Source organism: Capra hircus, chromosome 3 (assembly GCF_001704415.2).
Source record: "Capra hircus breed San Clemente chromosome 3, ASM170441v1, whole genome shotgun sequence".
Classification (NCBI taxonomy): Eukaryota; Metazoa; Chordata; class Mammalia; order Artiodactyla; family Bovidae; genus Capra; species Capra hircus.
Window position 1 is genome coordinate 109975574 of NC_030810.1, and position 134914 is coordinate 110110487.

General features: G+C 48.2%; 4 protein-coding genes across 5 annotated transcripts; 3 read left to right on the plus strand and 1 right to left on the minus strand.

Moving 5' to 3' along the window:
* On the plus strand, positions 36054-38039 carry DUSP23 (dual specificity phosphatase 23). 2 transcript variants are annotated; one of them, XM_018046355.1, is made up of 3 exons: positions 36056-36652; positions 36747-37015; positions 37623-38036. In XM_018046355.1, exons 2-3 carry the CDS (start codon positions 36749-36751, stop codon positions 37806-37808), a joined length of 453 nt encoding a protein of 150 aa, XP_017901844.1. In that variant the 5' UTR covers positions 36056-36652; positions 36747-36748; the 3' UTR covers positions 37809-38036. The 2 variants fall into 2 exon arrangements, with proteins under 2 accessions (XP_017901843.1, XP_017901844.1); XM_018046354.1 differs by having other exon boundaries at positions 36054-37015; positions 37623-38039.
* FCRL6 (Fc receptor like 6) lies at positions 57110-77275 on the plus strand. The gene is made up of 10 exons (XM_005677243.3): positions 57110-57227; positions 63564-63584; positions 65711-65977; positions 66490-66774; positions 66905-67180; positions 67567-67692; positions 72032-72097; positions 72724-72795; positions 77078-77109; positions 77186-77275. Exons 1-10 carry the CDS (start codon positions 57197-57199, stop codon positions 77273-77275), a joined length of 1266 nt encoding a protein of 421 aa, XP_005677300.2. The 5' UTR covers positions 57110-57196.
* On the plus strand, positions 87254-97125 carry SLAMF8 (SLAM family member 8). Its single transcript, XM_005677242.3, has 5 exons — positions 87254-87508; positions 90004-90330; positions 94150-94455; positions 94537-94641; positions 96398-97125. Exons 1-5 carry the CDS (start codon positions 87469-87471, stop codon positions 96460-96462), a joined length of 843 nt encoding a protein of 280 aa, XP_005677299.1. The 5' UTR covers positions 87254-87468; the 3' UTR covers positions 96463-97125.
* Positions 113502-121530, minus strand: LOC102171473 (V-set and immunoglobulin domain-containing protein 8). The gene is made up of 7 exons (XM_013976013.2): positions 121343-121530; positions 117617-117792; positions 116888-117089; positions 116543-116764; positions 115690-115815; positions 115165-115363; positions 113502-114252 (listed from the first exon to the last, which is right to left on the minus strand). Exons 1-7 carry the CDS (start codon positions 121389-121391, stop codon positions 113970-113972), a joined length of 1257 nt encoding a protein of 418 aa, XP_013831467.2. The 5' UTR covers positions 121392-121530; the 3' UTR covers positions 113502-113969.

Below are 134914 nucleotides of genomic sequence, written 5' to 3' on the forward strand. Positions count from 1 at the left end.
GCAAAAGAAAAAGTGGCAAATGAGGACCCTAAAGATGCAGAGATTTAGGAGACATGTAAACCAATCAAATGTGAGGACCTTATTTGGGTCTGATTTAAACAAGCAAACTTCCTTGTTCTATTTTTCCATTGTATCATTTGTGTTTCCTCAGTCACCTCTGCCAAATGAACCATCTGCACCCAACCCCACATCTCAGGGTCTACTTTGGGGAAATCCAAACAAGGACACCCATAATTAAGAGACTGGTTAAAGAATATAAAAAAGTGTATCGAGATATATATGTATAGCTGAATCACTTTGCAGTATAGCAGAAATTAACACAACATTGGAAATCAACTATCCTTCAATAATTCATTTCCTTCCCTTCTCTGGATCAGGAAGATCCCCTGGAGGAGGGCATGGCAATCCACTCCAGTATTCTTGCCTGTAGAATCCCATGGACAGAGGAGCCTGGTGGGCTACAGTCCATAGGGCTGCAAAGAGTCAGATGCATCTGAAGCAACTCAGCACAAGCATACATGCTTTAATATGAAAAAGAAAAGAGGTTGGCTAAGTAAACTATGGTACAGCCATGTAAGAGCTTATTATAATTTAAGATAGTGAGCTGTTAGATCTATATGTGTTGATATGAAAAATCTCAAGAAAATTTCATAAAATATTATTCTTTTTAAAATTTATTTTAGTATTCTTACTTTATTTCTTAGTCATGCCTCGTGGCACATGGGATCTTAGTTCCCATGCCCCCTTAATTTGAAGTGCAGAGTCTTCATGGACCACTAGGGAAGTCCCTTATTCTCTTTCTATAAATGAATTAAAATAATAACAGGCATATGTATCAGAGTACAAATAATCTTTTTTTTTTTGATGTTTTACATAAGAAAATTAACAATGATTATTTCTGGATAGTGGAACTTCTCATGTGGCAAAGATATTGTTGTGCCAGCAAAAAAGCTCTCTGATTTAAAAAAAAAAAAATACTTCCTAATTTATAGTATTTGCTCATCTCCGTGGTATAAGTATTCCCATCATGACTGATTTCAAGCTGCCAGTGACTTCACAACAGGCTCACAATAATTTCTGAATAACAATCCATTCTCATGAGCTAGCAGAATCAGCTCTAACACATCAGTGGGTGGGAACATGCATTCTTTATAACTTACAAGATAGGTGAACTCACTCTATGGACTGAATCCCATGGACAAAGGAGCCTGGCATGCCACTGTCCTAGGTTCCCAAAGAATTGGACATGACTGAAGTGGCTTAGCATGCACGTGGCTATAAAGAGATAACACTAACTGTGTCTTGTGATGATAGCGCAACTGAGCATTTCAGGCTTCCTAGGTGGGTCAGTGGGTAAAGAATCCACCTGCAGTGCAGGAGACACAGGAGACCTGGGTTCAGTCCCTGGGTTGGGAAGATCCCCTGGAGGAGGGCATGACAACCCACTCCAGTATTCTTGCCTGGAGAATTCCTTGGTCAGAGGAGACCAGTGGGCTATAGCGCATAGGGTTGCAAAGAGTCACATAAGATTGAAGCAACTCAGTACATGAGCACGACAGTTTCTTAAAACTAACTGAGCTATTTTCTCTCAGAGTGGCTACTACAGCCAGATAACAGATAATTCTTGAATCTGCCCTAACTCTCCCATTGTCATTTATCAAAAGAATGTCTCCTTCCTGAATACAAAAGATTCAGTAGAAAACAGCATTTATTTAGAAATCAAGAAACCTGCATTATCATCCTAACACAGATACTATTGTGCGATAAAGGCTTGAACAAACCATCTAATCTCTCTGGGCCTCCATGTCCTCATGGGTTTCTGAGGCCCTCTTTGGTTTTAAAAATCCTACAATTCTATTTTTTCTAGTAACCAAACCCTCTTAAAGAAGCTCATTGCTCTTGAGAATTTCTAAGACTCTCTATATTCCTGGGTCAGACAGAGAGAGGGAAGAGCTAGTCCTTCAGTGTAGACACCAGTAGGATAGCCCTAGACCCTGAGGCAGAAGTGGGAGGAGCTGTCTCCAGCAGATATAGGAAGGACCAGGCCCTCTGAGAGGTCCAGGGCTCAGAACCACAGCTGGGAACATCATCACTTGTATTTGTATCCTACATCCACAATGGCCAGTCCAGGATGTTAGGGCTAAAGTCCCCACCACTGTGGACACCGTTAATCCTTCCAGGGATAAGAATGATTCCATCTTTGTATCTTCTTTGCTGTTGTTGTTTAGTCACTAAGTTGTGTCCAACTATTTGTAACCCTATGGACTACTGCACACCAGGCCTCCCTGTCCCCCACCATCTCCCAGAATTTGCCCAAGTGCGTGTCCATTGAATTGGTGATGTGATCCAACCTTTATCTTCCTCCAAAGACTGTTCTTTTGAATCTTTTAAAATATATTTTTATTCGGCTATACCAGGTCTTAGTTGCAGCATGCAGGACCCAGTTCCCTGACCAGAGAGCTAACCTTGACCCCCTGCACTGGGAATGCAGAGTCTTAGCCACTAGACCACCAGGGAAGTCCCCAAAGACTGGTTCTTAAGAAAGTTCCACCAAAGAACCCTCCTACTCTAAGATCACAAACGCACACACACACAAACGCACACACACCACACACACACACACACACAGATAGTATACCTAAAAGGGATGATATTATTACCATGGTCTCTAGAGGCAGAGCAGAGAGCTAACTCTAGCTTACTGTAAGATCAGAGAAGATTCAGACACTGGGGAAAGCCAACAGAAGCTTCATCAGCTGTAGTTTAAAATCTCGTATTAGTTGACTCTTTCAAAAGCTTAAAAGCCATTCCCCTGAGGTTTGTGGGAGACGCAAAACAGTGAAGGAAAGTAATTTTCTCTAAGAGCAAAGGCCTCACTCTGTCACTAGGATTGTTAGGGAGCATAAATCCCTAGCAATAATCACAAAACTCTTCATGTCACTTCTCAGAGCATAAAAGGCCTTTCAGCACATCATCTAATCTGATTTCCACAACAAGCTGGGAGTTATTGTTGTCATGGGAAAAGATGTGAGGAGGGGGCTCAGGAGGCCTGAGTGCAGGCCTAAAACTCTGCCTCTGGTTCCCTGCCATGTGCTTCCCTAGTGGCTCAGCTGGTGAACAATCTGCCTGCAATGTGGGAGACCTGGGTTTGATCCCTGGGTTGGGAAGATCCCGTGGAGAAGTGAAAGGCTACCCACTCCAGTATTCTGGCCTGGAGAACTCCATAGACGGTATAGCCCATGGGATCACAAAGGGTTGGACACAGACTGAGTGGCTTTCACTGGTTACCTTGTGTCTTTTTTTTATTTTTATTGGAATAGAGTTGATGAACAATGTTGTGTTGATTTCAGTTTGTACACCAAACTGATACAGTTATACATATATTATACATATATATGTATCTATTCTTTTTCAAGTTCTTTTCCCATTTAGATTATTAGAGAATATTGAGTAGCGTTCCCTGTGCTATACAGTAGGTCCTTATTGTTTCTATTTTAAATACGAGTGAGTGAGTGAGTGAGTGAGTGAAGTCGCTCAGTTGTGTCCCACTCTTTGCGACCCCGGGGACTGTAGCCCACCAGGTTCCTCCGTCCATGGGATTCTCCAGGCAAGAGTACTGGAGTGGGTTGCCATTTCCTTCTCCAGGGGATCTTCCCAACCGAGGGATCGAACCCAAGTCTCCTGCATTGCAGGCAGAGGCTTTAACCTCTGAGCCACCAGGGAAGCCCATTCGTGTGTATATGTCAATCCCAAGTAATCCCAGGTAAGTTAGTTATCCTCAGGGCATGTTTTGGCCTTCATTTTACAAATGATGAAACAGAAACTCACATGAGATAAGTGACCTGTCCCAACCAATGGGTAGCAACAGGGACAGATTGGAAAGGATGAAGCTCTGAAGCAACACCTTCTTTGTTATGTGTGATTAACATGAAAATAATATCCAGAGGCTAAGATGGGCAGGGTGGGAAGAAAGGACCCCTGAGGCTAAGAAGATAGGAAACCCATTATCAAATAATTAACACGGGTTATTTTTCTAAGAAATGACTGTGTAAATGCTAGTCCCAATGGAATCTATAAAGAGCAAAATGAGCAGATGACCCTGACTCAGACATGTGACTACCCTTGAACCCCAAATGTGGGAGACAACTTTGAAGTTTCCAAAGAGTCATAGACCCTCCCCACCTGCCAGTCACAGCCACTCATCAAGAGTCTCATGAAAGGGCTCACGTAGGTGCATCCTCCAGTCTTTCTGGGCGCTCGACTAGTTGAGAACAAAGACCTAGAGGTGTAGAGACCAGACAATAACTCCTTGTTCAGAGCAATCTCTTTTCACTTTTATTCTAAATATACTGCTTGTAAAGTTTCTAGCCATGCTTTCTAGTCCTGATGGAACAAGAAAAGGTGATTTTTATGCCAAGGTAACCACTTCCAGTAGTCATGTATGGATGTGAGAGTTGGACCATAAACAAGGCTGAACACCAAAGAATTAATGCTTTTGAACTGTGGTGCTGGAGAAGACTCTTGAGAATCCCTTGGATGGCAAGGAGATCAAAGCAGTCAATCCTAAAGGAATCAACCCTGAATGTTCATTGGAAGGACTGTTGCTGAAGCTGAAGCTCCTATACTTTGGCCACCTGATGTAAAAAGCCGACTCATTAGAAAAGATCCTAATGCTGGGAAAGATGGAGGGCAGGAGGAGAAGGGGGTTACAGAGGATGAGATGATTGTATGACGTCACTGACTCAATAGACACGTGTTTGAGCAAACTCTGGGCAATAGTGAAAGTCAGGAAAGCCTGGCAAGCTGCAGTCCATGGGACTGCAAAGTCAGACACTACTTGGCAACTGAACAACAACAACCACTCTTCCTATCCAGAGATTTCAGTCACACCCTCCTCAGTCTTACTCTTTGTAGCCTGAAGAGTCCTTAGCAGAAATGTCATTCATCTGAACACTTGTCCTCTCAGGGGACCCCCTTCCCCCTGCTCCAACGTGCTGAAGCCTGGGGACAGGGCATTTGCCAAAAGCACAAGGAGGAAGGGGACCAGAGCAGGAGATTCACCCAGCCAGTCCCCAAGGACTCTGATAGCAGCTGAGATGGTAGAGGTGGGAATGAGCCGGGGCCGCTGATGCACCACTCCAGGGGGGCACCATTCACATGATACCCCTTTATGGGCTGGGTGGTGCTGGTAAGCCTGTCTTTTTCCTTCCTGCTTTCCAGCTGCCATCTCCCTACCTTTGTTTTGTTTTTAATATCTATTTCTTTATTTATCTGGCTGTGTCAGGTCTTGGTTGCAGCATGCAGCATCCTCCATTGTGGGGCACAGACTCTCCAGTGGTGGCCCTCAGGGGCGCCATCCTACCCTCTGTGACAGCAGACGCAGCACTAAGATATGATCTGGTGCTGGCTCAGGGGAGGACAAGCTGTTGATCTCAAGTCTCTCTGCACTACCTACCTATTGGTTTCTGTGTACAACGGTGTTGTATTGGTTTAGCCTGTCTCCATTAACATGTATAGAATGGTTCTTATGTACCTCAGAGATTCTGGTCCGTCCTGGTTTATGCACTGGGATAAGTCAAAAGGAAAATGCAGAGACTCATCTAGGCATTAAAAGAAAAGATGATCGTTTCACTTATGCAACATCATGGTCAAGTGATAATATGAGGAGTACCCATTGGCAAAGGGGGATGGTAAGTACATGTATAGTCAGTGTGAGCCCGAAAGAATGGGAAGGGGTTGTATCAGTAAGAACTGCCTTCAGTCATAGTAACAGAGATCCAAATACAGTGACTTATGCATTTTCTCACATAAAGAAATTAAAAGACAGAAGGCCCAGAAGTAATATTGTAGTTTCACAAAGTCATCAAGGACCAAGTTCTCCTCTAACTTATGAACCAACCATTTTTATTAGGTGACTTCTATTCTCAATGTCACAAGACCACAGATGAGATCTGACCATCATAGTATGTTTTCAAAACTGATGGGGGGTGGGGGGTGGATGGAATACAAAAACTAAGAGCAAAAGAGCCCAGCATTCCATCTCATTTCAAGAAACCTTCTCAGGAGTCCCACCCAACAAGTTTTGTTTAGGTCTCACTGGCCAGACTTAGTCACATGACCAAATGTAACTGCAAGGGAGGCTGAGAAACGTGGTCACTTAGCAGCATATACAGCACAACCTGGAATACATGGGAAAATAGGTATTGCAGAAAGCAAGAGCTTTCCCATCAGTGGATAATCCATGTGAAGTCAGTAAGATGGTTTGGGTGATCTCATCAGACTGCAGAGCATCAGTTCAGTTCAGTTCAGTTGCTCAGTCGTGTCTGACTCTTTGTGACCCCATGAATCGCAGCACGCCAGGCCTCCCTGTCCGTCACCAACTCCTGGAGTTCACTCAAACTCATGTCCATCAAGTCGGTGATGCCATCCAGCCATCTCGTCCTCTGTCATCCACTTCTCCTCCTGCCCCCAATCCCTCCCAGCCTCAGGGTCTTTTCCAATGAGTCAACTCTTCACATGAGGTGGCCAAAGTACTGGAGTTTCAGCTGTAGCATCATTCCTTCCAAAGAACACCCAGGACTGATCTCTTTTAGGATGGACTGGTTGGATCTCCTTGCAGTCCAAGGGACTCTGAAGTCTTCTCCAGCTCCACAGTTCAAAAGCATCAATTCTTCAGCGCTCAGCTTTCTTCACAGTCCAACTCTCACATCCATACATGACTACTGGAAAAACCATAGCCTTGACTAGACGGACCTTTGTTAGCAAAGTAATGTCTCTGCTTTTGAATATGCTATCTAGGTTAGTCTGGCAGATGTCAAATCTCTGAAATGGCGAAGAGAGAGTTATAGTTGGTGTGAGCTTGGCAAGTCAGTGAGAAATGCACAGAGGTGTGAGATTAACAATGGGGTGGGTGTTATACAGTCTGTGTGGGCTCAGTGAGAGGGTGAGGGCCGTGCTCAGCTGGTGTGAGTTCAGATAGTTATAGTTAATGTCTGTTTGGCCTACAGTGAGGAACCTTCACTAGGCCTTCATTCCCATTTTGCAGCTGTTTGAGAGCATCAGTCCATAACAATTCCTCAGCAAGATCAGGGAAAGGCGGGAAACACCCCGCGGTCCTATTGGACACCACGCCTCCCCTTCGTCTGTGTCATGTTTTATAATCAAGGTCTGCCTTCCCTGGAACAGATGGTACATTGCCAGGTACAGGTGGCCCTCTTGTCAGTTCCAAGCAGGCTCCCCTTTGCTATTGTCCTTCTACAGCCAAGTCTCCTCAGGTTAGCAGGCTTCATACATCATAGCGGGCAGGTTTACACACCTCGACCCAGAGCCAGGACTGCTAACAAATTACCTTGACATGTTGATTGCTTGCCTTATCTCACCCCGAAGGCCTCCAGAGCCCTGCTTCACATCGTCAGAAACACTTCCAATTACTGCACTGGTTTATCAGGGACTGTTTCTTGGTGTTCCTATTCCGCTCCCTATGACCTTGGTTGTCTGAGTGATGGGTCCTTTGAGTTGTGGCTTCATCCCTCTTAGAAGGGCCTCTGCTTATCTCTGCCTCTGTTCCTTTAGGATGTGTTTTATTGCCGCACAGACTTGGCTTGTGGCCTCTGTTGCATCATCCAGCACTAACTGTCATTCAAGCAACTCTAGAACGCCCATAGGTGGCCTCTGTACAGAGTTCCAGAAACAGAATGCCAAACACAATACTTTATCAAACTTCTCAAGTTACACAATAGGAGGAAATCTCTACTTGGAATTTCAAAGGACACCAGAGAATTTCAACATAAACCGGGAATAGTGCTCTGTTTTTGATCCAGCCAATGCCAGGGAGATGACGGGAAAGGACAATTCCATGTGTCATGGAATTGCCAAGCACTGTCTCAAATCCTTCCTGAGCTCAGAATTCCTGGCCTCACCAAACCCTACGGCTCAGAAAGCACCTACAAGTACAGGGTAAAGTGTGACACTGTGGAAAACTAAGAGCCACACCTAAGATTGCCTGATTTTGGCTAGAAATGTGGTTGCTAACATGCCCTTAAAACTATAATGAACTTTAAGAGATGATGTTGACTCATCAACTTATCTGTCATGGTCAGTTATAATTTCAGAAATAAGCTTACTGTGAGTTCTTAAGAACAATGGTCTAAAAGAATTGATATTGGCGAGCCCATCCTACCCTTCACTTGCAAAAGCTTCTATATATTTCCAGAAAATTGTGAGAAATTAATCTTGGGTTTGTTTGCCCAAAAAATTACCCAAGGTTATGTATACTTTCAACAAACCTGCAAGACAAAATACCAGAGCTTTGTGGGGATCAGATAGTAAGTTTTGTTTCCCAACCAAGGACCTTGACTTGGGTTAGTTATTTTGGATGGTAAATTGTCCTTCCTTTAATAGTAGCCTATTGAGGTAAATTGGGATTTTACACAGTAGAATTATTTAAAAAATCTAGGCTCTGTGGGGAAACTGAATTTTGTTCACTTTTAGAATGAGGAAGGAGCAGTAGAAATTATCACCCATGAACTCCATCAAATATTGTGCAACACAGGAACATGTCTGGTCTTTGGAGAGGTGGTCTGACCCCAATTTCAGGACACTGCAGGAATGTAATAAAACTTGAAACACTATGTTACAATTTATAGAGGCATAGCTAACTCAACAACTGGAAAGAAGAACAACTATTGCCCCCTTGATTATAAAAGATTTCTTTGGTTTAAGCATCCTTTGAACCCTTATAACATGTAAAAGCAACTCCATGATCAAAAAGACCTTGAAATCTATGCCAGGTGCTAAATGATGACGTAAGGCTGTCAACTCCTTCCACAGTCCTTGGGTTTACCTGGCTGCTCAATGGGACTGAATCTCCCTATTGAGTCAGGACTGATGCTGATGAGAATCGTCGGATCCCAGATCCAGGGTGGGAAGCCAGGGAGAAAACCAATCTAAGAATCACAGGTAGGGGCTGGGGACAGGACAAGTCAAAAGGGCTCAAGCCAAATGAACAGTCAGCAAGCAGATACATATCCGGAGTCAAGATTAAGTATGAAGGCTAAAAACCAAGCCAGCAGTTAGGAATCAGGAAACCCCCCAGGCAATGGGGTCAGGCAATACAAGTCAAAGGACCAGAAACCAAGTTAAATTTGTGACATTGGACTAAAAAGCATCAGCACAATGACCTTGAAGCTGCAGTCCTGGCTGTTCTGGGGAAGACTCTTCCAGTTTTGTGAGAGCAATCTAAGATGTGACCATTCTCAGTTGTAGAGATGGAAGCAGACAGTCCATGTGAAAAGGAATGGAGTCAAATGACAGGAGTATAGTGTTTGGAGTCAGACTTAAAGACACTTCGTGACACCTCTGTGCACTGCCTGATGAAGGTCAGAACTTGAAGCCAGTAATTAGCCACCTACGTTGTATCAGGATTTGGCAGCGTACTGGACAGCAATAGCCATTAGGGGTCGGGGGGGGGCGGGGGGATGGAAATTAAGGAATTTCACATTGACACTTTCCCAGCTCCCTGTCAGTTCTATTTTCCCATTTTCTGGCAACCTTCCCTGCTGGTTTTAAGTAACAAGCAATTCCAATCTCCCCATCTGTGTTCCAAACCCTTCCTTGGATGGATGATACTTAAATTTCTCCATTTCCTCAAAGCTTTCCAAGTTTAAAAAAAATGCTCTTTTAAGGTATAGATGATCTTATTTGCAAAACAGAAATAGAGACACAGACATAGAGAATAAATGTAAAGACACCAAAGGGGGAAGGGGAGATGGGATGAATTAGGAGATTGTGATTGGCATATACACACTATTGAAAATATGCATAAAATTGATAACTGCTGTGTAGCTCAGGAAACCCTACTCAGTATTCCGTGATGACCTAAATGGGAAGGAAATCCAAAAAGGAGGGGAGATATATATATATATATATATATATATGGCTGATTCATTTGCTGTATAGTAGAAACTAACACAACATTGTAAAGCAACTACACTCCAACAAAAATTTATTAAAAAAAAAAAACCATGGTGAGATTTCACCTCACATTTGTCAGGATGGCTACCATAAAAACAAAAAAGAAGACAGGGGCTGGGATGGGCAAGGAGAAACTGGAATCCTTATACACTTCTGGTAGTAATAAAAGACTGCCTGCCTGCTATGGAAAACAGCATGGTGATTTCTCAGAAAATTAATAAATTTCATTAAAAATGCTCTTTTAAAGCAAAATTTGGAAGGCATATCACAGATGCTAAGAGGAAAGCAGGTGTGTCAAAGTACTCCAACTGAAATATAAATGATGAATTTGCTCAGTGCTCCTAAAGGCACGATAATTTGAGAGAAGAATAATTAATACAAAAGAACCTCTAGAGCTCTGTCCCTAGCACTCTAGATGGATAGGGGTTTTAAAAAAAATCCTGTCTCTCTTCTAAAGAAATTACTTAAGCATATGACTTGAATTACAGTCTTTTTTAAATGTTGGATTTGCTTCACTATTTTTAAAAAATCCTTATTAATCAAGACTTCTAAGAACTGTTTAAAAGCGATAACTAATTCATCTCCCTTATCTCACTTTTTCATCAGATACATCCTAGGAATAAACACAGATAATTTTAATTTTAATGATTTTCCAAAAACGATACTTGACCATATAAAAAAAATTCAGATATTTCTGTTTTCCAGGACAAGACAGAAATTCTTATAGAGGCTGCACTGCACAGTGTAAAGAGTATAAACTCAGTATTGCCTCAGCAAATCCCTCCTGAACCCTGGTCTCCATCTCCTCACAGAGATAATAATACATACTTTGCAGAATTGTTGTGAAGATTCAAAATAATGTATGTGAAGGATCTAGCAGAGTACCTGGGATATCACAGGTGTTGCAGAAATAGTAGTGATTGGTAATATTAGCTCACTTATCTAAGAGTGCCCAATTATCTTTCATTGTAAACACATTTCTACCTGGTGAAAAGGAGAGAGCATGTAGCAGGAAGTGCATTTGGGTGTAGTAGCAGAAATTCCAGTAAAATACAGAAAACTAGATAACAATCCCAGCTTTGTCATCAGTTACCCGTGTAAATCTTTGCAAGACACTGAACTTATCTGGGCCTCAGATTCCACATCTGAAAAATGAAGGATTTGAACTCCATCATAGCTGTAGTCACTTCCAGATCTGAGGGGCCTCTGTCTGTAACTGATTACCTTCCCAGGCAGAGTGAAGGCTGGCAAAAACATATCCCTAGATGATCAAATGTTGGCCCAAGGGACCTCTGCATCCACTCTTCCACCTACAGTTCCCAACCTTGCCTCTCATCCTCAGACCTTGCTCAAACACACAAATGGACTTAGATTCCAAAGACCAGATATAAACCTTTTCCACTGATACATGTTCACCCCAAGATTTAGGATAATTTGCTTAAATTCTCTGGGCCTCCATTTTCTCTTCTGCAAAAGTAAAAGAGTGATATAAACCTCATTGAGTTTGGGGGAGGATTACATGAGATACTATATATGAAAATGATTTATAGGCTGTATGTGCATGCTAAGTCACTTCAGTTGTGTCCGACTCTTTGCGACCCTATGGACTGTAGCCTGCCAGGCTCCGCTGTCTATGGGATTCTCCAGGCAAGAAGAACTGGAGTGGGTTGGTATGCCCTCCTCCAGGGGATCTTCCCAACTCAGGAAGATCTCTTACGTCTCTACATTAGCAGATGGGTTCTTTACCACTAGCGCCACCTGGGAAGTCCTATAGGCTGTACAGTTTCACGCAAAGTTAATACAGCAGCTGTGATTGTTGGTGGTTTAGCGCCTTTGGGGAAGCATCTCAAGAAGTTGGATTCTAAGTTAGAACTCTTATGAGTCATCCACCTATTCTGGTATCCTGTTGGGGTTTTACAGACCCAGAAGAATGTAACAGAATGGCCTTAAATTTTGCTGTAATCTGATATTGACTTTGGTTTTCCCAATCAACAAAGGAGGTTTGTTTAGACTTTCACTTACAGGCAAGTGGCAGGATCTTGTTTTAACTGTCTGAAAAGTTTTCAACCTATTAGCAATTTCCTACCCATGTGACCTGGGATTTCCCTATTTGCAGGGGCAATTGTGGAATTTCAGGAGAGCCACCTATTACCGATTGTAACAAATGGAAGTCTAGAAATAAGAAGCTCTGTCCCTACAGAGTTGCACTCTCTAGCTTTGCTGGGCTTATTTCCATGGAATAACAGGCTTCTATGATCACAGGAGGCTGCAAGAAATACAAGGCAGTCTAAGAAGAAGGCTGACCACGTTTTGGGGTTCCTCACAAGTGTCCTGAAATGTCCCTGCTTTCAGGGCTGAGCGGTACTGTAGAATCTCTTCCAGTCTTTTCTCTGTGATACCGAAGTCTAAAAGCAATTTGTTGCTAAAAGGTTTTAAGGAGTTTGCCTCAGAACATAGTCCCAAGTGTTGAACTTTCTAAGCAATCAGCTACGTGGAAACTTTAATCGGCATTTGTCTCTCTCCCTAGGTCAATCCGACCCACATGTGCAGGTCACACACCCCTGGACAAGGCTGGTCCCCTAAACAGAAGAGTAAGCAAGTACTCACACAGCATAATTTGAGACGTGTCACAGCCCCCTTCCAAAAATATCTTCCCCACCAAATGCCACAGAGCCTAGAATTCCCAGCATTGAACTTACTGCTGCTCGTCTGCTCCATCATCCGCCCCATCCTCGCTCCAGTGTCTGCACATGTGAATCCCATCTGTCCTTCGAGGACTAGCTCAGAATCACTCTTTCATGAAAACTTCCATGACCCTCCACTTGGAAGCAATCTCTCATTCCTCTGAAAGTTTAATTCTACTTTATTTATGATGTACAGTGGACCCTTGAACAACATGAGTTTGAACTGCACGTCCACTTGGACATGAATTTTTTTCAGTAGGAAATACTATAGTACTACATGATTCACGGTTGGTGAAATCCGTGAAGGCAGAACCACAGATAGAAAGAATGATATACGTGGAGCACCGTGTATAAGGAGCCACATGTATAAATTGCAAGTGGATTTTTTGACTGTGCAGAATCAGCAACCCCCATCCCCTGTTGTTCAAGGGTCAACTATATATGGCTTTATATTTTTGGGGGGGTTGTACTGTATGACTTGAGGGATCTTAGCTCCCCAGTCAGGGGTCAAACCTGTGCCCCCTGCAGTGAAAGTGTGCAGTCCTAACCACTGGACCACCAGGGAAATCTCCAACTGTATACTCCTTTATGTTTAAAGACATGCATCAGCCCCACTAGGCATAATCTTGAGAGTCACTCCCTCGGCAAGGTCTTATCTTTTACCACCATCCCACCCCCAGTGTAAAGAACAAACCTCTGACCAATGCGTGCCATGTGGATGAATAGATGGTATGACACAGCTTCAACTGGGCTAAGATTTTGCTGCTCACTAGCTCTGTATCTCTCAGCAGTTACTTTACTTCTCAGAGCCTATTTCCTTCCTGTAAGATAAGGCCATTTGAGAGTCACAAAATTCCAGCATTCTACCAGCCATCATTATCAATCTACTGGATGACCTGTAGCTCTCACATTGATTCAGCAATGACCCAACATTGCTTTCACTCAGTTTTTGAAGCGGTTGGATAATGTATATACTGCTTTGGGGGTTTTAAAAAGAAAAATTGGTACAGGGTATAATAAGGTAAGGCTAAAGGAAAAATACAATCCATTTTTGTTACAAAAAGTGGGGCATGAATTCAACTTTGAGCTTCCTAGCAACCAAAGCAAAAAGTAAGAGATTGTAGTTGTTCAGGAAAGCGCAGCTCTCCCTGATACTAAGATCTATGAGAAACTGATGTCATAGACTTTGTCCTCAAAACAGCCCAACAGTGAATACACAAGGGAGTTTAATAGAACTGCTTTCCGCTGCATCATTGCCTATGAGACTGTTCCCGTTATCTCACTGAGCAACAACCTTAAAACGATAGTGATCATTTATTACAGTCTCACTGGGGACTGACGAGTCAGCTAAGCAGTTGTCTAAGCTGGGGCTGGAACAGCTGGTCCTCTTCAGATATCTGTAGGTGGTCTCTCCACGTGACTTCAGGATGGCAGTGTGAGAGCAGCCGGAGTCCTTCTGTGGGAGCTCAGGCTGAGACGCAGAGAGCCAGGCAGGCTGTCTTTCATAAACTAGCCTCAGAAGTCACGCAGCATCACTTCCTCCACATTCTATTTGCCAGAAGCAAGTCACTAAAGCGGGCCCACATTCAAAGGAAGGGTAATTTGTCTCCATACTTTGATGGACAAGTGTCCAAGAATATGAAAACATGTTTGAAAGCCACCTATGTAAATGATAAAATAGAAATTTGCAATGCAACAAATGCTATTCTATTGAAAGCAAAAGGACAGTCAGATTTGATCCAGGGATAAAATCTAAGATATCTAGGATATCTGCCCAAGATGTTAGTCTCTAGCCTACAAGGCTATTTAAATTTATTTGCTTATTTTAGTAGGTCACTAAGTTTACTTTGAATTTTTTATTTTTCTCAAAAAAAATATATATGAAAGTTGAAATAGAAAGCAAAAGCTGAGGAACAATGCATCGAAGAAGTGCTAAATCATTTCTGAAATCAGTTACCCAAGACATTTGGTGTAATTTTACTCTTGTCAATTTCAGCTGTGATTAGTGAGAAACAAATTATTTGTAAATGCTGATTGTAGTACTTCCTTCAGAGGATTATTATGAGGATTAGTTGAGATAGAGCAGAGCCTGGCACATAATAAATTATTTTGTTTCCCTCAGTTTTAAATTTGTGTTGTTCCTCTTAGGGTATTGTTTTAAATTGAAAGTGAAAGTGAAGTCGCTCAGTCATGTCCAACTGTTTGGGACCCCACGAACCGTAGCCTACCAGGCTCCTCCGTCCATGGGATTTTCCAGGCAAGAGTGCTGGAATGGATTGCTATTTCCTTCTCCAGGGGATCTTCCCGACCCAGGAATCGAACCTGGGTCTCCCGCATTGCAGGCAGATGCTTTACCGTCTGAGCCACCAGGGAAGCTTGGAAGTATGGTTGATTTTAACTTTTATTTGGCTGTGCCACATGGCTTGTAGGATCTTAGTTCCCCAACAAGAGATTGAACCTGCACCCTCAGTGGCAGTAATCCAACCACTGGATCACCAGAGAATTCCTGAAGTATAGCTGATTTTAAATTTAAATTAATTGAAATTAAACTTAAAATTGTGAATGCCTTTCTTCAGTCTCGACAATCATATTTTAAATGTTTAATAGCCACACAAGCCTCGTGACTATTATATTGTACAACACAATTATAGAGCTTTTCCATAATTGCAGAAAGTTCTATTGGACAGTATCGATTTAGAATAATGAAAGAAATGTGCATTCATTAGGTGTCAATCAGAATTGCTCACCCATCTTATTAAGCTCTTGGTAGGCTCTAGGCAGCAGAAATGTCCAAATTTTAACATTTGACAAGAGTATGTGCTGCATGAAATCTGTAATGGTAATAAAGGAGAGTCCCATACACCTTAACAATACACAGGGCAGGAGACTGGCTCAAGGAAGTCTCTCTTCCTTTACAGTAAATGAAGCCTCCTAACCAAGACTCAAGGGCTTGCCAAGTGACTCAGTGGTACAGAATCTGCCTGCCAATGCATGAGCCACAGGAACTCGGGTTCGATCCCTGGGTCAGGAAGATCCCACGGAGGAGAAAATGGCAACCCACTGCAGTATTCTTGCCAGGATAATCCCATGGACAGGGGAGCCTGACTGATTACAGTCGTGGGGTATCAAAGAGTTGGACGTGACAGAGTGACTGAACATACATGCGCGCAATCAAGACCCAAATAGCCAGCCACCCTAACCTCCGTATGGGGATTTTCAGTGGAGGATCTACCACTGAATTTTAGCAAGACTAAAATTTCCTTCAAGATGGTTTGCAAAAACTGTTTTCTAAAAACAGCTGAAAGAAAGATAAAAATCAAAGTTACAAAGTAAATCCCTTCACTCTTTCATTCAACCAAAATATATTGAACAGGCATGCATGTTACACTTTGTACCTGAAAACATTTTCAAAATAGACTTCACCAATCTCCTGGGCCTCAGAAACAAATATCAATAATGCACCCAAAAAATATCTGCTTTTAAGTAGCATAATTTTCTAGTGAAACCACCAGAGGAAAATGGTTGCGAGATGTCCCCTAAGTAGCTGAAAAAGTTGGCTGGCTATATATAAGCATTAGATATAAGGCAATTAGATTGAACATACTACCTGCCAAAAACGATGATTTGGGATTTAGAGAAGTTGAAATCAAGCCACTCTGTTTTCCAGTAAGACAGAGAGGCCATTTCTGGTTAGCAACAATAAAATTATATCACCAGCATAGAGAATAGTTATTTTTATACTTTTCATAACAGGGGTATATGCAGTTAGATCATGCACAAATTGTTTCAAATCGTTAAGAAACAAATTAGAAAGAAGAACTGGAGGAAGCAGAGGCAGAACACATTCCCATTTTTTGAAGACTGAAATTATTATCTGATCTATTAGACTGTTCTCATCAATGTTTGCTGTGGTCAAAAGCTCAGGTTGAACATAAACATTAGTTATCAGATCTTGCATCCCAGCTGTGTTGAATGTCTTCCATTTGGCCTTCTTCATCTCCCCTCCACACTTCTCCCCCACTGCTTTGTGCCCCCAGAAGGCTGAACTGTCTGAGCGGCATCAATAAGCTCCCTTTCCCTCTGACTTCTGGAGGAGTTCAGCCAATGGGAGGCACTAGCAGGAAATGAGAGGATGAGAAGATAGAAAGGTTAGACTATCTGTCCCCCATTCCCTCCCTGCCTGGCCACTGGGGGTTGATTCCATTCCTTAAACAAAGGCTTTCTATGTCAGGCAGCCTTCTCTATATAGCTGTACTCTTCGAATTTCAGTAAACCCTCACTTTCTTTGATCATTCAGGCTTGTGAGTTGCAATGTACCCAAGGTACTACAACAACCCTTGTAGATTTTCATTAAACCTTGCCCATACCTTTGTATATAGTTGCTTTCTTAACTTCCCTTCTGTTATTCAGTTTGTATGGACTATCTCTTTGCAAGCACTGACTGATATACTAGTCCATTACTAGCTTTTATGCACAAACACCAAATCAAGGTCAGTTATATCTATAAGCAATGTTAAAGCTATTCTTGACAGATTTTTCCAACACATAATAGCAAGGTTAGTGATGGAACATTTTACCTAAGCCCAACCTTGTTCCTCATAGAAAATATTAGTCAGGGGAAAAAAAAAAAGAACTATAATTTATGAAAGACAAAACCATCACAACATTTATATGCAAAGTCTACCAAAATAATGTCTTTATGACTTGATAGAGCAATATTGTCCTTTTCTAAAAAGCAGGGGAAGGAAGGCTTCAACCGGGTAAAATTAATGAGAGTAAACCAATTAGCTCCCAATCAGGGCAGAATTTGAGCAGTTCTGATAGTGGTAAGTCTTCAGAAAGCACTTTGTAATCAAAGTACTACATGAGGAAGTAAAACCAGACTCTAATAACTGAAGATGAGACTCGTTCTCCCAAAGATTCGTGTAATTGTTCTTGACTTGAAGGCCTTGCAGCTGCCCTACCTACCACCATGCTGCAGGGAACGAACAAAATCCTCACAGCCAGGCAAACTTGCTTTCAAACCTTTCCAAGTCAAATCGTTTATAAAGTGGAAAACAATATCCCCAGTGTAGAGCAGTTGTGAGGGTCAATCATGTTGATGTATGGCAAAACCAATACTATATTGTAAAGTAATGAACCTCAAATTAAAATAAGTAAATTTATATTTAAAAAATAAAAAATAAATAAAATAAAATACCTAGGACAGGGATGTCCCTTGTGGACCAGTGGTTAAGAATCCACCTTCCAATGCAGGGAACACAAGTTTGATCCCTGGTGGGGGAACTAGGATCCCACATGCTGTGGGGCAACTAAGCCCACACACCCCAACTAGAGACGCCAGTGCACCACAAGGAAAGATCCTGCATGCCACAGTGAAGATCCTGAGTGCCACAACTAAGACCCAGTGCAGCCAGATAAATAAATGCATACTTTAATTAATAAAATACCTAGCACAGCCTCTGATGCATTAAAAGTTGCTTAACAAATGGAAATTCGAAAACAAAATCAACAAAAGGAAACCAAAGACTTATAACTCAAGACCAGCCTGAAAATCAGCAAGTGGGTCAGGGGAAAAATAAAAGGTTGTTGACAAAGTATCCACTCTCCCCCTCCCAAGTCTCCCATGTGTTGTGAACATTATTTTGAGGAACTTTGTAATGGATGAATTTCCTTCACCAGGGGACTTAAGAATTACTCTAATTCCCTGCCCTGGAAGAGCTTCTACTTTTCTTCCACCATTTTATGTTTTGACAGTAATTAACTTTTTTTTCCCCAGTGCACCATAGTGATCATTTCTTGCTATCACAAACTACCCCAAAGGCCAACAGAGTTCAAGTAGGTACTAGACTGAAGTAGGCAACTCATTGGTAGCCTTGGTGCCCTCCCAACTGGCCCAGAATTCCCCTGGTACCTTGTTTTAAAGTTGTCCTAAATGGGGGACTTCCCTAGCAGTCCAGTGGTTAAGACTCTGCATTTCCAATGCAGGGGACATAGGTTTGATCCCTGGTCAGGGAACTAAGATCCTACATGTGGTATGACCAAAAATGATAGGTAGATAGATAGATAGATAGAAACGTCCTAAATGCAGTGCCCAGCTGGGTCCTCTTCTACATTTTTTGAGACCATACCATCGAGTAATTAAACATTGCCTTTGCCTGGGTTGATAACACTGACAGTCCAGAAGTAAGATCATCATTTTCTCACAAAAGAGGTATCTTCTTTTGTGTGTCCTGGGTTGTGTCAGAGACAGCTTACTGACTCTACTTCTGAGTGGAATTCATATTTCAAGAACAATGGTAAGACAAAGAGGTACTTCACCAGAACCTTAAGGAAATGGGACTAAGAACAGGTTATTTTGACAAGTGAGAGAGGAAGAGTGTTCCAAAGACTCAGCTGGTACACAATGTGCTGCTAAAAAAAAAAAAAAAAAAATCAATGAAAGCATATATAAAAGAACCCTGAGGACAAATCAGCTCAGAAATTCTGCCCTATCCCTGGAATTGGTTTATAGATCCCTAACCCTGCTATCATGGACCCAGTGTCCCCAGTTTTCCCAATCCTGAAATTGCTGTTCCACTATCCCATGGCCAAGGTCTCAACTATTTATTATATCTCATGACTCTGTGAATGTTAGGGCCATTCTTTATTGGCCTGGGCTCACTCATGAAGCCACATTTAGCTGATGGGTTGGTTGGGTTCAGGGTTAAACTGGGACAGTTTCAGGTGACTGGGCTGATCTCTCCACATGGTCCTTCATTAGATTTCTTCACAGCATGGTGATCTCAAGGCAGCTTCCAAGAAGACAAAGACCAGTGTAAAAGCACTTTCAAGCCTCTATTTGCATCACATGTGAAGATGTTCCACTGACCAAAGTAAGTCTTACGGCTGAGTATAAAGTCATTGTGTACACAGGGGCATGGATACCATAGGGCACAATTTATTGAGGCCTATTACTATAATGAGGAACCACAGTCTTCCCCTCGGCCCTACTGATTCACATCTCTCTTATTTGAAAAATTGACTATTCCTCCCAAAACTATCAAGATCTCCTCCAATCATGTCATCAAACTATAGGTCCCGGATCTCCTGATCTGGTTCAGGTCTCGATGTGGTTAAGGCTTCCCAGGTACAGTCCCTCATGAAGCTTCTCAGGTGTGGCTCCATATCATTCAGAGACCCATGGACTGAAAAAATAACTTATCTTCTCCACACATACTCAGCGTGCAGTTGTGACAATGGAACACCCAATAGACACTTCCATTCACAAGGGGGAGGACCAGGGAGCCACATAGCAGTCACTGGTCCATTCAGTTCAGTTCAGTCGCTCAGTCACATCTGACTCTTTGTGACCCCATGGACCGCAGCACACCAGGCCTCCCTGTCCATCACCAACTCCCGGAGTCCACCCAAAACCATGTCCATTGTGTCGGTGATGCCATCCAACCATCTCGTCCTCTGTTGTCCCCTTCTCCTCCTGCCCTCAATCTTTCCCAGCACCAGGGTCTTTTCAAATGAGTCAGCTCTTTGCATCAGGTGGCCAAAGTATTGGAGTTTCAGCTTTAACATCAGTCCCTCAAATGAACACCCAGGACTAATCTCCTTTAGTATGCACTGGTTGGATGTCCTTGCAGTCCAAAAACAGTCTTCTCCAACATCACAATTCAAAAGCATCAATTTTTCAGCACTCAGCTTTCTTCACAGTCCAACTCTCACATCCATACGTGACCACAGGAAAAATCATAGCCTTGACAAGATGGACCTTTGTTGGCAAAGTAATGTCTCTGCTTTTTAATATGTTGTCTAGGTTGGTCATAACTTTCCTTTCAAGGAGCAAGCATCCTTAATTTCATGGCTGCAATCACCATCCGCAGTGATTTTGGAACCTGGAAAAATAAAGTCTGACACTGTTTCCACTGTTTCCCCATCTATTGCCCATGAAGTGATGGGACCAGATGCCATGAGCTTCGTTTTCTGAATGTTGAGCTGTAAGCCAACTTTTTCACTCTCCTCTTTCACTTTCATCAAAAGGCTCTTTACTTCTTCACTTTCTGCCATAAGGGTGGTGTCATCTGCATATCTGAGGTTGTTGATATTTCTCCTGGCAATCTTGATTCCAGCTTATGCTTCCTCCAGCCCAGCATTTCTCATGATGTACTCTGCATATAAATTCAATAAGCAGGGTGACAATATGCAGCATTGATGTACTCTTTTTCATATTGGAACTAGTCTGTTGTTCCATGTTCAATTCTAACTGTTGCTTCCTGACCTGCATACAGGTTTCTCAAGAGGCAGGTCAAGTGGTCTGGTATGCCCATCTCTTTCAGAATTTTCCACAGTTGATTGTGATCCACACAGTCAAAGGCTTTGGCATAGTCAATAAGGCAGAAATAGACGTTTTTCTGGAACTCTCTTGCTTTTTGATGATCCAGCAGATGTTGGCAATTTGATCTCTGGTTCCTCTGCCTTTTCTAAAACCAGCTTGAACATCTGGTTCATGGTTCATGTATTGCTGAAGCCTGGCTTGGAGAATTTTGAGCATTCCTTTACTAGCGTGTGAGATGAGTGCAATTGTGCGGTAGTTTGAGCATTCTTTGGCATTGCCTTTCTTTGGGATTGGAATGAAAACTGACCTTTTCCAGTCCTGTGGCCACTGCTGAGTTTTCCAAATTTGCTGACATATTGAGTGCAACACTTTCACAGCATCATCTTTTAGAATTTGTAATAGCTCAACTGGAATTCCATCATCTCCATTAGCTTTGTTCGTAGTGATGCTTCCTAAGGCCCACCTGACTTCACATTCCAGGATGTCCAGCTCTAGGTGAGTGTGAGTGATCACACCTTTGTGATTATCTTGGTTGTGAAGATCTTTTTTGTTCAGTTCTTCTGTATATTCTTGCCACCTCTTCTTAATATCTTCTGCTTCTGTTAGGTCCAGACCATTTCTGTCCTTTATCGAGCCCATCTTTGCATGAAATGTTCCCTTGGTATCTCTAATTTTCTTGAAGAGATCTCTAGTCTTTCCCATTCTGTTGTTTTCCTCTATTTCTTTGCATTGATCACTGAGGAAGGCTTTCTTATCTCGCCTTGCTATTCTTTGGAACTCTGCATTCAAATGGGTATATCTTCCCTTTTCTCCTTTGCTTTTGGCTTCTCTTCTTCTCTCAGCTATTTGTAAGGCCTGCTCAGACAGCCATTTTGCTCTTTTGCATTTCTTTTTCTTGGGGATGGTCTTGCTCCCTGTCTCCTGTACAATGTCATGAACCTCCATCCATGCTTCATCAGGTACTCTATCTATCAGATCTAGTCCCTTAAATCTATTTCTCACTTCCACTGTATAGTCATAAGGGATTTGATTTAGGTCATACCTGAATGGTCTAGTGGTTTTCCCCACTTTCTTCAACTTAAGCCTGAATTTGGCAATAAGGAGTTCATGATCTGAGCCACAGTCCACTCCCGGTCTTGTTTTTGCTGACTATATAGAGCTTCTCCATCTTTGGCTGCAAAGGATATAATCAATACTGATTTCGGTGTTGACCATCTGGTGATGTCCATGTGTAGAGTTTCTCCTGTGTTGCTGGAAGAGGGTGTTTGCTATGACCTGGTCCACAGCAATTCTGAAATCTAGGCAGGCAAATGTTATAGAGCCTCCTACTCTGATCATGGGAAATAGTTTTTTGCTAGAGCCTAGCTCTATTCCCTGAAAGTAGTTAGCTCTGCCCTCTGAAATGGTGTTCCTTTTCGATAAGAAATAGCATTGTTTGCAGCTGAGTAATTTTCTCAGCTTCCTTCCTGCACCAATCTAAACTGGTTCAATTCCTTGAAAAACTTCATGGGCTTACCATGTACAAGGTTACAGTCCATTTCATTACAGAAAATCCATACTACCAATTATTTTTAAGACTTGCCTCTACTTTGGCCAGCATGTCAAGGTCCTATGGGGAAAATGCTCTTAAGATTCTTAGAAGTCCTTTTATCTGTCTAAGAGAGTATGAAAGTGAAATTGCTCCGTCGTGTCCGACTCTTTGCGACACCATGGGGTGTAGCTTACCAGGCTCCCCCGTCCATGGGATTCTCCAGGCAAGAGTACTGGAGTGGGTTGCCATTTCCTTCTCCAGGATATCTTCCCAACCCAGAGATCGAACCCGGGTCTCCTGCGTTGCGGGCAGACGCTTTACCATCTGCAACATTTAAAGTCTTACTGTGGTCTTCACAAAGTTTTACAGCCACATTCTTGATTGGATCTATATCCTCTGGTCATTTCTTACTTTGAGAATTTTTGGCCAGTTGAAAACACTGGACATGTGAAATTTTGAAACTTTATTTCCCAGCTCAGTGTATCCTGGTGCCCTCTATATGTGCTGTAAATTTGCTTACAATTATAGCAGTTCTTTCTTTAGTTCATCCCTCTCTTCTCATATCCCATTATATATAACATTTTAAAATTTTAATTGACCCCCCCCCAACATTATAAATGGAAATCTTAAGCCAAATCCACAACCTCATGAAGCACATTTTCTATCCTCCAAATTATCAGTGGTGACAGTATTATCAGTTGGGTCACTACTGTGTACTATGGGTGTCCTTTATCAGCTGCCAGCAGCAGCTTCTTCTCAGGTCTTCCAGACTCCACCAGCATTCTGCTTGCTGTCACCATAACCTCCCACCAGACACTCAGTCCCAAAGCCAATGCTACATAATTTAGGATTTTATTAGAGTAATGTGCAAATTCTGGATATCAATTTTTATATCAGCTTTCCATCTCTGTAACAAATGTATCCAAAAGGTAGTAACCTCATGATTATTATTATTCCATCAGTTAACTGGATTATTCTTCTGCAGGTCATGTCTTTGCTCACTGATGCAACTGAATTCAGCTAACGGGGGTTGCCCATGGGGACTAGAATCAAGCAGCCTCTCCTATCATATAGTATTTAATTCCAGGCTTCTTCACTGCATGGTGATCTCAGGGTTCCAGGAGGACAAGTCTCAATGTGCAAGTACTTAATCAAATCTCTGCTTCCATCACAGTTGTTTATATTCATCTGCCAAAGTAAGTCACGTGGATGAGGCCAATGTCAATGTAACAGAAGAATATATAAGGGTGTGGGTGCTGGTAGGTATAAATCACTGGGGTCATGGCTATGATAATTGTCTATAGCAGTAAAATGTAAGTTTTGTGGGGTTTTTTTTCTGTATCTTTATTCAAGTGTATAGCCCAATATATTTCATTTACCTAGGCATATCTAGTATATAATTGCTTAATTGAATTGAAGAAGCACAGAGTTCTGGAAACAAAAGGATCAAAAAGGATAAGACTACTATATCCTTGAAGATCCAAAATACTATAAAACAAAGCCAACCAGTAAAAAACATTTCTTCCCACCATCTTTCCACATTCTTACGAATCAACTATATTTCTGGCCAAACATGGTCTTTAGAGTATCATGAATTTCATATGAATAATTCATTAATCCTATTTCTGTTATGGCTATAATCAATCTTAGAAATAAATTCCATATGTATATGAAATTTTTTCTGATCCTAAATAACTGTTTGAACATCAGAATAATCATATAATGTATATCATATTTGTATAAGAGGAAGAGAATTGAACAGAATTATTGGTATTTCAAACCCAGTATTTGAATTTTTGCTAAGATCAGACATGAAGCTTGATCTGTCTCTCTCATCTGGCGATATAGGTATATTTAGTTTTTCACTAAAATAAAGAGAATTAGGAATGTGTTTTAACGGCCTCTAAGGTCTTTCCATCAATCATTTTCTCCAGAAGAGGTTGGGATTTTTCATCAACAGTAGCGGGTAATGACGAACACATTTTGAGACTGGTTCTTGATTAATGATTTCTTGCCTTCAAGGACTGATAGACTATAAAATCTGTACTAAAAGACACATTCTTCCCTTGCTACCAATTGTGATTCTAAGACTCCAGACATGTTTGCGCTATTTTTCCCGCATGAAGCAGAATATCCTATCAAAGTGTAACAAGAGGATTCACTGAGACTTTTCTTTGCATGAGGTAGTTTTCTGTTCTGTTTGTTTGCTTACTTGCTTGTTATACTATTAACCTTCTGCTTAAGTTTCCAGTCCTAGCGCTGCTTCCTAACCCAATCTATGGGGCCACAGAAAGAATTCGAGAGCCTATTCCTTGGGACCAGACGGGGTCACTAAAAAACTCCAAGCTGAGGGCAGAGAGGAAAAGGTATCCTTGTTGGTCTCTGATTGAAAGACCTAGGACCAATTAGTCCTGATAAGTACGTAGAACCTACTGCGATGATGATCCTGAGAGTCAGCGTTTATTGATCTCGCTGTGCCCTGCGTAGTTCAAAGCACTTTAGGTGGTGGTTCAAAGCATTTTATGTGGATTAACTCATTTAATCCTCACAAGCCTATGAGGTAGGTGTTATGATTATCTAGACTTTATAAAGGAGGGTACTGAGGTGTAAAGCAATCTATTCAGGGTTAGATAGCTTTAAGTGGCCAAATCCGATTTGAACCCACCACCAGCACTACTGCTTCAAAGACAATGGCCTCATGCCAAACTCAAAATTCCTTCCTGCCTCTATGACCTTAAGATTGTACCTTCAGCACCAAGTCACTTGCATTTATATACATATGAGGTAGGTTGATCCACTTTTCTGATGATTTACACAAGTTACTAACAGAAGGGCTATTACAGAAGCCTCTGGCAAGTCATATAAGGCCAGTGAATCTTAGACTAGGTTCTTTTATGCTTGACTGGGCACCTACACTCTCCTGGAACTTGAACGGGATTGGTACCCAGACCCTTATCTACCAAAATACCTCTCAGCCTCTAATCCTACAGAGACAGAGCTGGAACTCTCATGAGCCGTGCACCCTCCTCAGCCACCAACACTATGTCCTGCCCAATGGGCAGTCGGTTAAAATGTTTCCTGAAGATGTCAGGACCTGTGGTAGACATACAATATATAGACCTGCATACAGGAAGCTTTCAGCCCCCACATCCCTGACTTCCAGTTTGAGAAACAGGATTAATTTGGGGGAAATACAAACCTGGAAGTAATTAGAGGGGATGTTTTAGAGAAATTCTAACTAAACCACCTTTCTAGTCCCTTCCAATCCCATTCCCATCCTCTTAATTTCTCTCTAAGGAGAGCATTTATTAGTTTGATTTCAAAACACACACTTGTACCTGTAATTACTATATAATGTCTGTTTACTTTTTTAAACGAAAATGAATTTAAATTAATCTTGTTTTGTGAATTTCAAGGCACCCCCTGAGATAAATGAAGACACTCCAGGGTGTCATCAAACCAGTGCTGGGAATCCTTGCTCTAAAAAGTAGAGAAGCAAGCTCATTAAACCTTCAAGAAGCCAGAGGGGAGAAATGTATATAGATATAAAGATAGAGAGTGCACGTTAGAGAGAGATTTTATATGTGTGTTATTCACTTATACACACACACACACACACACACACACAAATATCCATCAAAAGTGGTGCAACAAAATGCGGTTATCTTTAGGTGAACTGTTGCACACTTAGCATCAATGCCCCTCAGTATTAAGACCATTCTACCACAGAGGAGATGCTGGGAACAATCTTTCCAAAAGAGAGGAGAGGCCATTCTTTTCCAGAAATAGGCAGATGGGAAAGCAGATAAGAAGTTCAGAACAGCGAACAGGTGAATCTCTTGAGTTTCCCCACATTAGTGCCACAGACTGAGATAACTGGTGGGAATTTTCCAGAATTTCTTGAGCTTTGTAGTGGAGTAGCTTCCCGGCAAGGTCTCTGAGAACCTCTCACTTAGACGTCACAGGCTAGGATCTCCGGAGACCTTTTCTACATTTTACCCCTCTGACAGGTGTGTAAACCTCTAATTTCTTGTATCACTTCCCTTCATACTTGGAAAACATAGTGTGTCTTCTCTTTGAACACTAATATAAATAGGTAATAAGCAATCTTTTTTTTTCCTTTTTGTGTATATATGTTAACGCTTTTTTTAGTATTCAACTTTTTATTTTATATGTTTTCTTGGCCACACCACAAGATACGTGGGATCTTTGTTCCCCCACCAGGGATTGAACCAGCACTCCCTATATTGGAAGCACAGAGTCTTAACCACTAGACCACCAGGGAAGTCCCTATATGTTAGTGCTTTTAAAATAAAGATATGGCATTTATATACTAAGGGCTTCCCAGGTGGCCCTAGTGGTAAAGAACCCACCAGCCAATGCAGGAGACCTAAGACACACGGGTTTGATCCTGGGTCAGGAAGATACTCCGGAGGAGGGCATGGCAACCCACTCCAGTATTCTTGCCTGGTGAATCCCATGGACAGAGGAGCCTGGAGGCCTACAGTCCAAAGGGTCACAGAGTCAGACACAACGGAAACAACTTAGCACAGCACAGCACACGTTTATATTATAAAGCAATAAATGCTTTCAAATATTTTTGATATGTGATGTAATAAATGTTTTCATAGAGATGCTAAAGAAGACGGATACAAAACATAATTGTAAGGGCACAGGGAAGGCTTCCTAGAGAGAGTGGTGTGGTCCAAACTGAATCTTGAGGGAGGAGAGGAGCTGATGCAGGGTACAGGTAAGAACAGGACAGGTGAAGGGAACAGTGTGTGCAGAGGTACAAGAGAGGGCTCTGCTCTGCACCGTGTGTTGGAGACTCACGTTGATGCCAAGAAATGAGGTAAGATGAGGCTAAAGAGAGAAGCAAAGGCCTCATTCCAGAGGGATTTTTATGCCAGTCTACAAATGTCAGGATTTTTCTTTTTTTTTCTTTTTTTTTCTTTTTTTGAAGGCAATAGGAGTTACTGAAGAGCTGGGAATGTCAGGGCTGTGTTCTGCAAAGAAGCACCCCAGCTGCACAGAGGGAAAGTGTGAACAGGCAGTAATAGTGGAGGCCATGGGGGTGATGGTTCCTAAGGGGATTCCAGAAGGATGGGATGTGGATGGGAGGAAGTTCCACTGGAGGGATGAGGGGATGTTGAGGTGGTCCAGTGGTTTCTTCTCCTCTTCCCCAAATGGCAAGGAGGCTGGGACACTTAAACTGAAGGATGATGAATCAGGCAATTTCAGCCCTGCTTGGAACATACTTTAAAGGCAAAGACGGTAGAAAGTGATGTTTCCAGAATTTCTCCAGAAAGGAAATCAAGGAGCCAAGCCCTTCCTTGGAACAAAAACAGGAAATTCACAATGTACATCTAAGCATATTTTTCTTGGATAGCTCCCTAACCAGTGGAGAAATCAATAGACTGTTCCAACCAGGGACACTAAGTGTTTGAAATTGACCTCAGGCATTTACCCAGGCCAGTTAGGTCTCTTTGAGGCCTTTCTCCCTGTGCTAAATGTGGGCTCCTCTGCCCACTGCCCCGCTCATCCAAAGACACCCGGAGATGTCAGGAACTACCTCTTAGGACCAGGCTGTTTTAGGCACTACTGATAACTGCCCCGCAGAAGGGAAGACAGAGCTGCAGGATGAAAGGTCTCTCAACAGGGCTTCCTTCTCAGGCAGAGGTGTGCATATAAGCCACCTGGGATCCCGCAGGTCTGGAAGGGGCCTGAGATCCTGCATTTCTCACAAACTCCCAGGCCATGTGATACTGCTCAGCTGCGCATAACACTTTGAGAAGCACTGGTCTACAGGTGGTCAGAGGATGAGCCAGGAGGGTGGGGAGGTGCCTAGTGGGAATGAGACAGTGATAATTCCTGTGCTCCACTGATTCACTGTATCTGTCACATCTGCCCTGGAAAATGGACCCATGTGATCTGAGACTTGAAGGGGAAAAGAGACGAGAAATAAGACCACACTTCAGAAATCTCAAAAGTCTAGTATTGCAACCAGCATATTAAAAATCAGAAAATAAAACAAGTAAATAAGGCATCTGTATTAGTTTTCTATTACTGTATGATCAATTGCCGCAAGCTTAGTGGCTAAAAAAAATACCCATTTGTTTACTCACAGTTCTGAGATCAGAAGTCCAACTACAAGTTAGCTGGATCCTCCGCTCAGGGTCTCATCGGGCTGAAATGAAGAAGACAGCCAGGCTGTACCTCACAATGGAGGCCCGGGTCCTCTAAGCTCACCTGTTTGGCAGAATTCACTTCCTTGAAGTTGTAGGATGGAAGCCTCTGCTTTCTTAGTAGCTGTCAACTGGGAATCAGCTCCCAGAGCCACCTTGCTGAGTGGCCTCCTTTTGCCATGCTTTGTGACATAATCATGGGAGTGCTATCCCCTCATCGAAGTGTATAGGTCATTTGGGGCCATCTTAGAATTCCACTAACCACAGCATCCGATGACCACACTTCGCATTAGAAACATCAGAGATATTCCCATTGGTCTCTAAATCATGTTATGATGGCGGTGATGGCAGCAGCAACTTCCATTTGTGAACACCAATTGCGTGCCAGCATTTTGCCAGGTTATAACATATTTCTACCTTATTTGACCCTATCAATAATCCTTAATAATCTATATCATTACAGACATCTGAAATGGAGACTTAGAAATGTAAAGTAATTTGGACCAGGTCACATAGTTTACTGACCCAGTGATGTTTGATAGCATGAGGATTCCATATGTATTTATTTATATTCACCCGTGTGTGTGTGCGTGTTAGCCTGTCAGTCATGTGACTCTTTGCGACCCTGTGGACTGTAGCTCACCAAGCTTCTCTGCCCATGGGATTTTCCAGGCAAGGATACTGGAGTGGGTTGCCATCTCCTTCTCCAGGGGATCTTCCTGACCCAGGGAACAAACACGGGTTTCCTGCATTCCAGGCAGATTCTTTGCTGTCTGAGCCACCAGGGAAGCCCACATACATATAATATATAATATACATATATAACTGAAAATATATATATGAAATACAGATATCTGTATCATTTGCTGTACACCTGAAACATTATAAATCAACTGTATTTCAATTTTTTTAAGAAAAAAGATACTGATTCCATCAGTGCTGAAAAATTTTCTCATTCCCTTTCTAGCTTATTGTCCTTCCCACACAGAGGCAACCATTATTCTGATTTCTATCACCACAGATTCATTTTGCCAGGCCTTGAACTTCACACCCAGAAGATCATACTTATGTTCTTGTTGTGTCTGACTCCTTTTGCTCAGCTTAATGTTTTTGAGATTCATGCAGTGTTCTTTTATCGTGTTACTTGTTATGTTTATCAGTAGTTATTTCCTTTTACTGCTAAATAATATTCTATTTTATGGATATATATCACAGTTTGTTTATGGATGCTTTCCTGTTGATGAATCTTGGTTTTCCTGGCATTTTTTGGTTATTATGAATAAAGCTTCTAAGAATATTCTTCTACAAGTGTTTTAGTAGGCAAATGATTTTGTTCTCTTGAGTAATTCTTAGGAACAGAATTACTGGATCATAGGGAGGTGTATATTTAACTTTATAAGCAACTGTCGAAAAGTTTTCCAAAAGAGTTGTACACTTTTACACTCCTACCACCAGTGTATGAGAGCTCCAACAGTCCCTTATTTTTGCCAATAATTGGCATTATCAGTCATTTTAATTTTAGCCATGCTGAAACTCCAATACTTTGGCCACCTGATGCAAAGAGCTGACTCATTGGAAAAGACCCTGATGTTGGGAAAGATTGAGGGCAGGAGAAGGGGACGACAGAGGATGAGATGGTTGGATGGCATCACCGACTCAATGGACATGGGTTTGGGTGGACTCCAGGATTTGGTGATGGGCAGGGAGGCCTGGCGTACTGCGGTTCATGGGGTTGCAAAGAGTCGAATATGACTGAGCGACTGAACTGAACTGAACTGAACTGAGTGGGTATACTCCTGTGGTTATAATTTGCACTTCTCTGACAACTACTGATGTAGGGACCCTTTTCAGGTTAGTATTGGCCTTTTCTATATAGTCTTTTAAGAAGCATCCAAGTCCCCTGCCCAGTTTTTATTGGGTTAGTTTCTACTAACCCAATAGGGGATTTAGTACTAGTTATAGGGGATTGAGTACTAGTCTAGACCAACCGAGTGACTCAATGAGCTGTTTCCTCACCTAAAAATAGTGAGGTTAAACCAGACGATCTCTGAGATTCTTTCTGATTTTTACACTTATGATAAAAGTGCAATGCCAAGGTTTTCAGTAATTTCTTCCCTCTGGATCCAAGGGAAAGCAGTTTATAGAGCATTAATCCTAGAAGTAAGATAGTTTACCAAAACTATTCTCATCTCAAAGGTGTCTCTTACTGAGCGCTCCCTCTTCTCTGATTCTGCTCTCACTTGACTGTACTCAACAGCTTTGCAAAAACTAAAGCCCAGTCCCCAATTCCCTCTCTATCTCTAACCCCGCCTAATTATAGCTTCCAGGATAAGACCTCCCCCTAATATCCCAACATGGTCTCAAGTGTGCTCCTGGAATGGTCTAAAGGAAAAACAGAATTTTAAGTGCCATGAAGGTGATAGAATTGTCAGAAAGCATATGAAATCAACTAGTAAGTTGTGGGCTATCTGTCACGGTATGTTCTGTAACAGTATACAAATCAAAATACAAAAAAGACAGAGGGAGAAGGAGTGGGAGAGAAAGAGAGAGAGAGAAACAGGGAAAAGCTGTCAGTGCCATCTTGTGGAAAGACCTATATTAAAATGTCCAAGGTAATCTGGCCACACCCCAGATTACATCAGAGCCTATACACTCAATACCAATGTGCACCCAATAGACGGCAGGATAGCATCACCATTCATTTATAGGCAATGGTGATGGTTGATGGAGAGTCCATCCCAATTGCTTGCTTCCTGGGCCGTGGCCAGTTATTAAATAATTTGTATATCATCCATAACTATATGAATACCACATAAAACCCACATACCTCCAATACCATATTTACAAAACTCACACCCAAACTATTCTATTTGGTTCCTGCATACAGTACAGTTCTCCAAATGTAGAAAATTTGCATGGACCTATCACAACAATCCATCCCCCAAACACACACACACACACTTAGACTGCAGTTGCTTAGAGTATAACTTTTTTTTTTAATAAACTTGATTTTATTTCACTTCTTAAGTTTATTAGCAATTATTTCTCAGGACTTCCTTGATGATCCAGTGGTTAAAATTCTGTGCTTCTACTGCTGGGGGAGGGGGTGGTGGAGAGGGCATGGGTTAGATCCCTGGTCTGGGAACCAAGATCCCACGTGCTATTATGCATGGTAGAAAAGAAAAATTATTTCTCTTCTTTCCTTTTATTTGAATATTCCCATCTGTACTGGTTTCCTATTGCCACATAAGAAATTATCCCAAAATTTGATGGTTTAAAATATTAAGTATTTATTATCTCATAGTTTCTATGCATGAGAATTCAAGGCAGGCTTAGCTGGGTGATTCTGGCCCAGGGATCTGTGAGGCTATTGTCAAGATGTTGGGCAGGTAGTCTAAAGTCTTGATGGAGCCAGAAGATCCACTTCCAAAATAGCCAGACCCCTTCCACGAGGTTGATATGAAGCCTCCCACATGGATCTCTCATGAGACTCCTCACAACACAGCAGCTGGCTTCTCCCACAAAAGAGCAAGTCAAAAACCATACCGTCTTTTATGACTTTACCTAAGAAGTCACATAGATGAGTAAAGTTATAAAGGGCTTCCCTGGTGGCTGTGACAGTAATGATCTGCCTGCAATGCAGGAGACGCAGGTTCCATCCCTGGGTGGGGAAGATACCCTCGAGAAAGGAATGGCTACCCACTGTAGTATTCTTGCCTGGAGAATTCCACGGAAAGAAGGGACTGGTGGGCTACAGTCCATGGGGTCACAAAGAGTCAGTCATGACTGAGCGATTTTCAGTCACTGCAAACTTCCACTTCCACTTAAGTTTGCCTTCTCTCTTCCATTCAGAAGGGAATGTGGAATTCCATCATTTCCACAAAATCCTGTTGATGACACAAACCAGCCCTAACAACGAGGGAAAGGATTGCACAAGACAGGAGATGGTTCCCTACGGGGGGAGCATCTTTAAGGCTGGCTACCACACCATCCCTTCTTAAACTCGGTTTCCACATCATAGGGTCCCACGTCTGAACTGTGTTAAGACAAAAGGAGACCAGAACGTTTAAGACACTGGGAGCTCTGGCTGCAGTCTAAGGGCCACAGGAACACAGATCCAAACAATCCTCTGCCTTGGTAAGACACAGGGACCGACTTGGAGGAAGGAATTCTCTGACTCTGGCTTCGGCTCCAGTTGCTGCTGGTATCAGGCCATCGGGGAACTGAGGCTTCGCCATCAAGAAGGACAAGGTCAAAACATTCTTATCAGCTGGGGAAGTGGGAGGTAGACAGCCCTAAAACCACTATATTAGACTTTCAAAGAATGTTATTTCCAGCATTTCACAACAGACAGTGAACAAAACGGAAGGAAGATCCTGTCCTCCTAAGACTGTGCTGGTGCTTCCAACCCAAGCTTACCTTTCCCCTACAGGCTTCTTTTGTGCTTGTTATTTTTACTGCACAATTAACTTTTCAATATACATGATCTGATTGTCTTTGATGAGTAATTCAATACTTTATTATATGCTATGAGAACAATTACCAAATCTCCCCCCAGTATGTTGTAAATTCTTGAAGTCAGGGAAATTAAGCTTATTATTCAGCCTACTATCAGTGTCAACAGATTATTCTCCAGGAAAATGTCCCCCTCAACACACTCACATATACACGTGATCAAACACGTGCACACAACAGGAGCAGAGCTCTGCAAAGAGCAAGGCTTATTCATCCCTTTTTACAAAACAGTAACTAGACTTAGACAGGATCATATTGACATAGTCATTCTCTTCTTAAAAGCACAGACATGTAAAAAGCATATTTCAAGAAGATGCCAAACAGCACCTAAATAGTCCTCAAGCTCATCCAATTAAAAAGGCTCACAAACACTCCAGCAGGAAGAAAGATTTCCTTCCAGCGCATCAACAACAAGTTGCCCACCAGTTGTAGCCAATGAAGAACCATCACTGCCCTCCTCATTTTTGTCCTTTCCTCTATAAAAGCAAGTCGCGCTCCTCTGTTCCCTGGACTTGCCTATAGTTTGTCAGAATTTTGTTGTTGTTGCTGTTTAGTCACTAAGTCATGTTCGACCCTTTGCAACCCCAGGACTACAGTCCACCAGGCTTCTCTGTCCGTGGAATTTCCCCGGCAAGGTTGCCATTTCCTTCTCCAGGGGATCATCCCAACTCAGGGATTGAACGCATGTCTCCTGCACCGCAGACAGATTCTTTAATGCTGAGCCACTAGGGAAGTGCTTGCCATAGTCTGCTTGTCTCAAATTGCAAGTCTTTACTATTCCTGAATAAACTCATTTTGCTGGTGAAAAAAAAAAAAAGACACAAACATCCATTGTCACAAAGTCCTGGAGACTTGCCTACACTCCCAGAAATGTACTTTCACAGTTTGGCATATACATATTTTTTCATTCATTTAACATTTTTGAGCACCGTGTATCAGGCTCTATATTAGATGTATGAAATTCAAAGATGGAATGACACAAACAGATAACCCCAATTCAATAAACTAACTGCTCTACCAGGAGTACATATTTATATAAAATGAGATGGGGATAGAGATTAAATTTTCCTGAAGGTCAGGTAACACTTTACAGAAGAGTAAAGAAAAGAAGCTCAGTATTGCCTAGGACTGGGGCCTACGTGTAAGAAGCTGACATTGTTTTAGTTGCAAGAATCCTAGCCAAGAAACCACCTTAAAGGAGTTTTTCTTTCAGTGTGAGGCCCCAGGCCCAAGACAGAAAATTAAATAGTATTCTCGACAAGGGGACATAGACCAAGGCAGAAACCCCTTTCACGCAGGGTCTGTTAAAAGCCAGAGGCAGAGCAATAGAAATGGAGGAGAAATTCCTACAAAGGAAGCCCAAAATGGGTTAATGGATGCACTTCGACCCCTGCAGAGACCCCATAGGAATCTCTGTCTCCCCTAGAAATGTCTTCTTTCTGGAAAAGATGGGCTTTGCCCTGGATCTCAAGGAGGCAAGGAATGGGCATAAGGAGGTGGGGAGAGATGTGGAAAATTTTTCCCTAATGAATGAGGGAGCGAAGAAAGGACAGCAAGGAAGAGGAACTAAGAAAAGTTCAATCTGAAAGGACCAAGTGCCTCTTGTCACTGAGGGAGTGCAATCAGAAATGCTGAGCTAGGGGCTGACTGAAGCTGCTGGCAGGGGAGAAGGGGTAACTGGTGGCCGAGAGGCATAGTAGGAACACACTGGGATGGGCTAGAAAGAGCCGTGGTGAGTTGTGCAGGAAATGGGAGTGCAGATAGGAAGGACTTAATCAGGGCTGTGATTGTTCAGAAGAAAGGGAAAGGGCAGATCTGGACGCTCCTGGAACCTGAGGAGAGCAGGTGGAAGCAATGCTTCAGTTGCCAGGATAAATGGTTAAGCGTGCTTTCCACAGGGTCAGAGCAGGCTTTGATCTTTGGAGGAAGAAAAATTTCTTTTCATTTTGCTGGAACCAAGTGTGTGGGTGAGGGGTAGGTAGGGACAGGAGGGGGCATATGTCTTCATGGTTTCCTGGGCTTGGAATGAGACAGACCTTGGCTCAACCAGCCCAGCTACTTACTAGCTGTGTGTGCTTAGCTAAGTTAACCAATTTCTTTAAGCCTCATGTGCAGAAGGGATATAAAAATACCTTCCCCGTGCGGCTCTTCCAGAAAGCACCTGGCATGGGGCCTGTTACATAGGTAAATTCAATAACAGTTAACTATTTTCATAATTACAATTAGTCTGATTACTAGAAGCACATTGTTCAAATGAGGATATGAAACATTCAGATCACAATTAAGACACTGTGTTCAAATCTACTTCCCCACCTTCTATGAATGACACACAGAAACTCTAGCCTCTCCAGGGAAGGGTGACTCACAGAACCTGGGACTTAGGAAACGTGAAGAGAAATTAAGAAATCCTGCAACTGTTTAAAATAAATTAATTACTTAATTAAAATAAAGAAATCCTGCAACTATTTAACCCAGCTGAGGGGCATGAGGATGGTTATGTAAAGAGGCGGTAACCTTGTTTAACTTTAGAATACAATACTGTTTTGTTAAAGATTCCGGAGCCAGAGTGCTAGGCTTCAAATCCCCTGCCACCAGTTATCTCTTGGTCAAGTTCCTGAACCTCTCCAGAGCTTTAGTGTTCTCATCTGTAAAACAGAGTTAATTAGATTACCTACCTCATAAGATTATTGTGGCAATTATATCAGTTAATACATGTAAAGCACTTAATGATAATACCTGACACATAGTAAATGGTCAATTTGTTAATCCTTTTAAGTTGTTGTCTTTGTTGTTGTTGTTGTTATATAATTACTACCCCGGGTAAGATTTCAGGGCACCAGATGGCGGCAACACGGTTGTATGTTTTTAATAATTCCAGCAGCGGAAAAATGAGAAGAGTCCCCTGTACAACAGTGATTCTCCCTTACTGGACAAGTTCTAAAAGTCACTGATAATGACTTGTCAGAGTCAGTGTAGAGAATATTCCTCCCTTAAGGATGATGCAGATTTACCATCTCTTAAACTCCTGGGCATCCACTGCGACGAAAGTTATGACAGGACCAGGCTCTTGGGCAGCAGGGGCAGATAGCAGGTGGTGCAATAACTCCCACCGACCGCCAGGGAGCAGCAGAGCTCGACCCGGGGTTGCTGCATCCACAGAAAACAATTCAGAATTCCTTCTAGGTTTTCCTTCTTAGCTGTTTCTGCGGCCCACCAATCTCCGTGCGCACCGCGGCAGTAATCCCGCCCATTACTGACAATCCAACCAATCAACGAGTGTCCTGCTTGGGGCCAGCGAGCTCCTCGCGGTCCCTCAGAGCCAGGAGTTCGGCATTCTAGCCCCGCCCCCTAGGCGGCTTGGCCAATCCCCCGCGGCGGTGCCGGACGTCGCCCAGATCTGTCCCAGAGACCACGTGGTCCCAGGAGGCGCCACTGCCTGGTAGGTGGAGGGTTACCCGGCCTGAAGGCGGGTGGGCCGAGCGGGACCGACCGGCCTCACCCCCGGTGACTCGCTGTCCTGCGCCCTCTCTCAGCCATGGGCGTGCAGCCGCCCAACTTCTCGTGGGTGCTGCCCAGCCGGCTGGCGGGGCTGGCGCTGCCCCGGCTTCCCGCCCACTACCAGTTCCTGCTGGATCAAGGTGTACGGCATCTGGTGTCACTGACGGAGCGCGGGCCCCCGCACAGCGACAGCTGCCCCGGCCTCACCCTGCACCGACTGCGCATCCCAGACTTCTGCCCGCCGGGCCCGGAGCAAATCGACCGCTTTGTGAAGATTGTCCAGGAGGCCAACGCCAGGGGAGAGGTCAGCGGGCGGAGTCAGCGCGGGGAGGGAGGGACTTTGGGAGGAGTCAGCGGGGACACTCGGAGTTGCGGACGTCAAGGCCAGGATTAATTTAACTGGGTTCCAGGAGAAAGATTGAAGGAAAATGGTGAGGCCAGAAGACCACTGTAACTATTACACCAGTACAGAAAGCCGAAGCGGTAAGAGGGAGGAGTAAAAAGAGGGCCCAGCGGGAGAATTGGGTTTGAGGAGAGGCAACAAAGAACCAGCTCACGTGAGTTGAGAAGGAGAAAGGGTGGACAGACTTTCTCTGGAAAGAAATGGAGAGATGGGGGTTGAAGTCAAGGGCTATTGAGCAGACTCCAGAGCAAGGTTCTGTCCAAATGTAATGGAGCCTCTTTTAAAAAGGTAAACAAGCAGCAGGAGAAATTCGTCTTGATAGTATGATTTAACCCAGTAAGTCCAAAATAGTCTTTCAACATATAAGCAATATAAAATAAATTCTTAACCAGATATTTTCACTCTTCAATGCCCTACATCTTTAAAACTTGGTTGTATTTCACAAATGAGGGGCGGGAGAGTGTTGGGAGGGCGTCGAGCTCCACCCCACCCAGCTCCCCCTTCGCAGGCGGTGGCAGTGCACTGTGCCCTGGGCTTTGGCCGCACTGGCACCATGCTGGCCTGTTACCTGGTGAAGGAGCGGGGCCTGGCTGCCGGAGACGCCATCGCTGAGATCCGGCGCCTTCGACCCGGCTCCATCGAGACCTATGAGCAAGAGAAGGCGGTCTTCCAGTTCTACCAGCGAACGAAATAAGGGGCCTCCATACCCTTCTGCCAGGCCCGCGCGGCCCTGATCTGTGCGTTAGCTGGGGCCAGAGACGCGGAAGTGGACTGAGTGCCAAGCTCTCCAGTACCCAGCTGGCCCAAGAGACTGAAGGAGCCCTTCCCTGCAGGCAGGTCCTGGTAGGAGGAGTGGCTGGAGCTGCACTGATGTGGGGGTCCCTCTGCTGCTGCCTTGAATAAATAACTTAAAGAACAGCTCGCATTGCATAGCACTTTACAGAGTGCTCCCACACATCAACTTTTTTGAGCTTCTCAGTAGCCCTGTAATAAACAAAAAGCTCCCCGGTAGCTCAGCTGGTAAAGAATCTGCCTGCAATGTGGGAGACCTGGGTTCAATACCTGGTTTGGGAAGATCCTCTCCGGAGGGTGTGGCAACCTACTCCTGTATTCTTGCCTGGAGAATCGCCATGGACAGAAGAGCCTGGGGGGCTATAGTCCATGGGGTCGCGAAGAGTCAGACACAACTGAGTGAGTAAGCACAGCACAGCACAAAGGAAAAGCAGAAACCATCCCTGTTCTTTGGATGAGGTGGCCAAGGCTCAGAAAGCTCCAAGGTCACACTTGGAAAGTAGAAGTGTGGGCCAGGACTATAGCAGGCATTTTCAGCCTTTTAAAGATGCTGAAACTTATGTATCTGCCCTCTGAAAATATTTGCTGTGTCTTCTGGGGAACTGGTTGGTGAAAAGGAAACCAATCCCTGGCAACCCAGGGTCTCTGATGCTGGCAGGCCAGGAGGGTGCCTGTGGACACAGCCCTTCAGTCCTGCCCACATGCCCCATGTGTGTCACCCCTTTAGCCCTCTTAAGGCAGAGGCCTGGATGCTGTGTTCACAGAGAATCACCATCTCTGCCTCCCTGGGTCTGGGCGCCTCTCCCCAGCCTTAGGCTGCTCGGCTCACCTGTGACCTCCAGCCCATTATGCTGCCCCACAGCTGAGGCTGAGGAGTGCCAGAACCCAGCCTCTCTGGGCAGAGGATATTAGATGATTAAATGAAGACATTCAGGGCTATGAACCTTGGCCATGTTTCTGAGATGTTACCTTCACTTCCCCCATTGAATCCCACCCTGCCAGCACCTCCACCATCACACCTGCAGCTTCGAGAGACAGGATGAGTGGGATAAACTAGGCAGCTGAACACTTTTTGCTTTAACTCCGGCCTGAGTTCCCTGTCTTCTCTTCTGGGATGTGCAGACCAGGCTAGCCAGGCTAGATCAGGGATTCATCATAAAATGTGTACTCCATGCCTGTGGACCAGGCTTTGTTAGAAGCTGGGACTCTCCAGCTGTAAAACACATAATTCACAGCCTCCTAGAGGAGGTGGGTTCAACAGTGTCCAACCACAGAGAATAGGTATTATGACAGACACATTCCATCCAGTGGGACATAGAAGAGGAAAGGGTTCCTCCATAGAGCCCATTCTTTGTAGCCTAGCCACCAGTAGCCCCAGGCCACCCACTCCTCACTGCGTCTTCCTTCCACTGCTACCCACTCAACTCTGCCCTCCTCCAACTCTTAGACAAAAGAAATATTCGCCAGTTCAGTTCAGTCGCTCAGTCACGTCTAACTCTTTGCAACCCCATGGCCTGCAGCACACCAGGCCTCCCTGCCCATCACCAACTCCCGGAGCTTACTCAGATTCATGTCCATAGAGCTGGTGATCCCATCCAAGCATCTCATCCTCTATCATCCCCTTCTCCTGCCTTCCGTCTTTCCCAGCATCAGGGTCTTTTCCAATGAGTCAGTTCTTCGCATCGAGTGGCCAAAATATTGGAGTTTCAACTTCAGCATCAGTCCTTCCAATGAATATTCCTTTAGGATTGACTGGTTTGATCTCTTTGCTGTCCAAGGGACTCTCAAGAGTCTTCTCCAACCCACAGTTCATAAGCATCAATCCAACTCTTAGACAAAAGGAATATTTACCAGAGTCTTGCCAATCTCACTCCTAAGTGAGAGAAAAGCTGGAAAGTGCCCTAGCCATCCCCCCCCTCCCCACTTTTTCCTCTGTGTGTCAAATCTAGATAATCAGTTTCTTCATTCTGTTCCCTTGGCCCCCACCCAGCTTACTCAGGTGAGGGCATCTCTCAAAGAGAAGAACGCACAATTCCAAGCATTCGGGCCAAAACAGAGGAGTGAGAAATGGATGACAAGAAACACTGAAGCCCTTACCCTCCTCCCATCAAAGTCTCCTCTTCCCTGCCCTCCCCCAACAGCATGGTCCGTCCTATTTCCTGATGCAAACCAGGGCCTCTTCCAAAGGGGTGTATTGAGTGTGTGTGTGCATGAAGGGGGTGGGGAAGGAATGGTGTGAACAGCCCACTTCCTGGATCTGTTCCGTCCGATTACCAGGATTGGAGGAAAGCAGGGAGGCTTGAAGCTGCACTCCGGAGTTCCAGCCTATGGAGTCACACAACCACTGTTCATTCTTTCTGCCCCTCCATTCCTATCTTACCCCATCCCCCCAGATCCTCTGCACTGCAAGAAAAGAATCTGCCCTTCCCTTCCTCCCAAGCCTCCTTCAAAGGAGAGAAAATTTTTCTAACCCCATTAAAGCCCTGTGTGCAGCCTCCATCCCCATAATTTAAGCGGGTCTCCTCTGCCTCAAGAGTTCCACAGGGAAATAAACATATAATTATGTGCTTAAGGAAATCAGTTTTTAAATAAGTAAGGGTTGACTTGAGATGAAAAACTCTGCCCTTCTCCTTCTGTCTACCTTGGGAGGTGAGCGTGAGTCTCCCTTTGGGCTCATTCCCACCCCCCAGTTTTTTGCCTTCCCACCACCCCCTCTTATGTGTATGGCCACCAATGAGGGACCACAGGCTAGCCGTGACCCTTCCCCATCCTCCCCCACAGTGTGATAACAGGTGAGAGGAACAAGCCACTTCCTTCGATAGAATCTCCGTGTCGATCAGAGCAGGCTTGCTCAACTCCAGCACTGCTGACACCTGGGGCTGGGTAGCTCTTTGCTGTGCTCTGTGAGAAAATTAGCAAGACCCCTGACATTTACCCTGGCTTCCCTGGTGGCTCAGACAGTAAAGCATCTGCCTGCAATATGGGAGACCCGGGTTCGATCCCTGGGTCAGGAAGGTCCTCTGGAGATGGACATGGCAACCCACTCCAGTACCCTTGCCTGGAAGATCCCACGGACGGAGGAGCCTGGTATGCTACAGTCCATGGGGTCGCAAAGAGTTGGACACGATGAGCGACTTCACTTTCCTTTCCTGACATTTACCTATTAGATGCCAGAAGCATCCCCACCCACCTCTGCTCCACAAAAAATGTGACAACAGGAAGTGTCTTCAGACATTATCAGCTGCTCCCTGGGAGGACAAAGTTGGCTCAGTTGAGAGCCACTGCATCAGACCGACGAGCAGCAGGCACAGGCTTTCACTTCCTATGGGAGCAGAGATGGGGACACACATGGGGGTTTCTCCTGTAGATTTGCACATCTTGATAGGGGAGAGAGGGCCAATCAGACACCACTACACACCATTACTTTTTCAAACAATGTTTGGCACCCGGCCCCAGTCCCTCCCGTCTTCCCAGGCTAGGAAGACGTTTTCCCACCCCAAGAGGGTGATAGACACTATTAACTTTCTACACTCAGGAGGGCTCTATTCTCAATGAGTTGCTGGTGGGCGTCGCTTAAATGTCGGCTTCCACCCTCATGTTTTTAAAGTTCCACTCGTATTTATTCTCTGGCAGATGATCTGAGTTCCCTGCTGAATGGAGGCTTTTCTGTGTGGAAAACTTGCCCCCATATCACTTGGGTTCCTCTTCGCCTCTTGGGTTCCTCTTCACCTCTTGGGTTCCTCTTCGCCTCTTGGGTTCCTCTTCGCCTCTTGGGTTCCTCTCCCAGGAAATTGTTCTGATGCAGAAGCAGCTGGAGCCAGGACAGGAGGAGCCCTTCTCTGAGCCCTTTCCTCCCCAGCCTGGTTCTCCCCCTTCTCCTTCACCTGAGCACACCTGGACTGGGCTCTGCTTGCTCTCTGGGCTGAGACTTCCATGACCTCCCACTGCAGAGACGGGCTTACATCCTGTGTGCTCACTGCAGCTCCCCTCGCTTCCCCCGGAGCTGTGCTTCGTCATCACCCTTACAGCCATTCATAACATCCCGTAGGACAGCTAAGAAATCTGGTCCTCACGTGCACCCTCTCCACCTGCCCCTCATGATCCCCTAGATCAGGTTTTCCCAGGGGAGGGATTTGATCCAAAACATACGCCGTTTCCCAGAATGAACTGCCAGTCTTCACATCAAGCCTGCTGTCTGTATCTTGCCATTCTTTCTAAAAAAAGAAACTAATCTGGTCTCACAGGATTGCTTTGTCACAAAACAGCATCAGTTACCACTAATGCATTTCATGCTTTGCTGTGACTGCTTGCTTATATCATCATTTATGAAGCACCTACCATATAGCAGGCATTTTACATTCCACTGTTACTAGTTTATCCTTATAGTCCCTCTGCCAGCCAGGTATTTTCCCCTTTGAACAGATGTAGGAACTGAGATGTAGAGACCACTAACTTGCCCAACATGTCGTACTTGCATTAAAGAAGCTTCGCACACTTGTAGAAAAGGAGCTGGGATCAAACCCAAGTGGTAACTCCAGACTCACGCTCCTTCCACCAGGCAGGACACCTGCCAAGACCTCCCTCTGGCCCCAGTCACACAGAGGTCTATCTCCATCAGAACTTGACCTTGGGGGCCATCTTAGCACAGCCTCTTCATCCTCTTAGGAAGCCAAAGAACAACCTTGTATCTGACACCGAAGCCTGAGTTACAGACTGCTGTTTAAAAAGCAGCCAAAGCATCAAAGGCCAGAATAGTAAAGCTGACTCCTTAGAGCACTGCTGTTGCAGCCACTGTTGTCTAACTCAGAGCATGGGGATGTCCTCACCCGGCATGACAGTCTTGAGGCATATGTGACTGGCATCGAGCCCTCAAAAATGTCTTCTTATGTCTGAGGATTTATTAAAAACCTTAACATCCTTTCTGCTTGTGTTGTTATTTGAGCCCTTGATGCATGCCAGGAGCTGTGAAAATTGCTTTATAGGCTTTATCTCATCCAGTCTTCAAAACAACCCTATGAACAAGATTTTCTTATAATGACCAATGCAGAGATGAGTAAACTGAGGCCCAGGAGTTTAAGTAACACACCCAGAGTCACATAGCCAGAACAAGGTTCAAACTTGGGCTCGTCTAATATAAACTGCCTTCCCTTTCAGGAACAGAAAGAAGAGACTTTGCTGTGATTACGAATTACATAACAGCATCCTGTGTTCCCCAGAACCGAGGCACTGGGCTCACGGGACCGTCAGTGGGGCTCTGAGATCACATGGCCCCCCCAACCCATTGCTGTCCCAGGCCTTGGCAGCATGGTTCTGACTTGGGAGTGTTGGGCCGCCAGCACAGTCATCACCTCTAACAGGCTTCTGCCTCAAGCCTCCAGCATCATCAAAAATATAGTCCCTCGTTGATTTAGAAATGCGTTACATAAGCACTTCATCCATTACTTTAACATTTTTCTCTGGCTATTATGGATTCCAGGCATACGGCAGCCTGCTTGTCCAAGCAAGCAGAAATTTAAGAAACACTTTGGTGCACGTCCACGCCTGAAGTTGATGACTTACTTGCAACCTTGATAACTGAGTCCTTTGTGCCAACAAATTGCTTAAATCGCTTCAACCCTTCCCTCACCCTATTTTTTCCCTTTTCTTATTCTGTCACCGTGAATATGTGATCATGAAACAGATTGGTGATGTCACCTCTTGAGTTTTCATTATGTGGGATTCAGTACAGAAAACAGTTCTGGGATTCCGCCCCCCAAGCTTTTATAATAAACACACCACTGTTTGTTCTTTACCAATATATATTGAGCAGCAACTCTGCTTCAAACCCAAGGTCGGCCATATGAGAAATAGTGGGTGCAGCCATCCGGACAGGTGACACTGCTTGTCTCCAATAGGTTTTATGTGCCCTTGGGGCCCCCGACCCCACCCCAAGCAAATTCACTGACTGACATGTTTTCTATAGGTACATTTGGTGATATCTAGGGCTGGATGCAACCTAGGGCCACAGAACAGAAATAAAGTAACCACACTGGAATCAATCCCACAGGCAGAACCGTGTCATTCTTGAGCTTGACCTAGAAGGCTGAAAAGTCCAGTCCCTTTCTCCATCTCCTTCCTCCCCTCTATCATTCCCTCCTCCTGTTCTACCTGTATTTGGGGAAGGGGGGCGGTTCCTGAGATCACTCTCAGGCTTCCTTGGTGTGAAGAACCCGCCTGCCAATGCAGGAGACATAAGAGACTCCGGTTTGGTCCCTGGGTGGGGAAGATCCCCTGGAGGAGGGCATGGTAACCCACTCCACTCCTTGCCTGGAGAATCCCATCAACAGAGCAGCCTGGTGGACTACAGTCCATGGGGTCACAAAGAGTCAGACACGACTGAAGCAACTTAGCGCACGCGCACGCAAGACCGCTCTGTTTGATGATTTGCTAGAGGGACTCGCAGAAAAGCTGTCACCCTCTCTACTGTGGTTTACTGCAGTGAAAGGACACAAATCACAGCCTGCAGAGAATACAGGCGCGTGGGACAGAGTCCAGGAGAAGCCAGGCGGGGGCTCCAGTGATGCCCTCTGGGGGGGTACTGCGCTCTCCCAGCGGCAATGCGTGACGACACATAAATATTGCCAACCAGGGCGGTTCACCCGGGCCACGGTGTCCAGGGCTTTTGTTGGGGGTCATTTGAGTATCATATCGGCAGCATTTGCACAACTGATTAAGCCGCTCAAATTGATATTGAAGGCCCCAAAAGTCCGCAGGGTCTAAAAATAGGCACTCACCATGTCACTTTGTTAGCATAGACTCTCTGGCCCGGCCCAAGGTCTCAGGTGTACAGAGGTGCTCTTTCCAGGCAGGATATTCCAAGAGTTCAGAGGTCATTTTACAGGAGCTGATCCAGAGGCAGTCCTGAAGACTTTTGGAATGTATAAGGTTGAGGCAACCCACGCCAGCTGAATTACCCTTTTTTCTGCATGTTGCCAGATGCTTTATGCTCTCTGCATGACAGTCTGGGCACATGCTATTCCCTTTGCCTGAGATGATTCGTTCCCCAGCTCTGCCTAGCTCCCAACTTCTACCCCCACTGTGGGTCTCCGTTTAACACCATTTCCTGGGAAATGGCATCCAACCACCCCCACATACACTCACACATATTCCCAGAGCATCTGTTCTACCTTGTGGCCCTTTGCTTACCTATAATGATTCACTCAGTTGTTCGACTTCTCTCTTTCCTACAAGAGTCTCAGGACCATGCCCAAAACCCATTCAGCGGGATGCCTGGCACCTGGGTGCTCAGTAAGCATGTGGTGACTGGTTAATTGACATGCCCCCACCCGCCTGGGTATCTGCACACAGATCCAGGAATGGAAAGAATATAATAAATTTAGGGGAATGTATAATCTACTGGGGAATACATGACGGATACACCCCTAAGTGTGCTTGCAAAGATGATTACCTGTAATTAGAAAAGATGCAATGTATAAACACTTAGTGATTAAAGAGATAAGAGGAATGTGTCTGGTAAAATTCACGAAGCTGAACCTTCAGTGAGATGTGGAGGGTGTGGTCAGATAGCGTAGGGGGATATACAAATGTTGGATGTTATTAAAAATTCAAATTTTATGTATCAGGTAATGAGTCCACACATGGGGGCTTAGAGAAAGAGATGGACAAGATGAGTGGGTGACAGAGAGGGAGAGGGAAAGGTGTAGGGTTACTTGGCAGAGATGAGGCAAAACCTCCTCCAGTAGCAGCAAACACATGGTTAAACTAAGACAGTAAAAGTGAAAGGGCAACAGAACCTCCCAGCCAAGGGGTAGGATCATACCTGGTCCACAGGGCGAAATCCCCACGGCTTCTGAGCAGAGGACAGGCCACTAGGTTACACAGTGACAGAATGGCCCCACAACTTGGCAGCGGGACAGTTCTCTGTGATTTCACACCGCCAGTGACAGACAAGGTCTCATAGCAGCTGATTTTTAACACTTCTCAGAAGAGAAAAGTAAGAACCTTTCCCTGCTTGCTGGAAGTTAATGACTTTAATGCTTTGCAAAAGAAAGAAGAAGGGTTGTTTAAGTCAGAGTGCTCACCCTCTGAGTTTGCAGGTTATCATTTTTTAATGATTTCCAAACGGGAAAGGATCTCAAGTGTGTGTCATCCTACATGCTAGAAAAGTGGGCCTTTCCGATGGCAGCGGGTACTGGCTCCTGCACACCCACTGCTCTGGCGGATCCACTGGAGTCTCATTTCGCATCTTGAGCTATTGGCCCGATTCACAGGCCCACGGGAAAGGTGACCCCTGGGGCTGCATTCAGCCCAGCACCTGGCATTTCTCTCCCTGCTGTCCCAAAGCCAAGGGGTGCCCTCTGAGTTCATCCTTCTGCCTCAGTTGCACCCTGCTCTCCAGCCCTCTCTCCCATTACACCCATCAGCTTAACTTTGAACTTGCCTTCTCTTCTCCCAACAGTGGTCAATTTGTCAAATACAGAGGAGCCAAACAGACCAGATGGCACATTCTCCTGTAAGTAAAGGACATGCTGTGTGCCAAGGAGTGGCAGTGCCAGGGACACCAAAGACAGCTCCCACCACAGGAACATGCAGGATCTCAGACGCATGGAAACTGCTACGAACGCCAGACCACCCTGGGTCCCAGGGCTGTCCTGGCTGGCACTCGTCAGCTGGAAACCCAAACAATAGTAAACCTTGGAGAGTAACATGCCGAGTTCACCTGAAAATCCAGCCTCTTCACTTTTATATGTATATTCTAGGCAAAGTCTGCATGTGGGTCACCTAGAAACATGTATGAGGCTATTCATTTATTCATTCACTCAATGCAAATTTATCAAGTAACTTCCATGTACCAGACACACTTGTAAGGGGCTCAAAAGTAAACATGAACAAAACACAAACATCTTCACCCTCCTGAAGTGTGCATGCAGCATTGTTTAAATACGCAAAAGCTGAAAACAATATAAAAAATACATTGCTAGGAGAATAGATAAACACTGAATGAGCTAGATATATCTTAGAAACAATGTGTGCATAGGAAATAAAGCTGCAGGAGTATTCGGTACAGAATACCACTTGTGTATATAAAAAATAAATAATACTATACATTGTTTATGGATACATACATGTTATGCAAATGTATCGTTTGGATACTCGCCAAACTCAGGATCTTAACCTCCTCCCGAAGGCAAAGAGGTGAAAGAACAGGAAGAGAATTCCAAGTGTAACTGGAATGTTTTGTGTCTTAAAAAGAAAACATCTGAAGCAAACACAGAGGTTAACATGTTAGCATTGTATATTCGGATATTAAGCATACAGATGTTTCTTTTAGGAACCTAGGTTCTTGTTTGGTTTTAGTTCAAGACGGAGAAGTTTTTGTTTCGTACTGCTTTCAAATTTTAGAAAAGATTTGGAAGAGAGGAGGATTAAGACGACATCTCCCAGCGACCCAGGGGCTGGAGCTTGCCCTAAACGTGTCCCTGAGATACCGCCTTCAGCAATGACTGCTGGCCCGGCGGACCACGAACTATTAATAGCAGGGAGAAAAGCGGCGTCCGGCAGCTGCGGCGCGGCCGCCACGAATTACAGGGAGCTGCACGGCGCCCCCTGGAGGCCTGACCGAGCTCGGCAGCTCGGTAGTGAGAATAAGGAGCTCGGGAAACGTCCCGGCTGCGGTGGGAGTGGAGACTGTTCAACCCCTTTGAAGAGCAATCCGGCACTACCTAGCAAAGTTGCAGAAATTACTCAGAAATTCCGATTTTAAGGCTTTTACCTTAGAGAAACTCTCAAGTATGTGTACAAGGAGATGTGTTCAGATGTTCTTTGCAGCCTTGTATATAATGGCCAAAAATTGAAAATGGCACTATAATTGATCATTAGGAGAATAAATCAAGTTGGACATTTGTATCCAATGAAATACTGTGCCTTCGTAGAAATAACAGCCAGAACCACCTGTTTCAGTATAGATCCCTCTCAGAAACCATGCTGAAGAACTGGGTGAGTTGCAGAATCTTCCCACAATAAAACCCTCCCACAATATCTGCAAACTAAATATTGTTGATGGATACAAAGGCATGTAAGGAAAGTAAAATAAAAAAAAAAAAGACGGGGGTAGGGGGATGATGAATACCAAATTCAGAAGTTACTTCTGGGAAAGAAGAGAGACAAGAATTAGGAAGGAGTCCAGGGGCAAGATGTCTTCAGCTAATTCCATACTACTTTATTCCATTAAGAAAGACAAAAATCTGAAGCAAATAAGACAGCATTTTAAATAGAGCTGGGTGGTGAGTATTCAGATGCTTCTTACTTTATCTATAACACTTTCCTTAATTTTATATCATTACACTCTATGGAGGGGGGAAGAAGAGGTGAGGGCAGGGGCAGAGGCTCAGAGGCAAAAGAAGCAGCAGATGAAAGCTGTGAGGAGGAAAGCTCTGAGGTAGTTCACAGACCTGAAGGATGATCCACAGCAAAGGAAGAGAAGCAGCTGGCTTCACATGAGGCTAGAAAGCCGAGGCTCCCCCTTCTGGGCTTTACAAAACAGGGTATGTTTCATTCTGGTGCAAGTCAGGGAGTGTTTACAGTGGATCTGTTTATATTCCGTGTTAAGTCAGGTCTTTCTTCTCTGTGAAAAGCATGGGAGGGCAAGAGCAGAGGCGTGGAAAAGAAATAAAGAGGCTTTCCCAGTGATGGAGGCAAAAGATATCAGGAACTCCATTATAGGTAGCAGTAAAGATGGAGAGAATGAGGTGGATTTGAGACATATTTTGGAGAGGAACCTATAGAACTAGATAATAGAATAGCAGTAAGAAATGGCTCTGAAGTTTCTGAGTGGTGATGCTTACTGAGATGAGAAAACATGGGGAAGAGGGTGGGAACAGTGGAAGGGTAATTTGTTCCCAGCAAGAAGAGGGACAAAGTGTTTTCTTTTGGATATGCAAAGTTTGAAATATTTGTGAACCACCCCAGTGGAGGAGGAGAACCAACAGTTGTATATTCAGGGTCAGAGTCCACCAGAGAGATCGGGTCAGGTCAGGATATGTAAATTTGGGGTTGCCTTACACTATTTAATGCTGTGGGGCCAGGGAAACAGCATAAACAGAGAAGAGATGGGAAGGGAGGGGATCCCAGGATTGAGCTCTGAGAACCCCTACATTCAATGTCAGGAAGAAAAGGGTCCAGTAAACAGACTAAGAAGGATTAGCGAGAGAAGTAGGAGACGGTCAGACGAGGGGGAGGTGATGGATGTCGAGAGTGTTTCAGGAGAGAAGCAGCCCGACTTTTGGAAATGCTGCTGAGGAGCCAGGCGATCAGGGGGCAGGTCCTTGAGGCTGGACACAGAGGAGCCATCGTGAGTGACAGAAGTGGGTCAGTGGTATGGTGGGGGCTGAAGTCAGATCATCCAAGAGTGAGAACTGGGGAGGGGTTGCAGAAGAGGAGACAGGGTTTGTGGGCGACTCCTCTGAGAAACTGGCAGTAAAGGGAGGAGAAGCATGGGGGGAGGCTGAAAGGGATGAGGAAGGCAGAGGGCAAGGTTCGTTTGGTTTGGGATGGTACTTGTGCACAACTACAGGCGGACGAAAGGAACCCAGTGGAGAGAGAAACTGGTGCAGCAGGAGACGGATGAGAGTGAAACCCAAGGTGCACAGTGAATGCAGCTGAGCCGGGACCGAACTCCGGTCTGTCTGACTCAAACCCTGTGCCCAGGACCCGAACTCTGGTCTGTCTGACTCAAACCCCGTGCTCGTTTCCAGATACCTCGTTGCCACTTTTTAGTTTTTATTTGCTCACGGGCGTCCAACTCCAGGGCCCAGTGCACCCAATCCTCTACCACCACCTTCTCTAAATACACACGTCTACCGTCTTCCCATTATTCAGGGAACAGGAGGAGAAAATAAGAAAACTGAAGAAAATGAAATCTGACCTATTTTATGCATTCTGTAGAAATGCGTGATATAGATTATGTTTGACAATGGTAAACAAAAAAAACTCAAAAAATCCAATTTATTGCTTTAATTGATATGCTTTTCTTCCTTAGTCTCCAGGGAAGAATGTGTCTCCATCCATTTCCAGTTGCGTCTATGAAACCATTCCCTAATTTCTAAGGCTACTTTTGGTGACCACAGGCTTCTAGGCTGCCCTATCCGAAGCACAACTGAAAAAAACATTAACATACTATTTAGGGGGAAAAAAATGCAAGGAAGAATGTGATGAGTATGTGTACAGTCAAAAGTAAGGAAACTGAGGTGGGGTGGAGTTGTGATTCAAAGAAACATAGATTAAATGGGACCCCCCCCCTTCAAAGAAATTGATGATCTCTCATTGCCAGAAGGGAAGGAATAGAGGTGCTGAGTTATTTGGATACTAGGTTAACTCAGAGACAACCAAGCACGTTAGGTAGGGAAATCTCAGACTTCCTGGCAGTCTAGTGGTTGAGGAAGTGAGAAAGTGAAAGTCGCTCTGTCATGTCCAACTCTGCAACCCTATGGACTATACAGTCCATAGAATTCTCCAGGCCAGAATACTGGAGTAGGTAGCCTTTCCCTTCTCCAGGGCATCTTCCCAATCCAGGAACTGAACGGAGGTCTCCTGCATTGCAGGTGGATTCTTTACCAACTGAGCTACCAGGGAATGGTTAAGACTCTGCATTTCCACTGCAGGGGGCAGGTTTGATCCCTGGTTGGGAGAACTAAGATACTACATACCTTGTGGTATGGCCAAAACAAAACAAAGCCCTCAACAACAGAACCAAAACCAAGCAAATAAACAAGACCATGCAAGGTAGGAAAATCTTCCCATAAGACCCACTTATTTAAGAGTAAGAGAACCGAGGGGTGGGGTGAGAGGAGAAGGTCAAAATAGGGTGACAGTTCAGCAGCCTCCTGCTGGTTGCTACTGGACGTAAGGAGGACCCACAGGAGGGGGCCTCTGCTGTATCTCAGCCTCCATCCCACACAGATTTGTTGAACCAGGCACTGAATGCCCAGCACAGAAGAAGACAAATGTGGCCTGTAGCCTCTGAGGGCTTGCGGTCCTTTGAGGGAATGCAGACAAGAGGCGATTACAATGCCAGACAGGTGTGCTAAATGCTGAGACATGTATGTACCCTGAAGCTGAGACACGTACGTGCCCCAAAGCCTGGTCAGGAAAGAGCTTCCATGAAGTGAAGTGCAAGAGTTAGTCACTCAGTCGTGTTCAACTCTTTGTGACCCCATGGACTGTAGCCTGCCAGGCTCCTCTGTCCGTGGGATTTCCCAGGCAAGAATACCGGAGTGGGTTGCTATTTCTTTCTCCAAGGGATCATCCCCACCCAGGAATCAAAGATATAAGTGTAGATCTCAATTTCAGGTGGAGAGATGAGTATACAAGATATTGTGTGAGCAAAAGGATAATCCTCTCCACAATATAGAAATCAATGTCATTATCACCTTGTTAGAGATTTAAAATCTGAGATTAAGCCACCCCTCCCACCCCCGTCTTCCACTTAGTAAGCAGCAGAGCCAGAATTAGAATCCACTCTGTGACTCCAGAACTTCTAAAAATTATACTTTGCTGTATCTTGAAGATTTTACTATGCTAGGCCTGGAGACACAAAAATAAATTAGACTTGGCTCTTGGCTTTAGGAAGATCAAAAATTGGAATTCAGTTCAGTTCAGTTCAGTCGCTCAGTCGTGTCCGACTCTTTGCGACCCCATGAATCACAGCACGCCAGGCCTCCCTGTCCATCCACAACTCCCAGAGTTCACTCAGACTCACGTCCATCGAGTCAGTGATGCCATCCAGCCATCTCATCCTCGGTCATCCCCTTCTCCTCCTGCCCCCAATCCCTCCCAGCGTCAGAGTCTTTTCCAGTGAGTCAAATCTTCGCATGAGGTGGCCAAAGTACTGGAGTTTCAGCTTTAGCATCGTTCCCTCCAAAGTAATCCCAAGGCTGATCTCCTTCAGAATGGACTGGTTGGATCTCCTTGCAGTCCAAGGGACTCTCAAGAGTCTTCTCCAACACCACAGTTCAAAAGCATCAATTCTTCGGTGCTCAGCCTTCTTCACAGTCCAACTCTCACATCCATATATGACTACTGGAAAAACCATAGCCTTAACTAGACGGACCTTTGTTGGCAAAGTAATGTCTCTGCTTTTGAATATGCTATCTAGTTTGGTCATAACTTTTCTTCCAAGGAGTAAGAAGCATCTTTTAATTTCATGGCTGCAATCTCCATCTGCAGTGATTTTGGAGCCCCCAAAAATAAAGTCTGACACTGTTTCCACTGTTTCCCCATCTATTTCCCATGAAGTGATGGGACCAGATGCCATGATCTTCATTTTCTGAATGTTGAGACTTAAGCCAACTTTTCACTCTCCTCTTTCACTTTCATCAAGAGGCTTTTTAGTTCCTCTTCACTTTCTGCCATAGAAAAAGACAATAAAACAAATTGATGAAATAGGATAATGGAGGCATGAAAAAAAATGCTTTAAAAAACACAAAGACTATATTGAGTATATGCTTGTCTTTTCCTAAGCTCCTGAAGGCAGGGATGGACAGGGATTGAACAAGACCTAAAAAATAAAAAATAAAGCTTCCTGGATGGGTGGGTAAATAAATGATCTTCGATATTAATTAAGATGCTCTCCTTAGGGCAGTTGTCTATGTAACCACAAGGGGTCGCTGGCAGGCCTGATACAAAGTTTCCCATTGACCCGTCCAAGCTCATTCTCCAGGTCTCTAGGAGGAAAGGGAAAGAGGGTGGTGATCAGATGCCTCAGTGTTGTCTGCCCCCTGCAGGCCAGGCCCAGAGTCTCATTCCCAGCCTAGCTCCTTCTGCACTGGACTCCTGGTCTTTACAGCTCCTGCTCTCTTTCTAGACTAACTCGGAAACATCAGGTCCTTCCTTGGGCCTCCAGTCCCAGCTAGGGATGTGAGTCCAGTCCCAGCAGGCTTCATGGCTGAGTACCTCTGCACAAATTACTTCACCTCACTGGGATTTACCAGTACAAGCTAAGGTTGAGAGGAAGGCTCTGGTGGCTCAAGGCTTTCACTCTTCCTTACAACGGTAGCTAATCGTCAAGCACTTACCACTTGCCAGGCATGCCTGCAATATTCAACAAGGCACACTAGCCACTAGCCACATCTAGCTACTTAATTTTTATTGTGGTACTGGAGAAGACTCTTGAGAGTCCTTGAACAAACAAGGAGATCAAACCAGTCTATCTTAAAGGAAATTAACCCTGAATAGTCACTGGAAGGACTGATGCTGAAGCTGCAGCTCCAATACTTTGACCACCTAATGCAAAATGCCAATTCTTTGGAAAAGATCCTGATGCTGAGAAAGATTGAACGCAGGAGGAGAAGGGGCCACAGAGGATGAAGTGGTTGGATGGCATCGGCGACTCAATGAGCATGAGTTCGAGCAAACTCCGGGAATTAGTGAAGGACAGGGAAGCCTCGTGAGCTGCAGTCCAGGAGGTTGCAAAAAGTCGGACAGACTTCGCAACAGAACAACAACAAAACTTTAAAACAATGAAAATTTCAGTTCCTCAGTCTCACTAGCCAACCACAAGTAGCTACATGTAGCTGGTAACAGCTGACTGAACAGCCCAGAGAACATCACCACCATTGCAGAGAGGCTGTTAGAAGCATTGTCTAAGCATTTCTCACAGTGTTATCTCATTTACCCTTCCTAACACCCCTATGATGCAGGTGTGATCATTTATCCCACTTTAGAATTTAGGACTCTGCAGTGCAGAAAGGTTAAAAACTTCACCAAGCTCTCAGCAGATTACTATCCAGAGCAAGGATTTAAGCCCAGGTGGGTGGCTCTGGGGCCCACCATGGCATCTACATGCCCAGAGCTGCCCCCTAACCCCAGTTGCCTACCTCAGTCTCCTCTTACCTCCTAGGAGTGGGACTGAATCTTCCCATCCCCCAGAAGCCACTGTCCATCACCACTGTTCCCCTGTGAGCTGACCTTGAGGAATGAGGACCGCTGGGCTTCAAGCCCTTGCTGGCTGAGAATCCCCTCTCTGTTATCCTCCCCACCTCCTCTTAGCCCCTCATTTCCCTTAGAGTAATATGGGTTTTGATCCCCACCCCCAACCCATCCCAATCTTGATTCCGTTCAGTCTGGGCCCTGGAAGAATCCTAACCTGGGAGCAACCCCACTTGCCCCTGGTGATCTTCACCCCCAAGAAGCAATGTGCAGCCAGTTAAGCTCAGAGAGCCAATGTCACTAACACCTTTGAAGGTGCAACAAAACCTCACTCTGCAAGGGTAGGGTGAGAAGTGGGGGAGGCTTCACACGGTCAGGCCGCCTGAACCCAGGGAAAGTAGAAGCAGCCAGGGGCCGAGGCTTCATGGGTTCTGCCTGCAAAGCACCTTCAGTGCTTGCAAGCTAGACCATTTGTGGTTGCCCCGTCTCCTCTCTTAGCTGCAGCCCTGCAGAGGTGTCACATTACCCTCTAGACCTGCAGCTGAACAAAGTTAAAGATGACTCAAGTCGAGAGATCTGTTGGAAAGAGAACAAATAGAGGAAAATGCATAAATGTTAACATCTTGAGCTGAGCCAACAAGGTATTCAATTCCTACTTTACTTCCTCACTCCTTTTAACTCCCTCCCAATCAACAGAGACTCAAAAGAACTTCCTGGCAGTGCCAGATTGGTCCCCCATTTCTGCTGAATCAGAGAATCTTGAGGAGAAAACAGAAAGTTCACCCTTTCCATTCGCACCTTCTGTAGTGCGTATGCGCTAAGTCGCTGCAGTCCTGTCCAACTCTTCGTGACCCTGTGGACTGTAGCCCGCCAGGCTCCTCTGTCCATGTGATTCTCCAGGCAAGAATACTGGCATGGCTTGCCATGCCCTCCTGCAGGGAATCTTCCCAATCCAGGAACCAAACCCAAATCCCTTACATCTCTTGCACTAGCAAGCATGTTTTTTACCATCGAGTGCCACCTAGGAAGCTCCTTCAGCAGTCAGCACAGCAAATTCTTTTCAGACCATATGAGAATTCTCAGCTAAAGTCTTCCAGGAAGAACTCACTGTCAGAAAATGCTTCCTGGCATTTAACCCAGCTCTCCACGCTTTGCCTTAAATTCACGTGTTCAGTTCTCGAAGGACATGGGGGGCAGGGAGACGGCCTCCTTCTGTGCTGAGAGACCAGTGGTTTCCAGTTTTCGTCTGTTACAAGTGATGCCACTATGAACCTTCCTGCACCTGTCTTGTGATGCCCACATGTGTGCAAATACCTCGGAATGAAAACACTGGGCCCTCGGGATCCGTGCGTCCAGTTGATTAGATCCTGCCGCAGTTTTCCAAAGTGGCTGTACCCATTTATATTCCCTCTGGAGGGGCACATGAGTTCTAGTTGCTCCACACCCTCACCAGCACTTGGTCGTGTATAGTTTTTGCCATTCTTATGGGGGATGCAGTGGAATCTCATTGCAGTTTAGTTTGCACTTCCACAGTGATTGATGAAGTCAAGTTCCTTATCCGATGTTTACTGAATGCTTGGATATCTGTGTTTGTAAAGTAGCTATCCAAAATATTGTCCATTTTTCTAGAGGGTTGTCTGTCTTTTTCATATTGAATTATAGAAGTCCTTGCATTCTGGATACCAGTCCTTTGTCAGGCATATGCATTTAAAATATCTTGCCACCCTGTGGCTTGCTTGTTCACTCTTTTAATCATGTCTTTTAATGAACAGTTCTTCTCAAAATAATTACCTGACAGTCTTAAAGCCTCAGGTTCAGAACCTCTATCCCCATTCTACCCCAGCCACATTAATCCCTGATTCTCTGCTGAGCCGATGGCCCTGTGGAATATCTTCAGGATTCCACTTCTCTACCTTATTGCAGAGGCCAGATACATTTCCTCCTGAAGAAGAGGGCACCTTGGAGAACTAGAGGTCACTCAGAGTCCAGGTGGGGCAGCGTGGAGGATCTTGGTGTTTCCGTCACTGTGCTACCTCCCAGACTAAGTGATGCTGAGGCCAAGCAAATTCTGGCAGTCTCTGGGTCTTTCCTTAGCCATGCCCCACCCTAATTCCTAGCATGAGCCTTTTCAAACCGCCAAGAGAGCGTTCAAAAGTGCTTGCAAGGGAGTGCACTCATCCCTCCTACAAGAGCACCAAAATCACAACTAGCTGCTGAACAACCACAGACAGGGGGATGCTGGAACCCACCAAAAAAAGATAAAGACGTCCAAAGACAAAGAAGAAGCTGCAGCGAGGCAGTAGGAGGGGCACAACCACAGTAAGACCAAATTCCATACCAGCCTGGTGGGCGACCCACAACTGGAGAACAATGATACCAAAGACATTCTCCCACTGTTGTGAAGGTTCTGAAGCCCATGTCAGGCTTCCCAGCCTGGGGATCTGACAAAGGGACTGGGGATCCCCAGGGAATCTGACCTTGAAGGCCAAAGGCGTTTGATTATAGGACTTCCATGGGACTGGGGGAAACAGAGACTCCAGTCTTGGAGGGCACAGACAAAATCTTGTGTGCACCAAGACCCAGAGGACAGGAGCCGTGACCCCACAGGAGACTGAACCAAAAGTACCTGCTCGTGTTGGAGGGCCTCCTGTGGAGGCGGGGGTCAGCAGGGTTTCGCCACAGGGCTGGGACACTGGCGGCAATTTATGTTTTCCAATTTCTCCGTTTATTCTTTTTTTAATGTTCTTTCTCAAGCCTTTATCAAATGTAGTAGAAAAGCTTTTACATACATATATGTATATAAGTAATATGTATTATATATATATATATTAGAAAACATGAATTTTTGCCTAACACACTAATGACATTTTGATTCCACTTGTTTGACTTAGTGTTAATAGAATGCTAGATTTCTAGTTAAAAAATAGATATGCAACAAGTAACAAAGGTTTGCGGTACAGCACAGGGAACTATATGGAAAATAATTTCAAAAACAATATATGTGTATATGTATAACTGAATCACTTTGCTGTACACTTGAAACATCGTAAGTCAACTACACTTCAGTAATATATATATATTAAGAAAACAGAAAAGTGCTTGCCAGTGGCTTATCTGACTACCTTATGATTTATGGTCAAGAAAATTTTATTTGTGTTACGCTCCTTCTAGCAAAGAAGAAATACCAATTTGAGCTTGTAGTTTCTTCCCCACTTCCTGTATTTAGATTATCAAGCGCTAACACAAAGCACGTCAGAGGGGGTCACCCACCCACCCCTGGGCCTGTGGCCTAGATGCTCTCCCTGCCATCCTCGCCCCTGACTCCAGTCTGTCCTGCGTACCCTCTTCCACGCCAGGCCGGGCCCCATGCTGCTCTGGATGGTTGCGCTCCTCTTTGGTAAGTCACCAAGTGCCAGTAGCCTCTCCTGGGCACCAAAGACTGCATCGTTCCTAAGATGCAAACTTCCTTATTTCACCTTTTCTAGTTTGAGTGGGTTTATGGCTAGAGCTTGAGACTAGTGTGTGCACATGGGTATGCTTGAGAGTGATGGGGATGAGAGTGATGGGGATGAGAGTGATGGAGGTGATGGGGATGAGAGTGATGGGGATGAGGCCATTTGGGGAGCCCCAGGCTTTCCTATCCCATTTTCCTGGGTCCTTGGAAAGGCAACCATTTGATGTGTCAAAGCTAATTTAGGGAGCCAAAAAAAATCACATGCTGAAGTCCAGTGACATTTTTCACCCTGTGAAATCAAGTTAAATTATCCATCAGGTCTATCTTGAAAGGAAAATAAAATCACAGAAGGAAAGGAGGCTGCTGGGGTGCAGAGGAAAGATCAGGGAAGTGGACAAAAGGCAGTTCCACACGTTTTGCTCAGCAAGCGGAGCTAAACGTGAGGTTTTACAAGAAGGTATATTCCAAGAAGCCTCAGCCTTTTCTTGGAACCAGTCAACAATGACTGGGCTCCTTCCCTGGTCAAGAGGTTTATGCCCTGACTGTCCAAAGCCCTCTTCAAAATGACCATTCCTATTCTGCCTACTTCCTCTCTCTGTCAGGGGGAGGTTCTGATTTGGGTCTGACTGGCCCATGGGGACCCATGTTATTGTTATTGTTGCTGTTGTAGAGTCACTATGTCGTGTCCAACTCTTTGCAACCCCGTGCACTGTAGCCCACCAGGCTCCTCTGTCCATGGGATTTCCAAGGCAACGATACTGGGGTGGGTTGCTATTTCCTTCTCCAGGTGATCGTCCTGACCCAGGGATCAAGCCTGCATCTCCTGCATCCCTGCGCTGGCAGGAAGATTCTTTGCCACTGAGCCACCTGGGAAGTCCACAGGGACCTATACGAAGGTTCAGATCCATTCTCCTGAACCCATAGCTGTCTCCTTGATCCACTGGGGCCGGTCACACGTGCCAGGAGGGACTGGTCTCCAGACAGAGGATTGGAGTGGGGACGGGTTGCTCGGCTCCCCTAGATTCAGCTCAGTCTCAGCCATTGTCAGAGGCTACACTCAAAAGGAAAGAGTCTGGGCACGTAGATCACTTCGCTTCACAGTTTCTGAGTTGACTTGCTTTTTGTTTTAAGCTTGATCCCAGAAGTTTGTTTTCACTGAACCAGAAAAGCAAATGTGTTAGTCATTCAGTCGTGTCTGACTATGCAACCCAGTGGACCGTAGCCCGCTAGGCTCCTCTGCCCATGAAATTCTCCAGGCAAGAATACTGGAGTGGATAACTATTTCCTTCTTCGTGGGATCTTCCTCACCCAGGGATTAAATCCAGAATCTGCATTGCAGGCGGATTCTTTACTGCCTGAGCCACCCGGGAAGCCCTGAAAAGCAAGTGCATTCCTAAAAACACCCCCTACCTGGGTAGAGTTTGTGGGAATTTAGCCTCTGAGAAGAAAATACTTGTTCCACTCAGGGCTCTTCCTTCCCCAACATCACCATGTTGCCCTGTGTGTTCTATGAATGGTCATTTGGACAAGTGAGAAGGTCAGTGCTCACATTAGGGCAGGGACAGGACGGCCTCGTGCCTGAATACGCTCCAGATGGGAGATTCTTAAGGGCACATCCCTTCCTTGCGAAAGGAATAGAGTCATTGGACTTGACTAGATAAAAATCTAAGAGCTCCCCGGCGTGTAGCCCAGGATCTGGATGGGGGAAAGCAAAGGAGGAGGAGTGGAAAGTCAGTAACTGGCTGAATAATTGGATGGCATATGGGAAACCCAGGCGGGACTGAGTCACATCTGATGCTCAGGACCCCTGAAAGCCAGCCTGAGGGTCAGACCCCCTGTCTGAAAGTGTCGGAACAAAGTTACCGTTAAGGGTAAAGCTGCCATTTCCTCTCTAGCGCTATTTCCTCTCAGATGTGGCCAGAGAGACAGAGGAGAGGGAAAAAAAAATTAAATATACAGTACATGCATTATGTCATATAACCTTCAGAGTCGTTATAGGGGAGGGTTTAATTTTTATCCCTGTGAAGCAGTTTGAACTGAGGTTCAAAAATGTTGAGAAACTTGCCTAGATTTACCCTGCTAACAAGCAAAACAGAGATGGGAACCCAATCCATTTTGTCAAACCCTGTGCTTTCTCTGTTCTGTCTCACTACCTCTAGTCTGGATGTAGTTGGATTTTAATCAGGTGAAACTAGAAATTATACTCATTTAAAGCGCCTGGCAGGATGTGGTCACACAGCAAATGGTACCTGTTGCTAGTACTGTCTGTCACAGGTTCTAGAAGCTAGAAGCCCTGAGGCTGAACACTCTGGTCATGGCTGTATACTGAAGGTATATCTGGGCTTCCCTTGTGGCCCAGATGGTAAAGAATCTGTCTGCAACGCAGAAGACCTGAGTTCAATCCCTGGGTCAGGAAGATCCCCTGGAGAAGGAAATGGCAACCCGCTTCAGTATTCTTGCCTGGAGAATTCTATGGACAGAGGAGCCTGGCAAGCCCCAGTCCATGGGATTGCAAAGAGTTGGACACGACTGAGTGATTAACACACACTAAGATGTATTTAAAATTTAGGCATTGAACCTCGATCTTCCTCTGAGCTGTGCATAGGCCAGCTTCAGTCCTCGTACTGGAACCCACCCCCATACACACACAGCAGCCGTGACACACAGCCCTCCCGGTGCGCGGCTGCCACCCCTTGGCAGAGTAGCATGTTGCAATGTGGTAGAGATTTACTGTGATGTAGCTCCTCGTGTGGAGCTGAAACCTGCCTCTCTGATCTAACTAGTTCCACTTCTGCCCTATGAGGGCTTCCCAGGTCGTGCTAGTGGTAAAGACCCTGCCTGCCAATGCATGAGATGTGAGACGGCCGGGAAGACCCCCATGAAGTTACAAGCCTCTCCTTTCTTTTAAGCTTAGCCCATCAGGTATTTGAAGGCCACTGACTATCCCTACTCTGTCTCATCTTTCTCAGATAAACGTCTCCCAATTCCTCTAATAGGAAATGGTTTCTAGGCCCTGTTCGTTGCCCTGGTCTTCTCGGTCCTGCTAAGCTTTGTCAGTGGGTCAGGAGCCGGGCTTTCTCATCCCTCCCAAAGCGGCCCAATGAGTGCAGAGCTCACTGGGGCTGTGACTTCCGCCATCCAGGACTCCACAGCTTTACCGTAGCTCTTGGTTTCACATCACACTGTCGCCTCATCTTCAGCCTGCACCTGACTGAAGCCCTCGGGTTCTCGTCATAGGAACTGCTGTAAGCAGATGTCATCTACTCTGTTTTTCCCCAGTTGGTGGCCGTTTTGATTATACACAGTGGTTCTGCAATCGCAACCCCGAGGCCTTGCAGTGCCCTGGAGAGCAAGTCGTTGGGATCTGGGGCACAAGCTTATTTGAAGCATCTATGCTTGCTGGAGCCTACCCTCTTGTTATAGGCATCAGACACCTCAGCCTTGCTGTTCATCACTTTGTAGCTGCAGAACTGTTTTCCAGTGGGGAAGGGAAAGGAAGGGGAGGCATCACTACCCAGTGAGGTCTTAGTCACTCTGAGATCAGGCCTTCTTTCTGCTTTCGGCTAATGTAGAAGCCACCTCCCCAGACGGGGGTCGGTATAATCTATGTAACTGCTCTGTAAGGGAAAAACGACTTATTGTTACCAAAAGGTATGCATGAGGGGACCTGGCTGCTTGCCACTCAAAAGCCAATAAGCAGGCCAGGTTGGTGGAAAGGAAAGTGCTTTATTTCAGGAGCCAGCAACTGTGGGAGAGGGTGGCGGACATCTGTCCAAAGGCTGACTCCCCCTCTGACAGGCAGCCGGTGAGAGCTTTTATAGACAGAGTGGGGGGTGGCGGGTGACATGCAGAAACAGCAGTCATCTCTGACAGTCATCTTCAAAGTGGTCATCAGTGGTCTGACTGGCATCACCTTGGTTGTTTTAGGTACAGTTAACCTTCAGTTTTGTGGTCCATTTGTTCCCATTTCTTTGCGGTGAGTTCTTGGAATTGTGGCAGCTCATGTCCTGGACTGTCTGGGCATCATGCAGTTAATTCCTCCACCTGGGGTTTTGGTGTCTATAAGACAGTTCACAGGATATGGCTCAGAATATTACCTGTAGCCCTTGAGAAGGAACTAAAGGTGCTTGACTGTGCTTAATGACTACATTATTATTTGGTCCCCTTTGACTGCTTTCCTTTGTTTCAGCATTTCTCACTTCTCTGATTAAGCTGATTCTTTGACTAAGGTTTTCCAGAGGCAAGTGGCAAGCAGAGAGGCCGGTGTGGGGAGGGGCAAGGACCATACGGTCCTGCTCCATTTCATTGCCATTTCCACTATACAGACAGAGCCAGGAATTGGAGGCTCTTGAGCTTTAAACAACCTGTGCAAGTTCCCATAGAAAGAGATGGACTCATGAGATCAGTCCACGTCATCTGGTTCCAAAGCCTGTGTGCTTCCCACTACACCAAGATCACAGAAGATGCACTTAGATTGCAGGCAGGGGAAGATGAAGGGATGGACTCGTAATCTTATACACCCTGAGAACCTGCGGGGGAGCTGACCTGAGCTGAGTAGGTAGAGAATATGTCCCAAATCATGCAGACAGCATGCATGATGGCCTGTGAATGAACACACACGCCAGATCTGCTGAGGGGATCTTCCCCCCAACTCCCAAGACCATTCTTGCATTTCTCAGGATTCTGCACAGCACCCAGCAAAGAGAGGCACAAGTAAATGCCTGGGGACAGGCTGGACTGACCACACTCAGCCCTACATCATTCATTCTTTTGCCTCTTGCCCCAAAGCCCAGAGTCTGCTCCACTGCTTTACATCCAACTCTGCCCCTCAGTTTAGGGTCTCCCATCCCGTAGCCTGATCACACCTGCCTAATCTCATCTGTCATCATTTTGTGGTTTGGCCTCTCTTTCCAGGCCACCTGGGCTTCCCTGGTGGTTCGAATGATAAAGAATCTGCCTGCAATGCAAGAGACCTGAATTTGATCCTTGGCTCGGGAAGATCCCCCAGAGAAGGAAATGGCTACCCACTCCAGTATTCTTGCCTGGAGAATCCCACAGACAGTGGTGCGTGGCAGGCTACCGTCCATGGGGTCACAAAAAGTCAGATGTGACTAAGCAACAAACACTTTCACTTTCCTGTCCACTTACTGTCCTCAAGCATTCGTTCATCTAGAAGCATTAGTGCAACGCATACAGGATGCAACCCGGTGCGGTGTGCTGGCCTGTTGCTGGTTCTCTCATGCATCCAAGCTGCCTGTCCATGCCCCACAATCGTTTAGTGACTACTCCTCCAGGGAAACCTCACCTCCTTCCTATGATCACATCCATACAGTCTATTCTTACCTCCTTCCTATCATCACTTCCATATACTCTATTCCCCAGAGCTCTGTGGGCAGATGGGCCACAAGAATCCGGTCCTGCTTTGCTGAGTTCTTCTGTACGTGTAAACAGGCCCTTCAGGCCCAATAGTGTAAGAATCTAGTCCTGTGTCTTCTACTTTTTGTTCCCTGCCCTGCACAAGTTGGGGAAGCATTTGTGCATCTATTTAGCACATGCTTATTGAACACAGACCATGGTCCAGGCACGGCCCTAGGTGTAGGTGATACGGCAGTGAACTAGACAGGCAGAGGAGCTGCTCTCATGGGGCTTAAGTTTTAGACAGAGGGAGGGAGACAGGTGATTACAAGTAGGCAATTTAATGGTAAGGTCATTTTAAATGACGATAAGTGCTCTGATGGCAATACAATAGGGTATTATGATAGTTGTGCTAAGTTGCTTCGATCATGTCCAACTCTTTGCAACCATATGGACTATAGCCTGCCAGGCTCCTCTGTCCATGGGATTCTCCGGGCAAGAATACTGGAGTTGCCATTTCCTCCTCTAGGGGATCGTCCCAACTCAGGGATTGAACCTGTGTCTCTTGCCTCTCCTGCATTGGCAGGCAGGTTCTTTACCATGAGCACCACCTGGGAAGCCCAGCAAGACCTGTCTAAGGGGGTAATATGTGAACTGAGATTGGGCAAAGAATTCCAGGCAGTAGGTCCACCATAAAAGTTGAGTGGCTGAGTGGCTGTTTGGTTAGATAGCTGGGTGGCTGTTTGGCTAGATAGCTGGGTGGCTGGGTGCTGAGTGGCTGGGTGGCTTAGATAGTTATGTGCTTAGGGGGCTGGGTGGTTGACTGGTTGAATGAATGTTAGCATCTATTTATACGGTGACAGGCCCTCTCCTTGTCAGAAAGTTCTTTCTGCTACTTAATCTATCACTTTTTTTCTCTTGCAGTTCCCTGTGTTGGGAAAGTTGGTGAGTCTTGTCCGTGTCTCTTTCATCTCCAAGGGTGTCTCTGGGCCATAACTTAATAGATGGGTAAAATCAGAGCCACTGGGTCAATCCTAAAGGAAATCAACCCTGAATATCCATTGGAAGGACTGATGCTGAAGCTGAAGCTCCAATACTTTGGCCACCTGATGCAAAGAGCCGACTCATTGATAAAGACCCTGATGCTGGGAAAGATTGAGAGCAAGAAGAAAAGGGGACGACAGAAAATGAGACGGTTGGATGGCATCAGAAGCCTGGGAGTAACAATGAGTAATAGACAGGAAGGCCTAAGAAGAGCCCCAGCACATCCTGTCTTCACCTGGTCCACCTGGATCCCCAGGACTCTTTGCCTCACAGAACTAATGATGCTCACAGTGTAGCTGAATGACGGACCTTGCTTCCTTGGCTGCTCTTTCTAGTATCACTGCGTATTGCTAGAAATGACTTGGACGTGAGTTTGAGCAGACTCCAGGAGATAGTGAAGGACAGGGAAGCCTGGCACACTGCAGGTCTATGCAATTGCAAAGAGTCAGACACGACTGAGAGACAGAACAACAGCGACAGCACTGGGTCCCCCAGCAGCATCTTCAGAGCAGCTCCAGCCTGGATCTCTTCCTCAGGAGTCTTCCCCAATGCCTAGGAAGAGGAGAAACCCAGGACCTCACTGTCTCAGGCTGAGGATAGTTACAGGGTGACTTCAAGTTCCAGAAGAATGACTCTAGGCCTCCACCCGGCCCCCTTATAAGTCCAACGGCCCCCACTTCCTCCTCTCAGTGTGGCTCTGGAGCTTCTGCCATCCCCACTCATCAACATCTGGATTCGCGTCCACCCTGCTAACGCTCAAGGAAGCAGGCATCTTTGTCTGTGGGTCAGCCTTCTTTCTCCCTTGGCTACCTTTGCCCTCCTGCTCATCCTGTCCCACTGACCTCCATGGAGCTTCTGTCAAGTGGGTGAAAACTCTGACCTATGAAATCTTGACCTCTGGGGGCATGTTCTGTGATGCCCGAGGAAGAATCCAAACCAATATTTAGTGGTGGTAGAAAGAGCAGCCAAGGAAGCAAGGCCCATTATTCAGCTACGCTGTGAGCATCATTAGTTCTTGGGTGAGAATAAGAGTCCGAGGGATCCAGGAGAACCAGACGAAGGTAGGATGTGCTGTGGCTCTTTCGGGGGCTCCCAATCTGATTACGCATCATTACTGTCAGGCTTCTGAGGTTGTCTGAGACCAGCGGTACCTGGTTTGCCAAAGACGTATGTCCCAGGGCCAGGCCAGTCTGGGATTGCCCTGCAGATGATGCCGGGGCCCCAGGAGCTCTTCTCTTGTCCACATCAGGGCATAAAAGGCATTTTAGAAATGAGGACAGAGGTGGCAGATCCCACATTGTGACTGTGGTGGAAATGAACCTTGCTGCTGGGAGTGCTGATGGAGGCTGGGCCCGGGGAAGCCCGATGAGGGAAGTCGGGGGGAGCGAGCCCAGGCCATGGCACGTCCAACACGCACCCCTTCAGCTCCTCTCTGGTGGGGAGGGGTGCACATACCATCCAAAGTGGATGCTGCAGAAAGAGCTGTGCTGGGGTCACCAGGGGAGAAGAAACCAAACTAAGAGAACGGGGATCCAATCAAGAGGACAAAGAACAACGGATGGAAGGAACGCAATTTGCCTCAAGCTTGCCAAGGTGGCAGAGGAAAGGGCATTGCAAAAGCAAACAAGGAGGGGGACGTCCCTGATGGTCCAGTGGTTAGCGCTCTGAGCTTCCGCTGCAGAGGGCAAGGGTTCCATCCCTGGTCCTGTCGGCGGGGTGGCGCAGGGGGATGGAGAGAAGAAGGGTAGGCGGGAAGGAGGCCAGAGAGAAGGCACAGAGAGAGGAAAGAAGGGAGAGGAGGGAGGAGGAAAAGAGAAGGGCAGAGGAAGCAGGGAGGAAGGAGTGCAGGAAAGCAGAGGGCCGGCCCCGGCCTGGCATGACGGCCCGGGACAGTGGCAGCTGCGAGGGTGCCATCCAGGAGCCTCCATCCCAGGACTGGGGTGGGGGTGGGATTAGGCTCGGGAAGAGGAAGGAAATGGACTGAGAGACCCACAGCTCCAGGGTGACCCTGTTCCTGCATCTTACAGTCTGGCTGAGCCCCCAAGCCCAGCCATACCTCGTGTTTGAGGGGGATATACTGATTCTGCGATGCCGGGGAAGGAAGAATGCAGCGCTGTCCCAGGTGAAATTCTACAGAGATGAAAAACTCCTCCATTTCTCTAAGAACAACCAGCCTCTCTTCCTGGGGACAGCAACAGCTAACAGCAGTGGCCGGTATAACTGCACTGGGCGGGTGAAATATGCCAGAAACACGGACTCATGGGATTCAGGGACTGTCATGGTTCAAGTCCAAGGTGAGTCACCACTTGGGGGGTGGGATGGTTACGGTGCTGCTCAGGGGCCTGGTCTTAGAGGACAGCAGGGCTTGGGGCTGCACCCCTCTCTCTGGCTGCCCCTGCTGCTGAGTCAGTCGTCAGGGCCCTGAGATGCCCAAGATGCTATCTACATACCCTCCCCCACCATAGGACATGCCTGGAGTCAGGGAGGCGGAAGATGCCCTGGGCGGGCAGGGCGGGAAGAGCCCAGAAGCAACCGTGATGCTCACCGCCCCCTTGAGACCCTGAGCCAGACTCTTCCCCTCTAGGGACTAGATGACCGCTAAGGCCCGTCTGGGTCTGGCTTTCTGGGACCCCAGAGGGGCTTGGGAGCATGGGCATTGTTTCAGGGTTTTTGGGTGGGATGAGCGGTCAGGTGCTGGGAGACGGTATTCCCCGTGGGGCCTGGAGTGGGCCAAAGCTCAGACCTCAGCCTCCCCGGGACACACTGTCCAGACTCCCATCGTCAGCCCCCTGCTGTCTCTCCCCAGAGTTGTTCCTGCCTCCCGTGCTGACAGCCCTCCCCTCTCACGAGCTCTGCAAGGGGAGCCCTGTGACCCTGAGATGCCAGACAAAGCTGCACAGTCAGAAGTCTGCCTGGCGGCTGCTCTTTTCCTTCCACAAGGAGGGCCGCACCCTGCAGAACAGGAGCCACCACCCAGAACTCCACATCCCAGCAGCCAAAGAGGGAGACGCCGGGCTTTACTGGTGCAAGGCCTCCCCTGAGGGTGGCCAGGTCCAGAAACGGAGCCCTCAGCTGGAGCTCAGGGTGTGGGGTAAGTGGGGGAGGGGAGATGCTGCTTAGACGCCTGGGCTGTGGGCAGTGGGGGCCCTGATTGTGTGGGGAGGGGTCCCTAAGGGAGGACCCTGAGTAGTCCACTGACCTCCCAACTGCGTGCTCCCTAGCTCCTGTGTCCCGTCCCCTGCTCACCCTGAGACCCACCAGCCTAGTTGTGGGGGAAGAGGTGGAGCTCCTCTGTGAGGTCCAGAGGGGCTCCCCTCCAATCCTGTACTCATTCCACCTCAATGGGGACATCCTGCGGAACCACGTGGCTCCCCATGGGGGACCCGCCTCCTGCCTCTTCCGGGTGATGTCAGAGCAGCATGCTGGGAACTACTCCTGTGAGGCCGGGAACCGTGTCTCCAGAGAGACAAGTGAGCCTGTGACACTCTCTGTGGATGGTAGGTCTTGTCCCCCAGCCGGGCTCTGAGCCCTAGACCTCACTGCTCTGTGTTCCTCCTGCCGTGCCCGGCTCACTGCTGGGTACAGAGCAGGCGCTGCATGACTGACTGAGCATGGACCCTGCTGGGAACATCTCCACTGACCCTGGTGGGGAAATAGTGAAGCCCACGGAGAGGGAGGGGACACCACGGGGGGCCACATGCTCAGCCATGGGATGCCCATCCACGGTGACATCCTTTGGTCCTTCCCTCATTCCCATTGGCCAGGCTTCTTCAGGCCAGGCGTTTCCCACTAATGCCAGCCACTCTGACGCTCCTGTGTGTGTCTGTGGTGCATCTGTGAATTTCATCCTCAATGCTCATGGTCACCTCTACTCACTCCCCAGATCCTCAGGTCTTATCTGCCCTCACCAGTAGCAATTGGCTGGTTCCTTGGCTGCCTGCAAGCCTGCTTGCCATGACGGTCATTGCTGCTGCACTTCTGGGGTATTTCAGACCCTGGAGGAAAAATGGTTAGTAACTCTTTTGGGCCTTTTTAGTTACTGAATCCCTATGCCAGGCACAGTCCAGCCATTGGAAAGTGAGTCTGATGGGACCAATTGCTTACTTCTGGGTACTGGGAGGGAGAGGGACTTTTCTTCACACGTCACACAAAGGGGCCCCCGGAGGGACAGTTACAACTTTCAGAACTCACACACACCCAGGAGTGTGTTGGTGCAGTCACACAAACACACTGCTGCACACTCAGGCATGAATAAGGCACAAACAGAGGAATTCTTACAAGCCAAACGAGATGTAGTCCAGTGTCCTTCACATTTGAGAGACAGTCTGTGGCTGTGAATAAGACAAACCCAAGGCCTCCAACTCTCTCCTTGAAGTCAGGGGAGCTCTGGTCCACTTAGTAAGGGAGAAAGAGCACACGAGAACTGCAGTGCACATGCGTGCTCACGCACGCACACTTCTGTGCTATACTGGGCTCTGGGTGAGTGGCCATGTATGTCAGCTCAACAGGAAGGAAGTGTGGTGGAGAGGACTGGGAGTGGCCTGGTCCCAGCACTGCTATTTACCTATTCGGTGACCTTGGGCCAGTCCCCTCGAAGGTGCACTAAATGCCTCCCTCCTGGGAGGTTGTAAGGGCTGAGATAATGAGGTCGCATCTATCTCATACCTAATGTATTAGCCTGGCATTGAGTGGGAGCTCAGCACGTTCTCATTCTAGTTCGAGCACATCACCTGGCGGGTTCCTAGGCTGCCTTTGCTCCTGCTATATCCATTCTCCAGTTCCTCTGATCAGAGTCTTTGAAAATAAAAAGTTTAGTTAAGTCTCAGATGAGATGTGAAACTATTCCATAAGATATTGTCTACCACATGCCCGCCTCCAGCTTACATTTCAACAAGCCTCGTTTCTTTTAACAACATTTAAAGACTGAAATGTGTACTCTTGAAATAAATCCATCACGTGTTTTTGCGGAACAACTACAACAACAAAAATCAGATGAGAGTAATGCTATCGGCAGAGGATTCTATAGGGAAAAAGAGGCTGCCCTGATAGCTCAGTTGGCAAGCAATGCAGAAGACCCCAGTTCGATTCCTGGGTCAGGAAGATCCCCTGGAGAAGGGATAGGCTACCCACCCCAGTATTCTAGGGCTTCCCTAGTCAGGTGGTAAAGAATCCACCTGCAATGCGGGAGAGCTGGGTTTGATCTCTGGGTTGGGAAGATCCCCTGGAGAAGGGAAAGGCTACCCACACCAGTATTCTGGTCTGGAGAATTCCACGGACAGTATAGTCCATGAGGTCGCAAACAGTGGAACACGACTGAACAACTTTCCCTTTCTATAGGGAAAAACAAGTGAAAATAATTAGATAAATGGGATTTCTAGGTAATCTATGGGTTTTGAAATTCAAGACTCTTCTCTTCCTGTCTTGGTCATGATAATTAAGCATGAATGTTGGCTTTCAAAGCAATCACCTTGGGTGGCTCCAGGTTATTCCAATTTTAACCTTTGTTCGCCTGAAGGCATGTTGAAGGGAATGGTTCCCAGCGCCAAAGCTATTTGGTCCCAGTTTATTCCTAGGGCACCTACAGTGTTTCAAATCAACCTATTTCTTCCTCCCCCAGGGACATTTTTATTTTCCACTTGCCAAGGGCAAAAGTAATTGGTGTCGTAGACCTTCAGCTAGATTTGCTTATTCAAGTATGAGGCCCCCTCTGCTAAGGAATTTGTGATGAGTTTTCTGGGAGTTAAGCTAGCCTGCTTTTTGAGGAAGACCACCCCATCCTACAGTTCCAAGTATTCCTCCCTGTCCACAGCCAGGGTACCTGAAAGTATCTCTCCCCATCCCCAGCCACACCACCTCGCCAGGCACCCCAGTTGGAGCTTAAGTCAGCCTCCAGCTTCCTGTCCCCTTCTTAATTTAGCAGCCTCTGTCCATCTAACTTCTCATCTCTGCTTTCCTTTAGTCTTGAGTCTAGAATCCATGCAGTCAGGCCAGGGTTGCTTTAAGGTACCAGGGGTCTTCCCTGGTAGCCTAGCTGGTAAAGAATCCGCCTGCATTGCAGGAGACTCTGGTTCGATTCCTGGGTCAGGAACATCCCTGAAGCAGGGGTAGGCTACCCACTCCAGTATTCATGGGCTTCCCTGGTGGCTCAGACGATAAAGAATCTGTCTGCAATGTGGGAGGCCTGGGTTGGAGACCTTTGATTCCTGGGTTGGGAAGATGCCCTGGAGGATGTATGGCAACTCACTCCTGTACTCTTGCCTGGAGAAGCCCAATGGACAGGGGAGCCTGGCAGGCCACAGTCCACGGGGTTGCAAAGAGTTGGGCACCACCGAGCAACTAAGGACAGCGCAGTTGGAGAGAGACGAGGCAGGCCCAGCGTTAGATGGGGAGGCAGCAGGAGTAGGGACCATGAAATGATGGACTGAGTTCTATTCTCCCTGCACCTGCATAAAACCTCCTTCCCTGGCCTGGCCTCAGTAACAGGGCTGTTCCCACCCACTCACCTTTGGGTCAAAGCTTTCAGGGCAAAGCAACACATCACAGTCTTCCCCTCCCAGCCCCAAACAAGATGGTGGAGGAGCAGTCACTGGTGAAAGATCTTCAAGAATAAGATGCCTTTCACATGGGACAAAGGCACATCCCTCTTCATGTGGAGACTCTGCCTCCCCACTCATTCCCACCCCGCCACCCCGCCCCCACTGTCAGCTTGTGAGCACCTGGACTCCAGTTCAAAAGAAACTTGTCTCTCATGAAAATAAGACTCCTGGCGGAGGTCTTACCGTTTCAGAATCTCAGGGGCACAAATCCTTCTTTAGAATGTCACTCAGAAAATCAGCTTCAGGCCAAATTCCGCAGTTACCCAAGAAACACTGTCCAACAACTCTTCTCTCCATGTTCAACTTTCCAAGACCCTTAATTATTTCCAAACAGCATATCCATTCCTCAAGAAATGAAAACATCCCACAGACTGTATCTCTGAAGGCAATCTTCAAAGCGTTCTGACCAATGGTGGAATCTAGGATGTGGTCATACAGGAGGTCTGTTTCGAAGTAGCACCTACATAAGTGTACAAGTTCTGGCTGTTTTTTCAAGTGTTCATTTTACTTCCTGTTGTCACGCCTCCCATAAAACACAGTTCCATCAAAATCACGGAGCTCTTTGGGAATGAAAACTCAGAATCACAGCCTTGATGGATGAGCATCAGGGAATGTTTAATAACCAGGGGCCTCTCTGAGTCTCCACAAATGCCCTCTTCGTTTTACAGAAGGAGCCACGTTCAAAGGTGCTACCTGATGACTCTGAAGCTTTCTTGCTATAAGAGCTAATGAATATTTCTTGGACACCGGGCATGAACTGAGTGTTCTCAAATACACCTGCGACCCAATTCCCATCCCAGGACATAATTTTTAAAGTTCTGGAAACGTCTGCTATCACAGAGGCGGCAGGCTAATGGAGAAAACGCACACACAGTGGATTAAGATTCTGTCTCCACCAGCTTTCTGTGTGACCTTGAAGAAATCACCTCTCCCAACCAGTCACCTCATTTTAAAAAATGGAAATCATAGGATTAACCTTTGCAAAGTGGTTGTGAAAAATGTCAGACAGCCAAGAATTAGGAAGGGGGGCCTTTTTGACATCCAGCTCTGTGCTGGCCCCTGGGTGAGGGGCTTTGCGATTAAGTAAATGTTGCATTTTAATTCCCTGGTCCTGCTGCGTTTTTGGCACGTGGAGTGTTGTCAAACTTATTAGCTTTCCTCCTCCTGAAAAGCAACCTGACTTGTGGATCTGCACTGTTTCAACGCAAGGGTGTAACCCATCTTTTCTGACCCTGCCTCCTCCCGTTTGTGGTTCCTATGGAGCCATCCTATCCATTAGGGTATTTTTTTTTTCGAAAGAAACATCCCATAAAAATTAACCATGTCCAGACCTGTTGATTAACAATCATCAGCAAACCAGTCTCAGACCTCCAGCAACCCACTGTTGTGTTGGTCGCTCAGTCGCGTCTGTTTCTTTGCTACCGTATGGACTGTAGCCCGCCAGGCTCCTCTGTCCTTGGGATTCTCCAGGCAAGAATACCAGAGTAGGTTGCTGCACCCTCCTCCAGGGGAATTTTTCCCACCTGGAATCAAACCCGGGTCCCCTGCATTGCAGGCAGATTCTTTACCATCTGAGCCACTAGGGAAGACCAGCAACCTCCACTGACATTTTTTTCAATTTAATTTTTAAATATTTTATACAATTTATGAAGGTAATTTTATACAATTTGTAAAGGTAAACTGACTGTCTTACTGCACCCTCTGCCTAGCCTGCTGAGGACACTCAGTGAATCATACCTTTTCATCTCCTAGGGCCTCTTCCACCCCAGAATTTACCCTCAGCCCCAGTTGAAGAGCAGCACCAACTGTATGTCAACGGTAAGGATTTGCATCAGGACTAGCATCTGTCCATAAAGGCAAAGAAGTGCCTCACCAGGGGGAGTCAGGAGAAAGAAGGCCTCATGAGCCTGAGTCTTGGGAATCAGTCATTTGGGGAAGAAAGCAGGAGGCTTCCAGGGAGAACTTGAGGAGCAAGGAGCAAGGGCTGGTGGTGGGAGAGGGAAGCAGGAAGGGATCCCAGCCCCCAGGGGGGAGGTTTAGACCAACGGTTACCAGATTATGTCCCATGGGCCAAATCTGGTCCACCAAGTATTTTTGCAAGGAACATTGTGTATGTATTGTGTATGGTTGCTTTCACATCACAGAGCTGGGGTTTGCAAAAACTAAAATATTTACTACCTTTTTTTACAAAAAAAAAACAAACCAACCTCTAAGTGCCAACCTCTAGTTTGAACAATATCAGGGCTGGGGAAACTGCTAGAACCTGTATCAGGGGGTACAGTCCTCCTGCCAAGATGGATATCTCACATCAATAACCACTTCCCACTGCCAGTTATCAGCATAACAGCCCCTGACTGGCTTCCTTCCATAAGTGTCCTCAGAACACTTAGGTCTCGAGGTGGGAGAGCAGGTGGTCCTTAGTTAAGCTTCATCCCTTCTTCCAGTTCATCGCCAGAATGAAAGCAGTGAAGGAGCTATCTACTCTGAGATTCATACAATCCCAAGGGAGCATGAAGGTAAGTGATCTCCAGCCAACCTTGACATCTTTGTTCATGTAAAGGGGTAGTTTGAGGCCTAGGGTGAGGTATCACGACCACCATCATCACCCTGACCACCATCATCATAAATACTGGAACTTTCATCACCACCACCTTCCTTCACGACTTCACAACCACTATCACCACAAACACAGGTATGTCAAAAGTTCAGTTCAGTTCAGTTGCTTGGTTGTGTCTGACTCTTTGCAACCCCATGGACTGCAACACACCAGGCTGCCCTGTCCATCACCAACTCCTGGAGTTTGTTCAAACTCATGTCCATCGAGTCACTGATGTCATCTCATCCTCTGTTGTCCCTTTCTCCTCCTGCCTTCAATCTTTCCCAGCATCAGGGTCTTTGCAAAGGAGTCAGTTCTTCGCATCAGATGGCAAAGTATTGGAGCTTCAGCTTCAGCTTCAGCTTCAGCATCAGTCCTTCCAATGAATATTCAGGACTGATTTCCTTTAGGATGGACTGGTTGAATCTCCTTGCAGTCCAAGGGACTCTCAAGAGTCTTCTCCAACATCACAGTTCAAAAGCTTCACTTCTTCGGTGCTCAGCTTTCTTTATGGTCCAACTCTCACATCCATACACGACTACTGAAAAAACCATAGCTTTGACTAGACAGACCTTTGTTGGCAAAGTAATGTCTCCACTTTTTAACATAATATCTAGGTTTCCCATAGCTTTTCTTCCAAGGAGCAAGCATCATTTAATTTCATGGCTGCAGTCACCATCTGCAGTGATTTTGGAACCCAAGAAATAAAGTCTGTCACTGTTTCCATTGTTTCCCCATCTATTTCCCATGAAGTGATGGGACCAGATGCCATGTTCTTAGTTCTTTGAAAGTTGAGTTTTAAGCCAGCTTTTTCACTCTCCTCTTTCACTTTCATCAAGAGATTCTTTAGTTCTTCTTTGCTTTCTGCCATAATAGTGGTGTCATCCACATATATGAAGTTATTGATATTTCTCCCAGCAATCTTCATTCCAGCTTAAGCTTCATCCAGCCTGGCATTTCACATAATGTACTCTGCATATAAGTTAAAAGCAAGGTGACAATATACAGCCTTGACATACTCCTTTCCCAATTTGGAAGCAGTCCATTGTTCCATGTCCAGTTCTAACTGTTGCTTCTTGACCTGCATACAGATTTCTCAGGAGGCAGGTCAGGTGGTCTGGTATTCCCATCTCTTGAAGAATTTTCCACAGTTTGTTGTGATCCACAGTCAAAGGCTTTGGCATAGTCAATAAAGCAGAAATAGATATTTTTCTGGAACTCTCTTGCTTTTTCAAGGATCCAACAGATGTTGTCAATTTGATCTCTGTGTCCTCTGCCTTTTCTAAATCCAGCTTGAACATCTGGAAGTTCTCGGTTCATGAACTGTTGAAGCATTTTGAGCATTACTTTGCTAGCATGTGAGATGAGTGCAATTGTGCAGTAATTTGGACATTCTTTGGCATTGTCTTTCTTTAGGATTAGAATAAAAACTGCCTTTTCCAGTCCTGTGTCCAAATTTGCTGAGTTTTCCAAATTTGCTGGCACATTGAGTGTAGCACTTTCACAGCATCATCTTTTAGGACCTGAAATAGCTCAGCTGGATTTCATCACCTTCACTAACTTTGTTCATAGTGATGTTTCCTAAGGCCCACTTGACTTCCAACTCCAGAATGTCTGGCTCTAGATGAGTGGTCACACCGTTGTGGTTATGTGGGTCATTAAGATCTTTTTTATATAGTTCTTCTGTGTATTCTTGCCACCTCTTCTTAATATCTTCTGCTTCTGTTAGGTCCATACCATTTCTGTCCTTTATTGTGCCCATCTTTGCATGAAATATTCCCTTGGTATCTCTAATTTTCTTGAAGAGATCTCTAGTCTTTCCCATTCTATTGTTTTCCTCTATTTCTTTGCACTGATCACTGAGGAAGGCTTTCTTATCTCTCCTTGCTATTCTTTGGAACTCTGTATTCAAATGAGTATATCTTGCCTTTTCTCCTTTGCCTTTAGCTTCTCTTCTTTTCTCAGCTCTTTGTAAGGCCTCCTCAGACCACCTTTTTGCATTTGTTTTTCTTGGGCATCGTCTTGATCACTGCCTCCTGTACAATGTCACGAACCTCTGTCCATAGTTCTTCAGGCACTCTATCAGATCTCACCATCATAAACATCATCTCCACCACACCTTCAGTGTGACCATCCCAACTAGGGAGGTGGTTTTTGTTTGTTTGTTTGCCCTTTTCTGAGCATTGTGGAGGAACAAAAGAAAAAGAATGATAGTTTGTCTCTGCCCCCAAGTATAAGTCTAAACAGGACAGTCCCAGCTCTAAGATGGAGCCAAAAAGACCATGAACCCCAGCCACGGATACGACAGTGAGGATGGCAGAATGGGAAGGCTAGTCCTCTCTCAAACAGGCAGCATGGAATCGTGGGGAAAGTGTGGGTTTCTGCGTCAGTCAGAATTGAGTTCAGAACTTGACTCTGTGTTCTGCGTGACTGTGAGAAAGTTACGTAAGCTCTCCGAGCCTAATCTGTGAAGTGAAGTGAATTTGCTCAGTCGTGTCCGATTCTTTGCGACCCCATGGACTGTAGCCTACAGGGCTCCTCTGTCCATGGGATTTTCCAGGCAAGAGTACTGGAGTGGGTTGCCATTTCCTTCTCCAGGGGAACTTCCCGACCCAGGGTCGAACCTGGGTCTCCCGCACTGTAGGCAGACGCTTTACCGTCTGAGCCACTATAACGTGTAGATAATGCCTGCATATGTGCGTTCTAAGTCGTTTCAGTCATGCCCAGCTCTTTGAGATCCTATGAACTGAGGCCCACTAGACTCCTCTGTCCATGGAATTCTCCGGGCAAGAATGCTGGAGTGGGTTGTCATGCCCTCCGGCAGGAGATCTTCCCCACCCAGGGATCAACCCTGAGTCTCCTGCGGCCCCTGCATTGCAGGCATTCTTTACTGCTGCACTACCAGGGAAGCCCAGATAATGGCTACTTTGTAAAATTATTATGAATGACTAGGAATAGAACCTGGGTTGTAGAAACCACAGAGATTGTCTGGTATGCAATAGGTGTTCAAAAACAGGGAGCTTTCTTTTACGTCTCACCTGTACAGAGACTTGAGTTCCTGGTCTATAAAATGGGTCTGAATCAGCCTAGGGGCTCTGCTCCCCCACCACCACATTTCCCCCACATTAGGGAAAGTGGACAGCCAAGGAGTCTCTTGGACACAGGGCTCTTCCCTCAAGACCTGACCAGTTGTGCCCATAACATGGCCAAGCAGATGGGAAGCCCACGTGGGCACAGTTCCTTCCTGCGAAGAGTCACAATGAGGACTTAAACATAAGGAAAAAAAAAAAAAGTCAACCTCAGACTATATGGTTCTCATGAGCGAAATAAGGGAAATGAGGAAATGGGATCCTTTAATCCTTGCAGACAACAAAGATGAAGGCAGGGGTGGGGGTGGAGGTAGTCTGTTTCCAACTCAAGCTCTGAACAGGCTTTACCTGATGGTGAGCACATGGGTCTGAAACCCAAAGGAAAGAGAGCCCTTATGTTCCAAGATGCTGGAATTTTTGTCAGTGGGATAATGCTTCACATTCTCTAAGATTCAATGTTCTTATTCTTGCCTGGAGAACCCCATGGACAGAGGAGCCTGGAAGGACATGGTCCATAGGGTCGCAAAGAGTCAGATACGACTGAACCGATTCAGCACAGACTATTTCTTATGGAAGTGACTGTGGAGAGTTAATCACCTCGCTGAGCCTCGGAATCAATACCCCCTGCTAGACAGGACTGATGTGAGATTAGATAGGTAGCATTAGACCTCTGCTTGTTATATACTAGATAGACTAGATATATAATTCTCACACCTAAAGGTTGCCCCATGCAGAACAGGTGTCTAATGGAGGAGTTATTCTCTAGAATACTTCTAAGTATCTATTCTCTAGATACTTCTAAGTATCTTGGAGACCTTCGTCTCCCCTGCTTCTCACTGGAATCCTACGAGGCAGTCACTGTCATCACCACCTCCCTCTCCTGGTTGAAGCAGCTGAGGCTCAGAGGCCAAGTCAGCGGCCTCAGGTTGCACAGCTGGGGTCTCCTGACTCCACCTGCTTTCAGATTGAGGGCGAGAGGCCCTGAGAAGTAACAGGGGAGCAGGCCAGACCCTGCCAGCCCGTGTTCTCTAGAGGAAGGTGCCAGCGAGGAGGTGGGAAGGGGACACCCTGTGAGCCCAGCGCCCTAACCTGAATGCTGCTCTTCCCCCACAGCCAGGCCTGCCCAGCCAGCCCAGCAGGAAACGGTGAGATGGGACTCCTGCTCTTCTCTCCTCCTCTGTGTGACCTCGGCTCCCTTACCCTGACCCCACTCTCCCACAGGACATTTCTGTCATCTATGCTGAGGTGAAACACCCACAGCTCAGCAAGGATCCAGACAAGGGGCTGAACAGAAGAAGCACGACCCGCTGAGCTCCTGCTAGTGACTACAAGGAGGCCCTCTGCTAGCAATGGCATCCCCCACCCCAACACACACACCTCTGCAGCCCCCAGTGCTCCCCAGGAGGCCAGGGAACCGCAGCCTCTTCTGTGGCTTCCATTCCCCCAACCTAGCAGCAAGTACCCCCATTTGAGGAACACATGAGAAATCTCCTGTTATCGCTTAGTGTTCAAAAAGATACATGGTTGTAGATCTGTTTGTTAATAAAGGTGTATCAATTCATTTCATATTGTCCATCAGTAGCCATCATTTGGGCTGCCTGATTATTTGGTCTGATTTACTCAAGGAGACTGGACTCCGTGTGAACCAGCCTGGTAATGAGAGTTTGGGAGGGTGAGGAAGAGGAAGGACCCGGGGAGGGAAAAGGAGGGGAGTCTCAGTGCAGTCCACAACCAGAGTGTTCAATGAAGGTTGCTGTTGTTCAGTCGCTAAGTCACGTCCAACTCTTTCCGACCCCATGAACTGCAGCATGCCAGGCCTCCCTGCCCCTCACTATCTCCTGGAGTTTGCCCAAGTTCATGTCCATTGAGTTGGTGTCAATGAACACAGTGAACGTGTTAGTTACTCAGTCGTATCCAACCTGCAACCCCAGGAACTGTAGCCCACCAGGCTCCTCTGTCCATGGAATTCTCCAGGCAAGAATACTGGAGTGGATTGCCATTTCCTTCTCCAGAGGATCTTCCTGACCCAGGGATGGAACCCAGGTCTCCTGCATTGCAGGCAAGTTCTTTATTATCTGAGCCACAAAGGAAGCAGGGTCAATGAAGGTTAATTATTAATATATATTTGCTCTGTGGGCCCCTGCACTGGAATCACAGAGAGTGGGGTCCAAGTTACCAGAACTGGCACTTTCTCTCCTAGTAAGAAATTAATGTTCAGAGAACTGGCCCCTCAGAGTTGCAAACTTCTATCATTTCCCCTCGAGTTTATTAGAAATGCAGACGCCCAGACCTGCTGAATCAGAACCTGCATTTCAATAAGATCTCTAGGCGGACAATTTGCATGTACATGAAAGTTTTAAAAGCCTTGTCTACCTCCAAAATACATCCTTCATGGAAGTAAATCAGTCCGCTTGCCTTTGAGAGCTTAATTGCTTGCAGTTGTCCTTTGGGAGAAGACAGTGGTAGGGCAACCCAGGCTAGCCCTTGTTTTTCGCCTCTCTACTGTTCTCCCTTGCCTCCTCCCATCCCAGCCCTTCCTCTTTCTGGTTCTCTGTGTCCTTCATCGCCCGTCCAGTGCACAGCCAGAATACACCAGGGTCCCCTTCCCTTTGCCCCTTGGTTCTGCCAGGATCACTGGGAGGCACACACCGTCCAGAAGCGCAGGGCCTTCACTGGTCCATCAGGAAGTAACCCTCCCCTGACCCTAATTCTTCACCCGTCCCTCGGTAAATGAGCCACCCCCTTCTAAAAAGTCAAAACGTAGGTAAGACAGCTCATGAAGGGAGCAGCGATGATGGGGACAGGAAGGAGCCAGCCCTCCAGTCGTCCCCACAGACCACCTCCTTCCTGAGCTTTCATACCTCCCTGCCCCCTGCCCCACACCCACTCCTGGTCCACGAACTGGGGTCTGTCTGTGAATTGAATTTACCAGTCTAGGTAAGATAACAGAACAATTGAAAACAAGAATTTAGGAACTTTTATCGCAATCTATAGAGTAATTTTATGTTTTTTTAATATAATCATTTAAACTAGGGCTTGTGTTTTGTACCTCTCTTTCAATGTTTTTTTAGTAATTCATTTTTATGGTATTGTACAAAAGTATAGCTCCACAGTGGATTGGGAGTAATAAAGAAAAATGGGTCCTTCAACTCAGGTACATGAGGAGTTGTATCTGTATCTCCCTCTCTGTCTCTCTGTCTCTGTCTCTGTCTCTCTGTCTCTCTCTCTCTCACACACACACACACACACACACACACACACACACACTGCTGACCTGGTGTGTCTCAGACACTTTGCTGTCTCCTCAGACCCTTAATTTGTAAAACAATGAGCAGGAATTTTCCAAAATGAACAATTACTAAAAGAAGTTAAGGAAAAGAGAATTCCCAAAAGGACATAGAGAAAATAGAGCTTTTAGAGGAAACCCACACTCTTCAGCCCAGACGCTCTCTGGTTTGCCTAATATCAGCACATGTGAGTGCATGCTTGCCAAGTCGCTTCAGCCATCTCCGACTCTGTGTAACCCAGAGTGGACTGTAGCCCACCAGGCTCCTCTGTCCCTGGGATTGTCCAGGCAAGAATACTGGAGTGGGTCGCCACGCACTCCTCCAGGGATCTTCCCGACCCAGGATCGAAACCCAGTGTATGTCTCCTCATTGGCAGGCGGGCTGTTTACCACTAGTGACACCTGAAGCCCTAATGTCGACACATCGAGCGCCAAATCCCATCTCCAGTTGTCTGACCAGGTACCTGCTTCTGTTCCCAGAGGATGCTGGTGGGCAGGCCTGGAAGGAGCAGTGCCCAGGAGGCCCAGACCCTGCTGCAGTGCTGCTCCCCACTGGAAGGCCCGCAGCAGCCGCCATGCTCGATGAAGGCTCTGAAATAGGAAACGTTCTTTTTCTTCCAGGTCAGAGCTAAATGCAAACACTTATCCAGCAGGGGTGAGTTAGCTGTGCCTCATCTAGGGACCTGGGCTCTATGGGGTCATATCATTTATGGGCAAGAGAACTTAGCTGGCATAAGGACCGAGAGGCAGTCTGGAGGTGCCCCTTAATGTGGAGAGGAAGAGGACAACCAGGAGCCTCAGGGCTGCTCCCTAGTGGCCCTCTTGGGTAGGCGGGGACTTGCCCAGCAGCCTACACTGGGATCTGACCCAGTGTACACAACTTTCATTGGACAACTTTGTGGTTAGGTCTCGTTAAACACCCCACCCTTGTTTCGCATGTTTTGTGTTCGTTCATACCATCTAGGTACGAACAATAAAAACTGAGCACGGCCCTTCCCTGAACCAGGCAGGCTGCACATGCTGGAATTTCTTTCAATTACAGGTTATTTTAAATTGGGCTAGGAAATAGAACCCCTACCTTTTTATTTAAATAAGCACCCACTAAACAGTTCTGTGTCCTTCATCTTTGTCTCAACTGTGATGACAGTAAGTACAGACAAGGGGCACAGCATGGCAAAGACCCAGGCTTCCCCATATTGTATCTCTGCCGACACGGCCGGAAGAAGTTGTACCTGGCCGACCTGGCAAGGCTGCTCCTTCAGCACATACCACTCTGTGAACGAAGAGCCTCTGCTGTACTTGTTTCTGGAATTCTCTCCCACGTGAGGCGCTGATCAATAGCGACGGTTTCTTCCATGGTCGGGAGCATGATCGCCGTCATCATCAGCCTGTGTTGCTGACCTCACAGGGCCTTCTCATGCTGCGCTGATCCCCGATAAACATTTGCTCAGTACCTTAGTGTGCACACCATGGGAACCCTGCAAATACTGTGTAAGCGAGTGAGTGAAGAAATGAGTTTCCATCTTCCCCTTCTCTACTTAAACGCAGCTCAGTCACGGCTTGCTTTCTTTTCTGGGCCATCTTCCACCCTCTGGGAAAGTGTGTCTTTGTCTCAGAAGCAGGCCCTGCCTGCTGAAGCCTCAGACCCTCCCACCCCTCCCCTCCTGAGTGCTGCTTCTTAGGCTCCCTCTTTCCCCCCCTCCTTAGTCTTCCCACTTCCAGCTGTGAGCACCAGGCCCCATTCTACCAACTCCCAGCAGGGCCAGGATGAGGCTGATGTAGGAGAGGTGCCCTGGGCACAAATACTGAAGCAGAAGCCAGCCTTGGGCCGGGCAGACACTAGAGTGTCCTCTCAGGGGAAGTAAGATGTGTCCACTTCACATGCGCACACACTGCCTCAAACCTAGTCTCCCCGACAGGCAGCGCCACTGACCAAGCTGGCCGCCGAGGGAGGGGTGCACACACCACGCCCCCTCCCCGGGGCAGCCTTTGGGGCTGCCAGGGCATCAGCTGGCAGACGGTGCAGGCAGCTGGTCCACTCTATGGGAAGCGTATAGATGAAGGTAGACACAGGGCTCATGGGGGCTCTGCCTGCCCTCAGCCCCATCCTGCTTAGAAGCGGTGCCCAGCCAAATCCGGGGCTCTGGGACAACCTAGAGGGATGGAGTGGGGAGGGAAGAGGTTCAGGAGGCGGCGGACACATGTATACCGATGGCGGATTCGTGTTGATGTACAGCAAAAACAATCACAATATTCTAAAGTAATTATCCTCTAATTAAAATAAATAAATGATTTTTTTAAAAAAAGCAGTGCCCAGAGCCCCATCCACCCCCAGGAACACTCTGCTTTCTTCCTTGTATTCCAAAAGCCTCTAAAGGCCCCCCACTCCTTCCTGCCTGGTGCTCTTCCTCGGCCAGCTCCCTTCTCTTCTCAAACATTCTACTTTTTTCCCCCCTATTCCACTTGTCTCCCGGTGCAGGGAGGCGGGGAGGGAGCGAGGCCATTCTGCCCTAAGGCCAGTCCAAGAAGAAGAACAAGTGTGAGTAGGCAGGGACAGGGCATCGCTTCGGCCAGCCTTCACACTGCATCCAGTTCCACCCCACCCTGAATCTGCACCACCACCCAACCTGAAATCTGCTCTCAGGGCTGAGGTTTGCGGGCTCAGATGAGCCCCAGTTAACACCTGCCCCCCCACCCCCACAGTGCACACCTGCTCCCCCCAGCCCCCCACCCCCAGCCCACAGTGAAGGCAAACGCAGACCACTCCACCTGGCAGATGGGGCTACCCTGCCTGCCCGGGCCTGGGCAGAGGTAGACTCGGTCTCAGCCACTTGAGTTTCCCTGAAAGGCCCCAGGGAGGCTGAGCACAGCCCAGGCTGCCAGCTGCTCTCTTAATTAAGAAATGTGGGGAGTGGCCCCTTTGAACTCAGCAGTTAATTTACGCTATGCACTCCCCCTGTGGCTGGGTAATTAATGTGGTCTGAACCAGTGATTAGCAGTGCGGGGAGAAACTGCAGCCAGGACTTAACCCTTCCCGTGCCTTCAGCAGTCGGTTTTTCTCCAGTTGTCTCAGGGCTGCTAGAAGTTCTCTGAGGGGAGGTGCGTGCGATATTTTCAGGTCCTCACACAGTCTCCTCCTCCCCACTTTCTCAGCCCTCCTGAAATTCCCCTCAAGCAAAAGGGCTGGTGTACTGGAGACAGCAGCTCATGTCCTGCTGGGATGGACCACACTGACCACCCCTTCTGCCAAGAGGGAGTGTGACTGCCCACTGTCTCCCCCAAGGGAACTCAGCATCAGTATTTCCAGCATTCACATGCTGGCCAGACTCCTGCACCCCAGGCCCACCCCAAGCCTGGCCTTGACACTTCAGAATCATTCAACCCACTTCAGCACCTGTTTGGAGGGCACCACTTGGTAGAAAGCCTGTCCTTGGTGATATACAGGGTGCAGACATGAAGGGAGCCTGATCCCCGCTCTCAGGAGCTCACAGTCTGGGAGAAGAGAGTTAGAGCAGGGCTGCTCAAACCTCAACACTCCACTACCTGCGCTTGTCCAGCTCCCCTCCTTCCCTCTCTCTGGCCGTGTAGTGACAATGGATAATTTTTTTGAGTGCAGACTATCAGCTGAAATTGAATTGCACATGTGAGAGCTGAGAGCCTCCGTTCCATTTGGAGACTCACTGAGAACTAGAGCCCAGGAGACAGCCTCTCCGGTCACTCTGAGAAGCTGCTCCGAAGAGGTTAAGGGAGGTCAGCATATATGTGGTTTGGGAGAAGGGGTACGTGCAATCCAGCACACACCTTGGTAGAAGGTTGCTGCTAGGTATGAGGCACAGCCATCTTAGTTAATGATTTTATTGCTTTTCTAAGTATGGGAAGACGCAAGAAACAGGGTCCATAAAATTTTCTTTCAATATATCTGAGGGCCTGTTCTGCCTGTTTTCCCAGAGCACAGACGGCCTCATCCTGATTGTCACCCTGAATTCCTTTCAGGGTAACAACTGCAGTAGCCAACGACTTGATTCTTGTAGAACTGGATGGTGGGCAACATTTTTCATTTCACATGACTATGCGCCAGACCCCATTCTAAGTGGTTTCACCCTGGGGGCACCATGAAGATGTAGATACTGTTATTAGTCTCTATTTCATGAATGAAGATGCCAAACACAGAGCAGTCACTTTGCTCGTTTCACAACCAAGATCTGAACCCACAAAACCCGACCCCAGAGCCTGAGTTAAGTCCTATCCTCACCCTCGTCGTTTATATCCTAAGGCGCCCCTCAGTCTCCACCCCAGCTCCACAGGGGCCTCCCAGCCTCCCGCCCACCCTGCTGGCTCCTATCCATCCACCCTCTGGCTGCCATAGCATGCTTTGCACACAGCTGGCTTTGCTCTGGCCACTCTGATTGTAATTATTGGGTTACATGTCCACCTTCTCATCTAAACTGCAGATTCCTTGAGGGCAGGGGCTGTGCCTTTCATGTCTGTGTCCCCAGCACCTGGCACTTAAGTAGATGCTCACTGAACATCTGACACATGGATGAGGAAATTGGCAGTGGAGTCGTATAGCTGATCCCCTCCTTTGACCTCTCCGCCTGTAGGCAGGTTAGGGTTAGTTCAGCCACAACTCCAGCTGTGCTCCTTTCTCCCTAGAGGGTTCCTTTCTACTTCAGTCAGGACGATCACAGCAGCTGCTACCCAGGCCACTCTGCCTCTTTTTTCTCCCCCGATCAGCCCTGAGGTAGCAGAATGGTACAGCGAAACTGTGCTGGGCCCATAACCCAAGGCTTAATGGATTGAAACCATCCTCTGCTTCAGTGTACCTTTGCCCTTCCCTGGTGGCTTAGCGGTAAACAATCCTCCGGCCAATGCAGGAGATGCGGGTTCCATCCCTGGGTTGCGAAGATCCCCTGGGAAAGGAAATGGCAACCCAGTCCAGTACTCTTGCATGGGAAATCCCACAGACAGAGGAGCTTGGAAGGCTACAGACCACGTAGTCACATAGAGTCAGACACAACTCAGCAACTAAAGAACAATAGCAATCAGCCCTGCACGCTGTCCTCCCACTAGCAAGCTAGCCAAAAATGGGTAACAAACAGCCCCCCTCCTTCCAAGCAGTGCTTCTCAGAGCTCCCTCCATACACCAGCTCAGAACCACCCGAATGCAGTGACTGTTAAAACGACAGGCTCCTGGGACCCAGCCCAGCCCCACTGAACAGAATCCCCGAGAACCCAAGGTTTCAGCAAGGATGAGAACTGCTGATCTCCAGAGTAAAAACCTAAACTTAACCCCATACTCAAAGCCTCCATAATCTGACCCCCAACCTCCCTTTCCATTTTACCCACAGCAACCTTAGAGGGTTCCCCCTTCTGGTCCTTCATTGTCCCTGGAGCCTGCTTGGGACCTCCCCACCGCCAACCCTTACACACTGCTCTCCCCTCATGCTCAGAGCACCCCGCCACCCACCCACCTCTGGCCCACCCTGTTTTCTGAGCCTATCCAAAGTAGACCCATGTCCAAGATGCAGCTCAAATTCCTCCTTTTAAGGAGCAGCCCCTGCCCACCAGGGGCTTCTACGGAGGCTTAGATGGTAAAGAAACTGCTCGAAATGTGGGAGACCGAGATTCAATTCCTGGGTCAGGAAGATCTCCTGGAGAAAGAAATGACAACCCCGCCCAGTATTCCGGCCTGAAGAATCCCATGAACAGAGGAGTCTGGTGGGCTGCAGTCCACGGGATCGCGTGGGGTAGACTATCTGTGCTGCTCTTTTGCCCAGACCAGTTATGACCAACCTAGATAGCATATTGAAAAGCAGAGACATTATTTTGCCAACAAAGGTCCATCTAGTCAAGGCTATGGTTTTTTCAGTGGTTACGTATGGATGTGAGAGTTCGACTGTGAAGAAAGCTGAGAGCTGAAGAATTGATGCCTTTGAACTGTGGTGTTGGAGAAGATTCTTGAGAGTCCCTTGGACTGAAAGGAGATCCAACCAGTTCATTCTGAAGGAGATCAGCCCTGGGATTTCTTTGGAAGGAATGATGCTAAAGCTGAAACTCCAGTACTTTGGCCACCTCATGGGAGGAGTTGACTCATTGGAAAAGACTCTGATACTGGGAGGGATTGGGGGCAGGAGGAGAAGGGGACGACCCAGGATGAGGTGGCTGGATGGAATCATGGACTCAATGGACGTGAGTCTGAGTGAACTCCGGGAGTTGTTGATGGACAGGGAGGCCTGGCGTGCTGTGATTCATGGGGTCACAAAGAGTCGGACACGACTGAGTGACTGAACTGAACTGATGTCTGTCCGTGGTGGGTCTTCCCTTCCTGCTGCTTCTGCTGCTGCTAAGTCGCTTCAGTCGTGTCCGACTCTGTGCGACCCCATAGACGGCAGCCCACCAGGCTTCCCCGTCCCTGGGATTCTCCAGGCAAGAACACTGGAGTGGGTTGCCATTTCCTTCTCCAATGCATGAAACTGAAAAGTGAAAGTGAAGTCGCTCAGTCATGTCCGACTCTTAGCGACCCCATGGACTGCAGCCTACCCGGCTCCTCCCTCCATGGGATTTTCCAGGCAAGAGTACTGGAGTGGGGTGCCGTTGCCTTCTCCGCTTCCCTTCCTAGGCATATGCTATCCCTACCATTTGGTGGTGAGTACCTGGAGGGCTGGAAGCCTATCCCAGAATCCTCCTGCTCATCCACCAGCACAGCTGCCTCCTTATTGGTCCAGAGCAGAGCGTCCAATTTGACTGACAGGTCAGAAGCTAGGCAGGACTAGCTACCACAAGCCACACTCAGGAAGCTTGGGGATCTTCCTTCTTGCAAAACCTTCCTTGACTCAAGAAACCAAGTAAACTTCAGAAGTGAAAAGATAAAGGTAGTGAGGATGCGGTGACTGGCAGAATGGACCATGCTCCAAAGGCTGAAGCTCAGCTCACAGCTCTGCTTCTCTGTGACCCCGGAAAGATGCTAACCTTGTTCTGTTCTTCAAACTCCCCCATCTCTAACAGAGAGATAATCAGATCCTCTCGAAGAAGAGTTGTAGATCTTTCAGGAAGCAAAATATGTAACCATCTCTAGAATTCATGCCCTCATTTAACAAATATTCATTAAGCATCCATTAAGGTCTGGGCTCATACTCCCTGATAAGCAGTGGCGCGGTGGTAAAGAAACCGCCTGCTAATGCAGGAGACTCAGAGACACAGGTTCGCTCCTGGGTCTGGAAGATCCCGTGGAGAAGGAAATGGCAACTCCCTCCAGTACCGATGCCTGGAAGATCCCATGGACAGAGGAGCCTGGCAGCCTACAGTCCATGGCACCACAAAGAATAGGACACCACTTAGCAACTAAACAACAAAGCATTCGTGACTTGCCCAGCACCAAGGGGAACCCAGACATGGATATGAGACCTTGGCAATAAAGTCTATGGAGATGAGAAAACTGTTACAGGACGATGTGTTACGAGTGATAATAGAAGAACAGGCATGCCCTGAGCACACAGAAGGGAAGGTTCCTCACACTGCCTGTGGTCAGGAAGCCCTGAATGGGAGTCTGGTCAGCTGCATAGCCCACATAACCACAGAAAGTCTAGGAGGATGGATGGAACAGCTTGCCTGGTGGAGGATCGAGCACATGAAAGTGTGGAATTAGCATTTCTGAGAAGAGGCAGCACTGCTTGGCGTGGTTGGAGAGTGGAAGGGCGTGGGACGCCAGGCTAGAGAAACAAGCTGGAGTTGGACTTAGGAGAGCTTTGTATCCTAAGCCAACAGTTTAGTTGCCCTTGATCCTGAGGGCAGCTGGAGGCCATGGAAGAATTTTAAGCAGAGGAGAAGTGACAACAGGAATTGCAGTTTAGAGGGTTTTCCGTGGCTTCAACAGGAAAGAAGGGGCAGCAGGCAGCGAGGGATGCGGGGCTGCCCAGCGAGAGTCAGTGAGGAGGATGTCGGCTTGTGCGGGGGCGCTTGCCGCCTGCCTTAGCTAACCATAGGCATTTGAAAGAGGCTGACTTACAAGAACTGGCTCCTGAAAGAGCCCAGCCAAGTCTGAGGCCAACTTCCACTTTCCTCTGGATATTTTCACTTTTGGGGCATCTTGTTCTGAGTCAAGATTCCTCCTTCTGAACATGGGACTTTCCAGAAGGACCACAGCTCCTTCCGTGCATCCACTTGGCCTGGGATGTTCTGGATTTGGGTCGTCGAGGGAGTCCGTCTGCCTCTCTGAAGTATGGCCGTGTGGTCTCCGTGGAGTCTGCTTCTCTGGGAAGGTAAGTGGGGCAGGCCTACCCTCAGAGCACTGAAGGCCCCTCCCCATTCCAAGGGAGAACCCAGGAGCTGAGGAAGGGTAAGGTAGATGGAAGCAAGTTCTGGGGGAGCCTTGAAAGCCAGGCAGGGGCAAAGAGACACAGGATCTTGGGAAGAAGGGTGGAAGTATAAGGAGCCTCTGTGTCCATGAGACATGAGCTGTTTTGTGGTCCAGGAAGGTTAAAACTGAAGCTGGTAGGACCATTGGTTTTGTTAGATATGGTGGTGAGAACGTGAGGGTCTGGCAGCATGCAAATTCTAAATACGGTCTGGGGGGAGCAGGGGAGAGTGGGGCTCTTGCAGTCTAAGGATGTCTTTCCAGCTGCCTGTGGGACAACTGAGCCCCCACCCCAAGGTCTGTGGAAGTGGACACCGAGGAGAGTAAGAGGCAAAAGCAAGTTAATACAGTGCATGCAGATTCCAGGTGGCCGATAACAGTGCGATGTCAGAAGAGACCTCAGGTCTCCTCAACACTGGGTGACACCACTTGCATCCTGTCTGATGCCTGACACCCCCCCACCCCCGCCCCTGATTGGTCAAGTGGTCAGTGTGACAAAAGCCAGCAGTGCTAGGCCAGGGGATGAGAGTCGTGGGGTGCAGCAAAGACGCAGACTCTTCTGTTTGCATCAGAGACTCACAAGGCCTTTGAGACGACTTTGTCTGGGTTTCCCACCTGAGTTCCTGGCTCCAAAAATCTGCAAGCGTCAACATTTCTAAGCATGTCAAGGAAGTCCTGCCCCAAAGAGGAAATCTGTTAGGTTTGAAAATCTTTCAAATCCTTGGACATGGGAAGCCAAAATAATTTTTCTGAGTGGTGAAAGTGCCACTGACTGAACGTACCCCCTTGTTTTCTGGATGGGATATCAGAAGGGAGGAGAGTGCCCCAGAAGATTGCTCAGTTCATTCATGGCAGAGCTAGAGTAGGGTAGAACAGGAGTCTTGATTGACATCCAACGCTGTGCTCTCTGGATGTGGCATCTCCAATGTGCATTAACTCTGGAGCCATCCCCGGTTCAGACCGAGGTGCCTGGGGCTGGCAGGGCAGTGAGATGGACTGGGGACTGGAGTTACAGTGGCTGGCTGAGTGGTCATCCAGAATACGTCTTCCTGAGCAGCCTCCCAACACTTGGGTGTGTTCCCTATCTGCACTTGTTCTGCTGTGCACCCCTGCCCACGCCACTGAGTCAGGCGCAAGGGAAGTCCTTGCCAGTTTCATCATGCGGTAGTAAACTTGCTGGCTTCTCCTGCATCCTCTTCCTAAACAGCAGTGGTCACGGAGAGCCCAAAGATCAGAAGAGGAACTCAGGGTCTCGCGGGACTCATAAACAAGCGGCAACATAGAGGGATAAGAGAATTGCAGAGGTGGCCCCAGGCTGCGGTGAGAACACAGAGAGTTTGTAAACAGCAAAGAGGAATAGAGGAGGTTGGGGAGGTGGGAATGCTTCAAGGATGAGCAGAAATTAGCCAGCAAAGGAGTCAGAGTGGGAATTCAAACAGAGGTGTCACCCACACAGGTCGAACACAGTATGTTCCCAACGAAACAGCCTCTTGCCATCTCACCTCCATTCTATTTCTCCTTCTTTCCTGGATCATGGAGAATGGTACCAAATGGGTCCCAAGGACCTGGGAGCCATTTTTGATTCCTCACTCCCTCACTCCCAGATCTAATTTGTTACCAGATCCCACTGACTACACACCTTAATCCCACGTCGTTCCTCCCACTTCTGCCCATCCCCACTGCTCCCTCCCATAGTTTCCATCACGCTCCTTGGGATTAGTAGCCAAAGCCTCAGCCTTAGCCCACGTCCTCTGCATCCTCCATTCCTCGTCCTCAACTCCTGCATCCTTGCTGGAGCTGTCTTTCTAACCATAGATCTAATCACGTCACTCGCTTACTTAAGGCCTATCCGCGGCTCCCCATCACTCTAAGGATAAAGCCCAAACTCCAAAGCTGCTTTCAGGGCCCTGCAGGACCTGGCTTCTGCAGACTCTGCAGTGCAATGTCTTACTCCCCCTGCAGAGAGCTACTTTCAGTTCCCTTGGTGCACTGAGCTCTCTCACCCTCCGGGCCTTTGTGCGGCTGCTCAGCCTCTAACACTGCCCGGTCCCCACTGCAGGCTGCCCTCTGCTTGGCCTGGCCGATTCCCATTCCTCTTTCAAGTCTCAGCTTAACCTTCACTTCTCTGAGCTCCTCAAGACCAGGCCAGTTCACCCTATCACCCTACCCATGTCCTCCCAGGGCACCCCTGTTTGCCATTGTGGCAGATTGCTTTCTTAAGAGTCAGAGCCCCATGAGCACAGGGACCGAATTCCTTCCTCACTGTTTTATTCCCAGGCCCTGGCACAGTGCCCCCTCAGCTTGGGTGAGAGAAGGGCCTTCTGCTCCATAGCAGCTCAGCCGAGTGCAGAGAGAGAGAAGGTTTGGCACAGGCAGAGTGACGGAGCTCTGTCCTTTCAGCACTGCTTCCCATGGTCATCGCCAGTGCCCAAGTGCAGGGCCAGGTGGGCGGCTCGGCGCTGCTGGTGGCAGATCACCCTCCTGGTTTCCAAGTCCGAGAGGCCATCTGGAGATCCCTCTGGCCTTCAGAGGAGCTCCTTGCCACGTTCTTCCGGGGCTCCCCAGAGACTCTATACCGCTCCCGCTTCCTGGGCCGAGCCCAGCTGCACAGCAACCTCAGCCTGGAACTGCGGCCACTGGAGTCTGGAGACAGCGGCAACTTCTCCGTGCTGCTGGTGGACAAGCAAGGTCGGGCCCGGACCCAGACCCTGCAGCTCAAAGTGTACGGTGAGTGTGCCTGACGCAGGCTCTCTGCCCCACGCCTTCCCATCAAACTCCAGGAAGGCATCTTGAGTCCTGGGAACGGGGGAGAGCAGAGTTCTAGAAACCTCTGGCCTCTGACATCATGGCTGATTCAGGGAACATTTGCTCCCCCACACCCAGAGGTAAGAAAACTCCTGGGGCTCTCCCACTTGAGTTTCTGGCTGGGGCAGCCAGACTCTGCCACCGGACAGCCCTGCTCAGAACTCTAGCTCTGTCTCCTTATCTCAGTGGCCTTAGACACAATGCTTAGCTGCCTGACACTGACCTTTCTCACTTGTAAAACCAGCAGAGTAATATTACCGTGTAAATGCCAATAAAGGTAAAATCAGTTGGGAAAGCATCTAGGATAGAGGCTAGCCTGTGCGTGTGTGCTCAGCTCTCAGTCGTGTCCAGATCTTTGCCATCCCATGGGCTGTAGCCCAGCAGACTCTGTCCATGGGCTTCACCAGGCAAGAATACAGGAATGGGTTGCCATGCTCTCCTCCAGGGGCTCTTCCCAACCCAGGGACTGAACCCGCGTCTCCTACATCTCCTGCATTGGCAAGTGGGTTCTTAAGCCAAAAGTCATCAGTTCTAAGACAAAAGGTGATAAGATGTGCCATTATTTTATGCACCACAGAAAAGAAATGTAAACATTACAGTGAAACTATGACACAACATTTTAAATTAAAAATTAAATTTTAATTAAAGTATAGAGTTATTTCATATTACTTTACAGAACTCTTTCAGCGTTATTGAGAGATTTTAAATTTATGTCATTCGTGGGTTCTCTTTATTATGTATTGTAGTAAAATAAACCATCCCCAAAATTTACGGGCTAAAAACAACAACTCTTTGTTTCTCATGACTCTGAGTTGGCAGGGCTCAGCTGAGGAACTCCTCTCCTCTACCTGGGGCGGAAAGGCCATTCATAAAGTTGCTTTCAGTCCCTCAGCTGGTTTGACTGAATTCACTGGGGGCTGGATGAGTCTTTCTTTCCAGCAACTTTACCTTCACCTATATCACAGCCACTATCATCAGAACAACCACCGTCACGACAACCACATTCAACAGCCCACCATTGCCTGCACCAACAACATGCCTCCACCTCTACCCCCCTCTTGATCACCCACCATCACCCATCCCATGATCACTGCCTCCACCTCCACCCCCTCTCCATCAGCCCACCATCACTGCCTCCCCCTCCACCCCCTCTCCATCAGCCCACCATCACCCCCACCATCACTGCCTCCCCCTCCACCCCCTCTCCATCACCCCACCATCACTGCCTCCCCTCCACCCCCTCTCCATCACCCCACCATCACTGCCTCCACCTCCACCCCCTCTCCATCAGCCCACCATCACCCCCCACCATCACTGCCTCCCCCTCCACCCCCTCTCCATCACCCCACCATCACTGCCTCCCCCTCCACCCCCTCTCCATCACCCCACCATCACTGCCTCCACCTCCACCCCCTCTCCATCAGCCCACCATCACTGCCTCCACCTCCACCCCCTCTCCATCAGCCCACCATCACTGCCTCCCCCTCCACCCTCCTCCACCCCTCAACAATCACCTGTCCCACCATCACTGCCTCCCCCTCCACCCCGTCTCCATCAGCCCACCATCACCCCCACCATCACTGCCTCCCCTCCACCCCGTCTCCATCAGCCCACCATCACCCCCACCATCACTGCCTCCCCCTCCACCCCGTCTCCATCAGCCCACCATCACCCATCACCCCTCCCACCCCATCACTGCCTCCCCCTCCACCCCCTCTCCATCACCCCACCATCACCACCACCATCACTGCCTCCACCTCCACCCCCTCTCCATCACCCCACCATCACCACCACCATCACTGCCTCCACCTCCACCCCCTCTCCATCACCCCACCATCACCACCACCATCACTGCCTCCACCTCCACCCCCTCTCCATCACCCCACCATCACTGCCTCCCCCTCCACCCCCTCTCTAACCCCCCACAATCACCTGAACCGCCGTCACTATCTTTGCCTCCACCTCTACCACTGCCACCATATTTTTGCTGATTTAGATAAAATGCCCTTTGAGCTTATTCATCTACCTAGTGGCTTCGAAAAGATGTGTCAGTGACCCCTATTTTAGTAAAACCTCAGAAATTTGGATAGAAACAGGGAAAAGATAAGGTCCCAGTGGAAGAATGGAGAGCAGAAGTGAGAGCCGGGCAAAAGGAAACACTGAGGGAGAGAGAGGAGGTGGTAAACTGGGAAAGAGAGAGACCCTCCCGTGCCCAGGGGGAGATAACTGGGTCATCTCTCGGTGAGCCCCTTGGGCTGCTAATGTGTGACTAAACGGATGCACACTGCCCTGACCCAGGTTGCACTGTATGGCAAGCCAAGTGCCAGCTGAAATTCAACACCCCCCTCTCACCTGTTACCCCTGAGCCCAGGGCCCTTGCGCAGTGAACAGCCTTCACGACCATACAGGCAGCCAGGGAGCCTCGCCCCTGTTCTGAGTCTCCACTGCCGCACATGTGAAATAAGGACGTGGAACGTGATAATACAGGCAGCACCCACACCACTAAGCTCTAAAATGCCTTGTTCGCAGCATCTGAATTACAGATTTTAAGGAAATTGCTGTTTTATTGCTTCCAAATACATAGCGTGATTAGAACTAATTGCACAAAGCTTCCAAGCAGCCGTCCTTAGGAGCTCTGCTTTGACAATGGATGAGAATGATTTGAATTAGCAGATCAGTTACCAGAAATGTCAATGGGTGTTTCTACTGTGCCTGATCGTGTTTGGATGCAGCTTGTCCTCTTAAGTAGTGTAAATATCCCCCCCTGTAATCTTTGTTTATACTATTAGTGCACCCAGCAAATCTTTTCTTTTTTCATATCACAAATCCCACCAGATTGAGCTGGCATTAATGAGGTTTTACTCTGCTTGACTCTGGAATGTTGTCAGAGACAGCCCTCCCGTTGTCTCCAGAATGGTCTCCTGCTGGCATTCACTGCTGTGAGACTCACAATCTACTCATCAACCAATATAGCAAAAGGGAGCCATGGTCTGGACACCAGGACACCAATCTGGCCAGTGGCCTGGGTAGCTGAGCACCTTGGGAGTGAGGGGTATGGAAATTGCAAGGCAGAGCTCCCACCCACTTGTCTGCTCCTTCACAGAACTTTGCATTCTTGTAAGAATTTTCTTAGTTATTCATAATTACTCGTTAGTATGTCTTCCTCACCAGACTCCAAAAGCTCCGAAAGCCCAGGAATGTGCTTGTCTTTGTGTCTACCTTAATAAGCTCTTATTGTCTCCCTGACTGACGTACCGTGTATCAGGGAACACTGTGATACACAGAGGGATACGCAGAGTGCTTGGAGGGCTCGGAGCTGCACCTGGAATGTCAGGGAAGGCTTCACGGTCAGAGCAGTAAGCAGTGTGTCCACACTGGGCCTGGAAGGATAGTTAGGAGTTCTCTAGAAAGATGAGAAACAAAAGGCCTATGTGTACAGGTAAGCCGTATGGAAGATATGGAAGGGCATGACACATTAACAGGAAATCAATCAAGATGGGTGAGGAGGGGGTCAGCAGGAAGTATAGCTGGAAAGGTTGACATCAACTATTTGATGAAGGATGTTAAATACCAGACTTGGGAATTCAGCTTCTGTCCTGTGGGCAGTAGGAGAAAGACAAGGTTTTGGAGAGGCTTAGTCAGAGGCTTAGTCTAGCCCTGCATGGATCCCAGAGCTGGAGCTATGGGATCCGCGCGCACAGCATCCCTTTAACCCATGTCGGCTGTGCTGTTCTTGCCTAGATGCAGTGCCCAGGCCCGTGGTCAAAGTGTTCATCGCTGTATCAGGGGATGCTCAGCCCCCCAAGACCTGCCAAGTGTTCCTGTCCTGCTGGGCTCCCAACATCAGCGACATAACCTATAGCTGGCGACGGGAGGGAACTGTGGACCTTGGTATGGAGCCAGCTAGCCTCTTCACGGATGGACAGGTGCTGAGTGTGTCCCTGGGACCGGGAGACAAAGGCGTGGCCTATTCCTGCATTGTCTCCAACCCCGTCAGCTGGGACCTGGCCACAGTCACCCCCTGGGAGAGCTGCCATCGCCAGGCAGGTATGCCAAGGGCTGGGGAGCAGTGGTTGAGGGGTGGTGACGCTTCTGGTCCCCCTGTGACCCTGTCTCCTCCATGTCCAGCTCCAGGGAGAGCCTCCTACAAAGACGTGCTGCTGGTGGTGGTGCCCGTCTTGCTGCTCCTGATCCTGGCTGGTCTGTCTGCCTGGCACTGGGGCCCCTGGTCAGGTAGGAGTCCTGTGGGGGCTGGGGATGGGCCGAGGAGGCAGGTCTGCGGAGGAGGAGGGCAGAGTTCGGACCTCCTCTTAGGCTTCACGTGTTCTGCCCTCCTTACCTCTCCCATATCATCTCTTGGCCCTCTTTGTCAAATATTCTGGTCTTCCTTCAGACTGAATTATTTGAAATTCCTTTAGCAGTTTTCAAATGTGCTACTCTCCCAAGTGCCTCTGTAGGCATTTGCACATTCTACTCTCTCTGTCTGGAAAATATTTTCCATGATTTCCTGCCCAACTTGCTTTCTTCATTTGGCTGTCAGCTCCACCATCCTCAAGGCATGCCACCTCCAGGAAGCCTTCTGGAACTTCTCTTGCACACCCAGCCTGGGTCTGTGCCCCGCCTTGACCCTCCAGTGCTCACTCCAGTCCCAGCACCTACTGCCCTCACTCTCTGTGAAGTTCTCAGCCCTTGAAAAACAAACTCTGGGTCACTCCAGGCACCTAGCAAGGGTTCCTGGAACATAGCTGGTATCAATAAAGCTGTGTTGGGTGTAAGTCTAGATGAAACCCAACCCCTTCTTGTCAACCATTCTAGGAAATGCTCCTTGAGAGAAGCACCTCTCTGGGCGGGCGCTCACAGGGCTTCCTTTCCCAGGAGAAGAGAGAAGGAGGTGCTCTGGGTTCTGAGGTCTACAGCCAGTCCTGGAATGTGTTGCCCCTGAAAGAACTGTCCTTGCTGACCTGGGCCTCCTGGACATGTCCATCCTAGGCTGTCTGGGCTGGTCCCAGGATGGAGAGAGTGGGCCAGCAAAGAGAAGGAGGCATAAGACCTTGTTACAGTGGATTTGTCCCCAAAGGCAAGAGCCTTGGCCCAGCGGCTGAGCATGCAGCTGGGCCGCCAAGCTGGCTCCAGCATATTCTTTCCACTAGCAAAGGAGGGAGGAGGGGACAGCTGAGGTCACACTCCATTCAGGGGCCCTGTCTCCACCTGAAAGCATCTGGCCTGGCCCTTTGGCCCAAAGAGTCCCCAAGACTCATAGTAAGACGGTAGAAGCCAGGAAAAGAGCAGCTTTTTTTTAACAGTTTTATTGGACTATAATTCACATATCATATAATTCATACATTTAAAGAGTAAAACTCAATGGCTTTTATTACAGTCACAGATTTGTGCATCCATCACCACACTCAATCTGAGAACATTCTCATTACTCCAAAAAGAAATTCCCAAGCCCCTTAGCCATCACTCCCTAACCCCCCTTTCCCTTCCAGCCCCGGGCAACCACTAATTTCCTTTCTGTCTCTAGATTGTCTATTCTGGACATTTTATGTAAATGGAATCATAAACTGTATGGTCCTCTGTGACTGATTTCTTTCACTTAATCTGATGGTTTTGAGGCTCAGAAAAGAGCAGCATTGTCCACTGAGACGGGGCAGAAAGAATTTGGCTGTCTGGGGAAGTGGAAAGGCTCCATTCAGGGCATCTGGAAGCCAGCCCTGGCTCTTATCATGTGGCTTCTGCCAGCCATTTAACTGGGTCTGTCCCAGCTCTAAGTTTCTATACCTTCTACAACTAAATATGTGCCGCAGTTCCAGAGGAAGACTAGACGTTAGGAAGAACTTCCTCCTTGAAGCATCTCCTTTTCCAGGGTCTTAGAAAACCCGGAGAGATATCCCTTTGCCCGAGATGATCTTGGACCAGGACAGTTAGGATGCAGGGGCCTTGGGTACAAACACTGGAGGAGTTACCTTCTTTCTGATCTCCTTGCCAGGGAAAAAGAAAAAGGATGTCTGTGCTAATGAAGTGGATCAAGAGACAGAGAGCCCCCTCGTGTAGGGTCTGCCATGAGCAATGCCTGGATTGTGAGGAACCCCACTGCCCAGCCACATGACGATCTGGGATGTAGCTGGTGCCTGGAAATCACCTTGGACCTTGGACCTCCCATGAGACTCCTGTACCACCTCCCAGGAGTGGCCTGGGCAGTTGGCACAACCTTCCACACCCTCCCCCTTCTCTCTCTACTGGTACATATTCTGGCCCTACTCTGGGCAACATGGGCCTAGCAGGACATCTCTTCAAGAACACCAGAAGTTCTCCAGGATCCATAGATTGATTATCCATAGCACTCGCTGCCCCTCCGCTGTTCATGAAATATTGTTATGGATTTGTTCCCTTTAAATTACATGTGGAAATCCTAAACCCCACCCCCAATATTTCAGAATATGACTGTGTTTAGAGATAGGGCCTTTAAAAAGATAGCTAAGGTTAAACGAGGTCATTGAGATGACCCTAAGCTGATATGACTGGTGTCCTTACAAGAAGAGGGAGAGACACCCGGGAAGCATGCACACACAGGAGAAAACCATGGAAAGACAGAGAGAAGGGAAGCCCGCCGAGAGCCACGGAGAGGGGCTTCCGGAGAAACCAAGCCTGCTAACACCTCAGTCTTGGACTTCCAATCTCCAAGAATGAGAAAATAAATTTCTGTTTAGTCACCCATTCTGTGGTGTCTTGTTTTGGCAGCCCTAGAAGACTAACACAACTATTAACCAGCCAGCATCAAAGGATTTCCTCCAACCTGGGTCCCAGCCTCTAAAAGACATTAGAAAATCACCCACTTCCAGGCCCAATTCCAGCCCCTGTTATCTGAGACCCTGATGGTTCCCCCAAGCCAAGGAATTATCATAAGAAAAGGTCTAGAACTTGATGAAGAGAAATGGGGGTCAAAGGGTTTCTCTTTCTGGCCTTGAAGGATGTGCAGGTCATCCAAATTCATGGTCCTTGTAGGTAATTTACAGTTCTAGATGATCAAAGAATGGTTGACATCTCTTGCTTGGGATGGGTGACATTTTCAGGTAACATAGTTTTAATTGACATCTTCACCCTCAAGACTGACTATCATGCCTCCTGCAGGAGCTGGGGTGGGGAGGGGAGTTGAGATTCTCTCCTCACTGTCTAGCACAGTAATCAGAAAAAGAGAGATTAAATTTGCCCCAGCCATGGGACTTCCCTGGCAGATTAGTGGTTAGGGCTCCACGCTTCCACTGCAGGAGGCACGGGTTCAATCCCTGGTTGGGGAACTGGGATCTCATTGGCTGTGCACAGTCAAAAAATTAAAAATTGCCCAGCCAACAGGAAATTCTTGCACAACTTTAAAAAAAGCAGCTCAGCTCAGAATGAGTGTCTCTGTCTGACACTGAGAGAGGGAGGATCCAGGAAAAGCTAAGCAGAAGGGAAACTATGGAGGGAAAATGTGCTGAGGCATCCTAGTATCTGCCATGTTCATCTTCAGCTGCAAGCGCAGACGATCCACCCAAGTTCAAGGGACTCACCACTCAATGGAAAGATGTTCAAGGTCACTTCAAAAGGAAGTGATGGAAGGGATTATTGCAGCCATCTTTGCAAAACACAGCCTGCCACTGAGCAGTTCTATCCAGAAAAGCTCTGGAGTACTGTCACTGGAAAAAAAAAGAATTGAAGAGCTAAACTTACACTTGTTGTTGTTCAGTCACCAAGTCAGTTCCAACGCTTTGAGACCCTATGGACTGCAGCTCACCAGGCTTCTCTGTTCCTCATCATCTCCTGGAGTTTGCCCAAGTTCATGTCCAGTTAATTGGTAACACTATCCAACCATGTCATCCTCTGTCACCCTCTTCTCCTTCAGCCTTCAATATTTCCCAGCATCAGGTCTTTTCCAGTTCGCATCGGTGGCCAAAGTATTGAAGCTGCAGCTTCAGCGTCAGTCCTTCCGAACCGTATTCAGGGTTGAGTTTCTTTAAGAGTGACTGGTTTGCTCTCTTTGCTTTCTAAGGGATACTCAGGAGTCTTCTGCAGCAGCACAGTCTGAAAGCATCAGTTCTTCAGTGCTCAGCCTTCTTTATAGTCCAACTCTCACAACTGTACATGACACTTAGGAATTAGTCAATGGTAAGGTTCAGAGTTACTTCCTCCCAGGTGTAATAGGACTTTTTTCTGGGACCTCACGCAAGTCTTGATGATAGAGGAAGGAAGCATTGAAGAAACAGGGATAGATTTTGAAGTATTTTCCCAGGAATGCTTTAAGCCCTCCTCTCAGATGTCAGCTCTGTGCAAAGAGCTTCCCTCTTCTCCCCAGTTCCTGGGCAGTCACATCACCTTGGACAAAATGGTCAGCTCAGCTGGCCTCTAGAGTCACATGGCCACTCCTCCACTCGACTGGTCCTGGAATTTCCCTGTCTGTTGGCTCTGCTCAGAGGTCCTCTGCTGCTCAACGGCTTCACCTAGACCTCGTGCTTCTTCTGCATCCACTTCTCTCTCATCACCTTCTCCCAAGTTCACTTGAACGGTGCACATGACCACGGCAGCTAATATTGCTCCCACAGCCTCCCAGGGCATTCCCGTTGCCCGGTCAATGAGTCATGCAAAACTGGCTTTGGTTTCTAAAGCCGATGTGAAAGAGAAAGCCCAAGGTCTAGCAAGGAGCCACGGTGGTTGCATGGGGGAAACACACACACACCACTCGCCTTCTCTCTTGCCTTCATCTCTGGGGCCTCACCTCAGATCAGAGCGGCTCTGGATTAGGTGGGACTCACAATTCTCCCTTCACACAGTAACCCCTGGTGACTTCATGCAGATGGTGGTTTTGTAGTGTGGTGCACCAGAGCCTTTGAACAAATCCACGCTGCTCAAATCAACGGACGTTCCCATCCCCAGTGACTCACTTGCCCAGTGGTGGACTAATTAACCAGCTACTGAAAACCTCAAAGAGCTTCTGTGAGAAGAGTGTTTGTGTTGATAAGCACTGGGATTGACGTCACGTAAGAACAAATATTGAGGGCACAGCGTGTGCTGGGTATACTTCAAGGCCCTGGGGAATCAGTAGTGAATGAAGCAATGTCTTTCCTTCATGGAGTTTATATTCTAGATAATATAAGCAAGCACATGAGTCTGAGTGAACTCTGGGAGTTGGTGATGGACAGGGAGGCCTGGCGTGCTGCGATTCATGGGGTCGCAAACAGTCAGACACGACTGAGCGACTGAACTGAACTGAACTGAACTGAAGCACATGTCACATGTGGATAGGCTTTGCTAAGAAAGCTAAGACAGATGGCAGAGTAGATGACTAGAAAGTGGTGTGTTGGGGAGACGGGGACCTCAGAGAACACATGGAGTGATGTACGAACAGAAGTCCAAATGCAGTGGAGTAAGCCACGAAGTGGCTGGGTGAGGAACATTCCAGAAAGCAGAAGATACAAAGGCCCTGAAGTGGGATCATGATTGGGGTTTATGATGAGCAGAGCAGAGGCCAGGGCAACTGGGTCAAAACAAAGTGGGTGGGGAAGGAAAAGGGAGGGCCATAGTGATGGTGCAGGGCCACAGCACGTGGGATTTTGTGGTCTTCAGAACATCCTGTCCCTGGGGTTAGGGAAGCCAGAGGGCCCTCTTCTGTTTGAGGGTCAGAGTCCTCCCATAATGATTTTGGCATCATCATCTCTAGTAGGCTCATGGACAAAGCAGAATCCTCTCCAAATCTGCATTTGTTTTTCCTTGTTTTCCTTGTATTTCCTGTGAGCAAGAATCTTCGCACCTGTCCTTCTGCGTAAATACAAGAGCCACTAAGGCAAAGGAGTCATGTGCCACAGAGCCAGAGAGAATGAGAGTGGGGAGCAGAATAGCAAGAGAGAAGGGCCAGAGATGCATGTTCTCAGCAGCGGAGACATGAGCGCCCAATGCCTCATTTAAAGAACAACCAAAAAAAAAACATTGGGAAGGAAGGAGAGAGGGGCAAGATAAAGGTAGAGAATTAAGAAGTACAAACTACTGTGTATAAAATAAATAAGCTACAAGGATATACTGTCAGCACAGGAAAGTATAGTCATTTTTTAAGAATAACTTTAAATGGAGTATAACCTATAAAATATTGAATTGCAGTCTTGTACACTTGAAATATATAATATTACAAATATATATTCTATATTATCTATAAATATATATGATATTATAAATATATATAACATATAATATTACAAATATTATAAAATATAATATTATAAATATAATGTATAATATTATAAATCAACTATTCTTCAATTTAAAAAATTGATCAATTAAAACCAACCACTGCAAACATTAATGATATCTCTGGCAAATCTTTCTCCTGTGTTTATCAAGAAGTAGCACATGTTCAGTTCATCAGCACTTGGCTACTTACTGGTCTTTGGGGGAAGCACCATTTCGGGTCAGATATGAGTCCACGGCCCCCTCCATCTGTCCTGCAGACAGCTTGAAGGAGGGCCTCCTAAACCTGTAGCCCTAGATTCAGGAAGGTTTAGTGGACTGTGCACTGGTCAGCCTGGGTCCCATTGGCCAGAAGGCTGAGCACATGGGTAATGAGTGGGGATACCCCACTGCACCACTAGCCCAGGTCTGGTTCTAGGAGCCACACCTCCAGGGAGACACTGGAAAACTCATGTCCACAGGAGAATAACCAGAACGGTGAAAAGTCTGGAAACCTCATCATATCAGACATGATTAAAGAAACTGGTCGTGTTTAGCAGGAACAGAAAACTCAGAAGGCCAACGTCTGCAGAGCTCTCACAGAAGCCTGGTTGTGTAAGTGAACACATGAAACGTGTCTCTGCGAGGCAGATACTGACTCATATGAATAATAGGATCTTAAACCTGGAAGGAAACCTTGTGGTTACTCAGTTCAAGTTTTTCATTTCTCAGGTGGAAAACCAAGACCCAAAGAGACTGTTACTCCCTAGAGTCACATAACTAGTAGGTGGCAGAGTCAGAGCTAGCTTCACTTCATCTAAATCAGCCGAGCCTCTCACCTGCACCATACTCCCAGGGAAGAACTTAATAACAAATGGAGAAATCCACACATGAAATGATCTGTTCCAATGAACATGCTTAAGCAGAAAACATCTCAGAGTAATATCATAGACCAGAGACTTTTCAGACGAGGTGGGAAGTTGCATTAGATTGGGAATGACAAATACGTGGTACATGTATCCAGACTTCTGCCTTCCGTGACCATGTCAAATCCAGACAATTAATTATGACACACTTTTCCCATTGAGTCTTTATGCAACACTCATGAAACTCTGACCAATCAATTGAAGCTGGAAGCCAAGATGCCATTCCTGCCCTAGACAAACCATAGGATCCTCCCAACAACATTAAGTTCCTCTCAGTCTTAGGAATGAATTCTAAGTTAATGAATGAGTAAACAGTAGGGAAAATGCATGATGAAAGGATTCTACCAAGATGTCAAAAACAAGCCATACTTCCTATGAAGAATATTTACTCTAGCTTGCCTGCTTCTGCCATTTTGCTAAGTATGTGCTCAGGAAATGCGTCAGAACTGAAAAAAAGGAGAGATGGGTCAAAAGTAATAATGCTATTGGCAGGAAAGCACAAAACAACAGGATATCAGCCAAATAAGTGAATGCGATACATACAGCATTTAAAAATCACACTCTTCAAAATATTTAAGAATAATGGGATGCTATCTTCAGATGCAAGCAGCAGAAGCCAACTCCGGTTCTAACTAAGGCAGCAAAAAGAATTTACCAAGATCAGGACACCAGCAGATTCAGTGTCTGGTGAGAGCCAGACTTCCTGGGTCACAGCCAGCTGTCTTCTCGCTGTGCCCTCACATGGCAGAAGGGGTGAGGAATCTCTGGAGTCTCTTTGCAGGGGTACTAATTCTATTCCCGAATGGTCAGCCCACTTCAGTATTTTTGCCTGGAAAATTCCATGGACAGAGGAGCCTCGTGGGCTACAGTCCATGGTGTCCCAAGGAGTCGGACATGACCGATCACACACGCACACTTCTATTCCTGAGGGTTCCATCCTCAGGACCTAATCACCTCCCAAAGTTCTCACCTCCAAATACCATCACACTAGGGAGTAGATTTCAGCATACGAATTTGGGGGAATACAAACGTTCAGTCTGTAGCACTCAGAGAACTAAAGAAAATCCTGACCAACCTGGCCTTGGAAAGGATGAAGCCAGGAGGCCTTGGAGAGGGCAGGCCTCAGGACCACCTCCTTAGGAGCTACCATGGAATAAATATGTCCTGTTTTCTGTTCCTATGTTACTCACTGAAGATTAAAACTGCCAACAAAAGGGTGAGCTGGCCTTAGTTCTGGGGCAACGGGCCAGTTCTCCCTATGCTTCCAAGTTCTGGTATGAAACCCCCATAGTCAAAGATTTCTAGCCTTCCAGGCCATTTTGAAGGTATAGATAGGTGTCAAAGGAAGAAGCTAGGACATGTTTTATGCAACTATTTGTTAGCCTTATTTATTATTATAAAAGTTAACAGTGGGCCTGAATATGGGGACCCCTCTCACTGGACTTTTTTTTCAATTTATTTATTTACTTATTTATTTGCTGTGCCGGGTCTTAGGTGCAGATGGCAGGCTCTAGTTCCCTGACCAGGGATAGAACTCAGGCCTCCTGCATTGGGAGCTCAGAGTCTTAGCCACTGGACCACAATCATTTTTTTCTGTCGTGATTCCCATCCAGCTCCTGAACCGACACCCTCCGCCTGCTGCCCCATGATGAAGAGCAAGCCCCAGCTCATACTGCAGCACAGCATCGAACTGTTCTGGAATCATGTGGGGGAACAACAGCCCCTCATTTCGTGCAAGACTGAGCCACGTGTCTCCAGCTCATCACTAAGCACCTCTCTCATCAGCAGCTACCATGCCAGAGATGCTGGGAATACAGCTGTGAGTAGGACAGATAGAGAGTTCTGCATCCAGGAAGCTTGCCATCTAATTGAGAGAGAGAGACATGAAACACACACACACAAATACTTAATTAAAACTGTGCTGAGCTCTAGAGAGGAAAAGACCTGGACCCTGCGAGCAAGAATAATGAAGGAGAAGAACAGAGCTGGTAAGGGGCAACCCCAGGGCCCAGTCTGAGGAGGGACATTCCCTCTGAGACCGGCATGGACAGTACTTAGCGATGCAAAGTAGGGAGGTCCTCCACGCAGAGGATGAGAGAGCCGGAAGCCCTTCTAGAAAGACCTTGGCATATACGAACGTCTGAAGGACAGAGGGTAATGAGCAAGGGGGACTCTGGGAGAAGACAGCAGAGGTCAGAGCACGCAGGGTCTGGTAGGACATGGTAATATTTAAAATTTAATTTTTTAAGTTAAAGGAGGCCACTGAAGAGTTTTAAGAAGGGAAATGACATAATCAGACTTACTTTAATCAGACTTAAACATTTTTAAAAGCTCCCTCTGGGGGCCTTGTGAAGAATGGATTGCAGGGATGGGGGGGAGTGGTTTGGGGGGAGGAGGGTGAATGCGGGAAGATGAAGTTAGTGAAGGGATCCTGGCAAGATGCGATGACAGCTTAGAATTGAGGTGCACAAGCGCAGGGGCTTGAGTGGAGAAGTGGATGGACTAGAGAAATACCTAGGAGCTAGAACAGACAAAGTGTGTGAAAAGCGTTAATAGCTCAGTCGTGTCCGACTCTGTGAGACCCCATGGACTGTAGCTCACCAGGCTCCTCTGTCCATGGGATCTCCCAGGCAAGAATACTGGAGTGGGTAGCCATTCCCTTCTCTAGGGGATCTTCCTGACCCAGGGATTGAACCTGGGTTCCCCACATTGCGGGCAGATTCTTTACTGTGTGAGCCACCACAAGATTTTGGGATATGTGAGGGATACTTGGGCAGGAGGTCGGACCTGAGGAACAAGGCAGATAGAGGTGCCACTTACCCAAACTGGGAATACAAAAAGAAGGGCAAGTTTTAGGGGGAAGTTAATTGTCCCTTAATTATCAGAGAATAGGCCTTTTAAAAGAACAAGACATTTGGAGGCTGAACAATGTATTGTGTGAAATCATGTGAAAATAGAATGCTCAAATGTAGGTAATTTCAAACAATGCAACCTTATAATTTAAATGTAAATCGATTTAAGGAAGAGAAGCCATTGATCCCTCTTCCCCGGCTCCACTCCCTCTCAGGACAGCTGTTTCATGCCTGTAACTAGTAGATTTCTCCATTCAGATCCAGAATTACATTCTAGACCCCAACACAAACCTGAGGTTGTAGGGACGGTAAGACATCTCAGGCAGACAGGGCCTCCCACAGCATGCTCGGCACAAACTGCTCTGGCTGATCCTGTCCTGGTTTGTTTCTCTGCCACCTGGCCTGAGTCCTGCCAACTCACCACAGAAAGCCCTGAAACATTCAAGACTTGAGGTTGATAATGATGAGGGGCCACCCTGGACCCCAACACTCTCTGAATGCAACCCACCCCACAGCATTCAGAGTCCCACCTAGATTGTCCAGGGGAAGCCCCAGTGAGGTCTCAGGGGAGCCCTTCCAAGCAGAGCCAGTGTCCTGGTCAGAAAAGAGCAGCTCATCACTCACTCCAGGAGTCATTGCCAGACACCATGATTGTCCTGCAGAGATCAGTCTCACCAACCAGCTCAGGGCATCCTTTCGTGGGGGCGGTAGAGGGCAAGGCAGGGCGGGGCACAGGAAAGGGGACTTGGAGAGGAGCCCCCTCAGATCAGGCTGGCTGGGGAAAGGAGAGCTTCCCGGGATGGAGACTGTGCCTGCCAGCAGGGGGCTCTTGGCCCCAGAGTTGGAGTAAAGTCAAAGCAGAGACCATCTTTGGGTACCTAGTGCTCTGAACCTGGAATGATTCTTATCTTTCCGAAGGACCAGTGGGTACCTAGGCAAAGGGAGGACAAGGCCAAGAGTCGGGGGCAGCATGAATCAGGGCCTTGGGCTGGGAGAGGAGGGTTCTAGTGATCTGCTGTGCACCATCCCTTGAAGCTGTGGCCATCTGGCCATCACTGACCACAGTAAAAATCCTTCCCCCGACACAGTCTCCTATGAGACTGTCCGAGCACCCAGTTGGAGGGACACACAAACATCTCATCACCAAGTTGCCTCTTTTCCTCGGGGACAAATGTGGCTTTAATGCTGCCGTCAGAGCACAGCCTCATTCCTGGAGAACTGAGTCAGCCAAGTCCTTTATGCTAAAGCTAAGAAGAATGTCAGGGAAGTCTAGGGAAGATGGAGAGGAAGCTGGAGTATTGGACAGATGAGGCTTCATGGTCATTTTCAGCAGACGTAAGTGCTGCGATTCATGGGGTCGCAAAGAGTCGGACATGACTGAGCGACTGAACTGAACTGAACTGAACTGAAGGGCCCTCAGTCTGGAGCACGGAGAAGGACACACCCCTTACCGGGGAGCATACCAGCTGACACACACACCCCACCTCCCCTGTCCCCCAGCCCCACCCTGGGAGTCCTTAAGATGGAGATGACTCAGCAGTTAGCAGCCCCAGCCCACACCCTCCATTCTAGACAGGCCCAGCCTTTGCCTGTCCCTGAATCCGACAAGCTCGTGCACTTTGATCATTTTTGCAGGATCTTCCCCTACCTCCCAGACTAGAATATATCCCTTTATCCACCTTGCTCTCCAGCCGAAGTTTTGAAGTCCAGCCCTAGGCACCCCTTCTCTGAGAAACCTTCCTTCAGGGGATCTCAGAGCATCACTTCTCCCAGCTTTGTGTGAAACTGAATCAGTAATCATGTGCCTCACTCTTCAATTTTTCCAAATGGATTAATGATCTCCCTAGGGAGGCTGGGAGATGCTGGAAGCGTCAGGTTTAATGCCCTGGTCCTACCAGCGACACACAGTAAGTTGTAATGCACTAAGTGGCTAATGCAGAAGCTGGGGACATACAGGTGGACAAAAGGGACCATGCTTCAGACATCCCCTCAGCCAGGAAGCCAAAAGCGCCCAGTTGGAAGATTCTATATCACCCTGGCTTCTCCATTGAGAATAAGTGCATGCGAAAAAGGGGGAAAGCAAGGGGATGCATGGAGTCACTATTGCTGTAACCCAGGCAAGAGATGATGGCAGCTGGGAGCCGGCAGATAACAGTGGTGGATGAGAGGCTGGTCAGAGGTCAGATCCACTCTGAAGGGAGACAGTTCCTAACAGATTGGATGTGTTGGGGAGACAGGTGAGTGCAAGAAAGGTTTTAAGGAAAGACATAGAGGCTATCAACTGCAGTGGGCAAGATGCTGGGGGAAGTGGATCAGGGGCAGGGTTTGGGGCATGCTGAGTTTGAGATGTCTGTTACATATCTAAGTAGGTAGGAGAGTGTGCAGTGTGGGAGACAGGTCTGGCCTGAGTGGATAAATTTGGGTTTTGTAGGCATATCAATTTTATTTATATATTTGGGGTATACTATTTTTTATTAACATTATTTTTCAAGCAATGACTTTAAGTATACACTGACCATATGTTCAGATTTGATACAAAGATAAATGGACAGGCAGTTCTCAAGGTACAATGTATTCAGCGATCACAGACAATCTGCTGCTCTGCTGCACACTCAGAAGCAGCAGGATAGGGACAAGCTGTGTAATTGAAGGAAAGACCCCAGCCATTCGGGACTCAACAGAGGTCACTGGGCATATCCCATTTTAGATGGATGGATAGATAGAAAGGTAGCGGCCAACTGGGAGATGATTCCCACCCTCCTTCGTCACTTTCTCGAACTGAGTGATGCATTCCTAGAAAGGCTAATGAGTACTGAAAGGAAGGAATCTTCTTTCCCCACAGGAACAATGTTATCATTGCAGATCAGGCTCCTGCCCAAGAACCTGTTGCTCAATTTTTTAATGGCAGTAATCTATTTCCACAAGTCCTTACTAAACTGAACGGGAAGCCTGCACACTGTACAGGAAAGAGCTTCCTAAGGAGCCTGTTAGTCCAAGGAACAGGGGCACCTTGACCTGTTCAGCAGAGCCATGCCTGATGTCTACTCGCCCTGGTCCAGAGATCTCCCAGGTCCTGCCTGACTCTGCTTATTGGCTTCCAGGTCCTTTTAGGGAGGACAGTTTTCACATGCACTTCAGAGAAGGATCTGGGGGGATATTCATGGCTTTCTCCATCATGTGCCCCTGAAGTCATTGGGGGCATTGGCTACTGTCACCCCAAGTTGGGGGAGGAGTTGATTGTCTGGCTGATTGTCATCCATCACACTAAGTTCAGGGAAGGTCAGCTCATGGAGAAGTTCTGAACTCTTGAAAGGAGTAGATGTTGAGAAAAGAGGTGACACAGCCCTGCACTCGGCGGAAGCCTCGTCTGATGGATGCGCGAGGGTGACAGGACATTCCCAGGACAGGGCAGAGATAGCAAAGTCAACACCACTTCCCTTTACGTGGGAGACTGCCCTCCTAGAACAGGACATAGCTAGGGCACCTTTCTGAAGAACTGATGCAGGATGAGAAAGAGGATGTGAGAGGAGGAGAGGGTTACAGGCAAGGAAAACAGCCTCTACCAAGGGACTGAGTCCAGGCGGGGGTTGGGAGCTGAATCCGAGCATTGAGCATTGCAAGGGGAGCCGCTTGCAAGTTCAGGAAAGTCACAGCAGGGAGGGCAGGCGCCCCATGGCTGCAAGTGGTATCCAGGCAGAAGGTGGGCGCAGGGGGGCAGGGTGCCCTGACCAGGAGGTGTCTGTGGGGCCTGACAGGCAGCAAGTGGGGCCTGAAGTGCACGGAAGGGGCTCGGTTTCAAGATGGAGCTGATTCTCCCAAAAATGTTGAAGACAATCTCCGTGCCCTCTGCTGGGAGGGTCCCTCCTCAGCTTTGGGAGAGCTGGGTGAATACTCTGCGGGAGGGGCCATCAGGTCAGTCCTCCAAGGGGCGCCACAGTCGGCACTGGGCCCAGGGAGGCAGTCGATGTGGCCTGATTCCCAGCAGCTGCGAGCAGGCAGATGTGAAAGGTCACAGAGGGCACACCCTGGTCCTGGGAGGCAGCACTGGTAATTCTGGCAGCTCATCCTCAGGCCTGGCTCGGGCCCTGCTGAGCTTGTGTTTCAGGCGCTTCCTGTTATTAGTAGTATCACTATTACTCAGGAGGATTGCCGTAAATATTAATATATGCACATGCGTTCCAGGATTCAGAGGCGAGGCCTGGTTCTCCTCCTGCTTTACTACTTGCTGGTCCCTGGGCTGCTCACCTAATCCCCTAGATGCTGAGCATCTCCAGATTCAATCCCAAGGCTTCATTCTCCTCACTCTTTCCCCCTCCCTGTGGACCTCCCACTACCTCAGCCTCCAACCTCAACCTTGTGCGGTTAAATCGCTGCCCCCAGGTCTGCCCTCCTCTGAAATCACATATTGAGGACTAGGGGCTTGGGATCAACCATTTGCAGAGCCCCTACTATGTTGTGTCTGACTCTTTGCAACCCCATGGACTATACAGTCCATGGAATTCTCCAGGCCAGAAGACTGGAGTGGGTAGCCTTTCCCTTCTCCAGGGGAGCTTCCCAACCCAGGGACTGAACTCAGGTCTCCCACATTGTGGGGAGACTCTTTACCAGCTGAGCCACAAGGGAAGCCCAAGAACACTGGAGTAGGTAGCCTATCCTTTCTCCAGTGGATCTTCCCAACCCAGGAATCAAACCAGGGTCTCCTGCATTGCAGGCAGATTTTTTTTACCAACTGAGCTATGAGGGAAGCCCCTACTATGTACCAGGTTCTGTTAAAACCATATCACACAAAATAGCCTCTTACTATTCCATTTTACAGATGAAGAAACTGAGGCTTTGGGAACTTATTAATAATGAGGAACCCAGGTCTGCCCGACTCCAAAACTCAGGCTTTTTCTTATGTTGTTGTTGTTCAGCTGCTTAGTTGTGTCCAACTCTTTGCAACCCCACAGGCTACAGCACGTCAGGCTTCATCAGCTTCTGGGGTTTGCTCAAACTCATGTCCATTGAGTCAATGATGCCATTCAACCATCTTATCCTCTGTTGTTCTCTTCTCCTCCTGCCCTTTATCTTCCCCAACATCAGCTCTTTGCATCAGGTAGCCAAGGTATTGGAGTTTCAACTTCAGCATCAGTCCTTCCAATGAATATTTAGGGTAGATTTCCTTCAAACAAGGATTGACTTGTTTGATCTCCCTGCTGTCCAAGGGACTCTCAAGACATGACTAAACCACAAATATTTACTACAAGTTTTCTTCCTCCTTCCTTTCTTTCTTTTCTCCCCAAGCTAGCCAATATGGGTCCACCATCACCTCAAACTCAGTTGCTACAAAAATAAGCTTGACAGTTTCACCTTCACCCTCCTCTGCTAAGTGTCCTGCCTTTGTCAAGGGCTTTGGTCTCCTCCCTAAGTGTTCCATCCTCTGTCCTTCTAAAATACATCTGGAATAAAATAAGTAAAATAAAATAAATCCAGGAAGGCTGCTGAGGGCAATGGCCACGGGTGGCAGATGGGTGGCAGAAGGCTGTTTTGTCCGCTCCCTGGTGGCAGGCAGTGACCTAGCCCATGTTCTAGATCCTCCAAAACCACCACCATCTCCTCGCCTGCATGGTTCCATGTCTCTCAACACTCTTTGCCTTTCAGCGTGTTCTTCTAATATAACTGCAAGGAACTGAATGGATCCATTTTGTTTCCACACAGCAGGAATAAATGAAATGAGTCTTCCAGGTGGACTAGATGGACGAGGATCATGAACTCCAGAGCCTCACCCGAGGCTCCCTTGGGAAGCAGAGGGGGCAGGACTAAACCTCCAAAAGAATTCTGCCTAAGCTGTGATTGAGTAATTAGCTCTCCAAACCCCTTTGTTTCCAGCAAAGCAAGGGAAACAATTAATCCCTCCATAGAGTCACACAGTGTGACTGGGCCTGGAGTATTTGAAATGTAATGGGGCAGCAAGCATAGTTATTCTACCAGAAGCACAGAAGAAAAACCACTGGGGTTTCACACAGTTACGTTTTGGGGACTTAAGAGAGGATGAGTAGAGAATGACTCCCTAAAACATGAATAAGAGGATCAGAGAGGGAACTGAGCCAGGAAGGACTCAGGATGTCCATGAGTAGATTTCTCAGGGTTGGATGTTCTAAGAGAGCCATTCCCGGAAGATGTGTGGATGGGAAGTTATGTTGTTGATGGTTACCAAGGACATATAAACTGTCTGAATACTTTTTCATTGACTAGAGAAACTAGAATTCACTTTTGGCAAAGCTGGGATGCCAAAAGGCAGAACTAGGAAGTGGGTGCTCTGCGTGTCTCTGGGAAAAAAGAGAAAACTTGAGACTGCACTTAAGATTCCCTCGCTTGAAGCAACATTTGTGTACACAGCCTTCTGCCTGCTTGCAGATATGGTCTGCCCAAGTTTGGCGAGTCAGTTGTTAAATGTAACCATTATGAAAAATAAAAGTATAAAAATTTACAATTAAATAAATTCTACTAGACACAAGAGATAAGCATTCAAAATTCATCCTATCCCAATTAGCCTGCTACAATTCATGACTGTCTTAATTCTTGAGGTTATTTACTTCTGCAGAGACGGTGTGATAGTGCACACTTCTCCTGACTCCACGGCAAGGACATCACATCGGCAGCCTGAAGTCAGCCACGGTGGGAGAGTTTACATCAGGGCAATAGCAAATGATACACATTAGGGCCTTTTGGCCCCCTACACACTCAACTTCACTCCCAAAACCACTCGTAAACATTTACTACCATAAATGTTCTCCAATACTGACAAGCAGGAAAAATGAAAAAGCCCAAGGTGTCCCTGAAGCAAAACCTTCACAGCAGAAACTCCCATCCTTTCTCACCCAGAAGTGACGAGTGCAGTGATCATTTATTTAGGGATTTAGGAACTTCCTGGGCTTCCCTGTTGAGTCACCCTGCCGAAAGTTGTTTCCAAAGTCTCTAAAATCTCTTACTGCTTCTTAATGAGCTTTTCTTGCCAGCACCTTGATGTTCTCACCCTTCAAAGGAAGTCTAAGTCTGAGCATGGCTCCCTGTTTCCTGGAATGGGGAAGATGATGTCATTCAACACAACCTGCACAGCTGGCTGCCTCTGTACCTCCCTTCCTTGCAGGGAGCTGAGCTGGAGGGTCTAAGACTGGGAGAGCCCTCCCCAGGTCACCCTTCAATCTCCAGCCTTAGGGCAAACATGTGCTAGGCCCAGCATCCTGCTGAAGTTCTCTCTATGAACAAATCATCCTACAGGAGCTGTTCAATGTCTCCAAATAAATGAGGGAGGGATGGTTCCTGCAGTTCTCTGCTCCCCTTACTTAGTCCCCTTACTCCCTCCCCTTACTCCCTCCCCATCCATCCTCAAGAATCCCCACCTCCACCCCCCAACCCCCAGTCTAAGACATCTCTCCCTGGCTCCCTCTGTTCCACAGTCGTCTCTCCTTTCTTTTGTTTTTCTTCAGGAGAAACTGTGAATGCAGTCCCCCCACTAGCACAAATTATGCCATTGAGTTTCCCACATTTGAGTAAATCACAGGGGCAGCACATCCAAAGTGCAATGGGTGAGCCTTGCCCTGGGAAAACCACCTTTGTGATCACGGCGTCGCCCCTGCCATCATCTCTCCTTTCTCTCCCCAAACTCTATCAAGGCAGAACCAGAGATGCCATTACCCTTTTGCAAGTACCCAAGCCAACAAGAAGGGTTTCCTAGTTACATACAGCCAAGCAAGGTTTCAGAGCTTCCTCTATCAACAAACTCTGAGGTCCATCCATTCCCCACAGTTCACATGGCCACAGGGTAAAGCAGAAAAGACTTCAGGAGCCCAGCTTCTCCTTAAGAGAAAAAGAGGCAAAAAAAAAAAAAAGACAAAGAAAAGGAAGCACTATGCTCTCAGAGGCAGGTGGCTGGGCAGAAGCAGGTAGAGCAGAGTGACTATTCTCCTCAGAAGACCCTCAGCCCCTAAACCAGGCACAGGTCCAGTCGTGTGCCTGTTGCAATCATCCATTGTGGAGTACAGCCACTTGGTCCATTAGAGGCAGCTGAACTGAGAATGTGATGCTTAGGGCTCACTAAGAGTAGCACTTGGACCAAGGGATAAAAACAATGCGGGGACCCAATTTGAGTTCAACAGGAGAAAGATATCTCTGACAGGCAGAGGCCAAACGGACTGATTTGGGAGGTGCCACTGCAGGTATTCAAGAAGAGGTTGAAATATCTTTTGTCAGGAATGTAGAAGCAGGAATTCAAATGTCAGGGAAAAAGCATGATGCCTAAGAGTCAAACATGCCTGTTATTACCTGTGACCTAGGTTAAGATACTTATACCTCTCAGCCTCAGTTGCTTCATCTATATAATGGGATACAGCACCTCACAGGATTAAATAAGACAAAATATCAGAAAGCACCTGGCAGTCAGAGGGTGCCCGATAAATGTCAATCCCCTTTCCATTAAAAAGGGGGCGGCTGCTGCTGCTGCTACTAAATCGCTTCAGTCGTGTCCCAACTCTGTGCAACCCCATAGATGGCAGCCTTCCCCATCCCTGGGATTCTCCAGGAGCACACTGGAGTGGTTTGCCATTTCCTTCTCCAGTGCATGAAAGTGAAAAGTGAAAGTGAATTCGCTCAGTCGTGCCTGACTCTTAGCGACCCCATGGACTGCAGCCTACCAGGCTCCTTCGTCCATGGGATTTTCCAGGCAAGAGTACTGGAGTGGGTTGCCATTGCCTTCTCCGAAAAAGGGGGCTAGGTTAGATGAATTTAGTCTTTCTACTGAAACCCTTCCTAGTGTTGAAAAGGATGGCATACATCTGGGAGAGATCAGGAAGTCGGGATTTGGTAGGTGAGAGGAGAAGGAAGAAAGATGCTGAGAATGGTCAGGGAACATTCAGAGAGGTCATGCCTCCCGGTTCTTGGTTTTCCCTTTTGATTTCTGGAATAAAAGAGAAAAGCAGGATTCTGGATGGAAAATCAAGCCTGAGGAGTCTCCGTTTCTCCATCTGCCTAGGGAAAGGGTAGGATTAGACAGCCCCTTCCAGCTCTGACTGCTCCCGATCAAGGAGGGTATGGGGCACATGTTGAGGAAATGATGCTGGACAACAGGAAGCAACAACCCCTCCCCTACCCCTGAGCATGGCCCACCACCCTGACCCCGTGCCCACACCTCCGTGGAACCACAGCCACCTCAGTCTCGAATCTTACATTTTCTTTATTGTGCTAACACTGCTGCCTCAGAGCTCAGCTCTCACACTCACAATTCAGTCCAGGTCCCCACCCACCCAGCCCCCGGGGCTCTCTGCCTTGGCTGGGGAAACGGGCCACCGGCTTCGTGCGCTCTCGGACACTTCCTCCTCTCTCCCTCTCCACGGGCCTGCAGGCTCCGAGGATGAGGAGAGGGCCCAAATGGCCTTTCTCTGCCTTCTCCCGCCCTCTCCCACGTTTAGAGGAGGCGGCTCAGCCGCTCGGCTCGGTTCCCGAGGGAAACGTCCTCAGCCCTCAGCCGCCGCGCGGCCGGAGCGCGTCCCCAGCTGCGAGCCGAGAGCCCCGCGCCCCGCTCCCAGCCGGGGCGCAGCCCAGGGCCGCGCGCTCACACCAGCAGCCCGTCCTTGCTCTGCCGCGGCCCCTCGGCGGCGCCGCTGGCGGGCTCGGCGCTCTTGACCTGGACGTAGACCGGCGACGGGCCCGCCTCGCAGGCGGCGGCCGCGGGGGCCGGGCGGGGCGCCAGGGCCACGTCCTCCGGGCCGGCGCAGGGCGGGGGCGCGTACTTGCGGCGCAGGGAGTGGCTGACGTTCTGCGTCGGGTGCCCCAGGAGGTGGGTGACGCGGCTGCCGCGCCCGCTGGCCTTGCACCCGGGCGCCACGGCGTCCTCTCTGTGGAAAACAACAGGCGGGCGGGTGAGCGGGCTCCTCCGCGGCGCGGCGTGGGCACGGCCTGGGCAGAGCCGGGGGCTCCTGGCGGTCTCTCGTCTCCCGCGCCTCCCTCCGCCTCGCCTCGCCTCTCAGCCTCAGCCTGACCTACTCTCCCCTCTGCCCCTTCCTGGACCCGCGGCTCCGCAGCGTTCCCGGAGCCGCCGTCCCCGTCCTCCTCCGGACGGGGCTTGTCCACACATGGCCGGACAGCCCACGGCAGGGCAGGCCGCCGCATCTAGGCGCCCTCCCGTCCCCTTCTGATGTTTTCGCAGAACCACCAGCTCTGATAGAAAGGGAACCTCGGAGATCCAGAAGGAGCTGCTTTCCCTGACCTTCTTTCCTTCCTTAACCCTGACCTTGCCCTCTCTCTTCCTCTTTTCTCATCTCTCCTCTCTTAATCTTCTCCATCTTTTTCTCCATCCCCAGGGCATTGCAATCATTAGCACTCCTAGTCTTGTTCTATTTTTATTTCTAGTTTGTTTCTAATATAAGTTATTAGCACTATTCTTAATATTAATGAACTCTTCTTAAATAGGCATGTCCAAGAATTCTCACCGGCGCGATACAAGGGAAAAGTGAAAAAATAAATACAGGCCCTGCCCTCCAGGAGCTTACAGTCTAGACAAGACAGAGAGGTGCAAAGACGAGAGGGAGGTGGAGGGCAGGGGAGCAGAAGTGGAGACTGGCAGGGGAAGGAAAGACAAAAGCCATGCGATGAGTGGCCAGTTGACATGCTGCGGTCCCAGCACTCCGTGGCGATGGCAGGCAGGGTGGGGGTGGGGGTCCCAGCCGGCCGGTGGCAGGCAGGGGTGAGAGGGAGCAGCGCGCCGGTCCCCTGCCGCGCAGCAGCATGCAGCATGCATCAGGTTTTACCTGATCTCATTAGACAAGTCGCCGCAGGCCCCTCCGCCGACCCCGCGGCCGACCCCGCCGCCGTAGCCGAAGGTACCGCGGGAGCCGCCGGCGCCCCCGCAGCAGCAGCAGACGAGCCCCCAGATGCCCACCAAGAGGCAGCCCAGTGCGAGCAAAGAGCCCAGCACTGCGCCGATGATGATTCCTATGCGCCGAGTGTCTGGGGAGAGAAGTAGAGACTAGTCAGGCTTTCTGCAGCCTGGCAGGTGCTTGGCTAACCCGGAGTGGCAAGCACAGGGCTTCTGTGTGAAAAAGGATGGGTGATCCAGGGGGTCCCAGGGTCCTTGGACACACAGTGAGGAATATATGGGGAGAGGCAGGTTAACTCCTCATATTTGCATGTTTCTCCCAGGGCTTCCTGGCTGACCTTGGCAGAGCTATATGCATTGATGAGACCCATAAGGCTGAGCCTGCTGAGACTCCACAATACAGCCCAGCTTCCTCCCATCCAACCCTCCCAGCCAACGAGCCATTGCCTGCACCCACCTGAGACCTTCACCTCCACCACACACATGCTGTAGCCCACGTGGTTGGCCACTGTGCACTGATACAGCCCATCATCCTTGTAGGAAATGTCCTTCAACACTAGGTCACCGTTGTTCAGGCCTGAAACTGAAGGAGCATCAGAGGGCAATGGTGAGGCCAAGGGGCTTGGTGTTTGAGAGCTTCACCCCAGCCTAGACCACTGCAGGATGGCCCAGGGAAGGAGGGTGTATGTACACACGAAAGTCCACCCCACTGTGTCCAGGTGAGTCACCTTCCCCTGATGAAAGAGAGGCAAGGAAGGCCCCTTTCCCAGCAACAGGAAAGAGACCATGATTTCACTCTCTGACCTTAGGGAAATATGCCCCCTCCCTAAGCCTCGGTCTCCTCATTTGTACAGTGAGGGCCGGGTTAGACCAGAGGAATTCTAAGGTTCCTTCCAGCTCTGATCATCTTTGATTGTGAGTACCAGTCAGCATCTCTCTGTGCCAGCAGCTTTACACACCTCATCCCGTTTAATTCTCACACGCCCTTGGAGGATGGCCCTTGCCATTCCCTTTTCATGTACCGTAGAATGAAACCACGGCACAGAGAGGTCAAGCCACTTGCCTGAGCCTTGCTGCCAGTCGTGGTCCAGCCAGAATGCAAACCCAGCTCTATCTGAAACCATCCTCTTTCCGAATTAGTCATACTGCTTTCGACTGACTCTCCCCTTTTGCCTTCTCTTCTTCCCTCTATAGCAGCTTCTGGAACAGGCTCAGAGGAGGAGTCTCCCACAGTTGATGCCGCTGGTGAGCTAGGGAAGCCCCAGCAGGACCCAGCATCCCCATCTTCCCCTTTCCCAAGGCCCCCTCACCTTGACTGATGGAGCTGTGGAAGGACTCCTGGTAGGAGAGCTCAGAGTGGAAGCTGTGCTGAGAATGGTAGGACCCAGCACGGTAGGGGTGAGTATGCCCGCTGATCTTGGCCCACTTGTAGGTGAGAGGTGGGCTGCCCCCATTGGCAAAGCACTTCAGTACCACATCATTGCCGTGTGTAAAGTGGCCCTCAGACCAACACAAGGGCACCGCAGGCCGCGCTACAGGGAAGAGGGTAGCTGTGAGCCAGGGCCCAGCCGAGAGGCAGAGCCAGGCTCAGGGTGGCCAAGGCACCCTTGATTCTGAAGTCTGGGGAAGGGGATCCCAGAGGAGTCTACTCATACCTTGGACAGTGATGATGACCTTCCGGGTGGCCACAGTGGTCTTCTTCACCCGGCACTCATAGGTGGCTGTGTCGGAGACTTGCAGGTTCGAGAGGGTAATGGAGGCATCGTACTGGCTGGGGTCTGAGGCTGCAAAGCGGACCCTCTGCTGCAGATGGGGGAGGTTGCCATGGTTGATCCTCTTGTCCTGGTAACTAAGGAACTGTGAAGAGAAGAAAACAGAGATGGTGAGACAGGCAGAGCCAAGGATTGGCTGTCTGGGGCAATTCACTGAACTTCCCTGAGACTCAGCTTTCTTGGATGAAAAATGGAAATGATAATGCCTGATCCACTGACTTTTAACAGAATGGGTGAGATCATATGAAGTCAGGCACTCTCTGCCTAATAGCTATCTCCCAGGGGCATGTGAGGATTAAATGGGATGAGATGAATAAAGCCACAGGCACACAGAGAAGCTGGATGGAACTCAATCAAAGACTATCTGAGCTGGAAGTATAAGGTCGGGCCAGGACTGTGTCTATCTTCCTTTTGGAGTGGGGTGGGAGGAGGTGGCCTGACTGACTGGCTTGATTGGAAATTACACAGCTCCTCCCCATTGCCCCATTCTCTGAGAAGCCTTGGGGAAAGTTCAAGGGCTGGGTTTTCTTATTTACCCTGCAGTGTGCTAGCTGCCCAACAAGTAAATACTACGAAGTGTGGAGTAAGGAGAATCACGTACCCAGCACTTACCACGTTCTCCCGATGTGAGGGGTCTGAGTTGACTTGCTTCCACTCAATGTCCAGCCCGTTAGGACCGTAGTCCTCAGGGTCCAGGATGTAGGGGCAGCCTAGCCTCACATTGTCACCTTCCGCCAGGTACAGGATCTCCTGGCCATCCCCGTTGATCCGTACAGCAGACAGCAGCGCTAGGATACAGGCAGGGCAGATGGGATAAGGGGTGCGGGACCAGGGCTTGGGTGATCAGCTTCAGCTCCCTTCTCTCCAGCATTCCTCGTCAGTGGCAGGCCGGGCCTCAGTGCGGTTTCCTCAGGGAGTAGGGCCTGCTCTCAGAGTGTGCATGATTTGATCGATGCATATCTGTGCTGACTTGTGCTAGCTTGTCTGTATTCTATAACTGTGTAGAATTGCAACTATACTGTTTCTATATTGTATATATATAGTTGTTAAGCATGCTTGTATATGGGACTTCTCTGGTGGTCCAGTGGTTAAGAATTCGCCCTCCAATGCAGGGGATGTGAGTGCGATACCTGCTCAAGGAGCTAAGATCCTACACACTGTGAGGCAGCTAAGCCCATGTGCCAAGCTATTGAGCCAACACGCTCTAGAGCCTGTGCGCCACAACTCGAGAAAGCCCATGTTCTGCAGTGAAGACCCAGCACCGTCAAAATAAAAATAATAAAATTTTAAAATAAAAAATGAATGCTTGTGTGTATGCATGACTATCTGTGCGTGTGTGGATATGTCCACATATGGACACTGTGTGTTTATGGGTGTTTGTGGCTGCTTATGTGTACTGTAGGGAGATTTATGCACATGGCTAGGTAGAGTGTCTGCTTCTATATTTACATGACAGTACCTGTGGGTGTGAGCGCGTGTGTGCCTGTGTGTGCAGACATGTGGAGCACGTCGAGTTGTTAAATGCTCTGATGGAAGCAACTAGCTAGTTAAAAGCCACATCTGTCCGGACCAAGTGAAGCGGTCGTGTCCAGAGGCAGGAGGATGGACACCATGACCTCTGGAGTCCCCTTCCGGCCCAAGGAGCAGAAGAATGGGTAGTCTCTGTGTGTCTGTGTGTGACAGTGCATGTCTGCGCTGTGTGCCCGTGTGACAGTGTGTGCCTGGCTGTGTAAGTGCTCTGAGTGATAGTGTGTGTCTGTGTGCAGCTGTGACCAGGAGCTTGGCTGCATCGTGTGTGACAGTGAATGACGGTGCTGAGACCATGGCTGCAGTCGTCTGTAGTATAGGACGGGTGAGCCTTGCATGAAGGCATGTGGCGTTGCGTGCTCTGCGTCCTGCCCCCTGTGTGATCCTGTGGCTCAGGTACAGCCACCGTCACATGCTCGCTCCACTTGGGGCCCCTCCCGCTGCCACCAGCCCTAGCCTCACTGAGTCAGCCCCGGGTGAGGAGCCAGGATCTGGAAGCTCAGGACTGATCTCTCCCTCCCTCCCCTGAAGCCCCAGGCAAGTGCTAGCCCCAACTGGTTGGACCTACAGAGGAACGCAAAGTTGGGTGGGGGGCGGTGCCCAAAGGGCCCCAACCCTGGCTGAGGGGGCAGCATGCCACCTCCCAGTCTCCACCACCCCCTTGCCCCCGGCCCCTTGCCCAGCCTGGCTCACTCTGCAAGAATCAGCGAGTCCTTTGGCATCTCAGCCCCTGGTCTCAGTTGCCCATCCTGCTTTTGCTTCTCTGGCTCTCTCCCGGGACCACCTGCACACTTAGAGAGCGTCTCACACACACAGGATTATACATTGTCACAGCCAGAGACATCAACACATAGACACACTCTTACACACCTTCAAAATGCGGATACGTACCTATGAAGTCCCACCTTCCTATACACACAGACACTGTCAGATCCACACAGCCATATAGACACACAGCTACACACAAACGCAGGTACATATTAATCCAGAAGATACACCCACTGCATACACTGGCAATCCCCCATGTGCATTCATTCAAGACTAAGCTACAGAAGCTTAATCTGGTTCTTAGAGAGCCAGCAGGTGCCCTTTCAACATCCGCAGCACCACAGGCATCACTGAACCTGCCCCTCAGGATCCCAACTGGGCCATCAGCCATGCCCTGAACCCGCCCCTGACCCCTGCTCAAGCCTCCAGGGTAACCCAGAGCAGGCAGACTAGCTGCTGGGGCTCTAACGGGACTTGATGATGCCTTCTCTAGCCCCAGGCCACGCTAACACCACCCCACTCCTGAGATAAGGATCCTAACACCATCTGCCAGGTCCTGGGCTGGCGCAAGGCAAGCCGGCAAGCCAGAGATGAGCCAGAGCTCAGCGGAGTGCAGAGGCTCCACCCTGGGGAAGGACTGTCTGTCCAAAGCAACCAACAGGAGAATGCTCTCCACACCCTGGGAGCCAGCTGGGCAGGACGGTAAGTATTCTGGGCAGGGGGCTTGGGAGGGAGGGATGGACTGAAAGAGAGTGTCTCCACCCTGCACTAGGCAGAGTGTCTGCCTTTGTTCCAGACCAGGGAGCCTCACCCTAGCCTTTCAGTCTCCCTAAATCTCTCTCAACCTCTTCCCAGCCTTTCTGTACCCTCTTACTCTCCTGGGGAAGTCATTCCTGGCGTCTCACCTTCACTCCTCTTGCTGTGGTCCTAAGGAAGTACCTCCAGGGAGTGTGAGAGGAGAGAGAAGCTGGGGGGATGGAAGAAGACCAGAGTGGAAGAGCGAGAGTTGGGTGCAGAGACTTGGAGGAGGGGCAGGGAAATCACAACAGGCTTGCCAAGGAAGAGGACAGATATCTCAATAGCCGTGTCTACTCTCAGCTTGTAAGTCCTTTGTGAATTTGTAAGCTGCTTCCAGAGCCATGAACCCTCCTTCTGCAGATAAGGGAGGAGAAGGGAAGGGAGGGGAGAAACGGCAGCCCCCACAAAAGGTTCACACAACACACAGAGATGAGCCAGGTCCCCACAGCACAGCTTCCACAGTAAGCTCAGCCAGGCCAGCTCCCACCAGACAGAGAAGGGGTTGCAGGCTTGCTGCCAGAAAGGCAGTCACTCACAGGCTCCCCCCTCCCTGAGCTCCTCCCCTGTGCCCCCTCAGCCTGCACCCTGACCCCCAAGAGCATCTCAGCCATGTCTACCGATGCCCACACAGATGGGGGCAGGCAGCCTCGATGTCCAGTCCGGAACCCTGCCCTCCAGGTGTGTCCCAGGAAGGGGGCTCCAGGAGTCACCTTCCCTGCCCTCCCCAGGCTCACCCTGGACAGGCTGGGTGCTACCCTGGAGCTCTCACAGTGCAGGGGCCCAGTCCTGCTGGAAGCAGCCCATTCTTTCTCCACCAGCCCAAGGCTCTGCCCTCTTCAGGCAAGTGGGCTGGGTGGGAGGCCCTCCCACTGAGAATAGCACACAGACCAATAGAAAAGGGATCTTTCCAGGCTCCTCCTCAGCCCCCACCCCCAGTTCCCATAGTAACTCCTAGTGAGCCCTATGCTCCCATTCACAGCATGCCCAAACGTGTGTGAGCCCCACAGGTTCATGGGCACAGTGAAGAGCCATCCAAGAACACATGCCCCAAACCTTCAAGTGCAGGACTCTCCTGGGGAGAGGTCCCCTTGGCAACATCCAAACCCCAGCCCAGCAGGGCGAGGGTGGGCAGCACCCTGCCAGGGAATCCGAGCCCACCTTCCAGGCTCCTCTGTGAGCCCCTCATTGCCTTTCTCCTGTGCATCCGGCTTCAGGTGGGCATCCCGCCCCTGCCCAGACCCATACCTGGGCTCAGGCACGCGAGCAGAAGGTGGAATGCTCCTCGGACTCCCATATCTCTAGGTTTGGTGCTTCCTCCGCCGGGGCTGGGATCCCTGGGGCCGGTGGCTGCAGGCCGGCGGCTGTGTGGGGACAGGTGGAGGGAAGGGGAGCCGAGGGCCCAGGAAGGTGCAGCAAGTGCTCTGCTGGGGAGCAGCCGGAGTTATTTCTACAGGAGGGAGGGGGCCTGGTCCCCGCCTTGGGGAGGAGTCCCAGGAGCCCTAATTAGCAGGGTGACAAAGAGTGGCCTACCCAGGCATCACCCAGCCCTTCCCCAAGCTCTTCCCTATCCTGAGAGAGGCGCAGGACGGCCAGCGGGACTTGTAATTAGGCACCTGTTAAACTTCCACTTCCTCCTGGCCCCATCCTCGGGGTGACAACAGTCGCCCAATTTTACAGCGTCCACGGAGCACCCCTCACCACTCATTTGTTGCCTCTTCCCTCAGGGGAATGGAGAAGAAGAAGGGGAAGCCAGACGGGATGGAGGGGTGACCAGGAGCTAAAGGCTGGCGCTGACCCCAGGGCACTGTGTCTGACACCAGGATTCCAAATCCCATGCCCTCCTCTTTTCCCTGACCCTGCAGACCCCCTCCCACCCAGGTCAAGACCTATGGGAAAGGGCACCAGGAAAGGGGACGCTGGGACTGGAGGGGAGGCCCAAGATGAAAGGGACCCAGGACTTCAAAGGGCGTCAGGCCTCCTGAGCTGAAAGGAGGAGGGGAGGGGTCTGTGGGGAAGCAAGCTCTTCCCCTGGCTGCCTGCTCTGGAGCTGTGCCCTGCGCCTATACCTGAGACAGGGCCACCCCCAGGTGCAGGGGATCCTGCAGAACCGGGTGTGTTACAGGGGATCCAGCCCCCCACCTCCCACACACAACTGAAACCAGTTCAGTGAGGCCTACGAGGAGAGGGCCCAGTGGGTGCAGAGGGAGTGAGGTGAGTGGACGGGCGGGTGAGAGGCTGCTGGGGAAATGAGCGCCAGGATGGCAGGGGAAGGGGCGTGCCATTGAACGTGTACAGCCCTCACCAGAGTGTCCGCTGAGTGGCACCAAGCCCCTCTTGACACCTTCCTTTAGGGACAGAAGGGCGCCCTTGCTTCTGTGCACAGGAAGACCAAGGACCCTCCTGATGTGGACAGTCATCAGGGTGACTAAGCGCCCACCATTCCAGGCAGGTTGGAGCTGGGATGAGAAGTCCTACTGGGCAGGGGGAGAAAATGGAGGGCCAGCCCTTGCTCGTTGATCCAGGGGGTGGGGGGTCCCAGAACAGGCCTTGGGCCTCTCCTAGACTCCAGGACTGCCCCATACACAGTGGTAGGGGCCCAGCGATGAGTGGCTTTATTCAACAATTCAATCCTCTCCAAAGGCTTAGAGGTCCTGCCCCATCGCTGACAGGGGCACAGGAAGGGGGTGGGGAAGAGTCTAGGAGAGAGTCACAGGGCTCAGGACGCTGCCAGGGCCCACCCCTCTGGGAAAAATAAGATAGAACAATAAGGAAGCACGAGGAGTCCACGCTGGACTCTCTGCATTCCAGCCCCCCAGCTGCACTCCAACAATAACAGGGTGCTCCGGGGCCCACGAGTTGTACACTGTAAATGTCCTTATTTCCTTATTCACTGTAAGGATTATGGGATTGGCCTGCACACTCTGGAGAGCACAGATCATTATTCCCACTTTACAGATGGGGAAACAGAGGTCTGGGAAAACACAAAGATTCAGTCTAGGTGATGCTGCTATGGCCTGACTAAGTGGAGAACAAGCAGGCATCCTGACTCTCAGTCCAGAGTGGACCAAGAAAAGGGCATAGCAATCCTGTGGGTTACTAGACCCACTCATGGGGAAAGGCAATGATAGGTGGAGGGGTGAACAGGTGGGGCCAGGAAGAGGGAGTCTGAAAAGAGAGGAGTAAGACTGTGGTTCCTTTAGACTGAAATGTAGGGCTGGAGTTTAACTGGATTCCGAATTTTAGCTACTGTTAGAGTTGGAGAGAAGGCTGGAGCTGAGATTAAGATTGAGGTTAGGTGGAATGAGGAATGAGGCTGAGGTCAGATTTGAGGTTGGAATGAGAGTTAACGTTGGGATTAAGGATAGAACTACAGCTAGAATTGAGGCTAGGCTTCATGGCTGGGATTCGTGTTTTGATAAGGGCTTTAGTGTCATCTACAGCTTTGCCCGGGAATGCAATTGAAGGCAGGCTTGAGATTGATTTAGGATTAGATTTAGAGCTGGGTTAGACTTGAGTTTGGGATTTGAGTTAGAATAGGCATGGGAAATTGATGGGGAAACAGTGGCAGACTTTATTTTGGGGGGCTCCAAAATCACTGCAGATGGTGACTGCAGCCATGAAATTAAAAGACGCTTACTCCTTGGAAGGAAAGTTATGACCAACCTAGATGGCATATTTAAAAGCAGAGACATTACTTTGCCGACTAAGGTCCGTCTAGTCAAGGCTATGGTTTTTCCCGTGGTCATGTATGGATGTGAGAGTTGGACTGTGAAGAAAGCTGAGAGCCGAAGAATTGATGCTTTTGAACTGTGGTGTTGGAGAAGACTCTTGAGAGTCCCTTGGACTGCAAGGAGATCCAACCAGTCCATTCTGAAGGAGATCAACCCTGGGATTTCTTTGGAGGGAATGATGCTGAAGCTGAAACTCCAGTACTTTGGCCACCTCATGTGAAGAGTTGACTCACTGGAAAAGACTCTGATGCTGGGAGGGATTGGGAGCAGGAGGAGAAGGGGACGACAGAGGATGAGATGGCTGGATGGCATCACTGACTCGATGGACCTGAGTCTGAGTGAACTCTGGGAGTTGGTGAGGACAGGGAGGCCTGGCGTGCTGTGATTCATGGGGTCGCAAAGAGTTGGACACAACTGAGCGACTGAACTGAACTGAACTGAACTGAGGTTGTGGTTAGAGTTAAAACTTAGGTTAAAGTTATATGGACAGAGGATTCATGGGGATCAAAAATGAGGATGTATTTATGATATAGAAAGACCTCAGCCTTCATTCATTCAGTCTGACTTTGGCTGGAATTTCCATTCCTTTCTTCTGTGATAATACCACTGGCACATGTCCACTGGGGTTTCCAAATTTGGGCAAGAGTTCTAAATACATGCACGCCCATCTGACAGATATAAAGCAACTGAATCGCATAAGAAATACAACCTCTTAAATTCTACTCCATGACCTAAGCTCACCATCTGGTCAAGCTCCATGAAGGGCATTTGGGGAGGGGATGCAGGAAGTTATATCAGTGAGTGGGGCTCTGACACCAAATGGAACTGGACAGTGGGGTCCATCAGAGGCAGTTTTACTTGGGTGAGGTGGTTCCTGGTTTTGAAGTCGAGGAGATTGGCACTAGGGGAGACCAAGGGCCTAGATGCTCCTGAGAGAACAGCCACTTTTGAGGTCTCCGTGCAGGGGCTCCTCAAAGTCTTAAAAGGCAGGACACATTGTTGCTCCCCTTTGACCCACTGAGGGCTAATTGCCACCTCCTTGCAATCTGGGGCCCATAAAAGAAGCTGTTGGCATTTCTGCCTTGCGCCTGAGCCCTGCAGGGGTTTGAAAGGGTAGTATTGGAGTGATGGCATTGGGGTATCTGCTCAATTTTCAAAGCACAAATCCAGCCCATGGCCCTTCCCTCTGGGACCAGCCCACAGCCCCCCTTTCTCTGTGACTTTCATCGTGGGGAAGGAGGCCCCCTCCCCCAGTTTTTCCCTCCCTTTTCCCCACCCCAAACATCCCGTTGCCCCACCCACTTCCTTTTCAGGTCCTATAAATGTCTGGGCAGATCCAGGAAAGGATTGGGATTCCCTGTGTGCCCCCGTAGAGAGAGAGAGAGAGTGGGAGAGGCAGAGGTTAGTAAAGGGGCAGGGAAACACAGATGCCATCCAGGTGGCCCACTCAGAAGCTGAGAGAGGGACAGGAGGCAGAGGATCCAGGCTACAGTCTGGAACAGAGCGCACCAGTTTCCAAAAGGGCCCCTTGTTTTTCTCTGAAAAATCCATAGCTCCCTAGAGCAGAATGGCCCCTCTATCGTGCACGCACACACACACACACAAACCCCGCCAGACTGGGTTGTATTTGCTTCTCTTCTAAAGCAGAAACAGACACTCAAAGACAGAAACTTGGAAAGGCGTGAACAGGAGTACAGAGGCAGAGAGAAGAGGCAGACAAGGACCCAGAGAGGCCCAGAGGCTGCTTCTGAGAGGAGGGGCAGCCCAACCCCAGGACACCGTGGGGGGGCGACAGGCTCCCCCCATCTGCCTGGACCTATCCCCAACCCCTCCCCCAGGCCTCCTAGGCTCAGCTTCAAGCTCCCCATCTCCCCTCCAGGGCCCAGGCTCACCCCTGTGACATCCAGGGAGCAAACAGCAACCCTTGGAGGGCTGAGCAGAGAAAACCTCCGAGGAAAGGCTCTGGTGGCAGGAGAGCCATGGGACAGACAGTCTCACACTCAGAGAGGGCAAACAGAGGCACCTGGCACACAGCACAGAGAAGCCTGGGAACCCCAGCTCTCAGTGAAGGTTTGGTGTCGGAGATCCACCAGGTGAGGTCCTGCTTGGACAAGAAGAATGGAGGTGCCTAGGGGTGGTAGAGGTGCTGTGATGGGAACATGTCGAGTTCAGACAGGGAGAGTTACAGTTTAGAAAAGGCTTCCCAGGTGGCTCAGTGGTAAAGATTCCACCTGCCAATGCAGGAGACGCCAGAGATGCACGTAAGTCGCTGGGTCGGGAAGATCCCCTGGAGGAGAAATGGCAACCCACTCCAGTATTCTTGCCTGGAGAATCCCGTGAACAGAGGAGCCTGGTGGGCTACAGTCCATGGGGTCACAAAGAGTTAGACACGACTGAGCGATTGAGAACACAGAGAGAAGGATAAGGTCCACCAGTGAGGTTCAGTTTCAGAAACAAGATTAGGGTTTAGGGACTGAGGCCCCGGTCAAGGCTAGAGGGCAAGAGTTTCTGAGATGTGAGACCCAGGGTCTCCTTACATCTCAGCTCAGGCTTCCCAAGGCTCAGTGATTCCTGCTCATCTACTTCAGAAGAACGGGGACCCTAGGAGGGAGCCTGGATACACCCAGATTTCTGCCAGCAGGAGACATCCTGGAGCTGACCTACAGTCAGAAGAGCAGACAGCCCCGAAATTGTGCCCACCGCTGAAAGGAGTGGTCTAACCTACTTTATCAGCAGAATGTCTTAGCAAAGTGCGGCTGCTTAAACACTACAAACTGAATTGTTATCAAGGGAACAGTGGAGGAAAGAAGAATTCACTTTGAAAGACTATGTGAATCCCTGATGACAAACCTGAAGAATTAAGAGTCCTTAAGGATAAAAGGGAACTCACCTCAACGAGACCAACCATTTCTTGCAGAACCTTCATCCAGTCAACAAACCAGCCGGGCCTAGTGTCTAGGCCCTGGGGAAGCAACGGTTAACACAATTCTGTCTTCTGGAGCACTCAGTCTGGAGGGGGAGACAGACAAGGGAAGGGGCACCAGCTCCTATCACAGGCTGATGACCTCCCATCATATGTGGCAAGACCCCCTGGCGTGGCGGAAATGACCTCTAAACACCGATCTGAAGGATAACTAAGGATGTACTTGGTTTGTCTGAGAGTGGAAAGAGGTGGCCGGCAGAGTATTTCAGTCCTTGAAAAATAAACCGGAGCCCTGGCAGACACAGCAAAGGAGAGAGTGAAGTTAGAAAAGAGAGCTGATGGTATTTTTGGACTGAGGAGGCACAATCCTTGAGAACTGAACCTCTGGGGACCTTCTACCCTCTCTGCCCAAGTGCCCCCTGGGGTCAGAGCTAGACCCCGGAATAAACCAGGCAATGAAGACAGATCATCCTGGACCGTGTATGTTTGCATGCGGGGAGAGAGAGACCTTGTGATGATTACCCTACATGTCCAACAGGACTTTGATCTTCGGTATCAGTATTTATACTGGTTTTAGAAAAGGCAGAGGAACCAGAGATCAAATTGCCAACTTCCACTGGATCATGGAAAAAGCAAGAGAGTTCCAGAAAAACATCTATTTCTGCTTTATTGACTATGCCAAAGCCTTTGACTGAGTGGATGACAATCAACTGTGGAAAATTCTGAAAGAGATGGGAATACCAGACCACCTGACCTGCCTCTTGAGAAATCTGTATGCAGGTCAGGAAGCAACATGAACTGGACATGGAACAACAGACTGGTTCCAAATAGGGAAAGGAGTACGTCAAGGCTGTATATTGTCACTCTGCTTATTCAACTTATATGCAGAGTACATCCTGAGAAACGCTGGACTGGAAGAAACATAAGCTGGAATCAAGATTGCCAGGAGAAATATCAATAACCTCAGACATGCAGATGACACCACCCTTATGGCAGAAAGTGAAGAAGAACTAAAAAGCCTCTTGATGAAAGTGAAAGAGGAGAGTGAAAAAGTTGGCTTAAAGCTCCACATTCAGAAAACGAAGATCATGGCATCCGGTCCCCTCACTTCATGGGAAATAGATGGGGAAACAGTGGAAACAGTGGCAGACTTCATTTTGGGGGGCTCCAAAATCACTGCAGATGGTGACTGCAGCCATGAAGTTAAAAGACGCTTACTCCTTGGAAGAAAAGTTATGACCAACCTAGATAGTATATTCAAAAGCAGAGACATTACTTTGCCAACAAAGGTCCGTCTAGTCAAGGCTATGGTTTTTTAAGTAGTCATGTATGGATGTGAGAGTTGGACTGTGAAGAGGCCTGAGTGCTGAAGAATTGATGCGTTTGAACTGTGGTGTTGGAGAAGACTCTTGAGAGTCCTTTGGACTGCAAGGAAATCCAACCAGTCCATTCTGAAGGAGATCAGCCCTGGGATTTCTTTGGAAGGAATGATGCTAAAGCTGAAACTCCAGTACTTTGGCCACGTCATGTGAAGAGTTGACTCATTGGAAAAGACTCTGATGCTGGGAGGGATTGGGAGCAGGAGGAGAAGGGGATGACAGAGGATGAGATGGCTGGATGGCATCACAGACTCGATGGACGTGAGTCTGAGTGAACCCTGCGAGTTGGTGATGGACAGGGAGGCCTGGCGTGGTGAGATTCTTGGGGTCGCAAAGAGTTGGACACGACTGAACGACTGAACTGAACTGAAAATATAATTTTACTTTATAGAAGTAAAATTTGCCTTGGGTTCTGCCACCTGGATTCCCCAACACATGTCCCCAGAGGGAGCTGTGCTTCCCCTTGCCCGCTGCTCCTGAGTGGTTTCCAGTCTTGCCTTGTTTTCCTGGAATTTGCCAGGGAAGCTGTGGGGAGCCTTCAGATAGCAGAGCAAAGCTGGGTGTGTGTCTGCTGCAAGGCCTTGCCCACTAAGCCCTTCCAACCAGCCCGCACTCTGCCCTCCCTGTTTGTTTCCTGTTGCCTGGACACTGGGAAAGCAGAAGGTGGTGCCAGAGGGGGTGGGGCTCGGAGGCAACAGAGCTTGGCCAGGGCTGCCTGGGACGGTAAGAGTGTGAACTGTCAGGAGAGCGACATGCCCAGCCCAAGGGATAAGTGGAAGATTTCCCAGTTTCCCCCACTTCCTCCCTCCAACACACTTCTCTCTCCCCCTACCAAATGCTCAGAAGAACACTGTGTTCCTGAACTGCACACGCTTCCCCCAGGGTGTCAGGCTGCACAGTAGCTGGGATAGGAGATATCTGGAGGGGCGTCATGAAGAAAACGTGAACTTGTTTTATGCGGTCCCAAGAAGCAGAACTAGGACCCTGGAGAATGGTCAGGAAGACGTAGTGACTCCATGTTAAGAACTTTCTGAGCATTGGGGTTGATCTAAGACAGTTTAGGTTTTGCTTTATGAGGTAATGAGCAGCCCATCTCTTAGGGTGTGCAAGCTCAGATGGTCCAACCATTTGATTAGTTTACAAAGAAGTTTCCAGAGTAAAAGAGTCTCGGATGTCGTTTCCAGCCTTGACCTTCTATGATTTGGCGCTCACTCCCACTAGCTCCTGGGACAAAGCAGTCTTTCCCAGGATCTGTACAAAAAAGCTCATGAGCTCCGGGCAGTTTCTCCAACTCCCCACTCCCACTCAGCCCCTTGACTCCTCTTTCCAGGGACCCTATTCCTATCACAGTCTCAAAGTCATCCAAGCGCAGGGAGGTGGTGGCTCCCCTGCTCCCAAGAGGATGTGGAGACTGTGGGAAGAAATGCAGGACTGGGAGCTTGGGAGCTTGGAGGCTGAGGACAGCGGGAAGGTCTAAGCTATTTAAAGCCAGCCAAATCAAGAATCACTTAGTCTTTTCTGGGACTCTAGATTTCCGTGATGTTGGAAGTGAATTTCTCCCAGGTAACCGTGGTGTGATTTGCCAGGATCTCTCTCAGAGGGTGGGAGAGGGAGGGAAAGGGGGGCAGGCCACCTCGGCAGCAGCCTAGAATGGGAGAGAGACGTCTGGTCTGGAGTGAGCCACCCCTCCCCACAGTCCTCTCACAGGCGCCTAGGTCCCCAGAAGCAGCAGTGTGGGGGGACGAGTGAGGAACCAGAGCGAGGCACTCCATGGACTCTACACCCAGACTTCTTGTCTGAGACTCCAGCGTCTCCCCTCCACTGTCACCTCAACAACTGCCACCCTTCCTCACCCCAAAAACCCTGACTGGCTTTGAAATATCCTGAGCGCCTTTCATCTGAGCTTAGCCAAAGTACTTTTATTGAGACCAGTTAATGCCCAGAGGTGGCTAGAGTCACTGACAGGGATACTGAGGCTTTCAGGAGGTACTGGAGGACATCCCAGGACCCCACTGAGTCAGGGACAGCCTGGCTCAGCCACCAGAGCTGGCTGCTAAGTCGTGCCCCATTGGTGTTGCTTCTGCGGCAGGGGCAAAGGTTCTGAGACCGCCTCCAAGCACCAGTGCAGTGTGACACAGGCGATAGGCACACGTGCCCAGGAGGCAGCTGCCTGCAGACCTGACTCAGTGCTCTGCGGTGGCGTCCAGCCACTGGATTTTCCAGGCTGCACCAGCCCAGTCTGATGTTGCAAGAACCAGAACACCCAACGTTCAGAAGAAAGGGAGCTGGTACTCATAGTCAATCAGACACTCAAAGTCAAACAGGTACTCATACAACAAAGTTAATAGCTTGGGCACTTTTTTTTTTTTTTCCTTGCAAGGTTCTAACATCTGTATGTCAACAAAGGCAATACACCAATGAGCGCTTCTTACTTGCCCCCAGATTTCCTCCACACTGAACCACAGCTTGGAATTTCACAGCCTCCCAGAGACCCCTAAGCTGCTATAACAGAGTTCATTTCTACCCCTGAGCCCCAGGAGGGAAAGCTGAAGCCACCCCTAGGGGAAAACACTGCCCACCCAAAAGTCCGGCCTCAAGTAACAAGTCTGCGGCTGGTTATTCCTGAATGGGGCAGGTGGGAAGCCATGGGGGGAGATCCATTATGCTTTCAAAACAATTTCATGTTCTCTCTTTATCTCCATGTCCCACCCCCGCCCCCCGCAAGCTGGGCTTACTACAGTCCCTTGCTGGCTTTTCCACCATATCACGCAGCCTGAACCCTCCAGCCCCCATTTAACACCAGGGAATCTTTCCCTGTAATTATCTCCCTTGCCATTCCTCACTGAGAAAGGGGGAAGATTTATAAAAGGTGACCAGAGGCAGCCAGCTGGCCTCAGATGACAGCTGCCTGCCTGGCTATCAGGAATGCTCCACTTCTAGGGATTAGATTCCTGCTGATGACTCAGGCCAGTCCTGAAGCCACAGAAGCCTGTGTGGGGCTTCTCAGTTATCCTGAGAGAAGAAATTAAACCTCTCTCACATCATGGGCCAGCTCAGAGAATCCCTAGAGGGGACAGCTCTGAGGGGAGAACTCTTAAGATTTTCCCCCAAACTATCTCCATTTGATCAGAGGTGGCTCCATTCTCCCATCTCCAAAGCAAACCCCAGTCACGTAACTTCTAGCTGCCCACGCCAGGCCATGTCAAGACAGTCTCACTTTTAGGCTTTGGGATCTGTCAGGCTCCAATTTTGGGCTTCCCTGGTGGCTCAGATGGTAAAGTGTTTGCCTGCAATGCAGGAGACCTGGATTCAATCCCTGAGTTGGGCAGGTCCCATGGAGAAGGGCATGGCAACCCCTTCCAGTATTCTTGCCTGGAGAATCCCCATGGACAGAGGAGCCTGGCAGGCTACAGCCCATGGGGTTGCAAAGAGTCGGACACGACTGAATGACTAAGCACAGCACAACACAGGCTCCATTTCAACTGCAAAGAGTTCTGAGGAAGTGTTGGTCTTGCTTTTAACCCACAAAATTGGACCATTTTTCTCTACCTGGCTCAGAAGTTAGCAATGGGCATGCAAGCCCTTTTCTTCTTGACCTTCACTCCAAGGGAGCTTGTTCCTCCCAGCCCTGAGCTGGATAACATGGGTAAGAAGCTGGGCAAACTCTAGATACCCAAGGCCATTTCTAACTTTCCTGAGAAGAAGGTCCCCTGGAACAAGTAAGGACCCACTCCTTGGTCCCTGCAGGCATTATTAACTGTGCATTAAAAGTGTGGTACTCAGTATGTCAACAAATTCAGAAAATTCAACTGTGGCCACAGGACTGGAAAAGGTCAGTTCCCATTCCAATCCCAAAGAAGGGTAACGCCAAAGAATGTTCAAACTACTGTACAAATTGCACTCATTCCACATAGTGCATAATGCATTGGAGCAAAGTGATGCTCCAAACCTTTCAAGCCAGGCTTCAGCAGTACGTGAACTGAGAACTTCCAGATGTACAAGCTGGGTTTCAAAGAAGCAGAGGAATCAAAGACCAAATTGCCAACATTCACTGGATCATGGAGAAAGCAAGGGAATTTCGGAAATTCTGCTTTATTGACTGCTTAAGCCTTTGACTGTGTGGATCACAAAAAACTGTGGAAAATTCTTAAAGAATTTTATCTGTCTCCTGAGAAACCTGTATGCAGGTCAGGAAGCAACAGTTAGAACCAGACATGAAACAACTGGTTCAAAATTGGGAAAGGCATAGGACAAGGCTGTATATTGCCACTCTGCTTATTTAACTTATATGCAGAGTACATCATGCGAAATACCTGGCTGGAATCAAGATTGCCAGGAGAAATATTAACAACCTTAGATACGCGGATGACACCACTCTAATGGCAGAAAATGAAGAGGAACTAAAGAGCCTTTTGATGAGGGTGAAAGAGGCGGGTGAGAATGCTGGCTTGAAACTCAGCGTTAAGAAAACTAAGATCATGGCATCCAGTCCCATCACTTCATGGCAAATAGATGGAGAAAAGGTGGAAAGAGTGACAGATTTTTTTTTTCCCTTGGGCTCCAAAATCACTGCGGACGTTGACTGCAGCCATAAAATTTAAAGATGCTTGCTCCTTTGAAGGAAAGCTATGACAAACCTAGACAGCGTTTTAAAAAGCAGAATCATCACTTTGCCAACAAAGGTCCAGGTAGTCAAAGCTATGGGTTTTCCAGTAGTCATGTATGGATATTAGAGTTGGACCATAAAGGCTGAGTGCTGAAGAATTGATGCTTACAAATTGTGGTGCTGGAGAAGACTCTTGAGGGTCACCACAGATGAAAATCCTGTTAGGTCTCCTGTTTGGCCCCTGTCTATTTCATCTCTGAGAGGGGCCAACAGTTTCAAACTAAATTGCTGTTATTATAAGGGTGAATGCTGGTTTCAGGCAAAAAATACCTTGACTTAGATCTGACAGAGAAAGACTTCTACTCTGTTAGGCAGGCCTATGCCCATCCACAGCAGAAAGAAGTTACAGAAGAAAGAGACCTCTGCCCCAATTCCCAAGAAGTATCTTGAGTATGAAGTCTCTCAGGGGGGAGTTGTTAGGGGAACCACACTGATTGAAACTGCCCACCCTGGCCAGGCACCATAGTAACCATTTGCATGAGTTGTTTTATGACAGGAGATCCTGATAAGGAATATGGAACTAATAAGCCACCATCAACCAGAAGAGTTCCGGAAAGGTTGAAAGGAGACACCACATGTCCGTCCACTTCCCACTAGCATCCATCTTGGCTGAGCGATGCATGTGCCACCAGGAAAGACTCTGAATTAGAATGATTGGCCAAAGACCACCCAGAAACTAATCCCATCACCATAAAACCCAAGACTGCGACCCACGCAGCAGAGCAGTTCTCCTGGGTTCCCTTCCCCTACTGCTGTCCACCCGGGTGCCCTTGCCCAATAAAATCTCTTGCTTTGTCAGCATGTGTCTCCTCAGAAAATTCTTTCCCGAGTATTAGACAAGAGCCCACTCTTGAGCCCTGTAAGGGGGCCTCCCCCTTCCTGGCGACCAGTCCCTTGATGGCAAGGAAATCTGACTGCAGTTCAAACAGCTGTTCAGTTCAGTTCAGTTCAGTTCAGTCGCTCAGGCGTGTCCAACTCTTTGCAACCCCATGAATTGCAGCACGCCAGGCCTCCCTGTCCATCACCATCTCTCGGAGTTCACTCAGACTCACGTCCATCGAGTCTGTGACGCCATCCAGCCATCTCATTCTCGGTCGTCCCCTTCTCCTCCTGCCCCCAATCCCTCCCAGCATCAGAGTCTTTTGCAATGAGTCAACTTTCGCATGAGATGGCCAAAGTACTGGAGCTTCAGCTTTAGCATCATTCCTTCCAAGGAAATCCCAGGGTTCATCTCTTTCAGAATGGACGGGTTGGATCTCCTTGCAGTCCAAGGGACTCTCAAGAGTCTTCTCCAACACCACAGTTCAAAAGCATCAATTCTTCAGCTCTCAGCTTTCTTCATAGTCCAACTCTCACATCCATACATGACCACTGGAAAAACCATAGCCTTGACTAGACAGACCTTTGTTGGCAAAGTAATGTCTCTGCTTTTTAATATGCTATCTAGGTTGGTCATAACTTTTCTTCCAAGGAGTAAGCGTCTTTTAATTTCATGGCTGCAGTCACCATCTGCAGTGATTTTGGAACCCCCCAAAATGAAGTCTGACAAAGTTTCTACTGTTTCCCCATCTATTTCCCATGAAGTGATGGGACCAGATGCCATGATCTTCGTTTTCTGAATGTTGAGCTTTAAGCCAACTTTTTCATTCTCCTCTTTCACTTTCATCAAGAGGCTTTTTAGCTCCTCTTCACTTTTTGCCATAAGGGTGGTGTCATCTGCATATCTGAGGTTATTGATATTTCTGCCAGCAATCTTGATTCCAGCTTGTGTCTCTTCCAGTCCAGCGTTTCTCATGATGTACTCTGCATAGAAGTTAAATAAGCAGGGTGACAATATACAGCCTTGACGTACTCCTTTTCCTATTTGGAACCAGTCTGTTGTTCCATGTCCAGTTCTAACTGTAGCTTCCTGACCTGCATACAGATTTCTCAAGAGGCAGGTCAGGTGGTCTGGTATTCCCATCTCTTTCAGAATTTCCCACAGTTGATTGTGATCCACACAGTCAAAGGCTTTGGCATAGTCAATAAAGCAGAAATAGATGTTTTTCTGGAACTCTCTTGCTTTTTCCATGATCCAGCGGATGTTGGCAATTTGATCTCTGGTTCCTCTGCCTTTTC

Coding starts and splice junctions, on each gene's coding strand:
- DUSP23 (XM_018046354.1), top strand. CDS start 36,749: ATGGGCGTGCAGCCGCCCAACTTCTCGTGGGTGCTGCCCAGCCGGCTG. Junction 37,016..37,622: donor AGGCCAACGCCAGGGGAGAG/GTCAGCGGGCGG, acceptor CCCCCTTCGCAG/GCGGTGGCAGTGCACTGTGC.
- FCRL6 (XM_005677243.3), top strand. CDS start 57,197: ATGCTGCTCTGGATGGTTGCGCTCCTCTTTG. Junction 67,693..72,031: donor CAGACCCTGGAGGAAAAATG/GTTAGTAACTCT, acceptor TTCATCTCCTAG/GGCCTCTTCCACCCCAGAAT. Junction 72,796..77,077: donor AATCCCAAGGGAGCATGAAG/GTAAGTGATCTC, acceptor CTTCCCCCACAG/CCAGGCCTGCCCAGCCAGCC.
- SLAMF8 (XM_005677242.3), top strand. CDS start 87,469: ATGGCCGTGTGGTCTCCGTGGAGTCTGCTTCTCTGGGAAG. Junction 90,331..94,149: donor CCTGCAGCTCAAAGTGTACG/GTGAGTGTGCCT, acceptor GTTCTTGCCTAG/ATGCAGTGCCCAGGCCCGTG. Junction 94,456..94,536: donor GAGCTGCCATCGCCAGGCAG/GTATGCCAAGGG, acceptor CTCCATGTCCAG/CTCCAGGGAGAGCCTCCTAC.
- LOC102171473 (XM_013976013.2), bottom strand. CDS start 121,391: ATGGGAGTCCGAGGAGCATTCCACCTTCTGCTCGCGTGCCTGAGCCCA. Junction 115,816..116,542: donor CCACAGCTCCATCAGTCAAG/GTGAGGGGGCCT, acceptor ATGCTCCTTCAG/TTTCAGGCCTGAACAACGGT. Junction 115,364..115,689: donor GGTGGAGGTGAAGGTCTCAG/GTGGGTGCAGGC, acceptor TTCTCTCCCCAG/ACACTCGGCGCATAGGAATC.